This window comes from Malania oleifera, chromosome 5 (genome assembly GCF_029873635.1).
Source record: "Malania oleifera isolate guangnan ecotype guangnan chromosome 5, ASM2987363v1, whole genome shotgun sequence".
NCBI lineage: Eukaryota > Viridiplantae > Streptophyta > Magnoliopsida > Santalales > Ximeniaceae > Malania > Malania oleifera.
In genome coordinates this window covers 106,397,010-106,541,188 of record NC_080421.1, presented here as the reverse complement: position 1 = coordinate 106,541,188, position 144,179 = coordinate 106,397,010, and the positions used below count along the sequence as shown (strand labels likewise).

The 144,179-nt window shown below is 36.1% G+C and overlaps 6 protein-coding genes across 14 annotated transcripts; 2 read left to right on the top strand and 4 right to left on the bottom strand.

Moving 5' to 3' along the window:
- Positions 1-6,429: 6,429 nt before the first annotated feature.
- LOC131155502 (transcription initiation factor TFIID subunit 13) lies at positions 6,430-13,003 on the top strand. Of its 2 annotated transcripts, XM_058108696.1 has the most exons (7): positions 6,430-6,649; positions 8,216-8,253; positions 9,414-9,530; positions 9,629-9,666; positions 11,931-11,990; positions 12,272-12,346; positions 12,737-13,003. In XM_058108696.1, exons 2-7 carry the CDS (start codon positions 8,220-8,222, stop codon positions 12,845-12,847), a joined length of 435 nt encoding a protein of 144 aa, XP_057964679.1. In that variant the 5' UTR covers positions 6,430-6,649; positions 8,216-8,219; the 3' UTR covers positions 12,848-13,003. The 2 variants fall into 2 exon arrangements, with proteins under 2 accessions (XP_057964679.1, XP_057964680.1); XM_058108697.1 differs by lacking the exon at positions 8,216-8,253 and having other exon boundaries at positions 6,441-6,649.
- A 6,613-nt stretch (positions 13,004-19,616) lies between these two features.
- On the bottom strand, positions 19,617-25,839 carry LOC131155090 (dnaJ protein ERDJ3B). The gene is made up of 10 exons (XM_058108015.1): positions 25,410-25,839; positions 25,153-25,301; positions 24,911-25,040; positions 23,345-23,459; positions 22,240-22,356; positions 21,864-21,950; positions 20,909-20,968; positions 20,751-20,828; positions 20,212-20,283; positions 19,617-20,075 (listed from the first exon to the last, which is right to left on the bottom strand). The coding sequence occupies exons 1-10, from the start codon at positions 25,478-25,480 to the stop codon at positions 19,917-19,919; spliced, it is 1,038 nt and encodes a 345-aa protein (XP_057963998.1). The 5' UTR covers positions 25,481-25,839; the 3' UTR covers positions 19,617-19,916.
- A 9,407-nt stretch (positions 25,840-35,246) lies between these two features.
- Positions 35,247-39,045, top strand: LOC131155089 (transcription factor MYB12). The gene is made up of 3 exons (XM_058108014.1): positions 35,247-35,435; positions 35,515-35,644; positions 38,427-39,045. The coding sequence occupies exons 1-3, from the start codon at positions 35,303-35,305 to the stop codon at positions 38,974-38,976; spliced, it is 813 nt and encodes a 270-aa protein (XP_057963997.1). The 5' UTR covers positions 35,247-35,302; the 3' UTR covers positions 38,977-39,045.
- An 8,073-nt stretch (positions 39,046-47,118) lies between these two features.
- LOC131155088 (uncharacterized) lies at positions 47,119-53,870 on the bottom strand. Of its 4 annotated transcripts, none has more exons than XM_058108011.1 (4): positions 53,712-53,870; positions 53,466-53,593; positions 53,085-53,182; positions 47,119-48,278 (listed from the first exon to the last, which is right to left on the bottom strand). In XM_058108011.1, exons 2-4 carry the CDS (start codon positions 53,577-53,579, stop codon positions 47,672-47,674), a joined length of 819 nt encoding a protein of 272 aa, XP_057963994.1. In that variant the 5' UTR covers positions 53,580-53,593; positions 53,712-53,870; the 3' UTR covers positions 47,119-47,671. The 4 variants fall into 4 exon arrangements, with proteins under 4 accessions (XP_057963994.1, XP_057963995.1, XP_057963992.1 ...); XM_058108012.1 differs by having other exon boundaries at positions 53,466-53,585; XM_058108009.1 differs by having other exon boundaries at positions 53,466-53,615; positions 53,712-53,857.
- Positions 53,871-61,840: 7,970 nt separating this feature from the next.
- LOC131155439 (uncharacterized) lies at positions 61,841-63,636 on the bottom strand. 2 transcript variants are annotated; one of them, XR_009136825.1, is made up of 2 exons: positions 62,184-63,617; positions 61,841-61,929 (listed from the first exon to the last, which is right to left on the bottom strand). XR_009136825.1 is itself a non-coding variant. In XM_058108572.1 (1 exon), exon 1 carries the CDS (start codon positions 63,550-63,552, stop codon positions 62,254-62,256), a length of 1,299 nt encoding a protein of 432 aa, XP_057964555.1. In that variant the 5' UTR covers positions 63,553-63,636; the 3' UTR covers positions 61,984-62,253. The 2 variants fall into 2 exon arrangements, 1 of the variants encoding a protein (XP_057964555.1); XM_058108572.1 differs by lacking the exon at positions 61,841-61,929 and having other exon boundaries at positions 61,984-63,636.
- Positions 63,637-77,926: 14,290 nt separating this feature from the next.
- Positions 77,927-124,582, bottom strand: LOC131155491 (V-type proton ATPase subunit H). 4 transcript variants are annotated; one of them, XM_058108683.1, is made up of 12 exons: positions 124,177-124,582; positions 123,805-123,881; positions 121,858-121,983; positions 116,605-116,707; positions 116,453-116,525; positions 106,918-106,983; positions 106,679-106,796; positions 84,177-84,338; positions 83,844-83,969; positions 80,493-80,618; positions 78,966-79,145; positions 77,927-78,452 (listed from the first exon to the last, which is right to left on the bottom strand). In XM_058108683.1, the coding sequence occupies exons 2-12, from the start codon at positions 123,832-123,834 to the stop codon at positions 78,204-78,206; spliced, it is 1,359 nt and encodes a 452-aa protein (XP_057964666.1). In that variant the 5' UTR covers positions 123,835-123,881; positions 124,177-124,582; the 3' UTR covers positions 77,927-78,203. The 4 variants fall into 4 exon arrangements, with proteins under 4 accessions (XP_057964666.1, XP_057964667.1, XP_057964665.1 ...); XM_058108684.1 differs by having other exon boundaries at positions 123,805-123,869; XM_058108682.1 differs by having other exon boundaries at positions 123,781-123,881; positions 124,177-124,556.
- Between the last annotated feature and the right edge of the window lie 19,597 nt (positions 124,583-144,179).

Sequence of the window (144,179 nt, the reverse complement as noted above, 5' to 3'; positions counted from 1 at the left end):
CTTACATTTTCATAGATATAATGAATCAAGTTATTCAACCATACTTAGATCAATTCATTATAATTTTTATGGATGACTTTTGGGGTTGTATTTAGCAAATTTCGAGGACGAAATTCCTATAAGGAGGGGAGAATGTAACGACCCAAAAAAATAATATCTGAGTAAGTGTGATCCTAAAAAATAAAAAATTAATTAAATTAAATTAACTAAATAATTAATTTAAATAATAATTATTTATATATATATATACATCATGATCCTTCAGGAAATCAAATTGATTTCCTGCAATCCCCCCGCAGACGCCTCTCTCACTCTCCGTCTCTCTCCAGCGCTCTCCCTCTCTCCATCCCAACTCTCCTTCTCTCTCCTCATGCCTTCTCTCTCTCTCTCTCTCTCTCTCTCTCTCTCTCTCTCTCTCTCTCTCTCTCCTCGATCTCCTTGGGCAAATGTGTGTTGATCAGAGAATGGAAAATATCCTTGGGTTCCATTCTCTACCACCAACATTTTAACCAAAGTGGATTTGTCATAGGAGCGTCATAGGCACCACTCCTGGGATAAGGTAAACCCACTCTCTCTCCTCAATTTCTCTCAAATCTTCAGTTAGACATCACTCCAAGACTAAGATGATGAGTACAAATTATGTCAATTATTTTAGAAATTCAACCGGTTAAATTATAATAGGTGATTATTATATTGGAGTGTTTGATTATATTTGATTTTTGGGATTAAGTTAAATTGTAGGGAATTGATTAAATGGAATTTTTGGAGAATATTTTGGGATTAGATTAAACTACGGGGATTTGATCATACATGTATTTTTAAATATGTTAGAAATTAAATTTAAATATGGGAAGTGGTTCAAACCCGTGTTTTTAGAATTTAACCATTTAATGGGAGCGTGTGAGCCTAGGAAATGTTAAAAATAATTATAATTTTGGGGGTTGAGTTAATTGAATTGGGGAAAAATGTAATTTCAGGGTTTTGAGTTTCGAACGCTGCGGGCGTGGATTTAGGGTTGTTAGCGGACCTCTCAGTAAACCAGGTAAGGGGAATAAATTATAACAGTTATTTTTGAAATTACTTGTTGAGTAAATATGTGAAAATGAAATTATGATATTTTCCCTATGAATATCAGAAGAAATTGTGTGGCATGAGGAATGTGAATAATATTTTATACTGGGATTGTGACAAAATTGAATATATATATATACTGAAATGTTTTATGCAGAAATATAGATAAGGGAAACCCACTTATGTTTAAATACTGAATTGTGATGATATGAGATTTGAAATAATGAAAATGATGAATTGTGAGATACCAAAGTGTATTTTACTAGAAAGGGTTGGAATATAATCTGTATGTATAGAAATGTTTTCCATGATAAACGAGAAAGTAAGGAAAATTGTTATTTTTTATTGAGAAATGTTGAAATATGTGAAATGAGATATATATACTATTATGAAAATGTGTACTGAAATGATGAGAATGAAAACAGAAAATGATGAAAATATTATTGATGTGATGAGATGAATGAATATACTGAAATGTGAATACTGAATTGTGAATATTGAAATTTGAATATGGAAATTTATGTTATGAAGTTTGTACTGATGCTGGTGGGGGAGGTATGCTTAGTACGAAAATTTATGTTACGAAGTTCTTACTGATGTTGGTGGGGGTGGTATGCTCAGTACGGAAATTTATGTTAAGAAGTTCCTACTGATGCCGATGGGGGTGGCATGCTTAGTACGGAAATTATGTTATGAAGTTCCTATTGATGCTGGTGGGGGTGGTATGCTCAGTACAGAAATTATGTTATGAAGTTCCTACTGATGCCAGTAGGGGTGGTATGCTCAGTATGGAAATTATGTTATAAAGTTTGTACTGATGATGAGAAATGAAAGAGTGTGAGCTTAATTTCATAAATAATTAGTGTGAAGTTAAACTCTCCGCCTGAGGGCTTACTGAGTAAGGTGAGTGTTCTGATAAGTATCAATTGTAACCTCACTCGAGTTAATCAAGTAAGGTTATAAGTGATATCAAAGCAGAGGGGCGTTACATGTATGGGCATGTAATCTCTCTTATTCTCGGGAACTTTGCAGATAAATATTGATTACATATGTGTGAGTATGAGAAGTGGTATCAAAGCTTATAAAATTATGTTTTATAATTATATGACTATGAGTACATATCTGTATATTTTCTCAAAAGATATAATCATTAAAATGAGTGTATTATGATATAACTAAACTCATGTGCCACATACTGTAAATAATTTATTCCTTCTTACTGAGAGGTGTCTCACACAAATATTTAAATATTTTAGGGTACTGTAATAGACCAGGAGATAGAGCTTCGTGATAGAGGGGAGCCAATACCCTGATAGTCAGGGTAAGGGTTTTGTATTGAGGATTTGTTTGTGTAATCCCCTAGAGAATGTTATGAATTTTGGGTTGAGTATGGATGTATTGAACTTTAATTATTTGTATTCTGGATAGTATGTAAATATTGACTTCCGCTGTTAGGAATGTGTGTATATGATGACTTGATTACCTGGTACCCAATTTCGGGTCAGGTTATGTTTATATGGTATCAGAGTTTGTGACGTGGCAGATGATTGATTTATTGATTATTGTATATAGGAAAAAAAATTGTATGAAAAATTAGGGCATCACACAACCAATCTTGGAAGACTTTAGGATCCATTTGCCTATCTTAGGTGGGGGCTTCTATCCTCATTACATCCTTGTAAGGATCACAATGGTCCCTACGGTAAGGTCTCCTAACATGAAGGTCATCAATGTCATAGTCCTTATTATCCCAATGTTGGACATAGGGCTCATGACGTGGGGGTCTCCTAGCGGGTCTCCTAGCAAGATCATCTTGACGATTCACTCGCCTTTGTGAAAGGAGGGGCGGTCTTTCTGTAGGAGGAATAGGTAGTTCTCTCTAAACCTAATCAAACTATAGCTCCAAATATCCAAAATTCAGAATATAGGTAGGCTAGCTTGGGCAAAATCATCACCCGTTTTTCTAGAAACCCGAGAGTTGCTAATGGATTTTCAGCTGCGGACACCCTTTGGTATTTGGGGCATAACTTTTGTTATAGAACTCCAATTAAGGTGATCCTAGTGTCAAAAGAAAGCTAAAAAAATTTTCCACAATTTTTGTTTAAGGTTTTTGAAGATGGGAAGGTTTTAACAATAAAAATCACACATCAATTCGGAATACGGACAATGAAGATGTTTAGACTAAGAAGGTTCGCCTAATCCGACCTAGGCTCTGATAGCAAGATGATGTAGGACGGGGATGGGTGATCTAGTCCTACGGGTTTCAACCCTAAATCAAATACATGAGAAATATTTTAAAATGAGAATTCAATCAACTAAACATAAACAAATTGAATCATGCTTTATCATGCAGTTCAAGGATTTTAAAAAGGTATATAGTTAGATTCAAATTCAGTCCCAGGTGATTCTTTCACAAGATAGTCAAGTTACATGTCATGAAAATACCATTCAATCATTCAAGTTATCACAATCATATCCCATAGTTGACAAGCAAGTATGTGTATAAATAGTGAGAAATTTCAAGTTTTGGAGGTATTCAGTCAACTAGTGGCGAAGGAACTGAATAAAAATGGGATTTTTAGGGGTTTTTGAAAAACGGGGGATTATGGGATCTTAAACAAAGATTGAAGGCAAAGTTATGGAGGGATTAGGATGGGTATTACCGTGTGGAATCGCTGGATATCTTACCAATAATCAACGAATGTGAATCAAACCAAGAAATCCATCAAGATTGCGGTGAACTGGTGTAAAGGTTGCTGCTTGTTCGTCGTGTGCGGAGGGTGTGGGATGATCAGAGAATGAACGACGTAATGGATTGATGTGATGGGTAGATCTTGGATAACTTGATGGATAGATTGTTGGTCTCACACCAACTAATATCCAGGGAGAACTTCGTAACCTTTCGCCACTCAATCGCAAGGATCGGAACAAAGCTCTAAGCTTTCAAAGGAAGAACCTTTATTCAATCAATAATAATACTTGGCTTCCTTTCAACTTTTACAATAGCAATATATATAGGGAAAATAAAGACCTAACAATAAATGACTTAAACGTCCCCATACAGGCATGGGAGACAACTCACTTAAATGTTCACAAATTAACTCACATAAATCTCTTAGAAATTAAGTACTTAACAACTCATAATGCAATTAATTAAATATAAATAAAGTTAAAAGGGAGGCCCAAGTTGTGGGAGGCCTAGAGTAGTTGTGTGAGACCCAGTAGATTCGTGTGGGGCCTAGTAGATTTGTGTGGGGCCCACAAGGGTCTTCAGTCTAGGAATTGTAAAATCACAACTTGGGGCTTCTTGATTCTGAAAAGTTTTCAAGTATCTCCATAAGTTCTTCAAGTATTTCTATAAGATCTTCAAGTATCTCCATAAGATCTTCAAATGGTTATCAAGCATTGTGGACATTTGAGGATCGTCCATGTGTCACCATGTCGGCAAACGAAACGTAGTCACCATGTCGATGAAGAACGTAGACATCTGGAGGTCGTCCACGTGTCAGGACATTTGCAAAAAGGAAGGGGTAACGCATGTCGATCCCCATCAGAGATATTGTTCCCTTTCTTATGTATTATATACAACCCGTAACATTGAATATTAAAATATAGAAGAAAGTATTTCTTCAATTTTAACATTTAATTAGTAAGTAATATAGATCTGAGTTTGTATTTAGAAGTTTAAATTTGAATCTATATTTAATTAGACTTGTGTAAGCTTCCGAAGGAAATGCAATATAAAGTTTAAATTTAGGAATTTAAAATTTCGATATTAGACCTTGAATTCGAATTTGAACAAATCTAAATAAAATACAGTGTGATTCAATTTATATTTTACCTAAATCTATATAAATGTAAATTCAAGGAATTAGTTTCCTAGCCTTCTTAAGTCTAGGAACCCTAATATTTTTATTTGTTTTACTTATCAAGATTCTTAAAAATATAATATTATAGTATTTGACATAATATAATTATGCAAATGTTATTTCAATAAAATTATATAGCTGCAACAATATTAATGACACTCTTTTTAATCATCATGCTCATAGTAATGACAATAAATACAAACAATAATATGTAAATTTTTAGAATAATAGTCTAAGCCAAAGACAAGATTTTCAATGCACCCACCAATATTAGTTAAATGCTAATAATTATAATGCTACAAAATGTTTGTTAGATGTAGATTTCATAAAGTTTAATGACTAATACATCATAAAATAATAAAACACAATTCAATATTTTTAAATTCAAGTAACCTATCAAACACATTTATTAAAAACCCAAAATGTAATATAAAATTTCAAAATTCATATCGTATAAAATAGAACTATAAAATTGTATGTTAGCTCTTCTATATGTAAAATATGAATGTTAAATTGATAAAGAAAATTCAAATTTATATTAGTTGGTTGACCTTTGTTTGAAGCAATTTACCGATTTTTTCTCATTTTGTTTAAGCGGTTATGTTATTAAATACTAACTGCATGCTACGACTTTTGAAAGGTCTGTGTTTATATACTCATATTTATAAATTTAAAATTCTCGATTTTACAAATAAAAAGTTATCATGTAAAATTGCATATTAATAAATGAATTTTTGTGATTGAAGGATAAATTAATTGTAGACTATCTAGAAAGGTTATGTCATTTATAATTATATCAAAATATGAGAAGTTATGTTATTTTCATAATATAAAGACATGATTATTTTTTAAAAAAAAATACATATGTTTTTTATAATTGTCGAGACAAATTCAAATCTCTAACGGGAGGCAGATTCCCTAACACACGCGTCCCCTCTTTCTACACGATTTGTTGTTTCTGTGTTTGTGATTCAATTGATAATCGTCAAATATAGCAATGAAAATAACGTGGGATTACACACAATTTTTGAAGAATTTTTGAAATATAATGATATTTATTTTTGAAAATAAAAAAAGTCATCCCAAAAATTTTATTTTTTAATAGTAAATATAAAGCGCACTCGCACAATAAAAAAGAAGAAAATTAAAAATATATATTTATATCTACATATTTTCGAAGCAACATTTTTTATCAACTATTTAAAAATCCTAAATTGTAATGTCAAAATTCCATTAATAATATATATATTTTTTGTTATTGCATGTATTGGTAATATGTTTTATTAAATAAATTATATTTTTCTCTACTATTAAATTAATAATTTACTATTACATGCTTTTATATGATATTTTTAGATAATAAATAATTACAATCCAAAAGATAAAAAAAAAACCAATTTTGAAAGACAAAAGTAAAATAAATTGATTTTTAATTTTTTTGAAAATTAATTAACCTCTACAATACCTTTATTTTTTTATTTTTTTCTCAGTGCCGGGTCCTTGAATTTAATTATATTTTTCACAAAGAAAGGAAGAAGCTTCCAGATTGAGGAAGCCGCCGACTTGGTTTCATCTCTCTCTCTCTCTCTCTGTCTCTACTGCGGATCCGAGCTACAAGGCGCAGAGAGTGCAAGAGCTTGCGGCTGCGCACCTGTTTAATTTTTGTTTGGGGTTTTTCTCTTTTCCTCGACGCTCTGAGTTTGATTCGAGTTAAGTTTCTTTCTCTAATGTGCTCTTCAATTCTATGAACTTCTTTACTTTTTTATGCCACCTGTTCGATAGAATGCTCCAATGGCAATATGTATATAGTTTGAATGTTTGTGTATAATCACTTCCTTAAAGACCATTTAATTCCCAATTTCTTAATATTTATCCTCTCGTGGGCTTTGTTTCCTCTTTAATTTGTTCTTCCAAACGAATACCTGTTATCAACAAACTAGGTTGATTTCGTTTTCAAGAGAATTGAACCCAATGGAATCGTAAATGAACTGGGTTTTCTCCAACCCAAAATTAACAACCCGGTGAGTAATTTTGTTGTTTAAATGTTCATACAATGGGGGACTTGTTGGAAACTGAATATTGTAAAAAATTTGAATTTAGCCTATTCTAGTTGGCATTGTGTTAGCTAATTGTGCATCCAGACAAATCTTGCTGGAAGTTACACACCATACTTTTAAGATATTCAAAGGGTGGTCATAGAAAAGTGGGTTGTGCATCAAAGAATTTTCCAATTCCATTTGATGATAAAAAATACTGAGGATGGAGTCTAAGGATGAACAAAAGGAAGTTTTAGGGGCAGCTGCAACTGGCAACTTAGCAGGAGTAAACAATCGAAATGGCGATTTGTAATTTTTCATGGAATGAGGCATTGCAAGATGAGTTCTCAGAATTTGACTGAAGTAATTTTTGGATTCATAGTAATTTTTTGGTATTGAATTAAAGTTCTTGGGTTGAAATTTTTTTTTAAGTGGGTTTCCATGATTTTAACTCATTATTTTCTAGCAAAATTTTGAAACTAGGATTGACTCAGTTAATTGTAATAGTTTATGGTTGGTGGACTTTTTTACACCGAGTTAAAATGACTGGAGCAGTTTGTAACTAACATAAATTTAGTCGTTTAAACTGGACTTCACCTTTTTTTTTTTTTTCCTAAAAATGACGAGGCTAATTTTTTTGGTAAAACCATTCAGCCATATTTCATCTTAACTTTTTTTGTGCCACTCAACCATGAAATATGTATTTGATCTTATTATTTTCCTTGGCTGAGTAATGCCTGACGGTCAAGTTATGGAGTAAACAAATTCCTTGTCTACACAAGTTTATTCTGGGATTACCAGCATTGTCCTTTTACTTGCACAGTATTCACTTTGATTGTATATGTTACCTATTTGCTTACATCATTTTGGCCTTGGGTTGCAACACTGTTTCCTGGTTGCATTTTATAGCTCTTGGATTAAATAACTTTGCCTTTTTATTATGTAGTATCGACATAACTTTGTCTCTTGGGGTGCATAACATTTTTCTTAGGTGTCATAATATTGTTTCTTAGGTTATACATTATTGGCACTGGTTCACATTAGTTTGCCATTATTGAGATTTCAATTTTAGGAAATTCAGTGAATTAGGATAAAATCAAGAAAAGTTTATATCGAAATACAATAGAAATTAAAATTTTAGCTAAAAAAATATAAAAATAAAATTTAGTTTCTTCATATTAATTGGATATTAATTGCTGAAAATGTGTAGTTTTTTTTTTCTTGTACATGTCATCCCAGCTTAATGAAAGCAGAAAAAAAGATCGTAGAGCCACAAGGCGAGTGGTTTTCTTTTCTTCCTCTCTTTGTTTCTCCCTTGCCTATTCTTTTTTATCTTTCTTGTTTGCTCAAGCTATGAACAAGGAGCCATTCTTCCAGCTTTACTGCTTTCCCTGCAAATCTTTGCATCTGCATAAAATGAATCAAGGGTGTAATTTGATTTTCTCAATTTTTATTCTCAAGATCATTGGGTCCTGCGTTTGATCTGTGGTTTGATCTTTGGGATCTCCATGGTTGTTGCTTGTGCTTCATGTGCTGTATTTGATCTTTGGGTTTCTACAAAAAAGTTGTCTACAAAAACCAATATTTGAAGCGAACATGCCTCACAAGAACTAATATTTGCACCCAGGATTTTTTTATTATTATTATTATTATTATTATTATTATTATTACTTGAACTCTTTGCATTTGCAATGACGATGTGTTTATTTTGTTCAGTGAATTCATGAATGCATGAATGTGTCTTGATCATGCGATTCATGCCGAGTTTTGGCCTTCACATCATTGCAGATCACATACACTGTTATGCTCACCTCTTGCTTGATACAATGCCTATAAGAAGATATAAAATAAGATGGTTTATGTGCATGCTTTATCATTTCATGTTGTTGGTAAAAAGGATTAGTTTTGGTTTGTCTCATTGTGCTTTGTTTGTAGTTTGTAATTTTTCACGGAATTAGGTATTTCAATATGAATTCTCAAAATTAGGCTGGCCAAACATACTAGTTGCAAGTGAAGGTGAAGGAAAAATGTTTGAGAATTAATTGAATAAACCCCAGTGGAATATTTGTTGTAATCTAAATCTGAATGTACTACAACCATGATACAGATTTTAGGTAACCTAGATTGAGTCTTGATTCTGTACCAATTCTAGAACTGCATTTCTTTGTAGTTTGACATTGTAATTGAAAAATTAACCATGTACATGCAAGCATCAAACATGTTTAAAATGACTCTGTTAGGTTGTTAGCAAATCATTATAGTTTTGGGGAGTACAAAATTTTTGTGCCAATAAATTTTCACGAACTTTATTTGCTCTTTCCTCCTTGTTTTAGGAGAGTTTTTATTTTTTTCCCAGTTTCTTCCCTGTTCTTGCTTTGTTTTAATGTTTGTGCTAGTTAGGATACCCTCAGTTTCATGTCTATTTTCTCATATTAAGGTTACTGCGAGTTGAAAATGAGCAATTCTGTGGGAACCTCTTCTAAAGTCAGAGCTGGATCATCACAGCCATCAGATACTTCATTTAAGCGCAAACGAGGGGTCTTTCAAAAAGATTGTAAGTAGATACTTCTCTCGTATGTGATCTTTATAAAATTTGCATAAAGGTTTCAATATTTTATATTTACACCCACTTCTTTTTTTTGAATGGAACAGTGCAGCACATGATGTATGGTTTTGGAGATGATCCCAATGTATGGATTTTCTATCCTACAATTTCCTTTTTTTCACCTCATTTTTTTCTTGATGAGTTTTGTTTCAATAGTAAAGCTTTTGGATCATATAAACCTTCTCAAATAATAATTTTGTTATTGCAAATCATCAGCAGGTGTTATTTGCTAGTTCTGGTAGATTTTCTAAGTCCCTTGTTTTCTAGTTCATGATAATGATTGAGACTTCAAAATGATTCTTTAACCAACTGTTTGTAATGTTTAAGGTGTAGTGGTTTGTATATGTAGTCCTTGTATGTCCAATAACTGTTGGCAGATGAATTACATTCTTGCATATAATATAAGCATTTTATTTTTTGATAGAAAATCTTAAATAGGATGGACTAGAGCTACTTTGAGTATGAGTTGATGTGTCTCTACGAGCAAAAGTTAATCATGATATGATTTACAATTTTTAAATTTGGGCAAAAGACACTCACGTCCTTTGAGATTTGGCAAAAAGACAAATACCTCTCCTGAGGTTTCAAAAATGCCACATACCTCCCATGAAGTATCAAAAATGTCATAGATCTCCTCTGAGATTTGCCAAAAAGACACAGATTTCCTTAAAAAAAATTTATCGTTTTACAAAATATAAGGAGAGTTTTGTGTCTTTCAAGGGAGGTCCCTAGGATTTTTAAAACCTAAGGGGACTGGAATTTTTGAAACCTCAGGGAAGGTTAGTGTTTTTTGCCCTTTAAATTTAGTATTTGCCATTCTAGGAGTATTGTAGTTGTCAAGTGGAAAACAAGCATATATTTTTTTCTATGATTATTTTAAGCTGTGGTAAAGGACTTTGTTGTTAGTGTACATTGCTTCTTCTTCTATTTCTTTAACATATCCATGTACTGATATAAAACATGTAAGTTGAATAATTCAAACAAGCTTAATTGCAAGAACTTTAGAGGTTGTATCATGTTATAGCCCATGCATCACTGATGAGTTTTTCTTGTCAAATTTGGTGATGTGAGTGCCTCGGTTAATGTGGATGTTGTCCCTGTTGGCTTGATGGTGCACAGAAGATATGACAGAGCTACTCTATCAGCACCTAACAAAGAAACTGTGAAGGGCCAAGGATGTGCATGGGAAAAAGCAATCAAGCATATAACCATTTTGTTTTTGGGGTTGTGAGGTTGTGATTTTTTTCTTTCTTTTTTATTTGGGGTGGAGGGGGAGATTGAGAAATAACTTGATGTAACATAATCACAATCTATTTAAATAGTTATTGGCAGGCATTCACCCATATTTCAAATGCATATTCCAATTGAGGATTACTAACCCTCATCCATGCCTTTTTTCACCTACGAGAAACTTTCTAGATTCTAGAATTTGGGAAGCAAGCTTTCTAGTCGGAGCTTCACATGGTTCATTTCTTGTAGTTGTCATCATGTCTTGCTCTACTCTACGTTTGGTTCAAGGAATGTCTATTCTTAGGAATAAGTTAGTTATATAGATTAGTTACAATTAGTTATAAAAAAATTATGTAGGTACTGTAGAGCAAATAACAATGTGAAACTTTTTATGAGTTTATAACAAGGAATAGACAAGGAATAACTATTCCTAAATTTCATTATGAGAATGAATACTCATTTCTTATCACATGTTGAAGGAACTAATTAAGAACATAAAAGGAATAGCTATTACCTATATTCCTAATATATATATTTTTTAATTACATTCCATCTTATTCTTAGGAATATCTATTCCTCAAACCAAACGGGCCTAGCTTGTTCCACCGTCCACACTGGAAAACCTCATTGATTTTAGTTCACTAGTCTTCACCTGGAAGCAACACATAATTTTCTTGCTGAGTTTGCTGAAATGCCAGGTGTTCCTTTTCACCCCTGAAAAAACGATGACTGACCCAAAACTGAAATGAGCAATAACTTATGTTTGGTTTGGTAATTTAGTTGAAACTCCATTTTCAGTGTTGGTTTTCAGCCAAACCAAATTACAAAGCCCCAATTATATTTAAATTTTTTGTCAATTCATTTATTTTGTCTCTGTGTGTTCATGTGTGTACATATGTATGCATGTATTTATGAAACTATAAATATGCAATGCATGAATATCTATGCTAAATACATTTCCGAGATGTATTTTGTGCAATGTTTTAATTCATTCGTGGAAGAAAGCAGGGCCCGAGGGGGTGGGAATTTACGTGGAGTAGCCTAGATAATGTTCTACAATATATCATCATAACATACTTAATTTTGACTCTATTTTGACATTTTTGTCTTGCTTTGCAGCCACTTCCAGAAACCGTGGCACTTCTAGAGGACATTGTTGTGGAGTATGTTACAGACTTGGTGAGCTGTTTTTTATTTACTTCTTCCTTTTTCTTTTTCCTTTTTATTTTGGTGTCTGCTTGACCACCTAGCATTCCAAATAAGGAAATTGAACCTATCCAAGCTCCTGCAACTGTGAAATGTGTAGGGATTTGAATTCTTGGGTGAGTTGCACCTGGCAGTGGATAGTGTTTATTGTGGGCCAAATATCTAGTTCTTTTTCACTCAATTGGGCTGATTTTTTTTTTTGGTTACATTAAACTAAGATGGAATGCATAACCATGACTCTTGCTTATATGTAGGTGCATAAGGCTCAAGATACTGCATCGAAAAGGGGAAAACTTCTAACTGAAGACTTCCTGTTTCTGATTCGCAAGGTATCTTCATTAGAGGCTTCTATTTTCTTAGTTGGAGGACTTTCCTTTTGCAAATTGGGTTCTCAAATATATCCGTAGATGATTTTATTGTAATATAATTTTGTTCTTTGGTAATTTTGTATGCTTGCTCAAGTAGCTTTTAATTATTTAATTATTATCAACCATGACGATAAATTTTTGTAGTTGGGTTTTCTATTATGTTTGCATCTCATTACATTCATCCTTTTATAGCACGAAGAAATGAATGAGAGAAATTTACAGGGAAAACTCTTTTTTTTTTGGAATTTTCTTCATTTTCCGTATTTGAATGGTACTTTTGAAGAACCAAATGGAGAGTTTGAAATGGGATGGATATTGGACTAACACAAATATAATTCTTCATTCCTGCAGGACTTGCCAAAACTTAACCGCTGTACCGAACTGCTGTCTATGAATGAGGAGCTGAAACAAGCAAGGAAGGCTTTTGAGGTAGATGAAGAAAAGCTAGCGACATTAGAGTGATATGGATGTAAGAAATTGAAGAGGAAAAGGAATGTGCAGAGAAGAAAAACCCAGAAAAAAAGAGAAATGTTCTCTGCATATATAAAAAAAAATATTGTATGCTCTGTGTTACAAGGGACTCGTATATATACAATTGCAGAAAGGAATCTTCTAACATCCTACTGTAGTATGACTATATTTATACCCTTCTGCACAACACAACAAATAAAAGGATCAAAATTGCTAACTGAATAAACTAACAAATGGATGAAAATCATCCTTCTTCAGAGATGTTGTGTGATTTGTTGTTGCTCATGCTCCAATACTCCCTCCTCTCCCACCCCAGCAAGAAGGAGAGTAGAGATTGAGAATTTCCATCTTGGATAAGTGATGATGAAGGACCGGGGAGGGCAGAGCCTTCTTAGATTAGCGAACTGAAGAGAACTTGGAACATAACATGGGAAGATACTACCCTCTTGAATTTAGTCACAGGTTAAGTGGCAATCAAGTTCGATTTGTTTAGTTCTTTCATGAAAAACAAGGTTGGCAGCCATATGGATGGCAACTTGGTTATCACAATGCAATAAAGCAGCTTGGGGATGAGGCACTTAGAGTGTACATAGAATGAAACGCAACCAAGTGAATTTAGAGCATGTGGTTGCCATTGATCGATACTCTGCTTTGGCTGATGATCGAGACACAACAGATTGCTTCTTTGATTTTCAAGAAATCAAAGATGAACCTAGGAAGATGCAGCACCCAGTTATAGAATGCCTGGTATTTAGGCAGGCGGTCCAATTCAAGTCGCAATATGCTGCAAGTTGAATAGGATGAGTTAGAGTGAAGTAACCCTTGATCAGGAGCACCCTTAAGATATTTGAGAATTTTAAAAGCAACTAACATATGCATATCAATGGGTTTAGCCATAAATTGGCTCAATGTTTGAACACTACAGTAGATGTTAGGCCGAGTGATTGTGAGGAACAAAAGGCGACCAACTAACCTTCTATATACACTCGGGTCTAATAAAAAGTTGCCTGTAGACTGAGCTAACTTGAGATCTTGTTCCATGGGAACCTTAGTAGGTTTACTGCCCAAAGCTTTAGAATCTGCTAAAATGTCCAAAGTGTATTTTCTTTGGCACAAAGGAATACCTTTCGAAGATCTTGCAATCTCAATACCAAAAAAGTACCTCAAAGATTTAAGGTCCTTTATTTTAAATTTTCTTTCTAGGAAAACTTTTAACTAGTTCACAGAATTGAGATCATTGTTGGCCATAAGTATGTCATCAACATACACGAGTAAAGCTATGAATGAACCATTATTTTCCTTGATGAAGAGGTTGTAGTCATCCTTTGATTGAGAGAAACCAAATTCAAGCAAGGAGTTAGAAAACTTAGAGTACCATTGCCTCAAAGCTTGTTTGAGGCCATATAAACTCTTAAGTAATTACATATTTGAGTGGGTGTCTCTTTCGTGTAGCCAAGGAGTTTCCTCATGTACATGTCCTCATTTGAATCCCCATGTAAAAAGGCATTGTTTACATCAAACTGATGTAAATGCCAATCCTTAATTGAAGCAATGGCCAAGAGACATCTCACGGTTGCTAATTTGGCAACATGTGAGAATGTTTCATGATAGTCTACCCCTTCAAGTTGTGTGTAACCCTTGGCTACTAAGCGAGCCTTCAATCTTTCAACAGACCCATTTGAGTGATATTTCACTTTATAAACATACTTATAGTTAATTGGCACTTTGCCAAGAGATAATTTTGCAAGTTCCCAAGTATTATTGGCCTCTAAGGCAGCAAGTTCATTTTCCATGGCTTGACACCAACGTGGGTGTTTGAGGGCTTGTTTATAGGTTTGTAGTTCAAAGTGAGTGGAAATAGCAGTGGAGAATGCTCGATAGGTAGGTGAAAAATCATGATAAGATAAAGTATTAGCAAGTGGAGAAGAAGTACTTAAGAGAGGTCCTAGTTGCTTGTTCAACAATTGGATGGAAGGAGTGAGAGTTGTTTGTTGACAATGAAAATCCTACAAGTATTTGGGTGCACTCTGAGTTTTGGTTGACCTGTGAGGAAGGGGGGAGTTGGGGTGAAAAGGTAAGGGGAGAATGGTTAGAATGTGAAGAAGAAGAGGAATTAGGAGTAGGAGCAATATAGGACATTTCGGGACAAAATGGGGCAGGATTGGAAGTAGGTGAACCCTGAGATGAAGTAGGATGAGTTGGTGGGAAAGTATGGAGGTTATGTGAAGGCAATGTGAATGGAGTGGGAGTAAGAAGGGGGACAGAAGAAGTATGAGGCGAGTTGATGTTGGGGAGACTTGTATTGAAGGGAAAGACACTTTCATAAGACACAACATCTCGAGAAATAAAAATTTGTTCAGTTTCTAAGTCTAACAGTTTGTAACCTTTCACTCCAAAGGGGTAACCTAAAAAAATACACCTTCCTCCTTTGGGATCAAATTTCTTCCTCCCATGGGATAAAGTGGAGGCAAAACTCAGGCAACTGAAAATTCTCATGTGTTGGTAGCTAGGATGCTTATGAAAAAGGCTTTCTTAAGGGGTTTTGTTATGAAGTAAGGGGTGGAAGTCCTATTAATTGTGTAAACAACAATCATAACACAATCATTCCAAAACTTGAGAGGGATGTTGGATTGAAACTTTAAGGCCTGAGCCACGTTCATGATGTGTTGATGTTTTCTCTCAACTATCTCATTCTATTGGGGTGTTTCAACACAACTTGTTTAATGGATAATACCCTTGGAATTAAAAAAATTCTTTCATATGTAATTCCTTCCCATTATCACTCCTGAATAGCTTAATTTTGGTTCGAAATTGAGCTTCAAATAAGTTGTAAAAACTTTCAATACAAGGTCTTATATCAAATTTATTTTGGAGCATGTAGACCCAAGTGGTCCTTGAAAAATCATCAACAAGTGTAAGGAAAAATCTGGAACCATCAACAACAATAATGGAGTTTGGCCCTCGAATGTCACAATGTATAATATCAAAAGCATGCAGAGATTTATTTGTGGAAATTGGGAAAGGAAGACGATGTTGTTTGGCCAAAGGACAAACACGACAAGGTGATTGATTAGTGAGATTGAGATTTTGTTTTACAAGTGAGTCAGTAATTAAAAGCAATCTAGAAAATGAAACGTGTCCAAGACAACAATGCCACAAATAAAAAATTGAATCCTTGTGACTAACAGAAGCACTAAGAAGTTGGTTTTTATGAAGAAAAGTTGGTAAAACATTAACCAAAGCTGAGGATGACACACCAAAATGCAGTAGGTGATATAGGCCACCTTTCACTTCACCCATCCCAATCGTTGTCCAAGATGCTAAGTCTTGTACAAAGCATGAACGAGAGAAGAAAATAAGGCAGCAAGAAGAATGAAGAGCAAGCTTTTTAGCAGAAACTAAGTTGAAGTTAAAAGAGGGTACACAAAGCACATTTTGAATTACCAAGTGCTCTTTTAATTGCATAACACCAACTTAGGTAACTTAACCAAAGAAGAAACAGTGGTCGTGATAGATGTATAGAAGGAGAGGTAACAAATTATGTGGTTTGTTGCTCCTGTATCAATACTCCAAGGAGTGGTGTCTGAGGGAGAAGAATTGTGTGTTGTGGTGGATAAGCAAGTAACCATACCAGAGACTTTAGATGTACCGATATGATTAGAGGAGGTGGATGAGGAAGATGGTTGAGTAACAGAAATATTGGTCATGGCTGAGTTAATGGTATTGACTCTTGGTTAGAGCCATGGTCTCAGTTGGTTCATCATCATGGTCATCACTAGAACAAACTCGAGAAGGAGTGACAGCAGTAGAAACAAAACTCTTGGACTTGCCATGAAGCTTATGACTAGGGGGTACTCATGTAGTTTATAACACTTTTCAATGGAGTGACCAATCATGCTTCAGTGAGTGCACAGGGAAGTGAGGCATTCCCTATTTTGAAGCAATTATCAAGTGAGTGTCCTTGAATTTTGCAATGACTGCAATAAGGACGAGTTGATTCCTGGCCTCCAAAATTGGAAGGTTTTTGGGATAGATTTAGTGAGATGAGGGTTGGCCTTAGCCATCATGGCCATGAGGTCAGAATTTGGCGATTGGATAAGCATTTGGTGTTGGTGTTCTTGTTGTTGAATCATAGAGAAAACTCTATTGAGAGGGGGTAAGGGCTTAATAAACATAATATGATCCCTTGAATGAGAATAAGAAGCAGATAAGCCCATAAGAAACTGTATAACATAGTCTCTGTTATAGCGGTCATGGAGAACCTTTAACTTGCCATAAGTACAATCGAGAAGAGGGTCATAAACAACCAATTTATCCTATAAACCAATCGAGAAGAGGGTCATAAACAACCAATTTATCCTATAAACCTTTCAAGTGGCCAAAGTAAAGACTAACAAAATCCTAATCTTGAGAGAGGCTAGTAAGATCCCGTTTAAGTTAAAAAATACGAGGACCATTTCGTTGGGTAAAACGATCCTGAAGTTCTAGCCATATGACCTTGGAATCATCAACCAAGGCGAGGCTGGATTTGATAGAAGGACTTACTGAATTTTGAAGCCAAGAAACAACTATATCATTGCAACGTTCCCAAGCTTCAAAAATTGGATCAACTGCTTCACATGATTTAGGAATAGTCACGTTGATGAAGTCAATCTTATTCTTGGCTCGAAGGGCACGACTAACAATGTGAGACCAACTAACATAGTTGTCAGCGGTCAAGAAATCTGAAACCAATGCAGCAGCAAGATTGTCACCGTTGTCAATGCGAAAAGGGTTGAAAGGATCTGAAAAATTGAGAAATCTTTCATTCAGGTTTTTATCGTGAGGTGTTTTGGAAGAATTTGCCTCTTCAATAATGGTTGTCATGGCTTGGATTTAGGATCGAGGGGAGCTCTGATACCATGTAAGAAATTGAAGAGGAAAAGGAATGTCTAGAGAAGAAAAACCTAGAAAAGAGAGAAATGTTCTCTGCATATATAAAACAATTATTGTAAGCTTTGTGTTACAGGGGACCCGTATATATACAATTGCATAAGGAATCTTCTAACACATTTATACCCTTCTGTACAGCATAGCAAATAAAAGGACAAAATATTCTAACTAAATAAACTAACAAATGGATGAAAATCATCCTTATTCAGAGTTGTGGTTGCATGAATTGTTGTAGCTAATGCTCCAATAATGGAAGAACAAAAACTCTTTATTATTATTATTATTATTATTATTATTATTATTTTTTCATTACTGCTGTTTTTTATTATTATTTTGTTATTACTATGTAATTTGATGTGATTATGTCACCAGTTAGGTAAATTATCAGTTTGTCATTGTTATGTAAATTATAGGTTTCTTTCTTTATTTTCAAGTGAAAACAGTATACCTTACCAATCTCAAATTAGCTATACTGATTCATCAGATGATACAAATAACTTCTCTGTCTTTTCTTTCTTTCTTCTTCTTCTTTTTTCGCCTTCTTTCCCTTTTTTCTCTTCACTCGCCAGAGAGGGGAAGGCTCAACCTGCACCACCCATAACATCTCATAGCCCTATTTTCCTATTGTTATCAGAATCAAACTCGTTTGGGAGCCTATGTTTTCCACCTCTACATAGACATTAGTCATCACATCATCTAGGAGAAATCTTACATTTACGTAGGGCTGTGAAACAATCATAGAGACATACACCTACACTGTTCATCATCTCTACAACACTCAAAACTATTGTCATTGTCTCAAATCTCTCAAACATTGAAAATAAACCCAAATGGACTCGTGCAAATTTGAACTTAAAAATAAATTTCAATGCAATCCCAATAAAATTTTGCCTGTTCATGACAATTTCCTCGACTAAAAATTCCTTGCAAAACTCAAGTCTAACTTCACCGGCATATTACAAATTAAACCTGTCTCACATGCAAAGTAATCTTCCAATGCAAAATCTGAACTTAGTCTACAAGCAACCATTTTAGGGGGGAAAAAAAATGCTATTTTAGTATACAATTTAGGATTATTTTGGATATATTTAAATACCTTAGATTACTTTCTAGTTATTTGCTTTAGTAATGATGTTGTATAAGTATTTTGTGTATTGTACGAGGATAGTTATAAATTCTGAAATTAAGAGATACAACCTTCTCCCTTTTCTTCTTCCTTTAATTGCATTTCCTTTCTTTTTCTTTTTCTTTTTTTTAAAAAAAAAATATTTATGCCACAAAAGATTTACCAGTATCAAGCTTGCAAGTTAAATCAAATGGATCAAAAACAAGTTTGTCATGTAATTTCATGTTTTTTTTTTACTTTGAATCTTTTATTTCATTCCATTAACCTATTCAATTAACCAACCATGCCGGTTGAGAACATAAATTATAGACATTAAATTTGAATTTGGAAAGATTTGTGCAAATATCAATATAATTTTTTATTTTTATTCAAATCCAATACAAATTCAAATTCAAACCCTTTATAAACGTAGGTTAAAGCTACACAAACTTCAAATGATAGATTTGGACAAATTTTAATTAATTTTATATCACATCTTATTTAAATCCACTAAAAGTCCAGATTCAAGATCTCTTCAAACATTCCATAGTGCAAATTGCAGGCAGCTAGGTGTATGAAAAAAAAAATTATTTTTGGACTTTCTATTGCTCAAGTACTCTTTTCCGCTTCATGAATGTAAGGCCAGACAATGACCGTGCATACTTTAATTTGTTCCAACTAATACAGCAATGAACACAAGCAGATGAAAAAAAACATAAGCAATTGAGTGGCAAACTACAGGGGCTTACAAATTGATGAACTTCTGTTAGAACCTTTCGAGGGAACAGGGCAAAACTATTATCTTCACGCAAGCAAAAATAGCGCTACAGAATGCAGGATGCTTGAATCGATTACAGCATTTGACATCTCCAGGTAGAATGAGCTACTTCTTAAAACTGAAAAAAGAAGAAAAAGAAAACGAAGACCACCGAAGTGATTGATTGATTTGAATCTTCTATAGTGGCCTCATGTTACAAAGGGAGTATTTTTGGACCCAAGATATAACATTGGTTGCACATTTGTTTAACCTAGAATTTCCTTGATCTTCGTCTTCTGGTCCTCTGTTAGTGATGATGGGAATAGAACCTCGAACGCAACATACAAGTCTCCTTTCTTTGTGCTAAAATGCAATGGCATTCCTTCCCCTTTAAACTTCCTCACTTCCTTAGGCTTAGTAATTCCCTGGACAGTCAAGATCATCACATCACCAATTAAGTTCTGGTTGCAGAAAATATATATACACATTGTTTAATCAATCATTTCCCTGTAATTTTCTTTTCTTTTTAGACGAATGAAGGGAAAATATGTTCAAGCTCACCTTTGAGCTTATGTCCACTAGATGTCCATCAAGGTGTTTAATGGTCTTCTCAAAACCAACAAGAGCTTGCATCTGGTTAAAAAAACATGATTCATGAAATCAACATGACAACATACCAAACAGTTGCTTAAATAAAAACAAATAAAACATACTACAAAATTCTGTATCGATTCTACTTGACTCTTTTCATGCATCCTTTCGCTCAATGAGATAATGTTTCAATTAAAGCATATTCAGAGGAACACTGACACAGGTCTAAACATTTAACACAGCAATCTCAAAATAGGACCGTGCATCCACTATCCAACAAATTAAATGTCTTACAGTGATCAAGGGAATAAAAATGTTATGTTCTGTACTTTCAAAAGAGATACTCCAAGAAAATGAATGACATAATGGTAATACAAAAGATATGAAGTAAGCACATTTGTCTCAGCCACATCACTATCAGATAATCACACATATTCAGTTATGGATAGTATTCACAACTAGATAATTGCCAAGCAGACACTGAAAAACAAAATATTGAAAATTATTACCAGGGATATGGTTACTGTTGCATGCAAATCATTGCTTTCCCTTCTGAAGCGATCATGAGGTGCCGTACGAATGCGGAACTGCCCAATTGTTGTAAATTTTGTCAGTAAATCGATTCAAATGTTTATGCCACATCATAGACAAAGTTAAAAGACCAGACCTTCAAATCTCCAGGCTCTCCATCTATTATAGGCTCACCATCTTCATAAAAGACCACCTCCTGTTAAATCAAAAAAGGAAAAATCTATTCAGAAAATCGAAACATAAAATAAATATAAATACAATAAAAGTACTCATGACAATGTGTTTTCTTCCCAATTCAAGGTCAGTTCAAGGGCTGAAATTTCCTACACACTCCTATGCCATTCATCATCAATTCAGGTAGCAGATGGCAAAGACAACAGGAAATATATTAGGAACTAGGAAGCGTGAGTTTTCAAGATGTCCAAATTACTCTTAACAAAAGGTTACATATGCAAGAATAGTATATATCAGAAATGTATTATATACCTCCAAGTAATACGAAAACATGGGTTTCAGATACAAATTTTCCTGATTTCTAATTTCTGGTTCCACAAGTATAAACAGGGAATCAGATAAACTATGCCAGATAGAATTTCTGCCTTTCTAGTGCCTGTAGCTAATAAATCATCTCTAAGTGACCATGAATCATGAGTGGGTATATTATATTTGTGTGTTTTTGTTTTTTTTATTTATTCATTTTTGTCAGGCAGATGAATCATATTTTTTAGCAAGACATTCAAATTCCAGCAAAAAAAAAAACTAGAAGCATGAATTCTCAAAAGATTTTACTAGAGTTATGGTCAAGGGCCTTCGGAAGACTTGTTGAACTGTAAAAAAAAACAAAAAAATTTACATTGCACGTCAAAACAAATCAGTGCAGTAGACTGTTTCCCTTTTTGTTCAATAAGTTCCAACACACTAAATTCTTTACTGATTATCCTGCCTCTATACATGTCTAAAAGGGAACCTGCTAATACTGTGTCTCATGACAATTTCAGTCACAGCTGCAATGTGAATTAAGCACAGGATTACGGGGAGAACAAGATTTGAATTTCATAAAGAATATATTGCAATGAAAAATAGAATCTTACTTGCCCATCTTGCATTCCTTTCTCAATATCAACAGTAATGAAATATCCATCCCGTTCATATTTTACATTTGGACACTGCTCACACACCTGAAAGAACACAGTAGACAATGTAATGATACAAAACAATAGGGTCGCTAAACATAACCAGTAAAAAAGAACAATGCTGAGCAAATAATGAAACAGGACAAATGAAACATAACCATCGCAATCATCCAATGTGAAAACCATGCAAAGAGATGAGCTAGGATTCAATAAATACATGAAGAGAGGTGCGTAACAAGTTGATATGGTTATCACGCAGCAGGAAAGCAACATTTTCATTTGAGAAAGAAAGAGATTTCATTAGGATTTCTGTTCTAAGAGTGCAATGGCATACCTGTTCTGTCATCTGCTGGAACATCCCAGGACCAATTTGCCTGTGATAGACTTCGTTTCGACAGTTACAGCGTCTCTTGCCTGGGGCAGGCTTTAAAACATTTTTCTCCCGCCAAACCTGATGGAACCAGCCAAAGAAAAAAAAAATTACAACATACATAAACAACAAAAAAACCACCCCACTGCTTATAAAACCAATTTTCTTTTGCGAGGAAGTAGGAATGCAAGACTGGAGCACAAAGAGGAAACACCCGTATCGCTCAAGCATCAATAAACTATTTTTATTTTTTTATTCCAATAATATATGCATGTGTATGGATACAGCAGTGCAACAGAAGCTCAAAGAGGTTACTATTGGTTCCTGGCAGAAGATGGCTTACATTCTGATCATCAGAATCATAGGCCCAACATAGACAATCACGAAGTATGAGCTATTCATAGCCATGTGTCCTAGAGCTAGATTACATAGAGACATCCACACGTCCAAAGCAGGCTAGATGACATGACAGTAAAAATAGCTTGTGTAGTTGAAAGACTAGCATGCCTGCTTTGGACATATAGACAATGGCCGCAAATCAAGAACTGGAATCTAACCATTCTTTGTCAGGCATTCTCTAAATTATTCTTGCAATTCACTCCCAAGCATGGAAAATAATTCAAGAAAAGTGATGTCCATGTTGAACACATTTTGATTATTGTAAAATAGATAAAATTTAATCTAGATATTGATATGAAAGTTTTGACAGGTAAACAGTCCAGTTGTGACCTAAAATATATGAGAATTATACTAAATGAACAGCTGAAGACTTAAAGCACCCAAGTAAATGAACACTAGACTATAGGCCAACTTCTATGTTTGAATACTGCAGGCCTTTGAAATTAGAAATCAAAGCACACAGTTCAGCTGGGACCTAAAATATATGAGAATTATAATAATTTTACATGAACCCAAAAAATGCACCCAAGTCCATGTACACTAGGCTACAGGCCAGCCTCTATATTTGAAGACTGCAGGCCTTCGAAATATGACCTAATCACCAATGCAGCAGTCCATTTCTTTAGCAAACAAAGATATCTATGAAGTCCATATTCAACCTGATTCTTACCTTCAATGAACCTCCCATGTACAAATCTTCTAGTGTTGCATCCAGGTCAACAATTACATCATCACCTTTCACAATTTTCTCTTCCTCTTCTTCTGCTGGACCTCCACCAAAGAAACTACAAGAATTATTCATACAGTCAGGAACCACAGATATTGTTCAACCAAACTTTACAAAAGGAGAGAGAAGTCATTGCAATTAAAAAGAATAACAATGCTGTCAGCTTAAGACTGATGATTTGGTACATGCACATAAATAATTTGACATTAAAAAATGTACTGTATTTAAATGTTGATAACAGCAATGCAGATGATTGATGTCTGTCTAGCATCATATGCACAAGTTGCAAATAATGATACAATCAGATAAAGTGTCCAGTTATATGGAAGGGGATGATGCTGATTTTTCAGAATATGATGGCCTTATATATGTATTAAACAGTTGCCTACATCATGTAATTGAAACAGTCGCCCACCTGCACATGGTATACTGAAAATACCAAGAAAAACATTACAAGGATTTATGGTTTATAAATCACATAACATACATGAAAACCATATATATTGATCCACAATAACACTATGTTGCTGTATGCATGGCACTGATGATCTAAAATATGATGTGGGCAACTTTAGCAGTTGTGGTCATAGAACCTAAGGGTACAAGTACAACAATGGATATAAAGATCCATCATAGATACTAAGGTCCAGACTTTGAAGGCCTAAACTCGGGAGGATATTTTTTCTGCAAGTCTTTAATTAATCATCTAATTCTAACCTGAGCCTCTGATGATTCCCAATTTGGAAAGCTATAACTCCATTCGGAATCAAGACTCTAACCTGCTCTGCAATTCTTAATAGGATTAATACCAATTATCTGTTTCTGAGTAGAGTAGAGGACTGTATAAAGCTTTGACTCCAGAGGGGTGTGTTTCTTATTTCCAAAGTAGTGAGAACACAAGCCTGTGATTTGGTATATTTAATTGGAGCACAACTCGAACAATCCAAGTGCAGAGCAGTACGGCAGCTTGGCTACTTTGTTAGCTTCACTCTAGTGCTCTGCTTTTGGATTTTTTATAGGAGTGTGCCAGGATGATATCCAAATATATTGGAGGGCCTCCTAAGAATAATTGTTTGTTTTTCTCTCTTTGGTTTTGTTTGTTGGAGGATCTCTCATCCACTTTTCTTCGCACTTTTCTCTCTCTTAAATAAATTTTCTTTTTAAAAAAAAATATGTATGAATAACAATCACTATAATTGAATAAAAAAATATATACACATTTTATTGTAGGAAACTATAATAACATCAGTAGAATTAAGGTCCAACCTAAAGAAATTGATTTCAATGAAAGAATTTCTAAAGAACTGAGTATAATACCAGCCTATATTTTTGAACATCGCATTTTAAAATGGACTTTCTGGATAAATTTGTCAGTTTCATTAGCATTATCCTGCTTTCTGGCCCAGCATAAATCAATTTATCAATATCAACGTTTTCACCCGTCAAACAAACAGCAACAAGAACAATGATGCGCAGGATAAAAAAATGAAAGGAGGAAGATGGGCTTACGAGCTGAATATGTCCTGAATGTTCATTCCACCACCACCTCTACTGCCAGTAGCTGCATGCTGTTTCAAGCCCTCTTCGCCGTACCTATCGTATATATTCCTCTTCTCGCTATCGGACAAAACTTCGTAAGCTGATAATCAATCGATTAACATAAACAAAGCAAACAAAAACTAAATCACATGGAAAAAAAAAAGGGGTAAAAATGATAATGCTCAGCAGTTTAATTCACAATGGAATTTTACCATTATTAATCTCCGCAAATCTCTTGTTAGCCTCTTCATTTCCCTGGTTCTTATCGGGATGGTACTTCAATGCGAGCTTCCGATAAGCTCTTTTAATCTGCTCGTCCGAAGCACCCTTCGGCACTTGCAAAATATCATAATAGCTCTTCCTGAAAATGCACAAATAAAATTTTAGAGAGAGAGAGAGAGAGAGAGAGAGAGAGAGAGAGAGAGAGAGAGAGAGAGAGAGAGAGAGAGAGTGGACGTAGAGCTCATACCCTGCAATGGCTGAGAGAGCGTAAGAGAGAACGCATAGTAGGAACAATAGATTTGTTCTTCGATGCGCCATCAAGACGAAGCTTGCGGCAGAGAGAGATGGGTATCTCCCCCAATGAGAACCTAGGGTTTGCAATCAGATCTCGCTGCTTCCGTGATAAAAGATGTTGATTAGCCCGATACTAGAGAATTTTCGTGGCAAGATTAGGGCTTCTGGCGGCGAGAAAATCAATTTCAATAAGAAGTTATAATGCACGAAGATCAGTCTTCCTCCCTCATGAATCCCTCTTTCTCGGGAAAATGGAGCGAAAAAGAATGGTAAAACGACCAGGCATCAAAAACAGGGAGTAGTACGCCATGAAACGTGTTCTTGTCAAGACGGGCCAATGAGGGAGAAGCAGTAGGGTGTTCATACCAATGACTATGCGCCACGTATCAAGAAGCCTAGGTCCTCTCCTGGCGTCGGAAAGCAAAGGCATGGCGTGTGCCGTGCGGTGTAGTAGACTGCAGACTTCTATTTGGGCTGGCTCGGGCGGAATTATCTGTTTCCTAATTACTGGATTGAGCCCAACAATTTTGGGCCCAACTGCAACCTTTCGTTCCTGGGGTGGGCTTGTTTTCAGGCCCAGTCCAATCCGTATTCTTAATTAGTATGGTGTTGGGTAAGATTAAGTCCTAAACTCTTAAATTAAATATGATTTTATAAAGTAATTCTAAATTAAACTAGAATAGGTTCTAAATGTAAAATAAAAATTATTTTTATTATTTAAAAACTCATTTGGTTTGGCGGAATAGTTATCCATTGGAATAAGATACAGTATAGTTTCAATTTTAAAATCAAGGAAATAATTATTCTTTATATATATTCATAATTAAATAAGAATAATTTTTCTTTATTTATTCCTTATTATGGACTTATAAAATTTTTCGAATTGTTATTTGTTTTATAGTAACAACATAATTTCTTACATAACTAATTGTAACTAACCTATTCATGATAATAGGCATTTTGCAAAGCAAACAACCTTAGTATCTAATATTTAAATATGTATTATTTTTTTAATTTTATTCTTATCAACATCTAAGAGTATAAATATTTAATAAAATTAATAAATAATTACACAATTTTAAAAATTTTAATTAAACTAAAATAATATTTTCTTTTCATATTTTTATTAATAATTAATAATAAAAATAACATCATTTATTTTTATGCAAAATAAAATTTATTATTTTAATTTTAATTACTTGGATATTGAGTTTTTGTCATTTTTATTTTTTTAAAGAAAAAAAATTGAAAAAGAGATCTCTAAGTTTCACACTTGCTAAATTTAACATGTTTCCATGTCTGGTTCTATCAAAAAAATTTTAAGAAAGTTCAGGTTCACTTCTAATATCTAACTAATTCACTTATTTAGTAAATCAGTTCAGTCATAACCTTTATTCATAAGTCATTGAGATTAAACAAAAACTCCTCATGTAGGTCTCCTCATATAGGTCTTTAAGCCTAGCCTAGGTACTATTATGGGATGTGTTAGCAAAAGATACCCTCGCGTACAAGATAAGAAACAGCAAAATAGGTCAATGGGTCGAGCAAGTAGCTAATAGGCTATCTTACTTAAATGGGTTGTGAAGCTGTGCAATTTGGAGCAATAGATGAATAAGAAGGAGATCATTTGAATGATTGATGTATGCCTTCTTCTAACTTTTTGAGACCTTGCAAAATAAGATCACAATAAAGACGATTTTGATAATAGACCTTAAATGTCTTAAGAATTCCTACAAATGAGCTTAGATTGGTTTTTTTTCTTCTTTTTTTGGAGGTTTTCCTTTTAGTGTGGGAAGTGTTATCAAAAGACATTTTGTGTACAAGATAAGATATAGCAAAATAGGTCAATGGATCGGATTCAAGCAAGAAGCTAATAGGTTAGCTATGCAATTTGGAGCAATAGATGAATAAGAAGGAGATCATCAAGATGATTGATGTACGCCTCCTTCTAACTCTTTGAGACGTTGAAAAGTAAGATCACAATAAAGTTGGTTTCGATAATAAATCGTCAATGTCTAAGTTAATTTAGCCACGTAAGAATTCCTACAAATGAGCTTAGATTGGTTTTATTTTCCTTCAATGGAGGAGTCAATATTTTATCCTTATATCCCTATGTTGCACTTACCAATAAATTTGACACCACCAACGAAAAAGTTTCAGATTTGTGCTTCTAAGACTCCTTCTTTTAGTAATGTCTCTTAATTGTATAAACTTTATGAATGAGATTAGTTCTTAATTGTGAAAACAATTATTTTTAGCGTTAATGTTGTTTAATTATGGTTACTATGTTCAATTGGAGTTTTTTTTTTTTTTTTTTTTTTGAGTCAAAATGGTAAGCCAAGTCGACTTAAATAAGGTGCTTTTTAGGTTGGATGATCGTATGCATCTACTAATTCAACATGGATCCTATGTCTCAAGTTCACTTCTCTAGAGTTGGTGACGTGTATTAAGTTGGGTGATGGCCTAGGCCTTTTGCAAGCGTATCTAGATTACATGTCTAAGGTTGGGCGATCAACCTTCCACCTCTTCCAAGCTACTTTGGATGACATGATCAATATTAAGTTAGCCATTTAATTACACATTGTCTAGACTTTATTCTTATTATGTATTTGGAAATGCCATGTTAGACTATCAAAAACTTCAGCAGAAAATCCAGGAGCATCTGCACCAATTCCTCATTCTATCCATTCTATTACTAATTCAAAATGATTCAGCTGTTAGCGTGATTTTCTCCTGCAAATGTGCATTTGATTGTTTCCTTATTTTGCTCATAACTATTAGCTAATTTTCTCCTACAAATGTGCATTTGATTGTTTACTTATTTTGCTCATATTTGTTTCCTTATTATACGCTTGACGTTCAATTGTATAGCTATAAATATAATGGAAAACTATATGGCTAAGGTGTGTTAGCCAAGCCAAAGATATCTTGTGTTCTTTTTTCTTTTCTGTTGAATTATTAAGGTTTTACATGGTATCAGAGCTACCTCCTATAAGCTCACGCTTTTCAAACGATCCTTCTGCAGCTTCCGCATCATCCAAATGGCCAACACCGATGACACCTCCATCCCAGAACCTATCCTACCACCATCTACCACCACTATTTCTGTGAAACTAGACGGCTCCCACAATTATTTGGCATGGAAAATGCAGTTCCTTAATCTTCTCCGAGGACACGACTTAGTTCGCTTCATTGATGGTACTGAAGCCTGTCCTCCAAAAAAATCTTACCTCTGGTTCATTGAATCTTGCCTATGTTGTTTGGCAGAAGAAAGATGTTTGTCTCCTTGGATGGATCCTTACATCTCTTTCAGAAAAACTTGTTTCCACTATTAATGGATTGGAACATCTAAGCAAGTCTGGACTGCCCTACAGACTCGTTTTTCTTCTCAATCGCGTTCCCAAATTTCCCATCTTAAACGTCAACTTCAAACATTGACTCACGGTTCCAAATCTTGTTCTGAGTATCTTGAAAATGCCAAAAGTCTTGTAGATCATTTGGCAATAGCTGGGAAGCCTGTTGATGATCAAGGCTTGATCTCCTTTCTTCTTGGTGGCTTGCAATCCCACACACCATTTGTCACCTCTTTTAATTTTGCAACTCGTGAAACTAACTTCACATTTGAAGACTTTCAAGTTGAATTGCTGGGCTATGAAAATCTTCTGGATGTCAATTTCTCTATTCATGGCACGGATAGTACTCACTTTGCATTTGCTGCAAACAAATCTAAGCTGCCTACCTATGTGAAAAAGAAAGGACCTCCACTCCCTCCCACCAAGATGGAGAATGCAACTTCCCAACCAAACCAAAAGACCAAATATACTCCTCCACAACTCCCCAACAATTGCCCGGTTTGTCAAATTTGTGGTAAATCTGGCCATACTGCTATTGATTGTTCACTGTTTTGATTATTCATATTAGGGTCGGTTTCCTCCTCAAGATCTCGCAGCAATGGTGGTTGAGAGTAATGCCACATTTGATCATCAAGTTTGGTACATGGATAGCGGTGTTAATGCCCATATTACATCAGATGCAACTAATCTCACTCATCACCAGCCCTTTCATGAATCAGAAACTGTAATTGTCGGAAATGGTTCAGGTCTGTAAGTTCTAAACACTGGTTCTACCACTTTTAACTTAGGCCAATCCAATTTTCATCTAAACAAAATTCTCCATTGCCCACAAGCAACTACCAATCTTATCTCTATCAATCAATTTTGTTTAGATAATAATTGTTACTTTATCTTAACTGCTAATGATTTTATCGTGAAGGAGAACCTGACAAGCAGAATTCTACTTCAAGATGTGGTTGAAAATGGCCTATATCCACTAGCTGGGTGCAAGATTTCTCATAAGAGCCTCATGTGCCTTTCAGCAACAATAGGAGTTCGAGCTAATGCAGACACTTGGCACTCAAGACTAGGACATCCCTCTAGTGTCATTTTAGATAGTTTGTTTCATTCAAATAAACTCTCTATCAAAGGTTCTTCAAATAAAATAGAGTTTTGCTCCGCTTGTCAACTTGGCAAAGCTAAGCAACTACCTTTTCCAGAGTCTAGTCGTCAGTCTTCTGTTCCTCTTGCTTTAATCCACTCTGATGTATGGGTTTCCCTTGTCCAATCAACTTGTGGTTGTTCCTACTATGTTTTGTTAATTGATGATTATTCGTGATACTCTTGGCTATATCCTTTGCATAGAAAATCTGATGTATTTGCAACTTTAGTTAAATTTAAAACCATTACAGAAAAATTTTTCTCAACATTAATAAAGCCAATACAAACAGATAAGAGTGGAGAGTTTACCTCCAACCAGTTTAAAAATTTTTTGACTGTACAAGGAATATTCCATAGGCTAACTTGCCCACACACTTCTTAACAAAATGGAATTGCCGAGCGGAAACATATACACATCCAAGAAATGGGACTAACACTTTTAGCAAATCAAGTTTGTCCCCCAAATATTGGGTTGATGCCTTCCTCACTTCAGTGTCCTTAATAAACAGATTGCCTACCAAAATCTTAGATAATATGACACCTTATTTTTTACTTCATAAAACTGAGCCAACTTATATGGACTTACGTGTTTTTGGATGCGCTTGCTATCCACTCCTTCGGCCATATAACGACCATAAGCTGGCATTCCGAAGTAAAAAGTGTCTCTTCCTGGGCTATTCCAACTGTCAAAAAGAATATAGGTGTCTTGACTTAGCTACTAAACGAGTATACATCTCACGACATGTCATCTTTGATGAGAAATCTTTCCCAACTAAGGAACTGGCCAAGCTCAACACACCTCGAAAAACAAATCCTGCTGCAGGTGAACCACTGATAATTCCTAGTCCAGTTCTATCTAGTAACTTATTATCTAACATTTCTGCAGTTGTGCCATCTCCAAAGGATCCTTCTCCCCCTTTAGTTCAAATGCCAATTCTTGCGGCATCCAACTCTGCCCCACCATCTCCACCTCCTGCAACCAATGACTATTTCCCTCCTTCTACCACTTTAAATTTTGACAGTCCCATTGAACCAGAAATTGTCATTCCACCAATATCTCCTTCTCCACAGGTGCCGCAAGAGACCATTAATATCTCCAACAATCCAATTGTCTAGCCTACCTTCACTCAAATTCAAACCCGTTACAAAATAGGTCACTCTCGACCAATATCATTTCCTAATTACAAATTATTCTATAATACCCGACATCCTTTGCAAGCTTTCTCTGCAGTCTTGGATACTCCTGAACCAACATCCTACACTCAAGCAGTTTCAGATCCACAATGGCGTTCTGCAATGGGAAGAGAACTTGATGCATTGATAGAAAATGGGACTTGGTCTCTATGTCCTCGCCCACTTGATAACACACATTGTCAGGAACAAATGGGTATACAAAATTAAGAGGAGACCAGATGGCAATATTGAACATTTTAAGGCCAGACCGGTGGTCAAAGGGTATGATCAAAAGAGTGGTGTAGGCTACCACAAAACTTTTTCACCCGTCATTAAGCCAACTATTATTCGACTAGTTTTGGCTATTGACGTTCATTTTCATTGGCCCATCCGACAATTGGATGTGTCAAATGCATTTCTACATGGATTTCTAGATGAAGAGGTCTTTATGGAACAACCAAGAGGTTTTGTTGATGAAACAAAACCAAACTATGTTTGCAAATTACACAAGTCTCTTTATGGTCTTAAACAAGCCCCAAGAGCTTGGTTTCGACGATTATCATAGCAACTTATTGAGATTGGTTTCCAAGAATCCGTCAATGACTACTCTCTGTTTACTTTACATACTAATAATTTCAGAATTTTTGTCTTAATATATATAGATGATATTTTGGTAACAGGATCTGACGCCTCAGAAATTACCAAACTCATTCGACATCTGCAGGGTATTTTTTATGTCAAGGATCTTGGTTCTCTGTCTTATTTTTTAGGCATGGAGGCTGATAGGAGCTCACAAGGACTGCATTTAAGTCAAACCAAGTACATTTGTGATCTCTTAGACCAGATTCAAATGGCTAGTGCCAAGCCACTTGCATCGCCTACGGTAGCAACTACCAAACTGTCCAATACAGAAGGAGAACTAATATCTGATCCTTCTACTTATCGACAAATCATTGGGGCACTCCAATACTACACAATAACACGTCCTGATATTTCTTATGCTGTTAACCAGCTATGTCAGTATATGCAGCAGCTAAGAACTCCACACTGGCAAGCTATGAAGCGAGTTCTTCGCTACTTAAAGGGCACTGTTAACCATGGACTGTTCTACACACCATCTCCTCTACAATTACATACCTACTGCGACTCGGATTGGGCAGGCAATCCAGACGACAGAAGGTCTACTAGCGGCTATGGCATTTTTCTGGGCAAAAACCTGGTTTCTTGGAGCTCTAAGAAACAAAACGTGGTCTCTTGTTCGAGTACCGAAGCCGAGTACCGTTCAATGGCACTCGCTACAGCTGAAGTATAATGGCTCAGAATGCTTTTCAAAGAATTGGCTATTGGCCTAGTCCACATACCAACTAAATGGTGTGATAACATTGGGGCAATTGCACTTGCTTCAAATCCGGTGTTTCATGTACGAACGAAACACGTAGAGATTGACTATCATTTTATTCAGGAGAAAGTATGCAACAATGATATTAAAGTCCAACATATCTCAACCTTGGATCAAATAGCGGATGTCTTCACCAAAGGCCAAACTGCACAACGTTTTCAATATCTAAAGAGCAAATTAATGGTCTGTCAAAACCTCATTAATTCGAGGGGGGTGTTAGACTATCATAAACTTCAGCAGAAAATTCAGGAGCATTTGTACCAATTCCTCATTCCATCCATTCTGTTACTAATTCAAAATGATTCAGATGTTAGCATGCTTTTCTCCTACAAATGTGCATTTGATTGTTTCCTTAATTTGCTCATATTTGTTTCCTTATTATATGCTTGATAGTTTAATTATACAGCTATAAATATAATGGAAAACTATACGGCTAAGGTGTGTTAGCCAAGCCAAAGATATTTTGTGTTCATTTTTTTTTCTATTGAATAATTAAGGTTTTACATGCCAACCCTTATCAATTGCTCTTTTCTATTCTCAAATACCTTGAATTGTGTATGGGAGCAAAGAATGTCTTTCCTTTCATTTTGTATGATGCAAAATTTAAAGGCCATATTGTAGTGTTTTTTTTAATGTTCAATTGTCATTATGCATTAATTGTGACACTTCAATATTTGCACACATCATTTGTAAGTGGGAAACCCTAGTCAAACACTAATTGTTGACATCGGATTCAGTTTGGGGTGCCGACAAGGGGGAAAAGGGGTCCCTAAATGGGAAGGAAAGAGCTTCAATGAAAAAGGGTGAGTAACACGATACGGAGTTGTCACCTTATTTTTTTAATGTAGAGAAAATAAAGAAAATTTTCAAAAAGGAAAGTGGGGGGGGGGGGGGGGGAAGCTTGCAAAAGCCAGAATTTTGAGTTTGAGAGTATATTTGTGCATAGAGAAGGTAATTAGCCAACCACCTTAATAATGATTAGCCTTTCAACACCCCTATCAGCACCCATTCGAGGAATGGTTACCACACGTATGTGTGTGTGTGAGTGTGTCTCCCAACAAGTTGAAATTTCGTGAAACCTATACGGGGGATCAAATCCCACGGAGGATCCACTACTCGTCCTAAAAAAACCAATTTTTTTTTTAAAAAAAAGGGAAAGGAAAAAGTTAGGTTGAACCTACCCTTTTCGGGGTAAGCTACCTACGCACTCAAGGTTTAGGATCAATCCAACGTAATTCAGGAAAAAGTTGGGTTTGGTTATTTTGAAAGGAACTCTCCCCAAAAAGGGTTAATATTTTAAGAAAAGGAAAAAAATTTAAAAGATAAGGAAATTCAGGGGTTTGAAGTTAGGGAAGCTATCATGAAAATGAGTCTTTGAAAATCAAGAAACTGTGCCTAATTTTTAAAAAGAAAGGGAATGACCTCATTTAGAGAAATGATTCAAGAAAACCCAATTTAGGAGAATCCAAAAGGCTTTCAAGGTTGAAAAAGCATTTTGGGACAAAATCCAATTTATACCTGAGTGCAGAACACATATGAATTTATAAGCACATGGATGTGCATAAATATACATGTATTTATGAATTGTAACCATAGTTGCATGGGTTGCCACCTACCCCCTGGAATCATGACTCAGTTTGCACATACCCATGTGCGTTAATAGTTGTCTTGGATCAATGATGGTTGAAATCCTATTCCCCTTAAATGACAACCTAGATTTGTTAATTATTTTCAAATAAAAATTCATTCAAATATTCACAAATTTCACAAATCATGTAAACAAATTCACTACTATTGCAAAACTTGCCAGTGAGAGAGAGAAGAAGCTTTCTGTGGTTGCGATGCAAGAGCGAAAGGGGTTTCTTGTTGTTGCAAAGCTTGCAAGAAGAGAAAGAATAGGGCTTCCTGCAATTGCAAAGCTTGTGACAAGAGGGAAGAGCTATTGCTATGAAGCTTGTGATGCCGAGAGAAAGGGGTTTTTTGTTGCTGCGATGGTGGAGAGAGAGAGAGACAGAGAGACAGAGAACTATTTTGGAGAATTTTATTTGAGTACATCTAGTATTTAATTCATCATTAGTAAATAATTTAAAACACTACTACAATTTAACATATAATGTCAATTAATTGACTCAATTAAATCATTGCTTCTTCTCGTTGTATTGATGTCACACGCATCATTTTTTTTTTTTAACATGGTTATCATGAGTGGAGCTCACCCACTTGTGTTTAATATCAACACAAAAGCTATATGGACAGCATGCAGCCACTGACTCATTCTATAATTTCCCCTTCCGAATCCCTTTTCTATACTAAGACTTCAAAGGCACAAGCAGCACATCCTAATTTTAATCTTCTTATAAGTGAGGCTTTGCCCTTTAAGACATTGACTATGTTGAATACTTAAAATTTCTATTTCAAGTTTGAGCAAATTAAAATACATAAAGAAGTGTAAGACGAGATACAAACAAAGTAGATGAACAATAAATGCAAGAAGTAAATGATGAAATTAAGAGACAGACCCAAGTGGGGACGAAAAGGCAATGTTCAAACGTGGGAGGCGACAGCACCGTCGCCATGCCCCCGACGGTGGAGACGCCACGACCGCCCCCTCCCTCTGCCATCCTCGTGGCTCCCTCCTCCACCGCATATCCTCCCTAGCCCCCCCATGCATATAATATATATATATACATATATATATATATATAGATAGATAGTAGCACTCCCTTGTATATATACATATAGTAGACTACCAAATACCAATCTCTCTCTCTCTCTCTCAAAATGGGGAGAGCACCGTGCTGTCAGAAAGTGGGGTTGAAGAAGGGGCGGTGGACGGCGGAGGAAGACCAGCTTTTGATTGATTACATCCATGCTAATGGTGAAGGCTCCTGGAGGTGTTTGCCCAAGAATGCTGGTATATATATATATTATTGGGTAATATATATAATGGCTTATAGATATACATATGTTAATTTGTTTGACATTGGAATTAGGTTTATTGAGATGTGGGAAGAGTTGCAGGCTGAGATGGATTAATTATCTGAGAGAAGGGTTGAAGAGGGGCAACATATCTGCTCAAGAGGAAGACCTGATTGTCAAGCTGCATGCATCCCTGGGGAACAGGTAATTAATTAGTAAAGCAACCCATAAACATAATTATCTTACTCCTCACTAGTCGGGTTTGTATCTTTGGAACTGTCTTGTTCGACCGTACTTGGCACAGTCTGTGTCTTGCCGACATGACTCTCAAAATGCAAATTCAGAATAATTAGCATTTTTTATATTTAGAATATTTACAAACATTTACAAAGAAAAAAAAGGTAAAACTTAAAGTTTTATTAATTTTAGTGTGTGTTTTTCATTAAAAAAAAAAAATTAGTATTAGTTCTAATTACATTAATTTTCAAGGTTTGTTATTAATATATTTTAATAAAGAGATTAGCCTTAAAAAAGCATTAAAACGATATTACCTCTCTACCCTTTTCATTAAAAGGAACTTTATTTTTGTGCTTTTTTAATTTGAAAGTCTATTTTAAACCACGTGATGGCTCGATGTTTATTGTTGGCTTTTACTTCCTTATTTTCCTGCTGATTTATTTCTCAAAATATAATTGTTAGGTAAATAATATTTTTTATGTCCTTTCCAACATGATATTTCAAAAATAAAATGCTATACGTTGAGATTAAAAAAATAAAAAATATATAAAAAGTCATAAGAGTTTAGTGTATTAATTATATCCTCAAACTGTATCAAACTTCCAACAATCACCAAAATTACAAAAAAAATTATGAGTGATTTGATTGGAATATTCTATTGTCATAATGCATTTTAATCAAATGAAGTGTGTATTATATTTATTCTTTTTTGTCTCATTACGATATTTAATATCAAATTCAATCTTTTTTCTCTCACACTAAAGAGAATGATTAGACATTCTTTCGAGTTGACTCAAGTAAACACAGAAAAATCATAATTTTTTTTTTTTTTATAGTATGATATTTTAAACTCAAGTCTATAAAAGATCCAATCCTGCCTTAGCTTGGGAGGATGTCCTTAGTTCAATGCCTACTTCGGATGGGACCAAAAGATTTGGAGTTTTTTTCTCATTTTATTATTATTTCAAAATAATATCTTGTTCAAAAAAATTATTACCAGAATGACGCTCACGTAATCTCGATACTTGGTCCAGTGAGATTTGTTACACGTCAGCACCGGCTTATTTTCCAAACAAATCTCGGTGCTTGGTCTAGCGAGATTTGCTACACATCAGCACCAACTTACTTTCCAAGCAAATCTCGGTGCTTGGTCCAGCGAGATTTGCTTGTCACGCGTTAACAAAAGTTATTAGCTTATGATTATTAGTTTTTATTTTTATTTTTTATTTTTATAATTTTTGACAAAAGTACTAAATGATTCATCAAAAATTTAGAAGCCTCAGACCTAGGCTCCCTAATATTTTTTTAATTATCATTTAATATTCTATAAATAAAAATTAAATTATTTCCTAATTAAAATTTAATTAACTTTAAAACTAATTAGAACTACCAAATATAACAAATCCACCCTCTCTTTTAGGTTAAGTCATATGTGGAGTAACTTCCAATATAGTAGTAAATTCCATTCCTTGATAAAGAAAGAGAAAAAGAGAAAAGAAATGTTAACAAATGAATAATTTTTTAACTCTAATTAATCTTTAATAACTAAAATATTTTTTGAACTCAATCAATAACTTAAAAACTGGCAATTCTCACTGAACGCGTGGCATCATTCTGGGAATAATTTTCTCAAACAGGGTATTATTTAATATATTATTTTAAAATAATAATAAAATGAGAAAAAACTCAAAAGACTTGCCTAGATTACTGAAAAAAGAATAAGAATGCACTGACCCACTCAATAAAAGATGTCAGAGTCAGACTCAACTAAATTATTTTTTCATCTGTGTTTAGTTTAGAATTCAATTCTTCTATTTGTACAGTGAATTTAGATAAATTGTAACACAAAATTATATTAATTTTTTTCTAAATTCACATAAATCTAAAATAGGAGGCTTGAAATTTATGTTTTGAAATACTATATAAAGTCTTATTTAGAAGTTGAAAAAGTTATGTAAAAGGAAACATGAAGTAATCAATTTTTTTCATATTTGATTATCGAGGGAAATGAGAAAAGAAAATAAAAAATGACCAAATTATTAAACAAAAATTTAGTTTTACACATCATTAACATTTAATTTTTCTTTATTTTTAATCATTTTGAAAAATATATTTTAATTTTTAATTGATATTGAGAGAAAATATATTGAAAAATGAATTTTCTTTTTATTTTCTTTACCTTTCTCAAAACAAAATTCTTGATCCAAACGAAACTTAAGGAAAAGAAAAAAATAAAGGAAAATAATAAGATAATTTATTTTTGTTATACTTTCTCTCTTCATAAATACTATTATGGAATTTTTTAAATAATTTAAAATTAAGAAAAATTAAAGATCTAATGAAAAAGAAGATTTTTCCACATTTTCCTTTTCTTTTGTTTTCTCAAGTTTCAAATGTGTCTTGAACTATGTTTGAATTAATGATTTTATTTGAAAAAAATAAAGAAAAGACCTCTTTCCTCCTATCCATTTTATTTCTCTCACTGTCTCAAAAATTAAAAAATAAATAAAAAATGGCATTTTTTGTTCTAATTTGCTACAAACACATACAAATTATTTTCTCCACAACCAAACATGAAAAATACATTCTTTCAAATTTTCCTTAAATTTTTCAGCACGATGTATGTCCACATGATAAATATTAATGAGGTGATTATTATGTACATTTGAAATTGAAATATAACTAACAATTATCTGGGAAAAAAAACAAGTTATTGATGATTTTTCAAAATTTTATTGAATGGCTGCAGGTGGTCCATGATAGCCAGCCAGCTGCCAGGAAGAACAGACAACGAAATAAAGAACTACTGGAATTCCCATCTCAGTAGAAAATTTTACAGCTTCAGAAAGCCCAATTTATCCTCTGAAGCACCCCCAAAATCAAATTCAGCTGAGCATTTGATCCAGCGGCGGCCCGGCAGAGGCAGAGCCGCCGCGAAGAAGGCCCACGCCGGCGGCCACCCAGTGTCAGCGAGGAAGGAGGCAAAGGAAAGTGAGGGAGACGGCGTCGTTTTGGATCCAGCAGGTGCAGCAGAGGCAGAGGGACTGTTTGGACCATGTGGGGCGGACCCTGCAAGTGATGAGGAGAGGGGAGATGGTCATGTCATGGTTGATTATCAGATGGGGTCAAGTGGTATTGAATCTATTGATAGTTGGCTTTGCGGGTGTTCTTCTCCTTCAGCGGCTTTGGATTTTGAGGGAGGGAGGGTCGGGAATTGGGAGTGGGAAGATGGTGAGGAGGAGATCATGCTGTCTTGGCTGTGGGAGAGTGGAAATGAGGAATGGGATTGTCATGTATGAAGGATATGCAGAAGGGTACTAGTGATTTCCCTTGGATGCATTTTTATTAGTCAAGTTAGAAACTTTCATATTGAAAGTTTTAAAATTTTTACTTTTGAAAGAGGGTGTTTTATTAATTAAAGTTTGAAAGTGTCGCGACATCCCAGATCCTGCCGGAGAACCATTCCGACAAAAAAATGGGTGCGGCTGCGAATTGGGAAAAATAGGATGTATATTTTGAAGAAGTTATCTTTCGTGGAAAATAATGTGTGATAGAGTCGTCACTAACCTTTTAAAGTGCGGTTAGAATACTTGATTGCTATCTCGTTAGGGATAGAATCGATCTATGTCGCTAGAGTCGAGTTCGAAAGTACGGTTACGCAAGGCGAAGGTATTAGCATCTTCTATGCGCCCGTTCTTACGAATGATACCAGATTAATCGAAAATTATCCCAAAATAAATCTAATAAATCTTTAAAAATTACTCCCTTTCAAAAATCGGAAAAAAATGCACAAAATAAAATACTATATACGCATTCCCTTAGAACCAGGGCAATCTGATACTCGGAAGAGTCCATGCCCTTTGTTGCAATCATCGGGATGAAAAATCAAGAAAATTGGATACAAAAATACACTTCCGGAGTTTTGATATCTCTAGGATTTTTCTAAGTATGAAAATAATATTCTTAGAGGTTTTTTGGACTCCTTCGAGACGACACAGACCTCAAAGATGTTTTTTGTAGTTTTTCTAAAACTTTTCTGGATTTTTGTGATTTTTTCAAGTGCAAATATGTTTTTGGAAATTTCTGATTTTTTGAGTTTTTTCAATATTTTTCTCGAAGTAATTAAATAACAAAAAAAAAAAGAATTAAGGCAAAATCCACAAAAATTGAAAAGAAGATGAGAAATAAAATGGGAGACTGAATCGGTTTCATATCGATTCAGAAGACCCAACCAGTTCGGGAAAGAACCAATCCAAGGAGGGTCAACCCGTTTTAGGCCCAGTCAAGGCCAAGTCAACTCACGGTGCCCATGGGGCACGTGTGTTAGTGTGTATTTCATTGTGTGCATGCGTAAATGTGTGCGCGCATGAGTGGAAGTAAATTAGTGTTGTGTAGGTGATTTTAAATTAGTGTGTGAATGGAGTGTGAGTGTTTTTTTTTAAAAAATTTGTCGGTGTATGTGTCAGTGTGTGTGTAGGTAGGTGTAACAGTGTGTGTGCAAGTAGGTGTAAGAGTGTGTGTGTGTGTGTAGGTAGGTGTAAGAGTGGTGTGTATTTTTTATTTTTGTGTAATGTGTTTGTAGGTGTGTGAGTTTTTTTGTGAAACAGTGTATTTTAGTGTGTGGAATAGGGTGTGTGACAATGTGGCAATAGGTGTAGTGCGTGTTGCTGCATATGTGTGTTCTTCTTGTGTGTACATGTGTGTGTTGCTGCGTGTGTGTGTTCTACTGTGTGTGCATGTGTGTGTTGCTGTGTGTGTGTGTGTTCTACTGTGTGTGGCCTAAGGTGGTGTGAGATTGTGCGGCTATGGCTGCCTGAGATGTGTGGCCGTGAGGGTGGAGGAATGATTGTGTAGAGAGTGAGAGGTCAAGGGTGGGGGGTCGTAGTTGTGAGGATGATTGTGTGTGCGTTTTTGTGTGTGAAGAGTGGCTTGCAAGCCGTGGGTGAGTGTGTGTTTTTAAATTAGTGGGTTAGTGTAACGACCCGAATAATAATGGTATTTAAATAATAAAAGAAAGGGAAATGGAAACCGAAAACAGAAGGAGGTAGTCGACTTCGTCGACGAATACAGGAGATTCGTCGACGAGGGTTTAAGAGAATTCGTCGACGAATACAGGGGATTCGTCAACGAATAAATACCAAGAGAGGTTTTGAGCCGACTAAATTTCGTCGAAGAAGAATGAATTTCGTCGATGAAATTATTAAAGGGTTCGTCGACGAATGACGTGGCTCGTCGACGAATTTCCCTGTTCTATAAATATCAAAATTCGAGTTTTAACTTCCCTATTAAGCTAACTTCATTCTCTCTCTCTCCCCTTCGGTTCTCTCTCTCTCTCTCTCTCTCTCTCTCTCTCTCTCTCTCTCTCTCTCTCTCTCTCTCTCTCTCTCTTTAATCGATTTCGGGCCAGATCTTTGCCGGATCGACAATCCGAAGTCACCACGACGCTCCTGGGGAAGTTTTCTCCAAATTTGCCGAAGCGGATCGTTGGTGAAACTAAGGTGGAAACCATCTCAAATCCAAGGTAAGGCTTTCTACTCAATATTTGGATTTTTGACAGCTGAGAAAAGTGTTATACGTTTAGAAATACTGAACTTTAGTTCTGGGGAATGTTGTTTCCAGGGTGTTGAGTTGGGAAATCCTATAGGTGTGGGACAGATTTTCTTAGGAGCTTTTCAGGAATCAGGTAAGGGGATAAACTAAGTTAGTTCTTTTTAAGAAAATGTATATGTATATATATAGCATTCGATTTCAGCAAATAAATATATTTCTATATGATTTATATATTTAGGAAAATATTGTTGAAAATGATGGTATGTTGAATATGTGAAAACCTGTTCAGTGTGGTATGAGTAGAATTGGTTATGAAATACTGTTTTCTAGGAATGTGATTATGATACAGATTTTTATAATAGAAAACCAGCGTACGGGCCGAGATTTTTATATATTTTGTCGGCGTACGAGTCGTGCTATGGATGTGATTTGTCAGCGTACGGGTTATGCTATGATATGATTTGCCGGCGTATGGGTCGTGCTATGTGTGTGATTTTCCAGCGTACAGGCTGTGCTATGGTATGATTTGCTGACGTATGGGCCAAGCTATGATAAAATGGGAAATATCGGCGTACGGGCCGATGATTTTCATAACACACACACACACACACACACACACACACACACACACACACACATATATATATATATATATATATATATATATATATATGCAAAATGATGTGATTGATATGATAATTAATGATATGAGATATTCATGTATCATAGTTTCAGTATATGTTATATGATATCAGAACCTGATTGGCTTGGTCTAGGCTAGCACTGGCACGATACCGTTGCTATGTGTCTATGGTCTTCATGATCATGATATCTGTGTTAACGCCGCTGTACGAAGTGGTGTGAGATTGGATGGTCGATGTGGTATTTAAGAAGTGTGTGATCGCCCCTAGTGTACGGACCAGGTCAGGCAAACCCATTGGACTTACAGACTGTACTTTTGACTTGGTAGTGGTCGGCCAACCATTGTCAGGTCCTACCTTCGGGCCACACAACCCAGTCATGTGGGGGTAATACATGACAATAGCCAACTAACCTACTAGGAATGTTTTTGTGTTATTATTATTATTATTATTATATGAGATGATTATGTTTATGAAAATGCAGTATGTTCTGTCATGTCTTGACAATATATATGATTTTCCCAGATTTGACAAACAATTACTGAATATGTTTTGTATGGTATAAGTATAACACGAAATACTCATGTTGTCACGCACTGGTATTAGTTTATTTCCCTTACTGAGAGGTGTCTCACCCCTAAATTTTATAAACTTTTTAGGAGCCCCAGATAGGAGAGCGGAAAAAGCCTCGCTGATCTAGTGTTGTATATCTGCCCTTTTTGAAGGGTAAGTTTTTGTAGGGATAGTTAGATTTTGTGGGAAATGTCCCTAGATCTTATTTTTGGGATGTATATACTAAGATATAATAGATATAGTGACTCTGGTATTTGTGGTAATGAGATGGATGTTTTGTGTTTATAATACTGTGATTATATATTTCCTGCTACTCAGGCTTCCGTTTTGTGTTCTGATGTATCCCTGGTACCCACGGGTTCAGGTGGATTATGATCTGTTGAGCTAGAATATGTGATATTGATTTTATTATTATATTTAAAAAAAATGTGGAAACTAAACAGGTCGTCACAGTTAGCGGTGAAACCAGTGTGTGCGTATGGGTGTGAGCGTGTGAAAGTGTTTTACAAGATTCAGCTGGGCAAGATCGAACCACACATTAAGGCAATCATATACTTAAACCTCAACCAATTAACAGGAAAGCATGTCAGGAGATTCATTAGGAAAGATTGCTATCGGAACGATACCTGTACGCTCCCGGAGCTTAAGAAGAGGGAGGCCTTTGTGAAACCGATAACGAGCAACCCAAACGCAGAGTCGAACCCGACTACGACCTTCAACCTAAAATACACCTCACGAAAACAATTAGCAACAGATTTGAAATCGAACTCTAAACCTCCAAAACGGAGTTTTGCTTCGAGTCTGTGAGTCCGCCATTACAAATATGCAACATGGAGCTCGGAATTCCGGAAGGAAGTGGGTGGAGCTGGGCGTGCTCACGGCCATGGTTGGAGAGGATGACATTGATGACTGCAACGGTCACTAATAGAGGTGACGGCAACTGCAACGGTGGCCGATGGAGGTGACGACGGCGGCGATTGATGACTTTGGCGGTGGCTAGATCTGCTGGTCAAGCTCGCAGTCGTGTGTGTGCGTGAACAAGATTGGGAGTCACAGTGTTCGTGGTTTCACCATGGAGGCTTGTGGCTGGTTGATGATTCTGGCGGTGGCTAGATCTGCTCACTGCTATGAGGTTGGCCAATTGTTGGTTCAGTGGTGCTTGCCGATGGTCACGATGTGCTCAAATAGTGGTGCCAAAGCTGTGGGAGGGAAGGTTAAGGGTGGTCAGAGAGTGGTGAGCGGTGCGGTGGTGCCGGAGTTGCTACTGGGTTTGCATGGGGGTGTCCGGAGTAGGGGCTAGCCGTGAGCAATGTCCACGACTATGGTTGGGAAGTGGCTGTGTTTGGACTTGCTGGAGATGGGAGAGCAGGGGCTACGATGGTTGATGATTTCTGTGGTGGTGGTGGTGGTGGGGTTTGAGACTGGTGCTCTGGAGGTCGTCAAGAAGCTCACGGCCGAGCGGCACAAGGATAAGAGAAGGAGATGTGAAATGAAGGTTGGGTTAAAGAGAGAGAGTGGGCGAAGAGGGGATGGCGTGTGAGGAGAGAAAAAAAGTGAGAGAGCCAAAGCCTCTGTCGTGGCCGCGAGGATGAGAGAGCGAAAAGGGAGGGGAGAGAGTGAGTGAGCGGCAGAGAGAGATCGTTGGATTTGAGAGAGCCAAGGAGAGATAAAGTAGACTGGATGGCAAGTGGAGAGATGGATGGATCTGAGTATGGTCATGAAGATGGTGAGAGATAGAGAGAGATGGGCGGATGTGAGGCTGAAGAATGGTGAGCGAGAGCCGGGAGAGCAATTGCTTGTGGCTGTTTTGCTGGCCTAGTGATGAGGACCTAAGAGATAAGGGAGAGAACTGGGGCAAATGGAAGTTAAGAGGTAAGAGGAGAGATGAGCGTGAGAGAGGAGATGAGGGAGGAAAGGGTGACGGATGAATAGTAGTGGGTGATGGGCTCTGTGTGTCCCCCCCCTCTGTGTGTATGTGTGAATAGCCTTTTTATAGGCTCTGAGACCCTCTCCAATATTTGGCGCCAAGAATTGGTTATAGGGAATATTTTCCCTCGCGTACTGTTACGCGGTTTTGAGAGAATATCTCTCTCACGTGCTTTCCCCTTTTATTTTTCACAAATGAAAAACTCAGTTTTAATAATACTTGATTCCCGAAAATTGGAAGGACCTGGACTCGGAAAGACAACTCGATAAAAATGTTCATAAAAAATTCAAAAATAAACGACTCGACATCAAAAAATTTGAAAATTTGGAAAAACTCAATTTAAAATTTGAAAATGCTCAAATTGAAAGATTCAGTTTTAAAACCAAAAGGGACTTATTTTTTAAAATACTAGGGCTCAATCTTACAACAGGACCCCAATCTAAAACAAGACTCGATTTGAAAACTCGAGACTCAATTAAAAACACTAAAGCTCGGTAGGCACATCAAGACTCAAAAATTCATCGGGATTCAATCAGATCCTTCCATTCTCGGGATTCAAGTCAATTCTTATTATGTCGGGTCTTCTCAGAGGGGGGGGGGCTGGTTAAAATTATGGTGTCTATAGAAATTTTAATATGAGGTGGGTTATGAAATAGGATATCAAAGTTGTCACGCCCCGAGCCCGAAAATGGGACCCAAGGGTGAAAAAGTAATCTAACTTTTCCATGAATCCAACAAATCATCCAAAGATACAATACAATGAATGAGGATTCGACCACGTGGGGTTCCCAAGCACCCAAAACACATCCACATACAGTCACATACACAGCGGAAGAAAGGTTTTTCCTATATATATATATGCATACAATACCATACCAGAGTCTATACAAGAGGAGTCCAAGCTCCATAGCACAACACATAAACTCGGTTATCAACCATACCCCAAAATGACAACCCGAGAACACAAGTCCTAGCACTTACCTAAGCGCCGCGGTACACCGACCACTACGCCCCTACACCAAGAAGCTAGCTCCGGTTACCCGAAAGACCTGAAAATATGTACGTACAGCAGGGGTGAGACACCTCTCAGTAAGGAAGAATATAGGTTATATTGATGTGTGACATTTAAGTGTTATCATGACAACAAAACATACACAGTTAATTGTAATTCCAGTATTTTCACAAAACGGTTATAGTACAGTGCATACACGCATGCACACACATGATCAACCTGGTGTTGTCACGCCGTTCAGCCCGTAGCCGGCCTGCGATATTCGGCGTCAACCCGTAGCCGACTTGCGATGCACGACGTCCCCAGCACATGGCAAACCACAGGCTCTCATGGCATCATACTAGTATAAACTGGTGGATCCACACCCTTCGGTGATCAGCCAATAAGGCTCATGTCCTTAGATATATAAACGGACACTCTTACCAAACATGGCCTAACGATTTCATACGCCCACAGATATAGAGTCGAACACTCTTTCAGTACCTGGAATAACTCAGAACCCAGTTCCTATTACATTTCAATAAAACACAACCATGCATGCTCATATAACCAAACAAACCACACCTATTTGGAAATCCGAAAATCATGTTTTCCAAATATATACAGTTTAATATAAAGTCAAGGCACGGTCATCCCTATTACACAGTATAAATCACCATATACATACGATTTTCAACAAAACCAGGGATGCAACCCAATACCCCCTTTTTCCCAAAACTGTAACATCAAAAACCCATAATTTTACCCATCAGATCCCCCCAAATGAGTAACCAAAACACACACAGGACCATGAACCACAGTTCTACCAAGTCTGATTTCAAAAATAACCAACATAAACTGAATTCCCTTACCTTTTCCCAAATGACAAATCTCAAACTCCAAGACCTCTAAACAGTGAACCGAGTTCCAAAACCTACATACCACAATACAGAATATGCTCACAAACCTATTCTCTACACAACTACCGGATCAGATTTGAAACCTGAGCCTTACCTCAATTTCGAGCCAAAACCCAAAGATACCTGAATCAATGATCTGATCCGTAGAACTTGTAAAGAATCCTTCCCTAATCCTTGTGGTAACATCGGATCTACGATTCTCACTACATATGGCGAAGAAATCCAGAGAGATAGAGAGTAGGTTGAGTTTTCTTAGTTAGGAAGTAATAAAAATATCTATTTATAATTGAATTTGAGTTTTCTTAACTGAAAAATAATGAAAATGTCTATTTATAACCCTTTGACCCAACCACTCTTCGTCGACGAGACTCTGCACTTCGTCGCCAAGAATTACAAAGACTTCGTCAACGAAGCTTACTTAATTACCAACTTACCCCTCTTAATTAATTAATTTCCCTATCACAGTTCGGGTTCTTACAACATCTTAATTCTTATGTTTAGACACAAAAATGAATGACTTTTTCTTTGGGGGTTGGGGTGGTTGAAATTTTTATATAAGAAAAAGTGAAGGGGAGGTGGGAATTGGCTGTTCATAATCAAGCATCTAATTCTACGTTAATTGTTTCTCATTAATTAGTTTGAATAGTGTTAATGTACATTTTATATGCTCTTATTTTGTCGAATTATTTAATTGTTATTTCAAGCAAATATCAGGAGGCTAGTTTAAGTTAGAAAGTATATTTAGTAGTAACATTTAACCTAGCAATTGATTTGGACATGATAACTTTTAACACTGCATTAGTTTGAAAATGGCCATTGAATGTTAATTAACAAATTAAGCTGCAAAATACATTTCAATTGCATTTAGTTTGCAAAGGCTGTCAACATACAGGGACAACAGATGATGCGTTAAAATCTCATTTACATTTTCAATTCCATGGTGTGGAAGAGAGAATTTTCTAGTTGTCTGTGTGACCGAAGACAGAATTTTCTAGTTGCTACAACTGCAAGAAAAATTTTTAACATCGCGGTAAATATCAAGGGCAGAAATATGATATTCTCAACGAATTCCCCCCCAATTGAAATGGTAGAATTTTTCGTCTACTGATACAATCAGATTTATGGCTTTGCCAGCCTCTTCTGAAATATGCTACCATCCTCTACGCGAACAAACAAGAGAAAGACCTGAGACATTCCGAATGCACAAATTATACAGCACCTGAGAGGACTTCATTGTGTATCAAGCAAACTTCAGTTCAAAGGAATACTGCACATCCCTCTATTCATGGACATCATAAAGAGTCCAGACTCAGTCTCAAACTCAAACCTCCTGGCTTTCTGCAACTATTCCAATGCATAACTTCCACCTAAAAGGATTTTTCATTACATAGGTTAGAGCTGATCTGACCCATTTCCCATTTCCTGAAGAGTTTTGTCACCAGGCTCCTCTCCTTTTACATTCACATCCAATGCCCTACACGATTTTTTCTGATTAATTTCAGGCTCTGGACCACCCATTGTAGAACAGTCTTCAATCTGATACACCCTCTCATCAACTAAAGTCTTCATGTATGAGCATTGCCGCTCTTCAGCTTCTATGTTAGGCATTGCCTCTTGCCCTGAATTAAATGACAATTCAAAGGCTGATGGGCTTGGAGGTTGCGTTCTCATCTGCACCGACCGAAGCAGTGCAGCTCTCCTCAAATCAGCTGAGTGGCATATATCACTGGGTGAAGACGGGAACCGACCTTCTGAATCTGAGCCTCGTTGACGAGGCTGTGAGTATGCAGCAGCAGAGAGGGTCGAGCCATATGGCGGGTACGATGTGACAGGGGGAGTGGAAGAGAACCCACCAAGTGGTCTTTGACTCCTGTAAGGTGAAACTGGACTTGTGGGTATGCTGTCAGGTTGAGATGAGCAAGCATTTACATGAGTTTCACAGAACCGAGATTCATCTGAATCCTCCGACATTGGTGAATATTGTAAGGAGATGTCATCCCTGAAACCGTGAAAATTAGAGAAGGCAGGGAAATGGAATTAATGACAAAAAAGAATCTAAGTCGTCTCTTTAGCTAATCAACTAGCATGTTACCTGCTTAGGTTAAACAAACTAGTGGGCCAACAATGTATGTCAAACCTTAACAAAGCCCTCTCCCCCACGCCCAAAAAAAAAAAACCTCTTACCTTGTGTTTGGAAGCATAAAATTCAGACTTTGGGTTTGTGTAGATTTGGACAAAATATGGTGTAAAATTGTATTGAGTTTCTTCTAAATCCATACAAGTCCAAGCCCTGAAATCCACCCTCCCAAACACTACCTTATTGGACATCCTTGCAACCATGGCTCTAATACCATAGTGAACAATTGCTCAACTAAAGCCTCACTTTTAGGTCTAGAAGGTCCTATGTTAAATTCTCAATAAGAGTTTTTAACCTCCGAAGGCCAATATATCTTTCCACAAGTAGGTTTTAATATGAGAGGATGTGGGCCTTGAAGGGAAGTGTTAACGCTCGTTATACAACAAGTTTCCATAACTTGATGAGTTAAGCTTTTAGATCAAGTGGTACCACGTAAGATTACCACTTGACCAAAAAGCTTAAGCTTTTGAGTCAAATTTGTTGTCTAACATGGCATAAGAGTCATGGTTGCCAGAATATCCTGGATCCCTCGATAAGAGCACACACAGTTCCATGTGCAGCCCCCAGACACAAGGGTGTGTACCAAGCGCAATGAGAATGTTAAGGCCTTAATACATTATTGGCCCAGCTTAACCTTTTAGGTCAAGTGTTAACAAAAATGAACAAAATTGAGGCAAAATATAAATTCTATCCTCTCCACTGTCAGCGTGTTAAGGAAATTTCAGCGACATCTTCTCCTTTTTCAATTCTTTCATATTTTATTTACTTCAACAAGAAAATTCTGGTGAGATGTTACATCAACACAAGCCTCTGTGATGTACGACAAGTGGGACCATGGGCAGACCCTTGCTGGACACTCATTCAAATGAATTAACTCAAAGATTGTTGGGTTAAGTTTATAGTTTCTGATGTGTTCAGTTTAATTAGGGGTTTGTTTCTAATTTCATGTACCTCTAGGGGAATATGTGTAATTTCTTGTATTTTTTTAGGCTTTCTAATAAATAATGTGTTTAGGCCATGAAAGAGTGAGGTTGTTGATGAATTTAAATTGAGTAGTTAACCAGTTAACCTGTGATTTCCCCCATTGTATATCCTCTTCCTTCTTCCCCTTTCCTGCCCTCTATCTATCCTGCATTTTCTCAAGGCTGCAGATCCTTGATGCTGTCCTGCATCACCACAACTTATTGGACCAGCTTTTAGGTATTTAAATCCTTTCTTGAGTACCTACTTAAGTATGTCCTGGGATAAGGGCACCATTATAACATTGAAACCTCAAATACTACTTGTACAAGATAGACCCTAGAGTTGTAACTAAACCATGCTTCAAACATCTCAGTCTAACATGAATCAAGGCTTTGGCCCATGGTTTGTCTCACAGTCCCCATTTGGGAAGCCTGGGCTCAAATCCTCCATGGGAAGAAAAAGGAGGTTTGAGTTTACAGTTAGGATTGTAATTTATGCTGCTCCTTCAGGTATTTGCAGATAGCTTCACACTGTCCAAGACAAGACACACCTATCAGCCTATTAACATTATTCACACAAAAAAATACTTTGGTTGGAGTAAAACCAAGGACCACGGCAGATGCCGATTGCCCAATTATTAGGATAGAAGGACAGACACAAGGGCATCCCTCAGGTAACATGCATCTCTTTCAGTAAATGAAGGCTAAGACTTAGTACATCACAGCTGCTAGTAGGGTGTTGGGACACAAACACTATATACGTTTTGTCATGCAGAATGTGCAACACAGAGATGCATAAAAAGGCACAGGAGAAGTGAAGAGGGATAGCGTCCTAATAGAAACGAAAAATACTAATATAAACCTACCCATAACCCGCAGGAAATGTAGCAAAAACATTAAGGTGCTGTTCAGTTGCAGAGAATAGTGTTCATTTTCCATTTCTGGTTTTCCAAATATTCATAACACTGTCAACCATGATCTCTATTTTCTCTGGCATTCATGAGAAAATTGGAAATTTTATTTTAGCAGCTTTCCAGTTGCTGGTGATATGTCAAACTCCACATGTGATTTGCATTTTTTTTTCTGTGGGGACTAATTTCTGCTCCTAAATACAAGCAGACTTAATTGGGATCATGGTTTTAAATAAAGGCCGCGACCGTTACATAACGCCATTACGTAAAGGTTCTTTGGGTTACCGATACCGTTACATACCGCGAAATCGGTGAGAAGAAAAATCACGACCGTAGCGGCCGTTACGGACCGCGAGCGTTACGTAAAGGCCGCTACGGCCGTTACGTAACCGCTATAGGACTGTTACACCAAAAAAATATTTTATTTTTTACTTTTTCTTCTCATTTTTTCTCTCTCTTTCACATATCATTCTCAATATTCCAAGTGGCAAGAGGGGGAAAAGATTATAATGAGGATGACAATGATACAAAATTTACTTTTTCTTTAAATACTCACAATAGATGCATTAATTAACAATTTCGAAATACTAACTTGTTAGGAATTTTTTTTTTTTAATAATATTAGTAATATGATATTTATGTTCTTTATTTTTCAACTTCAACCTTCTTTCTTTTCTAGCTATTTTATATTTATATTATTCATATGTCTTATGTGTCTAATAGATTAATGGAGTGTATAATGTATTTTATTTTATTAATTCATTTAGCACACATAAGAATTTATCACAGATAAGAACAATGAGAAGTATAAATACGTGCACACACATAATTTTCTATCAATGATGGTTTAAAACAAATGTAAACTTGTTGCCCTTACCAAATAATTTAGTTACTCGAACTAAAGGGTCCAAAATACACTAAAACCCTTTCTAAGAATGGCCAAAAGCTTAAAACATGCAAGTACGGTAATATGCACAAGGTTGTGCGTGCTTCAAAAAAATTCACGGCCATTACACCCGCTTCCCGTTATGTAACATACGCTACTCCTGCTTCCCATTACACCTGTTACCGTTACGTTACGCTACCCGCTACCGCGATTTAAAACCATGATTGGGATTGTTTAAAAAGCATACATTTCGCATACACTAACCCATGCCTCTAAGGAAAATGGAAGTAGGTGCAATCAAAGAGGCTTGAATTTTTCTAGGCTCATGCTTCAAAAGGTGTAAGGCACATATAATGATATAAAAGGAGATCTTACGCATAATGGCCCGCATTGTAATAGAGCACGCAAAACAATGCTGAGAATCTGGCAACTAATACAAGGGAAATTATTAAGTGGTGTAAAAAGAAATCAGGACCCCCCGTTTATATCACATGGCTCACAAGAAACACCATGGAAAAATAGTAGAGAACGTTATACAAGCCTGTTCTGATTGAAAAATCATATTCCTGCACAGCCATACTAAACAGCACCCTATTCATTTGTTAGGGAGCCATACTGTCCAAAGGGTGCCATATCACCAAATTGAGCACGGAATGATGACTCCACTGTGTTAGATTACTACTTTACCTAAAAGCTTAAGCTATTAGGTTATGAGCCAAGAATGTATATCAAGCTTTTAACACTCCCCCGCACGTGCAGCCCAACAACACGTGAAGAGATAAACAAATGATAAATAACACCACATAATAAACACGAGCGACGAGATTAGAACCCAGGACCTAATACCATGTTAGCACGAAGAAGTCCATGTGTAGGCTTGATACACACGGGTGAGCACCAACTTGACCCAAAAGCTTAAAGCCTTATTAGGTCTTGGGCCCAACAATGTCTATAAGCACCCATTACCACTCAATTTTTCTAATGTGGGAAAAACTCACAAGTGGAATTCTTAACAATCTCCCCCTCACTCGTGAGTTCCAATTGCTCCCCTTTGAACGGAATCCATCTCCTTTATGAGAGTAAATCCAATTTTCCAACAATTGCTCAAGTGGGTCTTACCACCGTGCCTTACATGCCTCGGATTACATTCTACGTGCCTTCGAACCAATCCTACCTTCAACATCTTGACCCTATTTGGATCCATCTTCCAACCCTAATTGATCCTTATTGATTTTGGTTAAACACTTGGTCCTCCAACTGTTAGCACATCAAAAAGAAAAAAATTAGTTTCATGCCTCGACTTTTTATGATGTCGCTCACCCAGAGTTACAAATCGGTGTTGGGTGGTTTAGGATCTTCTCAACCCCAAAAGCTAACTCATGGGATAAGATTTTCCTTCACACTTAATAACTGACCACCAGCACCTTCCATAACCGATGTGGGATAATCCAGCAATCTCCCCCTTACACATCGAGATCTCCCCAAACACGGCATACTAGGAAGAATGTTAGTAAATCAGGCTTTGATACCAGTATTAGATTACCACTTTACTTAAAAGCTTAAGCTATTAGGTTGTGGGTCAACAATGTATATCAATCTTTTAACACAATGCACAAAAATTGGGACATCTCTTTTCTCTGTCTCCCATTGACCATTGTGTTTGCTCTGAATCCGGTTCAATGACAATTCAGTCAGTTAATGATGTTTGTGTTTGGTGAAGGAATTCCAGAAACAACTAATAAATACCTCTAAATTTCCAGTGGAAAAATCCCATTTCCTGATGAAATGAGGTAATCAATTGTTTTCACATTTTTTCACAATTCATGACTCTTCAATAACGACAATCACAACCCTTACTCACTAGCATTATAAAAAATTAACAAGAACAAAGAAATACAAGATAATTCACCTGGTATAAAACATGCTTTCTGATCTAGCAGGAGATTCCATGAGATTTTCGGAGAGAGGGTCGCCGACTGTCAACCCATTCAGGCTGGACGCCATTATCTGGACAAGAAACACATTTTAAATTTACAAAAAGTCAAATTAACAATTTCCAAAATTAATAAATAAAACTTACAACACAATGCAACCCCAAAAAGACAAATTGAGAGAAAGAGGACCTTCTGACGAACACCCAAAGAGAATTTGAACCCCAAGATTGAAAAAAAGGAAGAAAATGAGCTAACCATGTCAGACCCACTGAAACCGCAATCATGCAAACGGTGAAGTAATGCGAATAATTGAGAGAGAGAGAGAGAGAGAGAGAGAGAGAGAGAGAGAGGACGACCTCACTCAGGTAACGCTTGTGAGAATGGAGATTATCGATATAAACCTCATCTTCGGGATCTCTACCGCGCTTCCCAGATGGAGACGCTGATGATGCGCTCGCTTCTGAACCCATTTATCACTATCTGTCTGAATTAACTCTTCCACATAACTAATATTATTCAAGATTCGTACATGTTCATTGTAAAAAAATTCAAAATTGGGAAAATATTGAAGAGAACTGGGAATTAATTAAGAACAAAGATACATTGGGTAGAACGCTGGCGACAAAGAACACAGAGCACAGGCGCATTTCGATGCAGTGGGATTGGGAAAGGGATGGAGACTGGGGAAGGAATGTTACCCTACTCCCCGGTGCAGGATTCTTGATCATACGACCTACTTCGGCTCGCCGTCCTGATATTTTGAGATGAAGCGGGGTGAAGGGTGATTTTCATTTCTTCTTGCGTAGCACGACGTCGTTTTGGTTGGGCAGCTTCACCCCCGAGCCAACTTGAACTACTTAAGTATAGCTTTATTCTCTTTTATTATTTTAAAAAATATTTCATTTTTAAATTCAAAGCAATAGATTACAAGCACATAAGAAAAGGGGATGTTTATTCAAGAAAACATATTTATTTATTTATTTTATTTTATAATTTTTTTAAGGATAAACGACAATAATCTCTTATGAAATTTGAGAAAAGAATAATGAATTTTCAAAAATTTTAGAGACATTTCTTGAGATTTTAAGAATTTCAAAAACTTCTTTTTATATTTTGCAGAAAGACACATGTTATTAGAAAAGATATGTGTTTTTTTGACAATTAATTCAATCAAGTAATGTAAGAGAGGTGTGAGAGAAATGTTCAATCTCTTCCATAGTGGTTCAGTCTCCTTCATCAGTACCTACGTCCACTCTCTCAATCAAATCCAAGCCGAGATTCCACTAGCAAACTTCTTACCTTTCAACTAGGGCAAGAGCGCAATTACAAGACCTAACCTTTTACTGAGGCTAGAATATAAAATGAGTCTTTCACCGGGGCTCAACCAACACTTACAATGATGAGAAATTACAAATAATATGTGGTTTAATATCTCAAAGTAGATTGATGTCATAACTCAAGCTTACAACTCAAATTCTCTCGCAAAAACAAGACTTGGAATTTGAAGAGATTTAAAACTAATAAAAAGAACTTATACAAGAAAGTACTCTCTTAAATAAGAACAAAACACTCTTAACACTTAGAAATATAAAGGAGAATGAAGACCACTTTGATATTGATTTCTCTTATCCTTCTTCCTTAAAAATTCACTTCTTTTTATAGAGAAAATTATCCACTAGACATTGGAGAGGTTTTGGCACCATGTGATTAAAGTTGGAGCTAAACAATCATTGATATAATAAGAAATTTGATTTTTAGGTGAGATGATATATTTTTAAAAATTACATATAGTCAAAAAATACCAAATAAAATTTTATAAAAATTCATATTGATTTATCAATGAGTCTAGTTTCTAAAGAAAAAAGAATCATGCCAACTGGAGCAACAGTTGAAGAGATAAAATCCAAATACTACTAATATATTGAGCTGACAAGAATCCTAATTTTCAGGGGAGATGATTTAATTTATAAAATCACAAATGGTCAGTAAATACTAAATAAAATCCTATAAAAATTTATATTAAATTATCAATGAATCTAGTTTCCAATAATTAAAAAAAAAAAAAAGGAATCATGCTAATTGAAATAGTCGTTGAAGAGATAAAATTCAAATACCATAGATATATTGAGCTGTTAGAATATGTTGGCTGAGTTGTACAATTCATAACAAATTGAATATTTATTCAAATTAAGTGTGTCATGTCGTTATGGAATCCACATACCATCTAATTTCATAAATAAAAAAGAAAGAAAGACATTATTTCAAAAATTTTATAGTAAGATATGTTTAATTTACTACAGCATATTCATCTCTGATTCTGACTTTACGACAGTGCATAATGGCCATATTTTTTAAATTATTAATCCTACATTATAGCTCCAAAATGTTTACATAAATTTTTTTAAAGAGAATCATGAGTCTAATTTTAGATTAAATAATATTATAATTTTTGGACTCACATAGAATAAAATATAAAATTAGATTCATAAATAATACAATTCTAACTTTTTTGCTTAAATATATGATGCACTTTTACAAAAATACCCATTTTAACTCTAAATATGTAAGAGTCAAGTTGAAGTTTGCAATGCAATTGGAGATGGGCGAAGGGTTGAAGTAGCAAGAGAGAAAAACATTTGAATTGGAAATTGATATAACATAAAAATCAGTTCTAAAACAAGAGTATAACCAAAATATTTTATAAAAATTGTTCAAATATTCTTTTATTTTTTACATATTAAAACACAAATCATTCTTCAAACCTCAAAAATATGATTTGTTTTAACTTCTTATTACAGATATGAGATTTTATACTTTTACAAATTTGCTAAAATCAATACAACAGTGTCACAATAAATTGCATTAAGACAAATGAAAATTACTACTTGATAAAAATATTTTTACTAAAATGGGCTATAACATTGATAGATTTAAATTTCAAAAATATTTTGCTTTACATTTTTTATGCACTTGTATTGGTAGACGTAGATTTCAATGATGTGTTCGATGATAAGCTTGTATTTTCTCTTTTTAAAAAAAAATTTATCTACGATTTTGCAAGGATGGAGTATCTCTAAAGTATTATTCTAAAAAGAGTGCATATACATACAAAAATTAATATTATAAATATTAATAAAAAAATTTAATATAAAAAAATTTATTCTTTAGTTTAAAAGTAGTAAATCATCAAATTAAAATTAAATGCAAGAACAATACAAAATATTAGAGGTTATAATTTTGTTAACTAAATCTAGAATCGCACTTTTTTAGATAAAATCCTAAATTCACCTGACTTAATCAGACAGAGACAAACTAAGGGTTTGTTTAGTATCGTTGCCGTTTTCTATTTTTTGTTTTTGTTTCTCCACAATAAGGAAACATACTACAAAAAATGTGTTTATTTATGTTGTCTGTTTTTTGTTTCTATTTTCGGTTTTCAACTGTTTGCCAAAAAATTGAAAACCAGATTTTATGATTTTTAGTTGTTTTGACAACCTGTTCTCATAAATTTTAATATCAAAAAATAGTTTTTAAGAATTAAATTATTCATTTTATATACTTTTAAATTAAAATCAAAATTAAATAATCAAATGAATTTAAATATAATTAAAACAAAAATATACATAAATTTCAAAAAATTGTTCTTGTGCCTGCCATATTTGAGAAAATCGTTCTAAGATTGTTTGAATATTATTGCTAGCATCTTTGAAACATTAATCTGATATTGAGATTTGATATACTTGGTCTTCAAAGAATAGGTTTTTTTTTTTTAGTAAAAGAGGGCGGTACCTCGATTTATTTATTAATAAACCCTCACTTTTGGTGGAGGAATACCATGGTTTCAAGTTAAAACCAACCAACCAAATTAGGACAAACATAAACATAACTAACAAAGGAGATAAAAACATAAAAACAACCAAAAATAAAACGAAATACACCAAACGAAATTCTAGAGATGAACTAACGACGAATAGAAACAAGACTCCACCTTATCCATCCGAAGGATACCTTTCAGATAATGTGGTAGAAGGTGTTGTTCTTCGTAGATTACATTTTTTCCCATTTCTTCCTTCTTTAGCAGAAAAAATCAGCCGCACTATTACCTTTCCTATATTGGTGCATCACCGTGACATTCACTGCTTCTAACTCTGCCACAAGCTCCTCCCAAAATTCTCAAAGATACCACAAAGTACATCTACCTATCTGAAACCAATCAACTTCAATTCATGAGTCACTTTCAATAATCACATTAACATAATGCAAATATTTACACAAACGAATTCCTTCCCTGATTGCTTTTAATTCAACACTATTATTCGTACCATTGCCAAAATAACTTGAAAAAACCACTTTTACTATGTCATGGCAATCCCGAATAATTCCTCCACCTCCTGAAGTACCCAGATTGTCCCTACAACTCCCATCACAATTAAATTTTATCCACCCTACTCGAGGTTTAACCCGTGAAATAATTTTTCTAAGCCTATCGCAAACTCTCTGATGCTTAATTTGAAACTCATTCAAAATCTTAATGTTCGACTTCTTCAATTTTTGAAAAGAAATGGTGCTCTCAGCAATAAAACTAACCCAGAATCGAACACTTCTCCACATCTGATCTGCATTTTGATAAACTCCTTCTATTCTCGCTTTACATCTTCGATTCCAATGGCACCACGTAATCAAATATGGAATCAGCTCGATTAAAATACCTTTAATAGACAATTTTTTTGCATAGTGGAACCAATTTGCCATTTTATTTTTCCAAGGAAGAGATCGTTGGAAAGGAATCCCCAATGCCACACTAGCCCGAAGCCAAACCTCTGAAGCCACCTCTCCTAAAGAAAGAATATGATCAATATTTTCGTGGCTTCTTTGAACGCAGCAATCACAAGCCAAAGCCATCGATATTCCTTTGGTCTGAATTCTATCGTCTACAGCCAAGCATCTAAACTAGGCTCTCCATAAACACATTAAGATTCTTCTGGGTAATAAAAAATGCCAAAACCAGTCATTCCATAAAAAATTATCACTTCTGCCCCTCACTGCCTCCCAAGCCATTTTTGTAGAAAAATTACCGTCCAAGGCAGGCTTCTAGACCAAAATATCTTACCTACTTTTACCCGTCGGCACCTGTTGCAAAATTTCCCTTGTTTTATCAGCACCAACCAATTCCCGTACTAAATCAGAGTTCCAATTATTATTTAATCACCAATCCTTAATACACAGTTTCTTGTTCAAAATATCCTCAGTGCTCACAGATAACGGGTCTAATGACAGCCACTTGTCGAACCAAAAAGAAAAGTTTCTACCTCTCACCAAAATTTTAACATTATCCATAACTTTTGGAATGGTGGACATAATTGATTTCCAAAATCGAGAGTCATTTGGTCTCTCCTTCCTTATTAATAAATGATCATTTCTACAATATTTAGCTCTGAAAAAATCTGCCCACAAATTGTTAGAAGTGAGCAATCTGAAGGCAAATTTCATAAGAAGAGATTTCTGAACTTCCTTAAGATCTCTCAAGCCCAGACCCCCTTTCGAGGTAAGTTTACAAATTTTCCCCCAAGAATAGGTTTTCAAAGAATAGCTTGTTTGAACACTCTTGTGCATATTTGAGGTTATACATTATACTGAGTGTAGCTTGCACATATGCACCATTGAACTTATAGTTCTTATATTATTGATGTGCATTGATTATACTGTGCGTAGTGGTACATATCTACTTAGTGTAAGAAGCATTTTACGTGTACGTAAATTATAGTGTAAATTTGTTATATTTCAGGCGTGGGCATGAAGAGGGAGACTAGCCTTGTTGAATAATTTTGGATTGACTTAGACCCGGTTAGGAAAGTTAGGTGTACCATCTTGGTAAGGTGTAAGTTGAGGTCAGCCCTATTAATTGACCTAGTTGTAACCGGTGTCGCTCCACCCGTTAAGTGAGCATTAATGGAATTCTCGGGCTTGCGAGTTAGAGGCGAGGACGTAGGCAGTATTGGCCGAACCCCGATAACATACCGTGCGTGTACTTTATATTTTCGCAGTTTATTTTTCGCACTTTCATTTTGAGCACATGTATGTATTCTGTTTAATTCATTATATGTCGTACATGTGTTAATCGAGTTTATGATTAAATAGAAAGACATTGGATTTGTGTAATGCTATTGTTGATTAAATTGAACCTAGGAGAGAAATTTTAAATACCCAATTCACCTCCCCCCCCCCTCTTGAGAATACACCAAAGCTATCAGATGTATCTTAGGGCCAATGTCTTAGGGTATATATCCAGTCCTAAAAACAAGGTCTAATTAATGTATTGATTTTAAGAAATACAAAAAAATCAAAACCTAAATAAATAGATATCTATTCTAATGTATGCTCTTTTTAAAGACTTAATTAGATAAGAGTCTTTAAGATGCATTCCCTTTCCTAGGACCCAATTAAACAAAGTCTAATTCTAAGATGATTATTCTTATTTGATGATATAATATTAAAATAAATAACACTAAATCTAGCCGTGCGCTTTCTACTTTTAGAGAATCAAGTTAAATAAATAAATAAAAATGAAGAAGAAAAAGGGAAAGAAGAAAGAATAACAAACTCATTAGGTCTTAACACCGCTATCCTTTTTTTTTTGGTTTCCACGTATCCGTTTTACGGTCCACGTGACTAATCTCGTGCCCCTTGAAGCCGACCCCACAACTACAAAGGGAGGTAAATTTTAGGAATCTAGGGGCGGAAATGAACCCGGGAGGGTTTGAACACCTGACGTCGTAAGAGGTACTCTCGCAGCCCGCACTACCACCTGAACCACACCCTGGGGGTTAACACCGCTATCCTTGAGAGAACATGAGGACAATATATATATTTATGTTTAGCATTTCATTCATTTCATAAATTTATTGAATAATTTATCTTTGAATTAAAGCGAAATTGATTGTGCTATCCTTGTACAATTCTTCGAAATACGATGGTGGTCATTTAGTTAAGATAGTTGTGATAAAAAAGAGGTTGTTTTGAAGTAAGTCAAACATCACAAGCAAGACATAAATTGCACATGGGATGGAATCATTTATCATCTAGATTATAGATTACACAGAGTTCGCTCAAAATATCTGGTAATGATGGTTGCTTAATTAATTCATTAGGCAAAGGTCGTCCATCAAGGCAGATAAGCATTGGACAAACATGTCACTCATAATAATTTAAACCTTTAATATTATGAAACGATCCTAATTTATGATTGAATTTTAAATGTTTTATAAACTTCCTTTATTATTAAGATTTATTATTTAGAGTTTGTATTATTGTATGGGGATCCTCTAACTCAACACAACAAATTAATTTTATGCAGTAGCTTAATACCAAACAAACCCCCGTGCCTTTTTTCCTCCTTGTATCAACCTCTTCTATTCTAAGGTAATATTTGAGAACATGAATTTCAAATCTTAAATTTGAATTTAGATGGATTTGATCAAATCTTAATACAATTTTCATTTTATCCAAACCCAATACAATTCAAATGTAAGACCTTTCCAAGCATAAGATCAATCTTTTTACCACCCTCTTTTCTCCATTCTTCTATGATTTCTATAAACAAATTGCACAGTGGAATATCGGATCAAACACACACAACACTTGATAAAAATACAAAAACAAACCACAGTAATTATATAAAAGCAATAACAATAATTACATAAAAAATTACGAGATTCGGCAATGCCTACATCCACGGGAGTAAACGGTAATAATTCACCATCTTCTTGTCCAAAGGAAATGAACAATACATCAACCCTCTACCAAATACATCACAAATGACATATAAATAGAGTTTATGAAGGTTTTCTATGATTTCTTTTTGTGTATGCTTTCCATGAGCCACCTATCACAACACTATTTTTATATTTTTTACAAGAATTAACATAACAAAATTATTTACAATCAACCCCATACCTAGGCATTTAAAATCACATTATCCCTTAAAAGTTGTTCCAACTTTTATCAAATAAAAGTGAAACCCAATTAAAGCTCAAACTTAATTTGAGTTCACCAACTAATTTTATCAACAAATATATTCAACCTAAGTTTAAATTATGCTCAAACTCAAACATGACTCAAGATTAATCAAGACGAACCCCAGGGCTGAGCTCAGTTGGCAAGGGCGGATTTCGGGGTTGCCTTTCACGAGGTCAGGGATTTCTCCCACCCCGGGTTCGATTCCTGCGGCGAGCGCCTGAGTTTACCTCCTACGTGGTGGTGTGGGGCCGCTGTCACGTGGGCGTGGGATTAGTCACGACCGGTGCGACGGACCGTAAAACGGACGACGTTGACGGTTGTGGACACCCGGACAAATCCAAAAAAAAAAAAAAAATCCGCTCCGGCCAACTCCAGTCAACCACAATTATTACTTTTAATGATTGAACAATTTTAACCTCTCCATAAAATTCAGAATGAAAAAGACGACTCCCCCGACACCTAATTCCTAAAGCTCTGCAGCTCCTCGACATTGTTCATATACCGACCATCCAGCTCGCGGGGCCCCAAAGATTACTTCGAACATTTTGCGCGCTCTCCTTCTCCATCGAACCGCGTTCAAAATCCTTCTTCCCATTTCATCACATTAATGGCGAAACTATCGTACCACACCAATCAGCATTCAATGTTCATCAATGGTCTGCAAAAAGCAGCTTAGAACGGCATTGTCAGATGATGAGTTTTCCGATTAGCTCCCCCCCGCGCCATAAAATAAATTTCATGATTCCTCTGTATCAGTACAGATGATGACCGATGCTTGCAGGAGCACGTACGCATCTCTTGACTCTGAGTCATGGTTGATATCTACAAATTAGGTTCTAATTTCTAAAAATAGTAGAATTCCATCTAAATATGTTCTTGTATTATAAAATGATTGGTGGCATAGTTAATTAATCATCGGGATACAATTAATATGGAGTTTATGTTCGATCCTCAACGCAAAATGGAGAGATCGATCATTTGTAGCTAGGCAGGCTATATGAATTATTCAACTTCATCAACAAGTTAACAACTGATGATGAAGCTAAACAGCTAGCTACCTAGAGTAGAGATTCATCGATCCATGGTCAGTACTCCACTGTACGGAGGGACGCCAGGGCCGCGCGGCCTCTACCCGGAGGAGACTGGGTTTAAGCTTTTGGTGAGGCCGTTCAGTGCGCCGTATCCCTTGGAACTGAACCCTAGGCACCCAAGCAGCCCTTGCCTGTACGGAAGGAACGTTTTCTTCTTCATTTCCTCGGCTTGAGCTCTATTCGCGGTGTAGTGCAACTCGTGAGGGGACGGCGGGATCCGCCGCTTCGCCACGCCGTTCGCTGGTTTTCCGGAGGCTCCTTTTCTGGCGCCGGTGAATCTTTTGCTTCGATTATTCTCCGGATCCTTTTGGACGTCGCTCGCTGCGGATGAGTTGGTGGTCGGAGGTTTCTCTTTCTCATTATCTCGTTTTGAAAAGAAATTAAGAGATGATGTTTTGGAGAGTAATGGAGGGAGTTTTATCTCTTTTGCGGGAGAGAACGACATCGAGGACCAGAAGTACTTTTCCTTCGAGTTCTCACTTCCCTCGCTCTTGCTCCTATACAACAGGTCCTTCAAGAATATCCATTTCTTGGAGTTTCGACCGGAAGACGAAGATCTCGACGACGAAGCAGAACCAGACGGCGTCGTTTCCGTAGACGGAATAGTACTTTCGACGTCGCTGTTCTGCTTGCGACGCTCCCGGTCTTCCAATTCCGAAGCCACTCGCTCGCTCAACTCTCGATCGCCATTTCCATCATCTTTCTGCCACTGGAACTCCGCAGCATCCCTTAGAGGCGACAGAGATCTCGTCTTCCGGTGCACGGATCTGCTACGCAACCTCAGATCCCTCCCTCTCGCCCCTGCTGACTCGCATTTCCCCAACTGCTCTTCCTTCAAATCCTTACCTTCCCGAGGCGTCTCTTCGTCCTCATCTTCACCGTCCAGATCCAGCAGCGGTGCCAGGATCTGAGGCCTCTGCAAGTGGGTTGACAGCTTCATCGGCCGGATCTGGCCGTTCAGAAACAGCTCGTCGGCTGAGCTCATCGATCCGACGGCTGCAGACCCGTTCGACGAGAACCGCGAGGAGAATTCGAACTCAAACGACGCGGAAACGCAAGCCTCCGACGAGGTAGTCGGAGCAAAGGCCGCCGACCCGCCAGACAGCATGTAGTGAGTCGGGCTGGCCGGCGCGCTGTAGAAGTAGCTTGGGGGGCCGCGGCCAGGGCTCGAAGGAGCGCTGACGTAGGGAGTGGAGCAAGTGCTGCCGAAGTCCTCGCTGAAGCGGTGAGCCTCGGTCGAATAAGAGGCTTCGCCCGCATAAATGGTTGAGGAAACAGGGAACACTGGGTTGCATACGGTCTTGGTTCCGCCATTGCTAGGGTTTTGCAGCTTCATTATCGGAGAAAATGAAATGGTGATGATGGGATGGGAGGGAAGGGGATGGCTCAAGTGAGGCGGTTACTTACACTCGATCTGCGCTTCGATGAAAATTCGTATTATAATATCTGTTTTTATAACGTCAATGCCAGAGCCCTTCCCAGCCGTTACAATCAAATTACTTACTTGCCCCTAGTGATTTTACATTAACGCCCATCTCGAATGTCGGTTGTGACGTGGCTTACTTGTTTTGGAATTTGGGCTGTGATGATCTGGCACTTGAAAATTAAAGACACAATATTTACTCTTCAGTTTTTTGAATGTTTATATTATATAGGAAAAACTTGAAAATTAATTTTAATTTTTTCTAATTTTAAAAAAATATATATGAGAACAAATAAAGTGGTATTTTATGATTATTTATAAAAATAAAAAATAAAGAATAAAATTTATATTACACAAGTAAATAGACATTTAGGATTTGTTTCAAACTTTTAAAATAAAATAGAAAAGAATATATATATATATATATATATATATGAAGAAGTCCACAATTTTCATGTTCAATTGTCAAAAAAAAATAAGAAATAAAATAAAATGTATTGTAAATCCTATTGACCCCCTTGAAGTTTCAAAAAGGTCACAAAACTCTCCTAAAATTTGTTAGAAAGACGCAAACCTTTTCTCGAAAAACTTATCTTTTGCAAAATATAAGGTAAGATTTGTATAGTTTTGAAAAATATCAGAGAATTTTCTAAGATTTTTAAAACTTTAGAAAAATATCTTGTCTTTTTGTCAAACCTCAAACGACGTCAGTAACTTTGTCCTCATTTTAAAAATTTTAAAGAATTATATAATATTATGTTATTTTAAAATTTTCATAATTTATATAAAAAAGTTTAGAAATAATAAAAAATTATTTTCCAACTTTGATGCACAAATGAAAATTTGAAAAAATAAAGTAATTTTTTCAGTTATTTTGGATAAAATTTTCACAAGTGAACAGGACCTCTTATTTATAATTTTAGATAAATTCCAAAAATAGTGAAATTATTATAATTATTTTTAAAATTAAAAATAATTTTCGAAAAATAACAATGGGTATTTTAAATATTTTAAAAAGAAGATTAGAGAATAATAGTTGAAAAGGAAATCTCATTTATAATATTCGAAAAAGGAAATTATTTAAATGTTAAACAAGGGATGGGAAGAAATGATTGCATACAAATTTAAATCCAAATGGAAATTTAGTTTTTGGAATGAAATTTGAAGTGTTGAAGTAATAAATGTATGGGCATAGAAATATTCAATAAGAATATTTTATAATTTTTATAAATTTGTTAAGTATCAATGAGCTTTCCTTTTTTAATAATAATAATTTAATGACAACCCTATGCCATATAAGGAAATAATATTCAATTTTAAATAATATGTGTGTTCTTAGTTGTCATTAAAATATCATTTAATTGATTTAGGGATGATTAGGGTGGCCAAATTTAAAGTTGTGTTATTTGTGGCGAGAGGATCTGTAAAATATTTTTTACTTTTAATCTCAAATTAATTAATTAAAATAATCATTGCAAGCTAAGGTATTTATTGTGTTTTAGGGTAAAATCAATCTACCAATATCTCCTAAAATTTTTCAATACTTTGAAAAATATCAAAAAAAATTCTCAATATTTAATTTTTTTTTATTAAATGAACCTTTAATTAATTGATTATTAGTTAATCATTAAGTATGATGAAAAAATTAATTTTACTGATATTAAAATAGTATTTTAAAATAGCATCAATTTAATATATTAAATTTAGAAATTGGTCAGTATAATATCTTCAAAATTGATTAAGGGGATCAAAGACTTAGTAGATTCTACTAAGTAGTTCAACCAATCCAATTGAGATCAATCAATTGACATTAGCATAGCAAAATAAATTATTATTATTATTTTGATTTTTTTAAAAGGTAAAAATTACTAGTAAATCATAAAAATACCTAAGAATTGCAGTGTTATAAAATATTTTTAGATGTAATTTTCATAAATATTTAATGATTAGACACATCATAGAACAAATAAAGTATAGTTTAATATCTTTAATTTAATTGACATATCAAATATAGTGTCAAAAAAACATAAATTGATATTTCAAAATTCATATTTTATAAATTAAAACTGCAAAATTGAATATTAGTTTTTTTATATGTAAAATATGAATGCTAAATGAATAAAGAAAACTCATGTTTATATTAATTGATTTAACAATTTTGCTAGAAATAATTCAATGATTTTTGTAATTTTATTCAAGTTTCTATCTTCAACTAGATCCAAAAAGCAAGCCATAGTTCAACGAACCAACCGATCTAAATCAATTTTTAAAATATAAATTTATTTTATGAAGATAAATTTATGCATTTAATTTGCGTGAAATGTATATAACAAATATTTAAAATAATATAATTATCTAACTATTTTTTTTTAGTTACTACTATTATTTTTTACATTTTTTTAAATTTTTTTAAAATAATGATTTAATTATGTTGTCATTCTTATGTTAAATGATTAATATGAATCAATCAATTGTGTTTGATTCACTTATAAGTTTAATTTTCAAAATTTGTGGTACTAAGCAAACCAGTTATTCCATTTAATTTATTAAATTAATGTCATTTCTTTAACTTGTGCTAATCAAATTAAACGAAAGAATAAAATTATTATTTTATTAAGGATAAAATTGATATGTGTGTGTGTGTGTGTGTATAATATTGTCTTTAATCAATTAATAGTTTAAAAAAATACATTTTTATTAAATTCTTTATGCAATAGTAATTAAGATTATTTGAACATTAAAATTCACTTAAATTGTTCATCTTAACTTAAATACTAAAATTTATTCTCAATTATAAAATAGTAACTTTAAATGTTTATGTAGGAAAGTCTGTAGTTAATTATTGAATGAGCAAAAGAGTAATACAAGCTTTTACTATTATCTTTCCTATTAATAAAAGAAAGTTAAAGCCCAGCAAGTTTGACTCAAGTGGTAAGGACGACTGGTGACTTTGATGACCCTAAGGTCATGGGTTCGATTTCTCTTTTAGAGTTTATCCTGGTGAATTACTAAGGGTGCGTTAATGGGCGGGGGCAGCTTTCACCTCCCGGGTTTGGTGTCGCAGCATAAGCATAATATGCTTCTTATTAAATTTAATTTTTAAAAGGCTACTCTTTTATAAAAAAAAATTTTATTATTAATTTTTTTATTTTTTATTATCATTTATAATTATTACAAGAAGATTTAAAAAAATTAATTGTTATGGTTTCAATTTTATGTGACAATCAGTTGCCACCACTCTCCAATATTTTAAATTTTCAATTTATTTTTAATATAAATTAAATAAAATCAAAATAAAATTATCGAAAACTTATAAAAATTTTTTAAAATAATAGAAAATTTTATTTGAATATTTTTTTCACAACTTCCCATTATCACATATACTAAAATTATTTTCAAAATACTTAATAAACAACAAATCACACCTTAAGTTCCACTGAGTGGGGTCGGTTACATGAATCATTTTCTAACAATTTATGCGATTATTGACAATTTTATTTCACAAATTTAGGACTCTTAAATCTTTACTCATAATCTCATTTCAAGTTCTTTTATATCTACCCTTACCCCTTCTACTGTCCTTTATAGTAATTAACTCACTTTTCGCCACTAGTGCACCGTGTTGCCTATGTTGTAAATGTTAAAATAATCTGAGTCGTTCTTATCTTATCTTATGTTTTACAGAAGCTACGTTTAACTCACTGTGAATATGTTTATTTCTTAATTTATCTTTTAAAATTATACTACTCATCCATTGTTGGAGTATAGTATCTCAAATTGACAGCATGGAATTGAAGTCTATGGAAGAAAAGCAAAAGCAAGAGAAGAAACTAGTGAAGACTTAGCTATCATTTCTGTTATACTGTTATTTCTATTATTGTTTCCATGTAGTATATATATTAAAAGAGCTTCCTATATTTTCACTTGTAGATATTGATTCTTGTTCAATTTAGATTACATAGACAAGTAAATTTTCCAATTTCCTTCTCTATTTTCTGTTTTCTTTCTTCTTATTCATCAAATTCTTTCAGTTTGCTCCTCTGTTCATCAAGTTCTCAACATGGTATCAAGTTGAATTTTTTGATTTTTTGATTCTTGCTTCCGCATATATTTTTTTTTCCCTCCCATATTTTGCTCTAGAATTTTCTGCTCTGCAATTCTACATATACAGGAATTCTGCTCTGGATTTATCTTGAATTCTGCTCTACAATTTACTGCTCTAAAATTTTCTTAAAAATCTTACGTTTCTTGCATATTCTTGAAAAATGACAGAAGCAAATCCTTTCAATTCTTTAGAATTTTCTCATCTCTCATATGATTCTACTGTTAATCCTTCAAATGATTCTTCTAGCCTATATTATCGTCATCCTAGTGATAATCCAAGTTCTCTCTTGGTTTTAGAAATCTTTGTAGGAGATAACTACATTGCTTGGAGTAGATCAATCACCATTACTCTAACTGTCAAGAATAAGGTAGCTTTCATTGATGGTTCAATTACTACTCCTCCTACAAATCAACGTGTTATTCATACTACTTGGCTCTGTGCCAATAATTTGGTACTTTCTTAGTTAATGACTTCTATTTCTAAAGATATTAGAAATAGTATGATTTACGTTACATTTGTTGTAGATCTCTGGCATGAGTTGAAAACAAGATATTTGAGAAGTGATGGCCCAAGAGCTTTTCATCTTGAAAAATCTTTAAGTTGTATAAATCAGTGTTCATCTTCGATTATAGAATATTTCAGTGTTTTTAAGACTCTTTGGGATGAGTATCTTAGTTATAGGTCATTTCCAACTTGTACATGTGGCAAGATGACTTCTTGCACCTATGATTTGTTCAACTTCTTGATACTTCAACAGCAATCAAATTATGGGTTGATGTTTCTTCTAGGCCTAAATGATTCTTATGCTTCAGTACGGAGTCAATTGTTAATGTCGTTCCTTTGCCCAATTTTCTGGTAACCCTTTTATTCAAAGTAATTCTGCCTCTACCAAGTTAACTTTTGAATTTTCTTGGATCTTAGATGCTGGTGCTACTAATCATATGATCTGTTCAACTCTATTATATTCTTCTACTTCTAAACCTGTTACAAATTCCATTAATCTTCCTAATGGTCACATTGTTCTAGCATTATATACTGGAACTGTAAATCTTTCTAGCACATTACTTTTAAATAATGTCTTGTGTGTTCCTGACTTTTCAGTCAATCTATTATCTGTTTCTAAGCTAACCAAAGAATCTAATCTTTGTCTATCCTTCTTTGGTTCTTATTGCCTTTTATAGGACCAATCAATGAAGAAGATGATTGGGATCGCCTTTGAAAACAAGGACTTTATCACCTTCATCAAGCTTCCTCGAAAGCTAATTCCTATTAGCATTTTCAATATAATTCTACACCAATTTTTACATCAACTACCACTCATAACAAGTCAAATCTTTGGCACTACAGATTAGGTCATATTTCAAATTCTAGAATGCCTTTTTTTAGACAAATAGACAATTCAATAACATTTGATTGTACAAATGTCTGTGAAATATGTTCACTAGCAAAGCAGAAAAAGCTCCCATTTCCTGTATCACAGAATATTTCTAATAAAGAGTTTGATTTGATTCATTGTGATATATGGGGTCCATTTGCTACTATCTCATATTTTGGGTTTAAATTTTACTACAGTAGATGATTTTTATAAGATGTACTTGGATGTATTTGCTTAAACATAAATCTGAGGTTTTATAATGAAACTGTAATTTTACATCAAAGAAGCTGTGTAGAAACCCCATAACAAAATGAAGTTGTTGAAAGGAAACATCAACACTTATTAAACACAGCTAGAGCTTTGATGTTTCAAGCAAACTTACCATTAATTTTTTTTGGAGTGATTGTGTATTGACTGCAGCACATATCATCAATCGAATTCCAACTCATCTTCTCCAAAACAAAACACATTTTAAAATGCAATTTCACAAATCACCAAATCTTTCTCATTTAAAGGTTTTTGGATGCTTATGCTTTGCATCTACAATTACTAATCACAGACAAAAGTTCAATCCAAGAGCAACTAAATGTCTATTTTTAGGACATCCTTTTAATGTCAAAGGTTATAAACTCATGGACTTAAACACAAACAGAATCTTCATTTCCAGAAATGTTGTATTTCATGAAACCATCTTTCCATTCAAAATTCTCCCAATTAATTTTGACATACCTACTTTTTTGTTTCCTCCTTCAGAATTCCATCATGATTCCTCTCATATAAATATTCCTATCCCTTCTGATCACAATAATTCCTCAATGAATTCTAATGACTCAATTTCCTCTCAAATTAATAGCAACTAGCACACTAAATTAGCAGATTCCATTCCTCCTGACAGCAACCAGCACGCTGACTTCGCAAATTCCATTTCTCCTCACAGCAACCAACACACTGACTTAGCAGATTCCCTTTCTTCTGCTTCACTTATTAGAAAATCATCCAGAATTAAACACCCACCAAAATTTTTGCAGGATTATTATTGTGGGAATGTTTTTTGCTTCCTTATGCAAACAACTCATCTGCTTCTATTGGCTACTCCTCTAGGACAGGTAATCTTTATCCTATATCATCATTTATTTCTTTCAGTAGACTTTGAGCACCACACAAAAGCCTTTTTAACTTCTATTTATGTTACCACAGAACCAAAAACATACAAACAAGTTGCAAAATTACATGAATGGCAAGTTGTTATGAGAAATGAACTCAATGCTTTAGAGTTAAACAAAACTTGGGAACTTGTTACTCTTCCTAAAAATAAACTGACCATATGTTGTAAATGAATTTTTCGAGTGAAATACAAGGCTGATGGAACTATAGAAAGACATAAAGCAAGGCTGGTAGCCAAAGGCTACACTCAACAAGAAGAATTAGACTTCTTTGAAATTTTTTCTCGAGTGGCAAAAATTACTTCAATTCGATTGTTGTTAGTTGTTGCTGCTATTAGGGGATGGCATATTCACCAATTAGATGTCAATAATGCGTTTTTACTTGGTGAATTGCATGAAGAGGTTTACATGGAAGTACCCCCTGGTTTGGTTGTTAATCAGCCTAATGTAGTTTGTAAATTGTGGTGAATTGCACTACTCGTGTTGGGCTTTTGTGGAGCCTAGCTGTGTTTTAATTTGGATGCTGACCCGACCCCTATTTAATTAGAGATTTCTATCCTAAGGCTTAGTCCATGGAGCGAAGGCTTGGGCCGTAAGGCACAACATATAAAAGGGATTGCTTTCGGGTGATTAAAGTGGATTCTGAGATATCTGAGGGGTTCATCAGATACATGTCTTTGCTTCACTGGTGCAAGTTTGAAACTGCAGGGTTATGTAGACGCTGATTTTGCTAGTGATAATGATAGTAGAAAGAGTACTACTGGATTTGTATTTACTCTGGGTGGTACAGTTATATTTTGGGTTTTAAATTTGCAAAAGATTGTTACTTTGTCTACTACAGAAGCTAAGTATGTTGCAGCAACTGAAGCTGGAAAGGAGATGATTTGACTATATGGTTTCTTAGAAGAATTGGGTAAGAAGCAGAAGATAGGCATTCTACACAGTGACAATCAGAGTGCAATCTTTCTTGCCAAAAATTCGGCTTTTCATTAAAAATCGAAACACATACAAACAAAATACCACTTTATCCGTTACCTTGTTGAAGATAAGCTGGTAATACTTGAAAAGATATGTGGATCTAAAAACCCAGCAGACATGTTGACTAAGGGTGTTACTATTGAGAAACTGAAGCTGTGTGCAGCTTCAGTTGGTCTTCTAGTTTGAGAAGAGGAGGTTGAGTTGCAAGGATGAGGGATTCTTTGTTTAGGAGGATTGCAGTTGATACTGGTGATTGAACTAGTCTCCAAGTGGGAGATTTGTTGGGCTTTTGTGGAGCCTAGTTGTGTTTTAATTTGGATGCCGACCCGACCCCTATTTAATTAGAGATTTCTATCCTAAGGCTTAGTCCATGGAGTGAAAGCTTGGGCCCTATTTAATTAGAGATTTCTCCTAGTTGGTGATATTTCTCCATGATAAATTCACAATCAAAGACTTGGGGCAGCTAAAGTACTTCTTGGGTTTGGAAGTAGTTAGATCAAAATCTGGAATTTCTCTTTGCTAAAGAAAGTATGCTTTGGACATACTTCAAGATACAAGTCTCATAGGTTCCAAACCAGCTGCATTTCCAATGGAATCTACTCTTAAACTTAGTGCAAATGATCCCAATTTTTATGAGAATGTCTCGGGTTACAAAAGATTAATTGCCAGACTACTATATTTGACAATTATAAGGCCTGACTTGGCCTATTCTATTCAGGTTCTTAGCCAGTTTCTTACTAAACCAGCAGTGTCTCATTATCAAGCTGTCATTCGTGTGCTTAGATACTTAAAAGCAACACCAAGCCAAGGGTTATTCTTTTCTTCATCTTCAGATTTAAAGTTCAAAGCTTTTTCTGATAGTGACTGGTCAGGTTGCTTAGATACCAGGAGAGGTGTTATAGGTTATGCAATTTTCCTAGGAGACTCATTAATCACATGGAAATCGAAGAAACAAGCAACAATTAGCCGCTCATTTGCAAAAGCTGAATATAGGGCTCTTGCAGCCACAACATAGGAGGTCTGGTGGTTACTTTATGCTCTTCAAGATCTCAATGTTGATCATTCTCATCCAACAATGATCTACACTGACAACAAATTAGTTTTGTCCATTGCAACCAATCCAGTACAACACGAGAGGGTTAAACACATTCAAATAGATTGTCATCTTGTTAGGGAAAAACTCCAACTAAATGTTATAAAGCTTTTTTATATTCCATCAAGATTACAACTAGCCGATATCTTTACAAAAACCTCTCGGATCACTGCCTTTCCATCACAATTTACGCAAGATGAATATTATAAATATACATGTTCATCTTGAGGGGGGGTGTTGGAGTCAAGCATCTCAAATTGATAGAATGGAATTGAAGTCTAAGGAAGAAAAGCAAAACCAAGAGAAGAAACCAATGAAAACTTAGCTATCATTTCTGTTATACTATTATTTCTGTTATTGTTTCCATGTGTATATATATAGGAAGCTCTTTTAATATATATATATATATATATATATATATATATATATAAAAAGAGAGTCCTATATTTTCACTTGTAGATATTGATTCTTGTTCAATTTAGATTACATAGATAAGTAAATTCTTCAATTTCCTTCTCTGTTTTCTGTTTTCTTTCTTCTCGTTCATCAAATTCTTTCAATTTGCTCTTCTGTTCATCGAGTTCTCAACATCCATCTAAACATTCTAACTCTAATATTTTTTATTTTTTGGATATGTTTTTCTTAGTCATATAGCATGTTTATCATATAGCATAACTGGCAGTCTTAGAGACGTTCTATAAAATTTTCTTTTTAATTTTAAAGTTATTTTACAATCACAAAACACACAAGTACTTCTTTATTTTATCCAACTTATGCATTACACCCTCTTCAAAAATATAATAATTAAGAAAAAAAGAATTATAATTATTTTATTTTATTATAATATTTTTGTATCTTTAATGAGTGTCTTTTTGCATTTTTGTTATTACAATTATAATTTCCATGTATATATATTAAACGTATGCACAAAATGAATTATTTATTTCATTTTATTGTTAATTTTAAATTTAATTTGTTATCTTCATAATTTCCTAAATTATTTGCAAGTACATTCTTATCTTTATATTTTATTTTTATTTTTAAAAAATTGAGTTAATCATATGAAGCACGTGGAACAAAATGTATGGTGCGTGCGTATATATATTTATCGAAAAAGGGAAAAGGCTAGAAGGGATATTTATGGGAGAGAGGGAGGGTAAAATGGGAAAATAGGTTAATACTTTAAAGCATGCGGTGTCAGCAGTGAAGGGCAGACTTGTCGACGCTTTCACAGGAGACGTGGCGGCACGTGCCTTGGTTCAACTCCCCATGCCCCCTGCTCCTCCCCTTCTTTCGCTTTCGCTTTCCCATACTGTGAATCTGTGAGCTCGGTCCGGTTATTGTATATTGACCAATAGAACACTGCCATCTCACTTCCCCATGTCCCAATGCATCGTACTCCCAGTCTCCCACCGGAAGTCTTCATTGACCAAATTAAAGGTTGGGCTTTAAGCGAAATAAACCGCAGAGCGGCTCAGGAGTTTGGTTCGGTTTATTTCGTTCTATTTATTATTTTAATGAAGCATATTCTTAGACTTGGTTCGTAAACGAGCCAAATGTATGCATAGTCAAAATATACAAAGTGCAACTGTTATAGATTATTTATAAAAAGTTAGCTTGAACTCGAACCTGAGCCTAGAAATGAGCCAAGCCGGAGCCAATATCTTTAATCTTGAGTCAAACTCAAGTCCGACTTTTTGAACTGAACCGAGCCTAGGTCGAGCTCCTATTCTACCTAGCCAAGCCCAAGCATGCTGAAACTCGGCTTAACTTGGTTCATTTGTAGCCCTAGTCAAGGAGACCTGATTGTGAAGTTAGGAGGCTTGAATACCCATAAGAATGGAAGAATATATGGTTGTATTCATTATTGTCGGTGACAAGCAACTTGGATTGGAGAGACGATTTTCACAAGGATTCAAATGGTGAAGAAAGCGGCTCACTTCGACAAGGAGTGGCGAGAATAAGGCCTAAAATATTATAAGATGGTTTCGATGCTTCTTTGAGAGTTTACCTAACAAGACGATCGGAGCATTCATTTTAAAATCTCCACCTGAGCACATGTGCGTGGCACATGCTCAACTTAAATTAGTTCGTGCAAATCAATCAACTAGTCCACACAGACCGGTTGATCAGTTATCTAATTATTTATTAATTTTAATATGTTTTAATGTTTCAAAAAAATTTTAAAAATAAATTTTCATTGCCAAAATTTCTAAAAAAAATAGATAAGAGTTAAAAAAATTCTTTTAATTCTGAAAGGAACTTTTCTATTTATTTGTTTGTTAAAAAAATTAGATTCTTTTAGTAAGAAAGTTGTTATTTTAAATGATTTTTAAATGGCATGTCTCAATAAAGTTGCTTAAGAGTCTCCTCTTATATGATTTAGGATGTATTATAGTTTTTTTTTTTTTTTTGGGTTTTTAGTTGGTTTAACTTATTTATTTGGATTTTATTTTAATGACTATTAATTGGTTAGAAAATCCCAAAAAAATGCAAAAAATTGAGATAAAAAGATTAGAAAAATTCTACTTGTTTTCTACTAGTGTTGGGCTTTTAAGACTATTTTGAGCGTAAGCATGACCTAAAGTGAGTTCAAAGAATGAAAAATCAAAGAAGACGAGTTTTTGAGGTAGTTAGGTATGGTTCGATAATTTATACATCATGCGATAGCAACCTATTCTTATTATGTGAACCTGGAATATTAAGGTGGGTATGAATTTATTGAATTCACATGAGATGAGGCTTTGGTTTGTATTAATTAAATGACATGCATGCTTGTTTAATTCATTTTAGTTTGTTTCAATGGTATGTCTTATTTTATGTATGTACGGTATGTTGGGAGTCGTGACATGATGAGTTTTGAGATTATACTCGAGTTGTATATGAATTGAAAAAGATTAAAAAAAAAAGAGGATGGGATAGTACCCCTTGTTGGTTTTCTTGAGGTAAGAAAAGTCTTACATTCTAAATTGGAATACTGTGGAGCGATGTAAGGTAAAAAAAAATGTTAAATGGAAAGATAATGTCAACCAAAACGAAGGGCAATGAATGTAGATTGATGATTATGCTCAACTTAATTAGTACGTATCATTTGAAAGGACAGGTGTGTAGGGGTGTTAGCACTAGGGCTGGGCTTTGGTCTTTTAATAAGGCCCACTTGGGCTTTTCTCCACATGGAAGGAAATAACTCAACGCTATAAAACCATTTTTAAAATTATTTTCCATCCTTTAAATAATTAGAAACGAGATTCAAAACTCTAACTAATGACAAACGATATCCATGCTTCTACTAATGAGGTGACTCGCAAAGGGATTTAAATTGATAATTCTTCACATATGATTAAAATCAATAGTCTAAAAAAAAAAAACATGCATTCACTAAATCTAATAATTATAAATTGGGTTCTTGTATAATTTACTACGCCCTATTTCTCGTAAGAGTGAGTTATAAATGAATAAAAGTCTAAGACTACTAGAATCTGAATTACTCTAAAATGGAAGCCTCGACTAACAAGGTTTAATCACTAGAGTATAAGAATGTACCATAATGAAAGTCAATCTTATTTGACTATTTTTTCTACTGGTTACGTAATTGCTTAGTATCCCTTACGTATTATAGACTCTCTTTACGACACAATCCAATAGTTAAAATTTGAGACTTTCATGTCCGTGCAACACTAGTTATAATACTCTTATTTAACTAATTAACAAAAAGCATACCATAATTTGTGAAAACTAGTGAACTTTACAATGACTAATGGACACTCACTCTTCACTAACATTGTGTTTGGGAGTATGTATTTTAGGTTTTCGATTTAGGTTTTATGGATCTGGATAAAATTCAATGCAATGTTGTATTACATCTTATCCAAATCCATATAAATCGAAGTTCAAGGTCTCTCTCAAATATAGGATAAGAGTTTTTTTTATATTATTTTAACTCTGACATTAGGAAACATCAACTGATCACAGAATAGTCATAGTCTCATTTTATGCTAAAGCATTATCTTATTAATGGAACAAAACCTATTCTACTTGTTACATAATGGTTACCCATTCCATTTATACAAGACAAATAATTAGAAGAAAGCATAAAATCTTGAATAAACTTGTGTCGTGACACTCAAATTCAAATCTTAAAAAGGTAAAAATGAATATAAGATAAGTGACTGATTACCTCGTGATGTATAGTCTTGAAATTTTAAAAATGTCACATATCTTCTTTGAAATTTGCCAAAAAGACACAGACATTTTCTCAAAAAGCTTCTCTCTTTGTAACACACAATTGGAGATTTGTATCTTTTTTGACAAAACCTCATAAGAGGTTTCTAGAATTTTTGAAACCTCAAGAGAGATCTCTGGAATTTTTAAAATCTCATGAAGATCATTATCTTTTTGCCAAATATTAGGAGAGGTCAATGTCTTTTATTCTTTAATATATTCTATACCCATAGGAGACTTGTCACAACAAATAGTCAAGTAATAATTTATTTTTTTAAAATATTTAACTTAATTTCTAAATTGTTTTAACTATTTATGGTTTTTTGACCAATTTTTTTTTTCTAAATTCCTTTAAATAATTATTATCCTCAAATTGATATACTTTCAACCATGAAAATGAATTTATTTTCTCACATTTTTTAGTTTTTAATATATATATTTTTTTGGACCCTTATAACATATGGATTATCTCACATTTCGCGTGAAAAGTAATCATATAATTCGAAATATAATAGTAGGTTTTGTTTTTTCATAAAACTCCGTGATAATGGTAATATGCACATCCAAGAAAACTAAATATTATATTAAAAAAATGTCGGCAATTGTTAGTTTGGATGAGGGCAGGGGACTGGGAGAGTGTAGTTGGATTTCTCAAAACTGTTTCTAAAATTGTACTAATTTTGGGTCTCTTTCCTTTAATCAATTTTTATTTTTCTATAACTAAAAAAAGGTAGTTATAATAAGGTACCGATAAGAAATGTTTTATAATTGTTAATACATTAATATTTAGAATTAGCTTTTGCAAATTAAATTATTTGTTTTATAAAAAATAAAAATTAAATGCAAAATAAAATGATAATATGACTAAAAGAAAACCTTCCATAAATTTTCTAAAATTTTGAGAAAATAAAACAAGTCATTTTTAAAAATTATATTTCATTTTTATTATAATTTTTAAATTTGATCTTTTATGTTTTTATTATATTAATCATATTTTTAATTTGTTATATGATAAAAAGTCAAAGATGAGCATGAGTTGAAATAGGTTTTCAAATTTTTTTTTTAACTACATGCTATTTTTTTTTTTTTCATAATTTTTAAAAAAATCTCTGAATTTTAAAAATGTTACCCGCATTAATATGTTTTGAGTTATCGGAAGAATGGACACCTAAAAATGTTACCCGCATTATTCATGCCCTATACCCAAATTTCATATCTTAAATTTAAATAAAAATATTTGAAGAAAATAAAATTATATTAAACTTTATTCATATCCATACAAATCCAAACACGTACACTTCAGCCCAACACAACCAACCGATCGAGGGAAAAATATAAAAAGCAATCAAAAGTGAATAATACAAATTACAATAATTTATTTGTTAATAGTAAATTTGCAAAAACCATTAGGTCGGTTTATTTCATATATATACTTACAAAAATAAATTATTGATCAATTTGCAAACGAAAAAAAAAATGTAAAGAGTAAGATACATGTGCTGGAAACCCAAAAAAAAGGAAAAAGAAAGGAGAGAGAGAAGATAAGCAGCCAACTTCTGCATCTGTTTCACTTAAAATACTCCTACAGAAATGAGAAGGATGGAACCACACATCCCTTGAAAATAAACTTCAAGCCTGCAAAAAGCTTGCATACTTGGCACCCAAGAAAAGTCTCTGGATGCAGAGCAACGCACTTTTGGTAACCTCTGCATTTTGATGGTTCATCAGTTTCATTACCCGCTCCTTCACCTTCAGGTTGGTCAATATCACCCGTCCAGCCGGGTGGTGCTGGATAAACTGCGAGAGATCAAAGCAAGCAACGGCCAAGGTCCTTGGATCACTGGATGTGTCCAAAATCGTAATGAGGATCTTCAGCGGCTGCAGAAGTAACACATATCAGTTTCAAAGCGACCCTTGTCACGACACGGGGAATCTATGAGCAGAGTCTACAAATGAGTTGGTATTTATTTTGCATTTCACAGTACTGGGGAGCAATGCAATATTTTTTATTGGTCACAATCCTAAAACCCCATGTTATATGTTACACTACCATCGCATTTCATTTTTTTCCCCTAAAAAAAAGCCGAAAGTCATAAAACAATGGAATTGTTTCATCTAGAAGAGGTACAACCAAGGTAGTTTTCAATCTGGAAATAAAATCAGGATCCCAAGTAAAATATTTGGGGTAAAGCACGAGGACAATATTCTCATATCAGCAGAGTTACTGACTAGTTGCAAGTGTTTGGTAAGGCCCAATGAGCAATTACAATGCTATTGTTTTTCTGCCTCAAATCATGTAATACACAAATCGTGTTTAAGAGTCTGTCAGAAAGATCCCATTACACATTTTACAGAATCTCCTCCAGATGATGCAGAGGGGTTAAAAATTACCTGGAAATCATTCTCTTCGAATTTAGTGATATTATCATGCCAAAATATAGCATCTTTGTGCATAGGTGACCAATCAAGATGGCCAAGGCGGAGTTCCTGGTAGTACTTATCAAACGAACTCAGTTTCTTTATGTTATCCTTCAATCCTACTTCCAGTTGACTTAGAGCCTCCAATAGGTCCTATAAAAATTCCAAAATCAGCACAATATAACAACAACAAAGGCCACAGATCATTAGGATTTAACCATTGCTTCATGTAAAAACATATACTGCATTACATGGTAGAAGTTATCTGGCAAATTCTTCCAACAAGAAAACAGCATATATCCACTCCAGGAACTTCTTTTTTATGTTTTTTGGGGGCCCTGGGAGAGAGTTTGATTAAGCAAGCACCACAATAACTAGTTATTACAATTTGAGCCATCCAATCTTGTCAATGCCCCAAATTAGAGACCCAAATCTGCTAATTATCACATCCAATCATTCATTAACAATGTGGACAACCACACCAAAGTTTCATATTTTTGCTAATACAGTTCCAGCATACCCTCACTGTGCTCCAGTGTATACTAACTCAAAATATTGCTAAAGTTATTTTGATGGTCTACAAGACATGCATATCACGCTATCTAAATACTCTGCACTCACAGAAATAAAGCATAATGGATTAGTAAAGAAGTGAGCAATGAATTATTACGTAGTAATTTGAGAAGATGACAAGGCAAGGCTTGACTCAATATATTATCCGTGGACAGTTTAAAAAAAATCATTGAAACAAGGGTATCTGACAAATGAATGGAATAAAGATAAACCGAGAAAAGACCCTGTTCATGAGAAGCCAGTGATGAAGACTTTCAAGGACAAAATAAGAAAGAATCATCTAAACGAAATCCAATTTAATTTAGATAATTTAGGAGCCTAAATAATATAACACATCATGCAATTTTAAGCAGTAATAACTAAATGATGAAACCAAATAAATTCTACCACAAACATTGACCTTATTTCTAAGGCAAACACTCACTGCACCAGCAGGGAGTTATTTGATTCAAGTTAAAGATGCAACAAAAACAAGACAACACAACAGAGGGAAGGATGTGAGAGAAGATATAATAACTAAAAACTCAACTGGACATGGTCATGGGTACAGCAAGATAACAGAAGTTGATTTTCCTAGATAATCACCAGTAGTCTAAGAACAAGGTAACTCGAGCTGAATTGGCAGGGGAATGGACATGGATGTGGCAGGCACAGAAATTGATATTTGCAGATGGCTCTAATTAGTAAAGAGTAGAAGGCACTTACTTTTCTAACAGACTTCAAAAGATCCAAATAAAATTATTATCCAAAAATTTCATTGTGTCAATTATACAAATTCAACCAGAAATTATATAAATTAACAATAGTTTGAAACTCTTGAGTATTATGATTCTGTAATTTGAATCCATCTACATAAACAATTTAAATAATTAAATATACAATCATCATAGATATCGAATACAAACTTTCTAAATTCTCTTATCTTACCTCATCACTCCATGCCTGAGCTTTCAAGCTTTGAACAATCTGCATCAATCCAACGTTTACCATCTGAGCACCAAATGTCCCCTTGGAAAGCAAGTTTCTAAGGGTCAAGACAACCACCCTGACAACCTAGCAAGGGTTGATTCATCCAACCATATGAAATCAGACATCATCACCCAGATATAATTATACAAACACACTATCATATCATGTGGGTGTTTGGGTGTGTGGCTGTGTGTGTTTGTGTGTGTGTGTGTGTGTGATCACTCAATACAACAAACAAATAAATGCAAGCAAATTGATGTGCAATCATCCCTTCAGATGGCAAGTTCCCAATGATCAAAACAGTTTCAACAGCCTTGAAAAAATCAATACCATGCTAGACCCGCAAAACAGATTGGGTAGGATAATCCGTGGCTGATAATGTGGATTATCGGACAAGGAAATTGTAATCCATATCCAACTCAATTAAGTAGCGAATTTATGACAATTTATATTGGATAATCCGTGGCAGATGGCGGATAATCCATCATTCTCATCTCAAGTGTAATTTTTTTACCATCCGATGAACAATTTCTTTCGTGACATAATAATTGAAGTTATTTTTAAAATTATAATTTGGTAAATTGTTAAGCATTTAATAACCAACCATAAAAATATATTATGCATATTTTTATCCTTTAAGATCATATATTTAAGGTTTTTTTTTATCACGAGAATCGGGAATTAGGGCTTGAGTTTAAATGGGAATGTAGGATAAACCCAGAGGTGCATACCGTTGCGCTAGTATGAGAGTTGGGAGTGTGGAGTTGGATCTTGACCAATTGGACTTACAGAGATTGGGTTGATGTCTAATAAGCATGGGCATATGAAATTATCTATTGATTTAGGCATTAGTTGTTAACAAATTGACAGATATCCATCGGATAAAACTTGAAATCTGTCAATCGATTCGTTTAAGGGCAGATAAGAAGTATTAAAACCATATTCAACTCGTTTAATGTGGGGAATGGTTATTAGTCGGTTTAAACGAGTCGGATTTGGTTCAGATAAAACAGATTTTTATTACTGAACTCAGTTAATTATTACAGACAGAGTCATATCCATGATAGTAGATGTGGATGCATATATTGTATGCGCTGGCTCACAGTGTGCAGGAACTGTTACAATAATAATAATAAACTAACAGGAGTGCAAAGCATTTCCTAAAAATAACAATGCAATAAGGGAAAACATCAACAATTTTAACTGCACGAGAGATATGCAATTGATAAAAAGTAATCTGTTCAGCATATACCAATATTTTGAAAGGCGGAGGCATAAGACAATGTTTTAACCCTTATGATGCAAGGCATAACGCATAAGCCTTTTGAGTATTTTATTTAGTCAATAAAAATATGTAAATAAATTACACTTACATCTAAAAAACAATGAAAAAAAATTTTAAATGGCAAATGAATTTTAAAAAGTCAAAATACAATTTGTAAACTACTCGTTAGCCATTCAAAAAATACTAAACCTGAATTCTTTGTAAATCATGCCAAGAGATAGTTACGACATTAAAAAATTAAAATCACTTTCATGATCGAAGATGCAACTCTCAAGTATTTTGGAAAGGTTGAGGTTCAAGAGTATTAGAGATCAACTCATATTAGGACATTCCTTTCATATAAATATATGGCTAGAATTTTTCTCACCAAATATAACTTGAGATTACACCCAAAATGAGTATGTGATGTAGGACAAGAACTAAGACCTTGGAAAGATCCTTGCTGGAAAAAAATTAAGAAGAGTTGGGTTAAGGAATTGGGGGTTAAGTCAATAGTTTATTATGTGTGTTCAGCATTAATTAGTATAGGATTATGTGTATTTGGGGGTTGTTTGTAATATTTGTGTAAAATAGGGGTATTTATAATGTAAGGTAGTTTTAGGGGTTTAAGTGTAATTTCATGTAAAGAGGCTTTCTTATAAATAGTGTATGAAAGCCATGTTGTAGTTAGTTGATGAATTTGAATTGAATTGAACGAGTTTCCCCCCTGGTATCTCCCTCTCTCCTCCCTTCCCCTTCCTTCATCTCTTCTAATTTCTCCATGGCTGCAAAACCTTGATCCTGCCCCTGCATCAGTATGACTCAGCTACAAAATTTCAAAAAGTGTGCCTTTTGCATAGATGTGTAACCCTCAGTGTGCCTTTTGTATGGATGTGTAAGCCTCTGTACATAATGTGTTGGTCTTACTGGGTTTTGGTATTTTACACTGAGCCTAAAAAGCATTTTGGGCATGCTTCATCTTTAGCCAAGCCTCTGTTTAGCTTTTTAAAACATTGCTATTGTCTTCACACAGAGAGGAGACAAACCAAATTGGACTAATAGCACGCACATACAACATCTTTTTTTCTTTTTCTCTTTCTCCATTTTTGTAGCCATAACACAAATGCCTAGTTAATTATTTCCAAGAAAAATTAAATTTCAGATTCTTTTTTTTTAAATATTTCTTTGTAATCTTCATTGTAATTCAACTCAAAAGATTAATACATTTTTTAGTTAATTAGTATATGTTTATATTCAGATACAATAGTTATTCCATTCTGTGAACCAAACTAACACAAAGTTGTCATTGAGTAAAATCATCAGATTGATATTTATTTTTTGTGCATTCTCTCACATCTTAAGCCATTAGGGAATTAAACTGCAATGTGCATGTGGAAAAATGCTAACACCCCAGTGAACGAGGAATGTTCGTACAAATTCGTGGTTCGTTAAGGAGTTAGCATTTTCTGTTAACCATGGCCAGGGCATGAGAAGATAAAACACCGAGTCTTTTGCAGACAAAATGAGAAGTATGAGTAGATACATATAGGGCAAATGGTGAAATATATTATGGCAGTAAAATGTAACGCGGTAAAGGTAAAAATGAGAGAACAAGCAGCAATGGTAGCTATGGCTACTGATGGGATCCATGAATGCATAAGGTAAAACTCAAAAATAGAATATGGAAGCAGAAACCATGATATGGTCGTTTCACAAAGTGAGTCCCAGTTACATATGCATGGATTCTTACTAAAATACGTGTGTTTATATAATCTCACGTGCATATACATATGCAGTTGTTGACAGAACATGGATAAAAAATTTAAAATTGCCTAACAATGGAATTGGAAGGCATGGATTTTTTTGCTTGTCGCTGGGAAATATGATAAACAATTGTAATAAAAGAAAAATCAAGGAAATAAAATGTACATTATTGTAAATAGCCATCATTATGCTTGAACAAATATAAATCGCAAGCAGCAGTTTTACAAACTAAGGGATGAAATGAAAATGGTCAGAGCATAACAAATAGCCAAGACCCTCACCTTCTCTTTTGTGGAACCCTTAACAACCTCTATTAGTCGAGGCATGGCGTTTGATGTAGCCAAATACTTGATTGCAGGTTCATAATAAGACAAGAGCCAAACACAGAGACATGTTTCATAGAGGAGCTGTTGCAGTGAGGACATGAAGTCAATTTTATAAACTTCTTAATAACAAAGAATGAAGCACAAACATCAGTTATTGATCTTTGAAGCTTGTTTGGCAGTTAAAATTACATGCCAAATGATCATTCTAGCTGCCAATTGACAAGATAGAAATGCACCAGCCCACGTGTCAATGGATGGATTACTTACCCAACCAAAGTAATAAAGTACCTGTATAGATTGCTGAGTGGATGCTGGAGAAATTAAAGGAACAAGCAACTTCACTCCATCTGCTTGAACAAACAAAGATCTGACCACAGGCTCCTTCAGCAAGGTTGCAAGGCAATTAATAGCTGTAGGGATGCCACAACTAGGATGGGAAGGCTTCCTCAGCTACAAAACAGTCATTAAGATCATATCAAGTGGCAAATTCCAAAGAGATGGGGGGAGGAAAAAAACTGACAAAATGAAATATAAACAGTGGCTGCATGAAAATTAAAGGGCTCATAATAGAAGAATAAGAAACACATTTTCTATTTCTTCCAATCCATTGTTGCACAAAACAGGAACAATAGCAAGTTTGGGCGTGGAGAAGTAGGAAAGGCAGAAAAATCCAACACTAGAAACATCTAGGATGCAACTATATGAATTATTATATATAATGAAAAATAAAATTCAGACAACATACAACATTTTTCAAACTACATGTCTAGCTCTTAAAATTTTTTTTTTTTTGGGGGGGTGGGCAATGAAAACACTCCAAAAAGTAGATCTCACATGATAGGAGGGATCGATTGTTTGGTGTGTTTTCATTGGATTGGAAAGCCTGATCGAAGTACCTAATTTTTCTCTAAAACTAGCCCTTAAATTGTCGGATGAAATTGCCCACAATTGTGTAATTGGCAGAAAATGATTCATGTGGACCCCACCTACTGGGACTGAAGGCATGCTTGGTTTGTTGTTGTTGTTGTATGTCTAGCTCTGAAAACAAAATACTAGAATAACATAAACATAGTGTTTGTGAGCATGAATTTCAGGTCTTGGATTTGGATTTGTGTAGATATGGAAGAAATTTAATACAATTTTTTATAAGTTTTGTCTTAATCTACACAAATCCAAATCCATGCTTCCAACCGCAAGGAAAAATGCATTTTGACATAATAAAGGACAACCACCACCAACTTCCCTAGGCCCAAAACCCCATCCCTTTTTTACCAAATCACTGCTTCCCAACTAACCAAATGATCTTTCTTCTCCCCAACCAAATGAACTACAAAATGGACCCAAAAAAAAAAATAAAAGGTAGAGTAGAAAGATAACAATAAATAAAAGTGTTACAACCACCTAAAGAAAAAAGAGCACCCTTCCCCCAACTTAGGCACTTAGCCACCTTCTCCATCATAGCAGCCAAAAACCTACTAACTGAGGATTACAACCCAAAGGACCACTACGTCATTCAAAGGCCAATCTAGATTAGCATACCCAGCCAAATAAAGCAACTCCAAAGATCTAGCAATTTTCAAATTAATACTTTCTATCCCCCCACTCTTCCCTAAATTTATTATTACCCTGAAACACACTCAAAGAGTTGTAAAATGGTGAACACATTTGACAAAGGCTCCATATAATCCTCTAAGAAAGATATGGTGCCATCAACAAACTAAAGATGAGATGCTATGAGCCTACAATCCTCTCACTTCCTGGACTAATTCTGTTACAAACCTTTACCAAATCCTCATGCCTAACACTTCTCAAAGCCCTAAACCACAATTTAGGTTCTTTATTAATAATAGTTAGTAATAAAAGAAAAGGAAGCAGTAAACAAACAATCAATCATCCAAGTCCACCACCTATACCAAAAACTTTTCCTTTCCAAGACCCTATCGAGAAACTTCCAATTGACTTGATCATAAGTCAATCCAATTTAAACACAAATCCCCTCCCTTTACTCCTTCACACCTCCACAACCTCATTTGCCGCTAAAATAGCATCCACAAGCTACCTACCCCCTATAATTGGCCTCATGCTTTGGAAGGTCCTGAGGGATATCAAACTACTCCTAATTATCCAAAAATTTCCATCATAATTCCTCTAGTCTTACATGGGGAATCATCCATCGTGGTATCCTTGGGGTCAACATCCCACTTCTTGAATAGCCTTCTTTGTAGTGTTCTTGAAACCAAGACATCAAGCCTGCCCTTGAAGATTTCAACCTATTTCTATATGAATGAAAAAATAACATATAAGATCTTGGTTTTAAAAAAAGAAAAAAAGAAAATATTAACAATTTTAAGCAACATAACCAATTTAAAACTCGAAATCAAAACCAAAAACTAAATGTAACTAAAATATTGGTTTCTCTTACAGTTGTGCATATATGAATAAGTACTTGAATTCCTCTCCACAAAGTTGTGACTATGACAAGATTTTGCAAGCTACATTTGCCAACCTTGGTGCCTCTAAACCATAAGTAGCCCACCATAGTATAGAGTCCATGGTCACAGCATCCATGCATGTGGTAGGAGTAGAAAAAAGCCCTTTACACGTGTGAAAATCCACAAACTACTTATGTAGTAATCTTGCTTCAATAGGATCACTTGCTATCTTTTCAAATGCCTTCAATACTCCTCAACCGGGAGTTCCACCTAAGGAAGTAGGAGCTGCAATAGCTGTCGAATCTTCTACTGGTACATGGACAACTGTGTGGACCAATGCATTTACCAACCTTGATTGGTACAAAGGATGATGCAACCACATCGAGCCCGTTGCTAGAGAAGAAAACCAAAGATGAAAATGATTTATTTGATATTATGGATGATTGGTCACATAGAGACCGTTAATTCAGTCATTTCGAAAGAAGAAAAAGAAGAAAACAGGGGATCCGTTGAATTTCAAGTATTCAGTCTTACCAATCAGATACGGAAAGCTATATACTTGATTGCAAAAATTTTTGGAACACCTCTAACAGAGGGACAAACAATCAATTTTGAAAGAACTTGTTGTCAACCTCCGAAAAGAAGAAAAAAAGGGCTCAACTTGCTTCAATTACCATTCAGAACCATCCAAAGAAAGTGTACCAGCTTATAGTTTCAAATTGGTGTGGAAGCTTATAACCTTATCGAAGTTTCATTGGAAAAATAAGACTAGGGAGCCCCCGGTTGACAATATGTAGGTTCCCTAAGAAGGGGACCAAGGTAGCGGGAGTTTTTTTAGCATAGAAGTACAAATATTGGCAGCATAATAAAACTTTGGAGACAAAGCAAACCCAACAAAATATATGAGAACATTCATTTTTCCCCCATCTCCTAACCACTACTCCTTCAACTTGTAGGCAGGAATATGAGTATTGTTTAATAAAACCTCCTTAATATCGCATTCTCACTGAAGTATATTATCCATTGCCTTACAAACCTCACCCAAAATTAGACCATCTTTGTTACAAAATATAATCAATTTATAAATTGGTTTTGTGATGGCCAATATATTCTCAATCTCATCCCAAAAATCCTCATAACCTATATGCCTAGTAATAAACACCCCAATTTCTTTTGTTTTCAAATCACTACACTTCAACCAATCTTCCCAATATTTTACAATTGCTGTAGTTGCCAAAGCATCCCTCACATCTACATGTCGTTTTTGTATGTAGTATGAGGCAAATCTCATCCAAACCACTTTATTTTTTTAGGATAATAAAATAATATACATTAAGAAAGAAAGAAAGTACAAGCAATAGAAAATAAGGAATCCATAAAGAAAATAAAAACAAAAATTAAGACCAGCCCAAATCAAAATTGTCCACAATCCAAACCACTATTACCCTCCACCCAAGACCCTACCTAAGCTTTAAACAAAACACTACCTAAGAAAACCACTTTTCATACCTTTCCCGTTGTAATTGATGGAACATTGCAAATTAGCCAATTTCCGTTGCCCCTTCCTAGCCTTGATTATGCCTTTCATCCAAGCAAACTTCTTTTCCTTCGAAATGTACTAGCCACAGACCTTTCTTATCCAGCATTCGTTAAATACGAGACACAAATCAGTATTTATCTCATTCTTCTCAGTGTTATCTTCTACCTCTTCTAATTCATCATTCCTTGATCCAAGAACTCCCTCTAGAACATCCATTGGTGATGAAGAATGAACTCCTATAAAATCAGAATCGTTCGAACATAACCAAGTTGTTCATGAACCTTATCTAAGAAAATCCCTTCATCACAATCAATACCACTACCCATAAGACCCTCCCCATCTGATACGTCTCCCCACGTCTTCTTCTACAATGAAGTTTCCCCATTAACTTCTCTGTTTAAGACTATTTTTCATTCCATTTGAGTCTTCAATGTAAAAATAACCATCACTGCGTTTTTTTAGGAGTCAACTGGCCTCCCATCTGCCTTGAGATTCTTCCCATTTGAGTCATCCCTGATATCCTTGCTCTTCTGCCTCGCACGAGTATAAACCTTTTATGTTACTTACTTATCAGCAAACTAAGACTCCTTTGCCTGATTGTTACTAAAGCTTGCATCATCTTGATTCCCATTTCAAACAGTCAAATATTAATCCTACATAAGAGCCTCCATACACCCATACTCCAGACTCCAAAGCTACACAACTAATAAACTCAGCCCACTGCTTAGCTTCTCGTCTAGCTCATCCACATGGTCTCCCCCATCGCAGAATAAGTACCCTGATAATGTTTCTCCTCCATTTGCTCGCACTACCCGAAACCAATTTTGCAGTGTCCATCTTTGTTGTCACCCATCTCCACAGCCACCTCTTCCAAACTTTGGGCCTGGTTATAAGGTGATTCACCTGAAACAAAAGGTGGCTCAATTGAATTCTCAAATGGACTTTGGGCTTCATATCTAGCAGAAGGCCTTTGCAAAGCCAAAGATTTTTCTTGAGCCTGCTATGGAGAAAACCAGTTAGCTGGAGCATGCTGCCCTTTAAACACATTTGGGTCAAGCCCAATCGCACCCAACAGCTTACTCAAGTTCAAAATAAAATGCGTAGTTCTCAGCCCACCCAGCTCTAAGCCACTCTTTATTTTTGGGATCCCGACCCTCAACCCTCTCTACATTGCAAACCCAAGTTGAGCAACGTCCACTGGACTGTCTGCCACCACCATGCTCACCAGAGATAGCATCATCTCTACAGTTGCTGCAAACGCCACTACCCTGCTGGACCTTTGGTGACGATTCTCCAACCAAGGCATCCTTCCAAATCTGATGGCTTTTTGGTTGTGCAAGCTCCTTCCCTAGCTCTCCCTTGGGATTAGGGATCTTTTGTGTACCTTCCACCAACTCCATGGCTTCAGAAAAGCTGCGCCACTTTTCCCCTCCAACACGAATATAGAGTTTCTCTTGTTGTTTGACTACACTTCCACTTCCAAGAATTTCCCTTTGCAATTCGAGCCACTCGACACCCAGAAAAGTAATCTACCAAATGTTTTGTGGTGAGATAAATGCTCCAAGCTGTAAATTAAGGGAGATAAATCACACACCCACCCTGCAGCCGAAAGGGTGATTCTGATCCACCAAATTCTGACTCGGGATCTCTCCTCCAAATGAACAAGACATCCCAAACTTTTCCAAACACAGATTGAAAGTCTTGCTTTCAATCTGCATTGACTTACGGAGATTCTCCTCCATACCTTCTTTCAAACCAATTCAATGACGAAGAAGTAGTTTTGCAGGAGAGAAAGAGAGCGAAAGCAAGAACGAGAGTGAGAGATGAAGATCATTACGAATAAAAGAGAATGCCAGAGCGAGAAAGAGAGATTCTTGAAGATCAGTTGGCGCAAGAGTGTGATTCTCAAAGACCCGCCAGTTAAAGTAGGTCTAATATGGAACCTAAAAATTGCCCATGCTTCTCAGTGATTTTTCATTTACTTAACACATTCCTTTCAACCATCTAATATGTATCTTCTAACCAATCAAACTAAGAGGCAAGTACTTAAAATCAAATTCAGGGTACGAACTACACATAAGGACCAAAATATATAAGAATGTACGCTCTCTACCAGCTTGATAGCAACTTTACATCTTGGAGCATTATCAGTCACCACTTGGATCACTTTAGGAGGCCCCACCTCATTTATGGCTTTCATCAATAATTGACCTATCTTAGCTCTGATTTTCCAATTTCCTGAATAGTCTTCAACATATGAGAAGACAGCAGCACAACTATCTGTTGCAAGTATATTAATTGAAGCATTGTAGTTTATATTACATTATTATTACTACATCAATTATAAATAATGGAAAAGCCATCAGTATGCCAAGTATCTTCAGTAGGAATCAATTTTTTTTTCAAAATTTTGCATTACCTAATGGAGCAACCAAGTCCTTGATTTGGGGCTTTATATCTCTTTGGTGCTTTATTGATGATTGCAACCATGTTGTGAGATTGTGGAGGATTCCTAAAAACATTTAATGAAATTCCAGATGCACATAATGCTTTTATGACTGACATTACAAAAAGAGTTCTTCAAGAGCACTTCAACAAACTATCGGCTTCAAACAAGTAGGCATGGAAATTTTTATGAGGACATCCCCTACTTTTGTCAACTTCTTGAGCCTCTTTTCAAATTCTTCCACATTCTTCAATATAGCAAGACATCACCAAATTTCTTTTTCTTTTTTTTTTCAAAAAAAACACCAAAAAAAATGTGCATGAATTTGAGTGTAGATGCTAATAAAAGTTTTCTGAAAATCTAGCGCTCCAAAGTTTGGCTCCCCCTAGGATTTTTTTGCCACCGTAAGAACCTCATAGAAATGCTTCGTCCAATAAAGGCTTCACAATCACCTTTTCTTTTGTCCTTGACAGAATCATAGGAATATCATGGTGGGGAGGGAAGGGATCTAGGTCTCGCACTTCTCAATTTGTTGATGATACTATCTTGTTTTTAAAGGATCATAGTCCTTCTGAATATTTTGGGTCTACTCCATGTTCTCGAGATGGTTCCAAGGCTTAAGATTAATATGGGGAATAGTGTTATCGCTGCTATTAATATGCTTGATGAGAATGTCAAAGAGTTGTTTGCGGAAGTGGGTCATAGTGTTTTGAATTAGCCAATGCGCTATCTAGGAGTCCCTTTGGGAGTAAACCTATATTAGTTAGTTTTTGGGATCTTGTTGTTGAAGGGGGATCTAAGATGACTAGATGGGCGGAAAGGTGCTCTTTTTTCTCTCACTGATAGAATTACTCTCATCCAGGCTTGTCTTTCTAGTATCCCTTTATACTTCCTTTTTCTATTTTTAAGATTGCAGTGGGGGTGGCTAGTAAGATTGAGAAGATAATGGGGGACATCTTGTGGTGTGTAGGGGAGCGTAGGGACCATCTAGTAAGTTGGGAAGTAGTGGGCAGATCTAAACGGGAGGCTGGTTTGGGTATTGAAAATTTAGTGTCTAGAATCTCAGCTCTTCTGGCTAAATGGCTTTGGCGGCTTCCACTAGAAAACTCTTCCTTGTGGCATGAAGTTGTAAAAAGTAAATATTTCTTAGATGAGAATGGGCGGGTTACTAATTTGAGATTTAGATGTTCAACAAAGTCCGTGGAAAGCTACTATCTAGTAAGTTAGGAAGTGGTGGGCAGATCTAAACGAGAAGCTGGTTTGGGTATTGAAAATTTAGTGTCTAGAATCGCAGCTCTTCTGGCTAAATGGCTTTGGCGGCTTCCACTAGAAAACTCTTCCTTGTGGCATGAAGTTGTAAAAAGTAAATATTTATTAGATGAGAATGGGCGGGTTACTAATTTGAGATTTAGATGTTCTACAAAGTCCATGGAAAGCTACTCTCAGATTTATCCCCTTTTCATTCTCCATATTAAATTCTTAGCGGGAAGGAATAGTAATATGTGCTTGGAAAGATCCTTCATTGGGGAACGTAGTTCTATCCACCTCTTTTCCTCATCTCTTTTGCTTGAGCTCAATCAGGATGGTTCAATTTCTTCTTTTGTTGTTGATCCAAGTGGTCCTTCACTTTCTTGGTATTTTCATTTTCATATGTTGTTGAATGATAGAGAGTTGGTAGAGCTACCCACTTTGCTAATCGTCTTGAATAACTGTCATTTTATTTGAAGGAGGATAACCAATCGTAGTCTTTGGATCCTTTGGGAGTTTATTCTTGCAAATCTTTTTGTGATTTTCTGACTTGATCTAATTCACCATTTCCTCTTTATAAAATCCATTTGGAAGGTGAAAATCCCCTCTAAAATTAGGGCTATTAGTTGGTTGGTTGTGTTGACAGAATTAATACTAATAACTTGTAGCAAGTCAAAATATCGTTGTAGGCTCTCTCCAAACATCTGTACTTTTTTTTAATTGTTCAGAATCTGCATAAATGCACCTTTTTATACATTGTGATTCTGCTTGGAGGGTATGGAATAAGTTATTTGGTTATCTAGGCAAATGTTGGGCAAGTTCAGAAGCAGTGGACTTTCTGGTGATTTCATTTGTTGGCTTTGGCAAGAAAAAGGAAAGGGCAGCGCACTGGAAATGTGCTTTCTTTGCAGTATTTTGGGACTGTGTATCAAGCGTAACGCACGCATTTTTTTAGGGAAGAAGACGTTGCATTTGCTGGTTTGGGAGAAGATACAATACTCGGCTTCTCTTTTGTGTCTGGGGCAGGGAAATTTTAAGGGGGTGAGCTTTTCTAATATTCAGCATGATTGGCATTACGTTTTAAATACTATGAGATGTTTTATTCTCCTGGCTGTACATTCTTAATCTATTAATAATATTCTTCTTTTGATAAAAAATAATCACATGCATATCAGCAATAACTTCATTTTCAACAACATGCTCATCATCATTAGAATTATTTTCTCCATTTATTAGTATGTTTTCATCACCAAAATCTTCTATTGGAATATATTTTTTTCTCTAAAGTGTCTTCAAAGACCATGTTAACAAGGCATAGGTTGCAAAAACTTAAAAAGACTGAATAATGCAACAATGGAAGACAGTGCAGCAGGCAGAATAGAAACAGGCAGTAGGTTAAAAGCTTGTCAATTGATATAATAAAATATGGATTTAGGGTAAGGACTAAAGAGCTTCTTGATTACAAACAAAATAAAATAAAAGAGATTTTTTTAATAAACCGAAAGTGTGACAGGCTTCCTTGTGCACACCTGCTGTTTTGGAACTTAAAAAATAAATAAATAAATAAAAGAGTTCTTTTCATCACATTAGTGCTTCTGAATTTAGATATTTATATCTCATATTTTATGAGGTATTTGGCAATTTGACTCTTAGTCCCTAGACTCCCTACTCACCCTACTCCCTGCCACGTACATGTTTCCTACCGGACCATGCCCACAACCTTGTTTAGTAAAAGAGATAATAATAACAACAGTAATAATAATTTTCAAAAAAACAAAAAAGGAAACAAGTTTGAACTTTAATGTAATGATCTTGGGACAACTCCAGTGAGGATAGCTCGCTTTGGCACACTAAACCTCATGATTTTGCCCTATAAAAAGCGCATCACAAGGTCAAAAGCGTAATGATCTGCACATGCCAACATCTCCCAAGTATATGCAAGATAGTGATACGCTCTCCCATCCGACAACACCCTCATCACAATGGCCCACACCTCTGTGTAGGATACACCCACATGACAATTCCCTAGGTTGCTCTAAATGTACGAGTCTTGGACTAACTTGGTGAAGTATTGGCCGCTTTGACCCATTGGGCTTCATTTGCCCCATAAAAGGTGTCTCACAAGGTTGAAGCCTCAACCATCCTTATGTGACCAAGATCTCACTCGTACACCGTCAAATAGCGACCCATTCATTCCTTCATGGCTTTATCATTTTCACAATCCTCCCTAAGAGAGTAAAATGAAGTCCAAAACTGAAAAATGATCCAAACTAACTGAAACATGATCCCTTCCACCAAACTAACTAAAACACAATTCCTTCCGCCAAACTTGAAACACGATCTGTCACCAAATGTTATGCCTCTTAGAAATAGGATAATCTTAACAAATGAATGATAAATGGGAGCAACAAGAATCAAGACTAGAACCTAGGGCCTCCTAGCAAAAAAAGCTCTAATACCAGGTTAGATAAACACATTACCCAAAAGCTTAAGGGTCCATTTGGCATCATTGCGGTTTTTCATTTTCTATTTTCGTTTCTATACAGTAATGAAAAATAAAATAAATAAAAGTTTGCTTACGTTGCTTGTTTCTGTTTCTGTTGTCGGTTTTCAACTGTTTTCAAGAAAACTAGAAACCAGATTTTCTGGTTTTTAGTTTTTTTGACAACTTGTTGTCAAAATATTATTGTATCCAAAATTAAATTTTTTATATTAAATAGTTCATTTCATGCATACTTTTGAAAATAAAATGATCATATGAATTTAAAATGTAATTAAATAAAAATGTCCAAAAATTATCAAAAAAAATAAATTATTATAATAAAGTCCATTTACAAAACAGTTTTTTACTATTTTTCAATCGTCATATTGTATTCTTGTAAAGTGAAAATAATTATAATAATTTTTATTTTTATTACAATATTTTTAGTCTTTATTATAATAATTATTCTTGTGCACTTGGTATGGCCTTTTTTTTTTTAATTGTTATTTTATTCAAGGACTAAAATAAGCATTTATGTAATCAAGTTTTCAATTTGTTTTATATTTAAAAATATTAACCAAACAAGTTTCTAGTTTTAGTTTTTAGTTTCTGTTTCTGATTTTTAACTTGATAATTCTTTATAGTGATACCAAACAGCTCCTAAGCTATTAAGTTGCCGGCCAACAATGTATATCAAGCCTTAACAGGAACAATCAAATTGGAACAAAAATTGTGGGGTAGTGATTTCTTGGTAACTAGGTCAAGACAACTATCGCCAGCCATTGCAAACCCACCACTTGCTGCCAGAGCACCACACTTCTTGCAATGATAAAAAACACTCAAGTTAGTAGTCACTTTCAGCTTTCCAACAATGGGATTTCCTGGAAGATCAAAATTTTTTGTGGATTTTTTGGCAGCCCATATAAAGTTCCTTTTAACAAAAGCTTGTGCTAGCTTTTATCAGACCCATACTCATGCAAGGTGATGCAAGGAAGAGAGTTGTCATCAACAGGAAATCCTTCGACCTTGTGCTCAACAGCACTTGACGGCGAGTGCATCAACCTTCCCAGAATTTCCAAATATAAAAAAGAAAGATCTCCATCTTCCTAGAGGTGGAGGAATTCATGTGGCTCCTTGCTGCCTATGATGAAATATAGAATTGCATAAGGGAGAGGATCTTGCCTCCTTCATGACTTTCTGCACAAGGACCAAAGAGAAAACCTCGACAAAAGTAGTACCAGGATAAGTGACCTACTAGGAAGTCCTCTTATTGCACCCCTTCTTAAAATAGGAGGGGTGATTTGGACCATTATTTTGATTTAAATGGTGGGTTACTTATAGATGAGGTTCACGAACAAGGAGGTTTTGGATCATATTACTCAAATTTTATGAGTGTGCCTTCCTTGCAATATCCATCTTGCCGAATGATCTAAAGGGAGGTCTTAGTTCGGGGAATGATAAAGCAAAATAAGGATAAGACAAGATTGAGCAGAGCAAGATCAATTTCTCTCCTTTTATGTTTCACTTTCAACATTTAGTGGATTAAAAGGGTAAGTGATTTGTCAACGAGGGAAAGGAAGTCCATTTGGATGGTGGCAGTAAAATCAAGGCTAGGAAGGAGCAAAGGGAGCTAGATAATTTTCATTGTATCAATATGATGGGAAAGGTTTGAAACAAGGTTTTCTTCAACAAAGTTTTATTGGAGGCATGCAATTGTAGTGTGGGTTTCGTTTAGGCTTTGTTCCAAGGGTGGGCAAGTGCGGTTTGGGTTGTCTCTTCTCTTTGTTTTAATTTTCTTTTTTGATGATATCTTGTCCTCTCTTGTGTATTATTATTTTTTTCTCTTAATATATATTATTTTACTATTATCTTTAAAAAAAAGGAGAGATAAAAAGGAAGAGAGAGAAGGGGAGAGGGAGGGGGAGAGCAAGAGAGAGAGAGAATGCTTCAACTCATGGAGAATAGATTTGGTAAATTTGTGCCCTAACCTAACAAAGATCAATGCAGGAGATCGACAATACTTAGACTTTCCAAAAGATTTTGAATCGAGGGTTGGAGCAAAATCTCTTTCACCGTGATTGAATTGAAGATGAGTGAACCCTAACCAAAAACCAAACTCCAAGGCTTTGCCGACGATGCAAGAGTCCTTGATCAACTCGTACCAATTACAATCAAGTTACCCTCTCTATTCAAGTAACCGATTCCATCAGAGTCAAGTTTCCCGGTCCTCATAGCAATTGTACCATAGAGAATGCTTCAACTCATGAAAAATAGATTTGGTAAATCTATGCCCTAACCTAACAAAAATTAATGCAGGAGATTGGCAGTACTTAGACTTTCCAAAAGATTTTGAATCGAGGGTTGGCGCAAAATCTCTTTCACTGTGATTGAAATGAAGACGAGTGATCCCTAACCAAAAACCAAACTCCAAGGCTTTGCCAACAATGCAAGAGTCCTTGATCAACTCGTACCAATTGAAAATCAAGTTACCCTCTCTATTCGAGTAACCGATTCCATCAAAGTCAAGTGTCCCTATCCTAATAGCGATTGCACCATCAACACCATTCCCAAGGTTGTCCAAAGGACTTAGAAGCAACGGTTAGAGAAGACAAGTGAAGAAACGTGATCCTTTGCATGCGTCGTTCAGTCATTAAGTATCAAATGATCATCTTCTTGAAATTTCTAGGCCAAGCCCCCTTCGGCTAAGGTTTTTACTAGTTTCATGGAACTAGGGGTGGGCCTTAGATTGGGCACCTCCAACATCTTATGAGATTTTTCGTTTGAACTCTCCCTATCTCAGCCCATGTCCCCACCCCCTTTGCCAGCCCAACACCTTTGCTCCCTTGTCATCTTATGAAGGCCCAACCTGTGCCAAGAAAACTCAAGTCTGCTTTGGGACTCCTGTTTTGACTCATCTCAAGCAAGCCAACAAATCTAGTTGGCAATCCAACTAAAAATCTTCATAGTCCTTGGAGGAGGAAGAGCGTTTAGCACTATTTCCAATTTTGTTTCCATGCTCCATTGACATTAACCTGCAGGATAGCGCTTCCTCCCTTTGTATTGACGACAGTTGGACATCGATAGCACTAGTTTCAAATAGTATGTGGCCTACTGGGTTCTTCACAAGATGGAGTTAGTTTAGGAAGAGATTGGTCATTTGAATGTCTTGAAGATAAGACCATGTGTTTAATTGAAGAAACTAAGAAGAGAGGAAAGAAAACTCTCAATCAAAAACCTTAGGGCAACAATCGAAAGAAGGATGCAAACAAGGAACTTAAGAGATGAGGAAGAATTTTCATACTACGGAATGATAATGCAGTGGATCTAATGGATCATTCTCTAAATGCCTTCTTGGCTTCTAAAGAACTCGGAGGGCAGCTTTATTTGGACTTCCGCTGGGGTTTATTATCCAGTGAGAGCTCTTCTATGCAATTCCTGGAGGTTAGAGACCAATGGATGCCCCTTGGGTCATCAGGGGAAACTTCAACATGGTTTTATATCCCCATGAAAGGAGTGAGAGAACGTCAAAGACAACTAGCATGCAGGAGTTCCATGAATTTGCCATCATTGACCTCCCCCTCATTGGTGGCCCCTTCATGTGGTCAAACTCCAAGGAGACTCCCTTATTCTAAAGGATAATTTCCACATAGTAGGAAGAACATTTCCCTAAGGTTACTCAATTATTGCTCTCACAACCCATCTCAGACCACCTCCTTAGGGGCTAATTCCTTTCCAGTTTGAGAAAATGTGGCCCAAGTATGACGATTTTGATGAACAAGTCAACCAGTGATGATCTGATCTACGTCTCACGGGGAAGGCAAGCTTCACAGTTGCCTTGAAATTGAAGAAGCTGAACAAAAAAATTGAAATGGTGGAACAAGAATACCTTTGGCAACATACACTTGAAAAAGACTGTGATCCTCAAGGGCATTAAGGAGCTGGACGACAAAGAGCTTGGACAGGGCCTTAATGCCAAGACCAAGGCTTGAAGATTTCTACACTCAGAAAGGAGCTTGCTGAACTCATTAACATGGAAGAAATTGCTTGAAGACAAAAATTCAGCACCCTTTGGTTGAAAAGGGGAACACAAATACCAGATTCTTCCACCTGCTAATGCTCACAAAGGTTCAACATGTTGACAAGAATTTATGTGGAGCTGGAGATTCTAGTTGAAGAAGGGGATATCAAAAAGGACATAGGAATTTGTTATTTTATAAGAACAACTACACCAAACCAAAAACATGGGGACCAACAGTTGACATTAATTTCAGCAACCTCTGCACCTCTCCAGTGTGGTGGCTTGGAAGGCCCTTTGATGAGGAGGAAGTTTTTCAAGCTCGTAAAGCTGCAAATACAGCAGCCGGCCCTTACAGTTTCACCTTGGATTTTTTCCCAAAAGAATTGTGGTCTTCTCAAGCAGGATATAATCTGTAATTCTGTATTATTTATGAGTTTTCGAGAATAGGAAAATTTAGGACTAGTATCAAACTCAACCTTCGTCACCTTGATTCTCAATAAAATGGGGGCTTGCAACATCAAAGATTTCTGCCCAGTCAGCTTGGAAGGCAGCATTTATAAGTTCCTTTCCAAAGTCCTCACTGCAAGGCTTAAAATTGCAGTTTCAGAAGATATCAAACAGCACCAGCATGCCTTTGTAGCAGACAGGCAGATCATGCACACCACCCTGATCACAGACAAAGTTGTGTATGCCTACAAGAAAAGAGGAATGGTTCGCAAGCTGGACATGGAGAGGCATTTGACCATGTGAATTGGAATTTTATCCTTCATATTCCCAGAAGAATGGGCTTTGGGGAATTCTGGTGTAGCTAGATCGATCAAAATATTTCTATCCCTTCCTTCTCAATGCTCATTAATGGCTGCCCTTCGGAGAATTTTCATTCATCTCAAGGTCTGGGGCAAGGGGACCCCCTTCCCCTCCCTCTTGTTAATCATGATTATTGAAATGTTGAGCCTTCTGATAATAAAGCTACTGAAGGAGGCCTCCTTAAAAGGCTAAGTATCCGAAAGATGATGTAGAACAGGTAAGGGTGGCCTAGTCCTACGGTTCAACCCTCACAAGCTCATACACTCAATAAACTTTAAATTAAGAATTTAATTATCCGAGCATAAACACAATAAACCAAATGACATTTCACATGTTTTGGGATTTTGAAAGGGTGTACGATGCTGTTCTGAAATAAGTCCCAAGAGTTCTTTCACTAAGGAATCAAGTGTTATTTCAATATTTCAAGAAGTAAATTGTGTGTTTAGCACAGCAGTATTCCACAATTGATTTAGACTAGCAAGCAGTAATATTGAAAGTCTAAGGATTCAGATATGCTATTCAAGTTTTGGAATTCAAAATTTCAGACAAAGGGTTTATCAAATATGAAAGTGCAGAATTTGAAACTAAGGTTTAGTAATAGCAGGGGCTGTAAGATATAACAGGGGTTCAAACAGAAACTGAAGTTACCACAAGAATCTATGGATGCTTGACGTTGTTCAACACAAGTCTTAGACTACGTCAAAAAATTCCTTGGAACAAACTTTGAAACACCGAGACGAACGCAGCAATGTAATGGAGGGGAAGTGGTTGTGTTGGGGGGGGGGGGGGGTATTTTGGTGTGGCCGTGTGGATGCGTTGGAGGATAGTTAGAACTCGTTTGAAGTTCTTCATGCACACTTTGAAATATGGATATGTACGCAGCAAATGAAATGATGGATTGGTGGCCTTGGGGTAGGGGTGTACAAAAATTACCCGAAAAACTGAAAACCGGACCGAAACCGAACCAAAAGTATAAGCAGTTCGGTTTTTCGGTTTTCGGTTTCAGCTTTCAAAAAGTAAAATGCTCAGCTTCGGTTTCGGTTTTATATGAAACCGAACTGAAAAAAAACCGAAAACCAATTTATATAAAATATATATATATATATATATAATATGGTTAGTATAAATATATAGCAATAACGGGATTAGGGTTTTCACTTTTCACTTTTCAACTTTTCACTTTCACGCCGCCTCCGCCTCCGCCTTCTTCAGTTCTCTTCTTCTCTCTGCGACTCTCCCCTGGACCGGTGGACCCCTAGTGCCTTTGACTCCTTGCGCCATCCACGTGCGTCCGGCGTCGTCTGAGTTGTCTCTCACTCTCACTCTCACTCTCACTCTCTCTCGTCTAATCATCTGCGATTCCCCCACCTGCTAGCCAGCACCCAGCGGCCAGCACCAATAGCCACGGCCCATGCTGAATCTGCCTCTCGAGTCTCGGCACTCTCCGGCGTCTCCGCTATCGTTTCGTCGTCTCTTACTCTCACTCTCACTCTCTCAGTCTCTCGTCTGCGATTTCCCCCCTGCTAGGTTGCTGCCTCTCCGTCGCTCCGTCTCTCACTCTTGCCTCTCTCGGACTCTCAGCCTTTGAGCTGCACCAGCAGGTCCAGCACCACTGCCACACACCACCTCTGCCTGGGGCCTGCGGCTCTGCCTCCCTCCCATGTCTTCAGAGTTCAGAGCAGCTGTAAGTTTATATGTTTTCTTTTGGGATGTAGATGTAGTGCCATAGTGGGCTGTGTAACTGTGTTCATGTTAATCTCACATGAAATGTGATGTAGATCAGTAGATGGAGTGAGTTGAATGTGTTGAGTTTGTTGACTTGCCTTATTTTATGTTTTCATTTTAATCTTTTCAAAGTTTGACAGTCTAAGTATATGAAACAGATTTGTGAACATATGTTTTCTTTATTGGTATAAACATTAATATTACAACACTTTGAATGTGTTTTTTTCTTGTGTTAAATAGGAGGAATATTTAAGATCCCTTCCTGTCTGTGAAGTGTGAAAATATAATTTCTTTTTTTCTATGTTTCAACTTTCAATTAGTCAATTAATTAAATTTCACATATTTTATTAGGTTAGCTTAAACATGCCTCATATAATGAATTTGCACTTCTACATGATTTTTATAGATGTCTGAATTTGAGGACAACACAAGTCTTAATACAACTCCTTGTTCGAGCCCATACCCAGGTCCAAGTCCATGCATGAATACAGAATCAGTAAATAATGCTGCTACTTCAAAAACAGAATTGGGTGAGAAGAAAAAGTTTAAATCAAGATCAGAGGTATGGGATCATTTTACTAGATTATGTGTTGATAACAATGCAGAGGTTAAAGCTCAATGTAAATATTGTCCAAAAGTATTTTGTGCTGATTCAAGAAGAAATGGAACAAGAGTCTTGTGGAATCACTTGAATTTATGTGCTAAGTATCCCTATAGGAGACCTCGTGATCGTAATCAATCACAAATTAACTTCAAACCAGAAACAAAAATGGAAGAAAAGCAATTAACATGCCAAAAGTATGATGCTAATGTTCTTAGAAAAGCTTTGGCATATATGGTGATAGTGGATGAACTACCATTCAAATTGATAGAGGGACAAGGTTTTAAATATTTTTTTTAGCCTCATGGAACCTAGATTTAAGGTTCCATCACAAGTGACAATGGAAAGGGATTGTCTTCATTTATATAGAGAAGAGAAAAAGAACTTGAAAAAAAAATTGAAACATAATTGTCAACAAGTTTGCCTTACAACAAACACTTGGACTTCTTTACAGAATGTTAGTTACATGTGTCTAACTGCACATTTTGTTGACATTGAATGGAGGTCACATAAAAGAATTTTAAGTTTTGGTCCAGTTCCTAATCATTAAGGGGAAGTGTTAGGTTTTGCTATTGAGAAAGCTTTGTTGGATTGGGGAATAGATAAAGCTTTTACTATTACTGTAGATAATGCAAGTTCTAATGGTACAACCATCGGTTACTTAAAGAGGAGAGTGAACAATTGGAAGGGTAGTGTGCTCAATGGTGAGTTCTTGCACATGAGGTGTGTTGCACATATCATTAATTTAATTGTGCAAGATGGATTGAAACTTGTTGGAGATTCGGTACTTCGAATTAGGCAAGCAGTAAAATATATTAGGCAATCACCTGGTATAACTGCTAAATTTAAAGAGTGTGCAGATGAGGAAAAGGTTGATTGTAAAAAACATTTGTGTTTGGATGTGCCTACTAGATGGAATTCTGCATATATGATGTTGGACACTGCTCAAAAATTTCAATAATTTTTTGATAGATATGATGAAAAAGATCGAGATTTTACACTTGATCTTTCGAGAGATGTTGGGAAAGGAAAGCCAATGGAAGATGATTGGGATAGCGTGAGGAAGATGGTGCAGTTCTTAGGATGTTTCTATCACTTCACTTTGCGTGTTTCTGGTTCTAATTATGTCACTTCTAATACTTTTTTCCATGAAATTTGCATGGTTAATGCTTTTTTGGAAAATTGGTGCAATAGTGATGATTTTGATTTAAGTGAAATGGCATTAAAAATGAAACATAAATATGATGATTATTGGGGAAATCCAGAAAAACTGAATATGATGGTGTTTGTTGCCACCATTCTTGATCCTTGATACAAGTTAAGAGTATGTAGATTGGGGCCTTTCTCAACTGTTTCCTCCTCCTACATCTTCAATTTTGAGTAAAAAGGTGAAGGATGTTATTTATTCAATGTATGATGAGTATAAAAATGGGGGTAGACAATTCCAATGCAGTGGACCTAGTGATAAAACTGCCGAAGTTAGCTCTAGTTCTTCTAGTGGTATCACTAGTATGGATTATATGGTGGGTGATGACGAACCAGGAAGGAAGATAAGGATGCTTATGCTAGATAAATTCAAAAGGCATAGGTCAAAAAAAGAAGGTGGAAAGGGCAAGAGTGATCTTGATAGGTATCTTTCCGAGGCACTTGAAGAGGGTAGTCAAGAATTTGATATTTTAGGATGGTGGAAGAAGAATAATCCAAGGTTTCCTACCCTTTCACAGTTGGCACGTGATGTTTTGGCTATCCCCATAGCTACTGTTGCCTATGAGTATGCATTTAGCACAGGAGGTAGTGTTCTTGATTCTTTCAGGACATCATTGACTCCTAAGATTGTGGAGGCTCTTATATGTTCTCAAGATTGGTTGCGAAATTCACCAGTATAGTGAACTATGAAGAAAGCCTTGAAGAACTTGATAAACTTGAGAAAGGTAAAACATAATTTCTTACGACATTTTTTCACATTTTCTAGCTGTGTTATTCAAATTATTGTTTTCTATTTATTTTCTCTAATTCATTGACTTTTTCTTTCAATTCATTTCAGAATTTAATCAAATTGGCATGGATGATTTATTGGTAAGATTATGTATTCATCTCTTTTTATGAACAATTGAACATTGATCGTCAATTTAATTTTATCTTGTTATAACTGACATATTGTTTCATTTTATTAGGAACCATAAATGATGAATGATGCTTGCATGGAGATTTGAGAATTGAGGCTACAATCTTGAAGATTGAAGAATGTAAATGGAAGAACAATTAGAATGTATGTTATGTATTTGTAACTTGGGATTTTTTTTTTTTTATTTATTGTGAATGTTTGCTTACTTTTATTAAAGTGTCCAAGGATTGGGACATTGTGATTAATTGGTATGTAATTCTTTTTTATGGTAGGAGCTACTAATTTAGGAACAATGAGAACAGGGGCGATTTTTTATTTGCATTTCTGGAATTCCTACAGGCTGTGTTTGGATATGCAGTATTGTTTTTCCTGCAGGTTATGTTTGGTTCCTGCAATTTTGTGGGTTCTGTTTCCTGCAATTTTGCATTTTTTGGATTATCCTGTACTCCTGCAGCTTGGTACAGGGTGGGATTGCTGGTTATTGCTTGTATTTAGCTGGCCTTTGAGCCCCTGTATGCCCAGGTTGTTGTGTAAATTTTGTTACTTTGTTTAGAATTGGAGCTTTGGCCTCCTTGCTGGGATATGTCCAGTTTTTCTGTAAATTTCTTTTTTATCAATATAATTTATCATTTACAGATAAAAAAAACAATGAGAAAAAGGTTCAACAAGACAAATTATAAAACAATTTAACAGATTTTATTACGTTAAAATTATAAAACACTAAAAATTCAAAATGCCCAATAGATTAACAATCTTATGAAAAATAAAGGTTAATTTTTTTAAAAATCGGTTAAAAACCAAAGAACCGGAACCAAACCGCGAAATTTTTGGTTTTCAATTGAAGCTCAACTTCGGTTTGGTTTCGGTTTCAGTTTCGGTTCGAAATTTCAAAACCGATTCGGTTCGGTTCGGTTTGGTTTTGGTCAAAACCGAACCGCACCGAACCGTGTACACCCCTAACTTGGGGTATAACTTGGTGATGGCCGTGTGGGTGATGGAGGGAAGTCGTGAAGGTGGGATAGGGATGGAGTTGCTAGATAGAATAGTGGTCTCTCACCACCTGATCTCCGGGGAGAACAACGTAGCCTCTCACTACACAATCACAAGGATTGGACAAAGCTTAACAAGCTTCAACAAAGGAATTTCCTTTCAATATCAATATTCAAAACTTAGCTTTTGTTCTTACAATGAAGGGATATATATAGCTAGCATGGGGGAACAAAGCATTATTAAGCTTAGCTAGCATGGGGTGACAAAGACATTAAACAACTAACAATTCCCACACAAGCATGGGAGACACAAATAATAAAAGACACCAACTTACTAGACACATTAATTACTCTTACAAATCACAAACAAAATAAATGCTCCAACTTTCTAGACACAATAAATACTAAGCACAACTTACTAACAACTCCAACTCACTAGACATACACAATTTCCTTACATACACATGCAAGCAAGTTGTCTTGCATGTTTACAAATTAAATACAAACAAAAGTCAAAGGGAGGCCCAATTCGTGTGGGCCCAATGGAGCCTTGTGGGGCCCACAATACCGTGTGGGCCCCACATGGGTCTTGAACTCGGACTTGCTTTGGCATCTCTACTCGGGTCTTTCTCACACTAAAAAGTCTTCAAATAATCCATTCAAAATCTACAAACAATTATGAACCGATGTGGACATCGGGAGGTCATCCACATGTCATCATGTCAGCAAAGGAAATGTGGACATCGGGAGGCCATCCACATGTCACAACATCTGAAAATGACATAGTTAGGGCATGCTGATCCCCATCAAAAGATTAGTACAAAACTCTTAGTCTCAACATCTTTTCGCAATGACACCATTTTTTGTGAGGACCCTAAGCAAATCTTCGACATCAGGCGCATTATCCTCAAGTTTGAAGCAATTTCCTGCTTGAAGGTAAGTTTGGGTAAAGGTGAAATTATTCCAGTGGGGATGAGTGAAGGTGGACCTTTCCTTGCTAGCCTATTAAGGTGTAAGCCAGGGGCTTTTCTTATACCTATCTCAGTCTTCCTCATAGGTGTCAAATTTAAAGATGAGTGAGTTTGGGAACTTCTCCATCAAAGATTTTTTAGGAAACTCAATGGTTGGAAAAGGAACCACCTATCAAAAGGGGTGAGACTCACCCTCATCAAAAGAACCTTATCCAACCTTGTTTATTTTATGTCTTTCTTCCCTATCCCTAGTTTAGTTGTGAAGAGGTTGGAAGGTATTCAAAGGAGATTCCTCAATGTCCTCTGGAAGCACGGGTGAGGAATTTAAATATCATCCCGTTAAATGTGGGGTGGTTAAACAACCTAAATAAAAGGAGGAATTAAAATCTCTTCCTACTTTCAATAATGCCTTCCTAGGGAAATGGTTCTTGGAATTCACAAAGGAGAAGAATCATTTTTGGATGAAAGTCAGTGCCTCTAAATATGCTTTACACAATAATGGTTGGGCTGCAAAAGAGATGAGTAGAGCTTATGGTGTTGGTTTTTGGAAATTCACTAGGAGAGGATGGGATAATTTCTTCTCTCATTTATTTTCTGTGGAAAACGAAGAGAATATTTTCTTCTGGCATGATACTTTCACACCCAATGAAAAAAATCAACTAACCTATCGCTCATCACATTATCCTCAAGTTTGAAGCAGTTTCCAGCTTGAAGGTGAGTTTGGGTAAAGGTGAAATTATTCCAGTGGGGATGAGTGAAGGTGGACCTTTCCTTGCTGGCCTGTTAGTGTGTAAGCCAGGGGCTTTTCTTATACCTACCTCAGTCTTCCTCATAGGTGTCAAATTTAAAGATGAGGGAGTTTGGCAACTTCACTATCAAAGATTTTTCAGGAAACTCAATGGTTGGAAAAGGAACCACCTATCAAAAGGGGTGAGACTCACCCTCATCAAAAGAACCTTTTCCAACCTTGTCTTGTTTATGTATCTCTTCCCTAACCCTAGTTCAGTTGTGAAGAGGTTGGAAGGTATTCAAAGGAGATTCCTCAATGTCCTCTGGAAGCACAGGATGAGGAATTTAAATATCATCCCATAAAATGTAGGGTAGTTAAACAACCTAAATAAAAGGAGGATTAAAATCTCTTCTTACTTTCAATAAGGCCTTCCTAGGGAAATGGTTCTCAAAATTCACAAAGGAGAAGAATCATTTTTGGATAGGGAAGAGAGAAAAAGCATGAAAAAGAGAAGAGGCTAGCCAACCATCAACTAGAGAAGAAAGCTCAAACAAATGTTAAATGCAAGGATGTGTTTAACCAACTACAAAAAGTGTATGAACAGCCTCAAAAAAAATAATAAAATAAATAAATAAAACAACAACAACAACAACTCGGCAACCAGTTGCATTCCAACCTGTGTGCAAAGCCATTCAACCAATCCTTTCAGCACATCATCAATGGCAGCGATTTTTTGCTTCGAATTTGAGGCTTCTCCATTTGCAATGGCATCTTCCTGGGACTTTGGCCTAGCACTAATATTTTTCAAAAAAAAAAAATAAACAAAAGGAAAGAGAGGCACATTGCACAGAAATGCAGTTTGTTAAGTTTCTTAAGGCTTGGAATTTCACCATACAGATTGCCATCTTTAAGTACCTTACAATCATAGAGAGTATCTTGCAGCTCTTCTCTTGTATATACCAATTACCTTTCCAGAGCAGTCTGTAAATAGGAAAAATTGTAGATCATTTAGTTGTCATTAATTAATTTAATCTAAGAAAAAAACTATATCATGCAGTTACAAGCATCACAATATTTATGTTTGAAGAGAAAGCAGGGTAAGCTGTCCCACATATTCTGCTGCAAATGGTGATCATTGACCAACTGTGAATTGGCGAAATTAAAGAAGGAAAACTAACAATTTAGAGTGCTGCGCATGTGAACAATTAAATCAACTCCATTAATCAAGAAATTACGATGTAAACTGATCTTTGATTGCTCAAATAAATAGACGGTTTTTTATTTTATTTGAAGGATAAATAAATAGATGTTTTGAGTGCATAAATGTTGCAACTGTCCAACTGGCATACTCCACAGGGAATATGGCTAAAACCATTGAAGCAAGAAGGCAACAATAGTAATTATACAAAAAGACAATGAGAACGGTGAATCAAACTCTAAAAGTGGCACTCCCACATCTTAATAAAGAATTGCAAATCAATATCATAACATTAATGTTATCTGTCCTTAACTCTAAGGTTACGTTTGGTTCACTTAATGTCTATTCCTAAGAATAAAATGGTCAAAACATAAGAATTAATAGCTTGTAAAAGAAGATACCATTTCATAACAAAGCTAATGACAATCGCAAAAAATTTTATAAATCAATAACATCGAATAGGCAAGGAGCAACTATTACTAATTTTTTCACCATGGGAATATCTATTCCAATCCTATTCCATGTTAGAAGGAACAACTCAAGCTATTGCATGAGTGTTCTTTCTAAATTATTGAATCCCTATACAATTTTTATTACATTCCCATCTCATTCCACTCTATTTAATAGACATTCCAGAAATCAAACATAGCTCAAGTATTTATGAGTTTGCCCATCCAAGATTTCAGCTAACAGCATTACTACTGAATCATGTCTAAGAGTATCGGAAACTTAACTTTTATACGGGAATAATGCACATTTTTAATATCAGTCAAGTAATTATTCTTAAAAGTAGCAGGGCAAATCAGCTAAGCAATAATTCGAAGTTAACTTGTAACTATTTAACTAACAATAGTCAAATTTTAAAAATTTATCATATTCAGTTTTGACTGGTTTGGTAATTCCCCATTAGTTTGATGACTAAAACATTTACAAAAGCATAACCAAGGTTCTTTCAAACATGCTGAGCAGTATTTTCACTATTTCAATTCATAATTTTCTCCTACTCAGGAGTACTGTTATTGGGGTTGACGGAACATGCATGAAGCTTTAGCAGTAAATGGGGTTGAGGAGAATGCTCAAAGGAGACAGGAGAAAGGAAGTGTCTGAAGGCCTTTTTTAGGTAAGGGGACTGACACACATGCCATCACCCAAAAGTGTAAACAACTTCTGGGGACGCAAATGCTACCTTATAAACTTAACACTGCCACTCCTACTAGTACTCAATGTTTATGATTTGAGTATTAAGTTTTCCTTGATAAAGGTTTGTAGAGAAAGGTTTTTGGGATAAAGTGGGGGAAATGGGTTAAGGGTAGTAATTCTGTTATTCTAAATGATTGTGAGGGGAAGCCCAAAGCTTCGTAGTGCTCCCGGGGGTGTTAATCAAGAGTTTCAGTTGTCTCCCTTTCTTCTCATGCAAACAACTGATTGATGTTTAGAGTATCCTATTTTTGAAGATAGATAAATTTGTATAAAAGTGGGATGGCAGGCACTGATTTGGATTTCAGTTGGGAGATGGTTTGTGTTGAATAATTGGGTAAAATGGAAGACCTTACCTCAATGTTAGGTCTCTCCCTTTATTTATAATATATGTCAAGTACAATACCAATGACATAATACACACTTATTAACATAACTCTAACACATAATAATAATGCCAAACGACTAAATAACCAGTAACACTCCCCCTCAAGCTGGAGCCTATATATCATATGCTCCTAGCTTGTTACAAATGAATTTCACATGAGCACCCCCAAAGGCTTTAGTGAATAAATCAGCAAGCTGAAACTCAAACTTCACATAAGTGGTTGTAATGAGCTTTTGTACAAGCTTCTCCTAAATAAAGTGGCAATCAACTTCAATGGGCTTTGTTCACTCATGGAAGACCGGGTTGAAGGCTATATGAATAGCAGCTCGATTCTCACACATTAACTCCATAGGCTAAGAACGCGGAAAACCTAATTCTTTCAACATGTTCTTCAACCAAACAAGTTCACATGTAGTGTGCACCATAGCCCTATACTCTGACTCAGCACTTAACCTAGCCACCACAGTTTGTTTCTTACTTTTCCAAGACACCAAATTACCACCGACAAAGATACAGTAGCCAGGTTGTGGATCTTCGGTCAGAAGGCGACCCGGCCCAATCTGCATTTGTATATCCTTGAATATGAGTATGGCCCTAATCCTAATATAAGAGACCTCTCCCTAGTGCACCTTTGAGATATCTCAAAATGCGAAGTACTACATCCCAATGACTTGTTCTCAGGGAATCGAGAAACTAACCCACAACACTTGTTGCGAAGGATATATCTAGTCAAGTGACTGTAATATAATTCAACTTTCCAATTAGTCTTTAGTACCGTCTTGGGTTAGGCAACAAATCACCCATATCTAGTAGTAATTTATTATTGGGATCCATGGGTGTATCAACAGGTTTGGATCCCAATAGCCCTGTCTCACTAAAAGATCAAGAACATACTTCCTTTGAGACAAGACAGTTCCTATATAAGATCTCGATACTTTTATACCAAAGAAGCACTTCAATGGTCCCAAATCCTATCTGAAACTTAGTTCGTAGGAAATGCTTTAGGCTTTAAATACCTTGATCATCATCATCAGTAATCACAATATTATCCACATACACGATAAGCAAAATCCTTCCGAATGGAGTACGGCGATAAAATACAAAATTATCTACTCCACACCATTGAAGACCAAATTCAAGTACTACAGTATTGAAGTGACCAAACCATGCCCTTGGAGACTATTTTAACCCATATAGTGACTTCTTGAGCCGACACAATAAGCCTAACTCCCCTTGAGCAACAAACCCCGATGATTACTCTATATAGACCTTCTCCTGAAGATCATCACGTAGGAAAGCATTCTTCACGTCTAAGTGGTGCAAAGGCAAATGATAGGTGGTGGCTAAGGAGATGAACAAACGTGCTACAGCAAGTTTAGCTACAAGGGAGAACGGGCCTAAATAGTCCAACCATACACCTGAGCATATCCCTTAGCAACAAGGTGGGTCTTCAATCAAGCCAAGGAACTATCTGGATTAACCTTCACAGTGTACGCCCAATACACCCAACAACAACCAACCACAGATTTATCAGGAAGAAGATGTACTACGTCTCAAGTATCATTATCCTATAAAGCATGCATCTCTTCTATAATTGCATTCCTCCACCCAGAATCGGACAGGTCTTCAAAAATAGATTTTGATTGACCAACAGAAGACAAAGTACTAACAAAACAGTAATATGAGGGTGACAAAAAATCATAACAAACAAAATTAGAGATTGAATGTTGGGTACAATTACATTTACCTTTTCGAATAGCAATGGGTGGATCAACATCTTGGAAAATAGGATAATCTGACGAGGAAACTAAAGGGTGGAAGCTAGAGGAGGCTCTCCTTCCTTGAGTCGGCATGTGTATATTTGCAAATTTGGATGATCCAAGCAAAGACAAGGACTCAAACTGGATGAAGATATTGGAGGATTAGGCACAAATATTAGGTTAGGATCTAGAAGACAAGGTAGAGGAAGGGACCCATTCAGGTCAACGGAACTCAAGGAATCAGACTAGTATGGTGTAGACTTAAAAAAGATGACATCAGCAAAGACAAAGAATCAATGTAAAGCAAGGCTATAACATCGATATCCCTTTTGAGTATAGGAATACACTAGAAAATGCATTTGATAGCACAAGGATCCAACTTATCCGTTCTTTGAGGGGGAAGGGAGAACAAAAGAGCCTTAGGGAAGATAACAGAATATGGGATTTTACCACCAAGGATGAGAGAGCAAGCAATGAGCACAACATCGCTCCAAAAAATTTTGAGGACATTCATTTGATACAATAGGGTACGAGTGACTTCAAGAATATGTCCGCTTTTCTATTCTGCAACTCCATTTTTTTTTGTGGAGTGTGGGCACAAGAAGACTAATGAATCATACTAGAATTAGTCATATAGGTACTCAATTGGGTACAAAAGTACTCCTTAGCATTATCACAACAAAGCATCTTGACTGGCATAGCAAACTGAGTCTTTACTTGAGAATAGAAGGCACAAAAGATATTAAATAACTCAAAACGGTCTTTCATTAAATTCAACCAAGTCATCCTAGAGTCGTCATCGACCAATGTGACAAAGTACCGAAACCCCAATTTCGAAGTGACATGACTCAAACCCCAAACATCAGAATAGGCAAACATGAAAGGACCATCTGCCTATTTGTTGACTCAAGAAGCAAAGGGAACATGATGATGTTTTGCCAACTGACAAAACTCGCACTCAAGACTAGACAAAGAACTCAAGGTAGGAACTAGCTAATTTAATTTGTCCAAGTATGGATGGCCAAGGCGACAATGGGTTTCAAGTGGTGTAGTTTGAGGGAGTAGGATTTATTGTTACTATCCCTTTAACTATATCGTGGACCCATCAGCAAGGGTAACTTGAGGTAGATTTTTAGAATATTGGAGGGTAGAAAAGAAATTGGTTACACCTGTCACATGGTCAGTAGCGGCAGAGTCGATAATCCAGGGACTAGTGGGAGAGATATCAAACAACATACAAACTGTAGGATTATCCTTCTGAGCAAAAGATGCATGCAATGTGATAAGATGCTTGTTGGGATGTTTGATACTATAGAAACCTTGAATACTCTCCACCCGAGATAGTTATAGTACGCTGTTCACCTGAACAAATGCCTAACGATGTAAAAACACTTTTGGGAATTGAGGATGCCATCCCAACACACACACAACCTCGATACAGCAGCAAATCAGACAAACACAGCGAACAAAATGCTCTTGGGATTCCAAAAGTGAACTTCTAAACCAACCAAAGCAACCACAAGTGAATTTTCAGACCAACCAAACCAAACACAGACAAGACAACTATTGATTCAACCACGAATGAGACACCAACAACTGGACATACCACTGCCACAGCCGTACAAAATCAATGTATAAATACTGCCACTGCTCCAAGAGACTTAAACAACTGGACATAGCACCGCCACAACCCAACAAAATCAATGTATAAATGCTGTCCCTGCTCCCAAGAGACTTAAACATATCCCCAAGAAACCAACATGCAGCTGTAATAATACCAAACAGCCTCTATACAGTATAACATCTGAAGTACACAGCGAACAACATTCTCCTGGAATTCACGGACACCATCCCAACACACAACGTTCGACAACTGGAGCAAACCACAAGCACACAATGAACAAGATAAATAATGAATAAAGAACACAGAAATATCACTGTTTCAGGCCTCAATGAACTCTATAATTACTGACCAACAGCTTCAGGCATTAGCAAGCAAACATTTCCGGAATGCCGCACATGAACAATTAAAAAAGGTGATACCTACAGACAAAAAAGATGACAAACAACTTGGTATTATGGTGTGAGGAAGGACTCGAGACATTTGGGAGGAAATCAGAGTAAAATGGCTGCTCAAAAAAGTCTCACGCGCCAGCGCATGGGGTCGGCACTTCCGGCTTTCAGCCGATGCATGGGGGCCCCGTGGGAGATCTTCTAGCTATGAAATTTTGAGGGCTGGCAGATTGACAGGTTCTGTGGCTTTCTATATGGTTAGTTTTGCAAAATAAGAGGTATTTCTTGAGGTGTTGAATAGGACAGCAGCATCCACGATTTTTCCAGTGACTGCAGTATTTCCGGCAACTTCTGAAGCTGTTCCTGGACTTTGGTGATGCTGATGCCCCTTCTACTGCAGCAGGTTGCATGGTATTATGATATATAGGGTTTGATTTAGCGGCAGTTATGCAATTAGGGTTTAGGTCGGATCTTACTCATACCACGTTAGATTACCACTTTACCTAAAAAACTTAAGCTGTTAGGTTGTGAACCAACAATGTATATCAAGCTTCAACACTCCCCCGCACGTGCAGCCCGACGGCACGTGGAGAGATAAACACACGATAGATAACACCCATTATAGAAAATACAATAAAACACCACAATAAAGGCAGGCGACAATACTTGAACCCAGGACCTCCTTGGTAACCAGCTCTAATACCATGTTGGATAATTGGATAAAATGAAAGACCTTACCTCAATGATAGGTCTCTCCCTTTATTTATAATGTATGTCAAGTACAATACCAATGACCATAATACCCTTACTAACTCACACTTATCAACATAACTCTAACACATAATAATAATGCTAAATGACTACATAACCACTAACAGTTTGCATGCCAAATGAGGGTTGGGTGTGGATAATTTGGAATTCAACAGCATCTCTTTAGTACAGACATGGTCATGAAAATTCTCTTTAGAACCTGGATCTCAAGTGACTTGTGTTCATTATATCATATACGCCAATAATATTGAGCCACAGGATAAAACGACACTTATTCTGAACTATTTATGAGCAACCTGACGCAATGAACACATTGAATGTGATGTAACTATTGCTCCAGGAAATATTATTACCTATGCAAGCCCCTGAATATTATTTCTCAATTCTCAGATCCCTCATTCTTGCCACTCCATACAAGATAAAGAGTTGGCAAAAGGGAAAGGAGTTCAATTCTAGGAGGCTTACAGGGTTGGGATGCTCCTTCGATTTGAGCCTCTTTTGTTTGTCTAGTCTCTGTGGTGCACCAATCTGACTTTTCCTCATGTAAACAATGGCTTAGTGAATCTTCCACTTTATTAGGAACCTGAATGAGAGGGAAGATGGAAGGAGTTGGGTTTTAGATGCTTTTGGAAATTATTCGTGCAAGTCTTTCTTCATTCATTTGTCTAATGTTCACAATGCAGCTCTCTACACTTTTTGGTGTTTTTTTCCCCCCTGGGGGTTCTAAGATTTCATTAAGGAGATGTCTCTATTCCTAATTGACATTCCTTACCTATATAATGAATTTCCTTTGCTATCCAAAAAAAAAATGTTCATAGTGCCGTTCCCTTTCTATTGTATTCTTTTATTTCGGAGACCAAGATGCCCTCTAAATTAAAGCTTTGACATGGACTCCAAACCGTAATAAAGCCAAAGCTAATGATTTGCTTCAGAGGGGAAGGGCAAATGAAGCACTTTCTTCAAGTGTGCATGCTCTCTTTTCGGTGTGGAGAGAATTGCTCACCTTTTTAAGTAGAAAAAGATTATTTTAAGAATGAAGAGAATTACAATGAGAATGATGAAGTATCTCCTAGAAAGAGATGATAAAAAGTAGAAACCAAAAATTTAAAAATAAATAAGTAAAGCCAACAATACCACCTAATCCCACTGAAATCTAAGAAGCTCACTCCTTTGAGGCAACCAGATGAAAATGCCAAAAAAGCAGCAAGAAAATCAACCGTATTCCAAAGCAACAGCAAAGGTACAGACGACCATCAGAGATGCGAGCATTGCTCTCTAACTAGATACTCTTTAAAGCACCACAAAAACAGCACATTTGCCCAACTTGCCTGCATCCTTCTTCCACCCAAAACCTTTAAAATAAATAACTTAAAAGCTTCTAGGGAGTTTGAATACAACCAACAATCAACAAAATTGGCAAATGACATGTTCACAAACTTCCAAGCCACAGAGCAATTTTCAACCAACAAAATTAGTGTCCCATCACTATCAAAAGACATCACCCAAATTTCCAAAGATAGAGCCTTATGAGGCCTCCTAATCTGCAACAGATTTTCAGCAACCAAAGAAAAGGCTCAAGAAGAAAAAAATAGAGGAGTGAATCAAATGTGAGAAAAAAAAAGATATAAAATAAAAAACCTAAGAAGCATCCAAAGTCTACACCCTATAATCTTACCGGAGAAAGCTCAAAAAGTAGCAAAAAAGAAAGCTCAATTGCCACTGGTTCCCCCCTCAAAAACTATAAAAGAAGTGATGGTGCAGAATGTAACAAACATTAAAAATAAACCATGGCATATCCTCCCAAAATAGACTCTAGAGCCATCACTCAAAAGGGAAAAAACATGGAAGAGATTTGCGAAATGAATTTCCAAGAGCTCTTGTAAGTAGCTAAAACGCCAACATTAGCATCTCAATCATTCTTTGGCAAACAAAATTTTCTTTTTAAGACAAAGGGAATTAACTTCCAAGGGGAACCACCAGAATCATTTTCCCATAAGTACAAAATTTTTAGACATCAAATTACCAGAGACACAGCCTCAGGCCTACCAACAACCACCGCTCTGACTTAACTGATCTCTCCTCTTGCCCATACCGAATCACAGAAAATCCATCACCACTGTTTCTAACCTGTCTGCCACTCCAACCAAATTCACAAACAACAATCAATAATAAATAAGAAGACAAACCTAGATCACAGTGATGACTATAACAAATTTCATTTTTGCATTGTTCTTATTCTTTGTAAATTTGGAACAACCTGCTCTTAGTTTTGTAGAGCTGTGGCTTTTTTCCCTTCTTTAGGTAGATTGCTTCTTGCAATTCAGGGGTACAGGGAAGAATTCGAGGAAAGCTCTTTGGACGTTTGCTGTCAATGCCAGTGGTTTGATGTATTTGTTGGAAGTGGAACACAATGCTAGAATCTTCTAGGGCTCCAGAACTCTGGCTAGATATCTTTCTTGCTTCAGTCTGGTGCTTTAACAGCCTTTTTAGAGGAGTTTCTTCAAGTGACATGGAGAGGAATGGGAGAGATTGCTTCATTGATTGCATTGTGTTGTTTTCTTCCTTCCTTCCTTCCTTTCTTTCTTTCTTTCTTTCTTCTCCAAATAAATTCCATTCACAGAAAAAAAGTCTGTGATTTTGCAATCTCATACAACTGACTAACAAGCCAACACCTCACCAGTTCGTGGTTCCTTCACTCTAAATTTCAATCTGTAATGGAAAGATTAATTCCTGTCTTCTACCACAAACAGTTGCTTCTCGCCTGTTCCCTACTTCCCTTTTCATTAATATTCAGTTCCTTATGCATAACTGTACACACAGACACAAGACACAAGACACAACGGTGGTATGCTGCTTCATTTGACAAATGATAAACCAAGGAGAAGACAATTTCTCCATCTTCACTTTGGGATAGAGTTAAGTTTCTCGCTTCCTTCTGGGCACACTCTTTTTGAGTTTTTTAAGGGGTCACTGTCACACTGCTGTCCGATCTTCAAAGGGGTACTGGAGGGCTGCTATTGTGCTTAGTTGTTTTGCGTAGGATGTCTTATCCTCCTTTTTTGTACTTACACTTAGAAATGACCAACCAATGAACAATGCTGATAATTTGGAACAAATACTGACCTCATGAAAGGCTCGTAAGTATCTTCTTTTGCAAGGGACTTGTCATGGAATAATCTGGCTCTCTTTGGATTTGCTGCCAACAGAAACAAAAAAATGGGTGACTCAATTAAAACTTCATATGTAATTAAAGGCTAAAAAAACTTCCAAATTACCTGCAAGCATTTCATCAATTAGAGCTAAAACATACTCTACCGTTTCTTCCTTGAAAATGTCCCGTAAAATGCTCACAAAGACTCGAACATAAGATGGACCATCCTGTCAGAGTTGCTTGCACGTATCATCGCCATATCAAATATCAACAAATTTAACTGTTCTTTCTATTCCAATTACATTTTGCCATTAGAATCATAGTCAGGCATTGAGTAACCATCTAGAGTGCTACTTATAAAGGAAAATCACAAACAACGAAAATGGAATAACAAATATATAAATGTAAAGCCAAATAGAGTGAAGGATATCTTGTAACAGAGCACATATATTCTCTTGGAGTATACAGAATAAGCTTTTTGGCATTATAGGAGAAAGCTGGGTTTGTCCTCCTTCATTGTAAGATTTCAGGCTTCAGTAGAAGGAAGGATAGGACAACTTTATGGAAGTGTGGTTTTTTCAAAGTAGTATGGAGTTTATGGATGGAACGTAATACTCAGATATTGGGAAGAAACTAAACCAGATACTGGTTTGGGAAAAAATTAAGTACATCGCCTCACTATGGTGTGTCGGTTATGGATTTTTAAAGAGGCAAACTTCCAGGAGTTTCAAAGAGATTGGAGGAACAAGCTGACTTGATAACCTCTTTTCTCTTGGGTATTTTTACTTGTTTAGTTTTGGAGTGTCTCAGCTTGTCTCGGGGGATACCATATTCTCCCTCTTGTAAATTCTTTTATCTATTAATGATATCTTCTTTCGTTATCAAAAAAAAATATACAAGTAAAATCCATGTAAAACAATAAGTATAAGATCATCACGACCAAAAGTGGGGAAAAAAGGGACCAGGCGTCCAAGAAGTAAGTGCAAGTGAGCAAAAAGCTGCTAGGCCAAAGCCAATAAAGAGTCTCAAATGGTAAGGAAAAATAGAAGTTCCATTTTAATTCATCCAAAAGAAAGAATATTTTAGCAAATATTTGATAGAAGTAAAATCTCCTAATTCCTAGCTTATCATTCTAGGCCCCAAAAACCATGGAATAATCATCTCCCACAACAATATCCTTGAAACACTCTCTCTCTTGTCAAATCGAAGACCCCTTGACAGAGGGCAGAGACCTAATCTTTGACAGCCTAGTCAATAAAAAATAATATGATAATCAACAATCACCTGTAGATCATGGTAAATGGAATAAAATATTAGACACATCTTAATACAGGAAAAACTCAATTCGCAAACCCTTACAGCAACACTAATCCAAAACTTCATAAAAAAAGAGCAGCAATCTTGAAAAGATAAGGGGGATGAAAACATGGCACCTCATAAGCTTCTTTTCCTAATAGAAAAGAAACTCATTAAGAACAAGAATGTGCAGAAAGGGGGAACAAGATGTCTGCCAACAAGAACTGAAAATTTACAAGAGACTACCTTCCAATTCCTTTGCAAATAATTCAAAGAAATAACTCTAAAAATATCAGAACCTAGAATCAAAAAATAAGTCAGGGAAAATGACAACTAACCAGGCATGACTTGGTCCTTGAAAATCCTATGATTCCTTTGCATCGATAGAAACCAAAGCACAGCAGATAAATCATACTGCCACAAAAACTTCACTTGCTTATTCTAACCAAAAACCTAAAACGCACCCTCATGAAACAACGCACAGTTGCAGAGGCCACCCAGATCTCCCTGATTGCAACAAACTTCTAACATCTAACATGCAGAGTATCACAAGGTCTAGATTCACATCACACAACTTTGACATTGCAATGGCACCAAGTGGCACACTTTGTTAAGCCAATGACACAAACACAATTTCAGTGGTTAAGTCCTGTAAGTGGGTAACAATAAAAACAACAATTCACAAGGCAACAGTATTTACAGGAGCAACAGCTACCAACCTTTTTCTCTTATTAAAAACGAGGATTACAAAATCTAACATGTGCAGGAACGCTATGCACGAGTTCCCCTTGTGTCCCATGCCACCCATGCTAGTTGCCTAGGGTCTGCAGTTGAAAATCCTAAGTGCATGAGTTATTCCACGTCCCAACAACACCATATGTCAATGAGGCACTTGACATACCCAAGTCAACCGTCTGACCATGCCAACCAAAACCAGCAACCATAAGCAACCTTGTCAAAGACCACGGTCCTAACCATGTCCATCCCTGACCATGTTGAGTTGGCACCTTAACATCTATGTGTTCCCTCTCCAGCAAAATAGACTTAGCAACCATCAAATATCAAGACAACCCATGACAGGACGTCTTAAGCTATTGTCTTGGCACATGAGTTGCCCAGGCTGTGCCTTGGCAATGTCAAGCTAATCAAGGGTCTAACACACAGCCACTTGACAATAAATAAACGGATGATTACTTGTCTCATCAAAAGCAAGATACATCATACAAATGTCTATATGAGTATCTTGAAGAAACATGCCACCTCATAAATTTAGAAAGATTTATCAAATGTTTTTTATCCACTTAGGAAATATCCTTATGCGATTTGTGATGTTTCATGCAAGATCAAAAATAATGACTAAATAAAATTTTGTTCCCTATAATATATCCGCAACAACCACAAACTCTAAAAAATGAAAACTCTCTCATTGTTAATGCTTCCACATCTCTCACCATGTCCAACACCGTCACTAGATAATATTTCGTTTATGCACAGTATCTAATCAGAGATGATTAAGTTGTCAACCTATAAATTTCAACTTCATTGCAAAATATGAAAATTCAGTGGCAGCCATAACCTGCTCAGATAAGGCATATCCACTTTCGAAGCCTAAAACAAGACCTTTACCCACTGCACCATGCAAGAAGGGCTTTGGCCTAAAAGAAAGAGTCGGTGGTATCTTTTTCTTTCAAGTTTATCACATTCTGACACACAGGCATTCTACACTACTCTGTGTGGGTTAAAACTCAAGACCAGGGATCACATTGTGGGTCAAGTTATTACATTTTTTAATGGCAAAAATCCTAGAAGTGGGAGAGGAAGTTCACTCAAATATATGTCTACCATATAATATGATTACTGAGATTAGTTTCCCTCTTTTCCTATAAATTTGTTGTCATGATCTTAGTTGATATAGTCAAACAAGAGAAAATTGGATTTTGGATTCGTGTGAATTTTCTATGCCTTGTGATGAAAACTCCTTTCCTTCCCTGTACTCCTTTCTCATATTCTCCTCTTTATTTTTCTTTTTTTCTTTTATTTTTCTATCAATTGAAGTTCTACACTGGGCCTGAGCTACACATGCACAAGAGGAAGTAACCCATCTCCCATCCCATACGCCTTTCCATTCCTCCAAAGATTCAAACCTGAGACCTTTAACATGAAAATCTAATGCTTTAACCATATGTATCCTAGCATTCACAAGAAAACATAGCACTAATCTCACGATTGAACAACCCCTATTTGTTTGTTTTTTTTTTTTGCAATGATTAGATGTTATTGTATTAAATGGGCACAAAGTGGGAGCACACCACAAAGACATAGGAAGAGCCAGCAATTACAAAAAATTCAAGCCACTTAGCCCCCATTTGAAACCACTTATTTTACGAACACTTAGAGCACTTATCACTTAAAATAAGTGCTTGTAGAAAGAAGTGCTGTTTGGGAAGTCCTCCAAAAAAGTACCTTTTAAAAAATAGCTGAAAAGTGACACTTATTTAAGTAAGTTTTGAGAAGCTACTTGAGATAGCTTTTGGCCACTTATAAGTGGCCACTGTTCATGCATGGTAGCATGATTATATTTCTAATTGCATTTAGTGGCATACTGTAACTTACGGTAAACCTTCCTTCTCTTCCCTTCTGTCCCAAGGGGCTTGCGCACAAGTCTCCCTCACCAAAGCCAAGGCAAATTCAAGATGGCTAGGGCTTGAGATCTGACGAGCATTTTCCATAGACAGTGATCTCAAGCTTGACATCGTCTTCACACCGTTTCCCACCTCCGCATGCCATCATCGTTGTTCACCCTCCTTGCACCTTCTCCCCGTCCCTCCTTGCTCCTCTCTTCACATTGCCACACCTCATCACCGCTAGATCAGGAAACCCAATCTCTCTCTCTCTCTCTCTCTCTTTGGCATTTGTGTTCATTTGGCCTCCACGACCAGATGATAATTAAGTAATCATATGCTAATTTGTTAATTATGTTCATCAAAATATAATAAAATTATTTATATTATAATAAATACAGATTTACACAACACTTATAATAAAAGTGGGTATTCAAACACTACTTATTTAATCGACACTTATAATCAGCAATTTTTTTTAGAGGCAACCAAACAGTACTTATAACTTTCAGCACTCTCCAGATCAGCACTTATCATAAGCAGTTTGAATTCAGCATTTTTTCAGAAAAGTAGAAAAAGTATTTATCTAAAAGCAGACTGAGATTACTTATTATAAGTACTTTTTGAGATAAGTAATTTTTTCAGAAAAATACATTTTAAGCAAATACTTATTTTCCTAAAAAAATGTTGGAGAAGTATTTTTTTAAAATAAGTACTTATTCAATGTAAACCAAACACTACTTAGAGAAATCTAAACTAAAATTTCAAGAACTCCACAAAACCAATGGATGCAAAAGAGTATCCTTTAATTTCTGTGCAGACATTTCCATGCCTCATAAGCTCTCCTGTCCCTCCCTCCAAATGCTCAGGGTGCATCAGTCCAGACCATTCTTGATTCTGATCTCAGTCCTTTCCTTTCCAGCAATAAACAGATTTTATTTCAGACTTAAATCGTTCCATGCATAGCCTAGATTCACCCTAATCCCTTCCTCTACCTAACGGCTTTCAAATCCACCACAAATGCAATTGCAGCAAGCCCTTGGTTAAGTTTTTTAAAGCTCCGCTGACTCAGCATGCTATATATGAAAGAAACAAAAGAAATAAAAGGTCCACACAAAATTGAAATGACTTTCCTCCACAGAACTCAAATTTTGATATGGTACATTTTTTCCTCTCTAATGAGTAATATTTCAACAAATTAAACAAAAATTATATATATATATATTTTATAACATCTATTTTTTTACTTGTAACTTTAAATGTATTTAGCACTTACAACCATTTTCTTCTGTTTACTTAAAGAAAATAGACTAAATGAAGGAACAGGTTTAAAAATATAGAATCTCTAGTATCTGTGGTTCAAAGGCAACAGAGGAAAATCGCAAGACTTGGATTTGGTAAAGCATATGTGACAAATGAATACTAAATTCAAAAATTACAAAATATGGATCAAGCATTACATCATCCAGCAAGGCTGCTCTGTGACTTTCTGATCTGTTATCATAACGCCTTAAAAGCTGAAGAGATGTCCCAGAGATCAGCTTGGTTGTCATGTAAGTCTCCCATGGAATGTCCCTCCTCAGAACCTTGTGAATGAAAGAAAAAAATTTTCATAAGTACATATCTAGCTTACTTAACAACCCACTGTAACATATATAAACCAGGAAATAATCAGCATTATAACACAGTAATCAATTTAATGCACTATTAATAAAATAAATAATGATAATGAGATAAAATATAAGTGACAGACATCTTTCTTAGGCACTAAAGATGAACTTAGTAACCCCAACAATCTCAAAACAAATATTGGGCTCAGAATCTCATCTTATCAAAACCAGGACCAGGGCATTAATTTTCAAAATCTAGCCTAGGGCTGTTACCATAGCTGGTAATTAGGACCTCAACAATATTTCCAAGTCATACCTCATAACCCTAATGTTACAGCAGCAGGCCTAATTATTTCGCTGAGAAATGTTCAAAGCTTGTCCAGTAAGTAGGATAACAGACAAACATTTTAAAATCATAAATGAAGTAAAAATATTAGATTACACACTCTTTTTTTAATTAGGGATGATTATATAAAGCAACGAATTTTGCAGAAAAAAATTTGTATGACACAATGGCAAAAGTTTTAGGCTATCTAGTAATGTGCAAGTTCAAGCCCTAAGAGTGGCCACATTTTGCCAGAATGATAGAGTTAGTACCTTATCTAAAATTCCAAATCACCCTCAAGCAAACACAATGGCCTTTGTGTTATTCTGCATTTAGTAAAAATAGCTAAAGAAGAAAATATTAGAAAAATGTGTGTATTGATATTCTTGCATTAATATTTTCTTCTTCTCTAGCTTAGGACCCTATCCAAAATTCCAAATTACCCTCAAAAAACCCTGTTTGGTACAACCAGAATACAAATAGCAAAATGTGTATATATATATATATATATATCAGAAAAAAAAAAGTGTGCATCAATATTCTCCTTTCTTATTAGACAAACAAAGAAATTAACAAAGAGAAAAAAGAAAAAAAAAATTATATATATATATATATATATATATACAAGGAGCAGGATAAGCTATTCTCCTAATCAACAAGAGAAAAAAATTAAAAGAAAAATAATACACAAAACATGACAAAATCACAAGGTTAATTAAGCATTGCAAAGCAGTCAAAATAACCTGTATATATGACATTTGCAAAGCACCAAAGTGACGCAAGAAAGAATGAAAAACTACACTACTCCAAACCAGAGCAGCAGGAATGACAGAAAACTTGAAGATTAGAGCATTACACTGCAACCAGATACACAAAATAATCGCAAAAACAGTGCAAAGATGGGAAAAGCCAATGCTCCCCTCTAACAACAAACAAATAATTACAAATACTCTAGGAAAAGGCATAAAAACTAATGCAAACAAGTCTTTTGACATCTCGTCTTCAGTTCTATTGATCAACTCAAATGCAGTGCCTGGGTGCATCAGACCTAACCAACAGTTTCACTTGGTTTGTGAAATTGCATCTCATCTAGCGAAAAACATCAATTGCCATTGACATGACCCAGCCCCAAGTCAAAAATGGATTTCATTATTTGCAGCTTTCTTCCATCAAATCACAAATCACATGACTCACAAAAACCTGCAGCAACCTACCCATATTATTTGCGCTGGGTTTGACCCTAAAAGGAAAAGAATGATACAGAATTGGCAAATTGAACTTACATTAGCAAATTCAATAAAGGTGCAAAGGCAACTAGAACCGATCTAACACATAAAATCATATGCAAAACTGTATTAATCCTTATGATACACGACAAAGAAATTCATGTCCAAATTACGCCCCCCAAGAAAGCAAAAATAAAATTTCTTAAGCATTTTGAGACTTACAAAATTAACTGAGTGATCACCAACCTGTTCAGTGGTAAGCTCAGCATGATCCATTGCAATTCAAGCTCTCCACGACCAAAAAATGAGAACTGCACCAGCCACTACACATCAATGAAAACAGGAAATCAAATCGGACCGTGATTTGAAAGCAATAGCTTAATTTCTTTCTCTATTTGTAATCGTACAAAAATGCAAATGCTTCAATGATCATTAAGGAAATCTAGGGTTGGCAAAAAACAGGCGGGTTGGGGGGGGGCTTGGCCGGGCCACTCATCTACGCATTTATGGCCTTTTTGATAAACTTACTTATACCCGTATCCACCCCAAACCATTAATTTCAGGTAAACCTCAACCCGCCGAGTAAACCTTTTAAATCAAACCAGAGGAAGCATGCACCTGCAATGAAGCTGATTGACGGATTTTTCGCCGCGAGTTGCAGAGACGAAGATAGAGCACTAGTGTTCCGGGAGAGAGAGAGAGAGGGTGTATGGATTCGAATTGGATCGGGCTGGAAGGGACTCCGAGCAGGAACCTTCCTTGGAATTAAAATACGAAGTGTTTTTTGCAGGGACTTTTTGGTATTTTAAAGCGACAAAGTTACAGATGATCCGGTGGAAGTGTGGAAGACGAGACACTCTTGTATGGAATTATTTTTGTTTTTGGACAATGAGCAAGGGGTTGTAAATGCTCATTTTTAATACTACAAAACAATTAAAACAATACTAAAAATACAGAAGAGCACAAATTTTTTTTAAAAAATCATAATTGTTGAAGCTACAAAGCCAATATCTTCACTCTCGATGCATATATGAGAGTTGGGATGAAATATAAATAATGGAAACAATAATATCTTTTCTTTTTTTTTTTGACGTGAAGGACGAGGACAAAAACCAAACTTGCACGAGAAAATATGTGACTCGAAAAAATCTGGTTTTTAGTTTTTAAAAAAAGTTTGCATCGAAAGTAGGGTTTGCAGTTTTATAAAAAAAAAATTAGAATCAAAATTTTGATTTGCAATTTTGAAAATTTTGGAATCGAAAATCTAGTTTGTAGTTTTGAAATTTTTTGAAACTGAAAACCTGATTTATTTTAGAAACGAAATTTCCGTTTGCAGTTTTGAAAATTCTTCAAATCAAAAATTGGACTTATAGTGGAAAGTCGCTTTTGAGGTTGAAATATGGCTTGGGCTTGAAATCAATTTGAGGTTAAATCGTGAAATCAAAAATTGTAAGAATAAAGAGAGAAACTAGAAGAATAAGGCGACGTGAAGAAGGTTCGTACGTATGCAATAGTGGTCAACGGTTGTGGCTATGATAGGCGGTGGTGGTGGCTCCTTTAGGGCTCGCAGGCGCCTACGTCGCCCAAGCAAAAGAGCATCAACTTCGTGGGAAAAAAAGAGATGGCTAGCCGAATAAGGTAGTATGGATCTGGGGCCAAGGAAGAAATCTTTTTACGGATTGAAACAATCTCCAAAGCAATTGTATAAAAGATTTGATTCCTACATGATAAAGATTGGCTACAAAAGGTGTGAGTATGACTGTTGCGTGTATGTGAACAAGTTTGATGATGATTCTCTTATTTTCTTAGTATTGTATGTCGATGACATGTTGATAGCCGCAAAAGATTTAACTGAGGTAAGTCAGTTAAAGGAACTGTTACACAAAGAGTTTGACATGAAAGATCTTGGTCTAGCCAAAAATATACTTGGGATGGAGATTCGTCGAGACAAAACTGCAAGGAGGTTATGGTTATCTTATGGCGGTTATGTATAGAAGGTATTGGAGAAGTTTAGCATGGCTAATGCAAAACCGGTGTGTACACCTCTAGAGAGTCATTTTAAGTTGTCTACTGCAAATTGCCCAAGTACGAATGAGGATATCTAGGACATGTCAAAGGTCCCCTATGCAAGCGTCATAGGGAGTTTAATGTATGTCATGGTGTGTACGAGGCTAGACTTGGCACATGTTGTGAGTGTGATGAGTAAGTTTTGATGGGACTTGCGTAATAGCCCTAAGATCCAGCTATAGTGCATACGGATAAAAATAATAATATGATCATGCAAACCCTAATTACCCGATTAGGATTATACCTGCAAGATATGTTTGGTTTGATCTCGAATCTATAAGTATGAAACCGAGTTCTTGAAGACGACTGAGAATCTTCTACTGTATTCCTTGAACACGCCTTGCTCCTGAGAGAGTGGACTCGTAAGTGGCTGCTAGGGTTTTCTTCTCTTACGAAAAATGTCTACCTCAGTGAAAGTTCACTCATCTCACCCTAGCTGCCGAATAGAGCGCGTATATATAAGTTACAGTAGGGACCTCTAGGCAAATATGACTAGAGCTTCCCACGTAATTAAGAATTCCTAATCCGACTCGAATTCATCCTTAATTATGTTAATTATAATTCATACCACTAAAGAATTATAATTGCACTCTCGATCATATTCAAAATTAAATTTCGAGCTCTTATTATTAAATGCTTATTTATCTCCCCACGTAAAGATTACAAATAGTCGTAAATTAAATTAAATTCCTGACAATTTAATTAATTGACATATTAATTCCTTGAAACCTTCCACTTAACTTATTTGATGCGTCAGATTCAAAATCCACCTGCAGGGTTTGAGACAATCAAAACTTTTAAGCTTCCTCAAGGGGGTATCATCAATCCCGATACCGGGACGTGGATTCCATCAGTAATTAATGTTCACCATACACATAATGTCATCACCCAACTCATTGAGGTTTTTACCCATAAAGAATCTCACTCTTCTATGAATCAAAGTAATAAACATGCACGTGTCGAATAATCATATCAAGATTAAGAGCATAAGCACTCATAATAACTGTGAGGTAGTAATTGTTTTATATAGTCAGTATAAAAACAATTACCCCAAGACGATCCTGTTCAATACACACAAAGTATACTAGCACAAAGAGTTGAAACTGTACCATTCCCAATAGTAAAGACATATATACTAGAACCTTGTGCTACAGTCCTACCAATGGTGTGTCCAAATTCATTTAAGACTGTGAACAATAAACTTATATTCTATAAGAACTGATGATCTAATCTTATGTATATAAGTCGTATTCTACACACTAGATCACCTATTATATAGAATAAAAGACACACATGCATAATCATTAAATAAATAATGTAAGACAAACATTGCTCACAAAGATTCACATTAAAATGGAATAGCTAAAGTTATTAATAAATAGTAAAACCGATTACATAAAGTATGTCTTTCAGTATAAATGTTGTCGCGACGTCCCGGGAGCGCGTGTGCCCCGAGCGGCGAAATTAAAAATCAATTTTAATATGGTGTGGAAAAACATGGATGTCGGAGTCGCCACTAACCTTTAGTGCGGTTAGAACACATGATTACTACCCCGTTAGGGGTAGAATCAGTCTACATTACCAGAGTTGGGGTCGGGAGTTCGGTTACGCGAGGGGAAGGTACTAGCACCCCCTACGCGCCCGTTCTTACGAACGGTACCTAATTAATTTGAAATTATCCATAAGTTAATCTAATAATTCTTCAAATTACTCATATTTTATGAATTTATAAATAAATGTGAAAAATAAATAAATAAATAAAGATAATATATACATATATAATCCCTCAGAGCTTAGGATACGTGAAGCCCGAAGGCTCATACCCCCGCAATAAAATCATAGGGATTATAAAATCAAAATTATTTAAGAAAATACGCTCCCACATTTTAAAATTGTAAGTAAAAGTTTTATAGGAAAATATTAGTATGGGAGGTTTTAATAATAGATATAATAATTTAAACATAATAAATAAATAAATAAAATAGTAATAAACTAGAATATTAGGATACCAAAATACGTACTAATCAACATATATAATAGAAGCTAAAATATCTAACATACCAATAATAGTAGAATATAAACAATAATAGACTAAGATAATGAGCAAATATTAAAATACTACATGTGCGTTATAAACAAAAATACTTAAACATACCATAATACACATAATTACGATAATAATAATAAATATCCACAAATAATATAATACGTAATAGATTACTATAATACTATATATACTAAACATACCATATAATAGCATGATACCAAAACACCAAAAATATTACCTAAAATATTAAACTTACCATAATAATTAATACCTTGTATATTAACATACTAAAAATATAATAATAATATATAATATTACCTAAAATGCTATATTACTAAATGTACACGGTCACCTAAAATACTAAATTAAATGTATAATGCTACTTACAATTCTAAGTTGCTAAATATAAATATCATTTATTCAAATAAATATTATAGCATTAAAAATTCCACAACAATGTTATGAACACGACAAAATGATAATACAATCGTATACAAGAAATAAATAAATAATAAACAATAATGAACATCAATATATACGCAATAGCAATATAAAGTAAATTAAATAAAACACTACTCAAAACCCTAATAACGTGAAATAGCCAAAACCCTAAAATAAAACAATAACCCAAAACCCTAAATGGTCGTATTATGAAAATAATGTAAATAATCAAGAATCCTAGATGTGCATAAATATTACAATCATAAATAATAAACAAAATCCCTAAATACCGTATGAACAATAAATATGACAAATATCCTAAATACATCAAAAAGCCTAAATAATGTCTACACGATAAAACATCCTAAATAATATGTAATAATAAAAATAAGTATATTACAATGATTACAAAACAAAAAAAAAAAGAAAAAGAACCCCAAACATTAGATATTAGAACAAATAAAACAATAATAATACAATATATATACAAAATAACATTAAGAAGAAAAAAATATATATAAACAAATTACAAAAACATCACTCGTGCATGTGTGTGTTTGTGTTTGTGTGTGTGTGGACAAGTTGTCCAAGAGATGAAACTCAAAGAAATTAATAAAATCAGTAAATATTAACAAGGGAGAGTTAGAAACAACCGAGTAAGGTTTCAGATTGATCAGATAAGAAATCGCCGCTCGATTGGCTTCATCTAGTTGAATGCGCATACACCGACGATTCCACTGCTGCGGCGGTGAGACAGCTGTGTAATAAATTAAAATGAAATTGTAAAACTCAAAATAATAATCTGAATGGTGAGAATTAATATAAAAGGGTCAGAAACAACTTGATAAAATTTTGCATTGATCGGATAAGAAATCGCTGCTCGATTGGCTTCGTCCAGTTGGATGCGCAGACGCTAATGACTCCACTGCTGCGGCGGTGATACGGCTGTGCAAGACATTAACACAAAGGGAGAAAACGCAAAAGAAGAATTCGATTGGTTTCATCTAGTTGACTGCGCAAATGCCAACGACTCCATTGCCGCCGCACGAGACTGCAAGGTAAGGTTTTTCTTTCTTTGGTCTGTGCCTCCTCTCCTTTGGCTTGGCTATGCCCCCCTTTTATAAAAAAAAAAAATTCTGTAAACCCTAAAAAAAACTTCCTTTTTGATTTTATTTTTCTTTTTCTTTTCTTTTTTTTGCTTTTACTATTATGGTAATAATGAAAATAGTAATAGTAATAATAATTATTATAATAATAATAATAAAATCAATAAGGTAATAATAATAATAATAATAATAAATAATTGTAGTAAAAGTAAAAATAATAAAGATACTATCAATAAAATAATAATAATAAGACTAGTAATAATAATAATACTAATAGTAATAGTAAAAATGACAATAATAAAATAATAATAATAATAATTATAGCAAAAAATAAAAATAAAATTAAAAATGAAGTAATAATAACAATGCAAATAATAATAATAATAATAATAATAATAATAATAATAATAATAATAATCATATCAGGCCTGGGTAAAAATGGGGTGTCTACAAATGTAATAACCCGAACCCATAAAATAAAATAAAAATAAATAAAAGGAAAAAAGGAAATAAAAAAAGAGAAAAGAAATTTAAAAAGGGCATCAAGTAGGGACTCGTCGATGAATTTGTTTTCCTTATCAACGAACATCCTTCTTGGCCTCGTTAACGAATACACGTGTCTCGTCAATGAGGAATTACCGAGAGCAGGGAAAATTCAGGTTTTTAAACGCTTCGTCGACGAACCCGATGCTCTCATCGACGAATGTCTTTCATGGATTCGTCGACGAACCTTTTAAATTCGTCGACGAATGTCAAATTATAAAGAGACCATGGATCTTTTCTTCCACGAATTCTCTCTTCTCTCTCACTATCTCTCTGGGGTTCGGTCCTAACACCTTCTTTCTTTGATTATGGTATGGATTTAGCCCAATTCGACGATCAGAAACCACCACGAGGTTCCTAGGGTGTTTCTCTCCAAGTTAACCGAAGCAGAAACTTGATTTGGAGTTCTTGAGCACCACTCCAAAACTAGGGCAAGTAAGATATTTTTAATATTAAATTAATTATTGGAAGTGCGTGGGCCTAGGAGATGTTAAATGATAAATATTTTGGGATTGAACTAATTAAGTTAGGATTTTTAGAATATAGGGTTCTATTTTTCATTCTATTTAGGCTGACTTTCAAGAAGAAGGTAAGGGAAAATAAAATTATACCAGGTTTTTATTTAAATTTGAATCGGTTATTTTCAAGTATAGGAACCGTATAATTATAATATGATTTTTCAAACGGTTCAGCAAATTTAAAATAATGATTTGGTTATAATTTATAATTTGGGAAAAACTATGTGGCATGAGAATAGTTGTATACTCAAATAACTAATTGAAAATACGGTTTGCTTGAGAATATTGTTGGTTGAGAATATTGTCTACTTGTAAATACTGATCAGTTGTGAATATTGTCTTATTGTGAGTACTACTTGGTTGTGAACATTGTTTGATGGTGAATATGGGTTGATTGTGAATATTGTCTTATGTGAGTGTAAATGTGTAGTGAAATACGTAGTTGCCGTACGTGGGCCACGTACAGTGTAAGTACGTAACTGCCCTATGTGGGCCACGTACAGTGAAATACGTAGTTGTCCTAAGTGAGCCACGTATTGTGATATACGAAGCTGCCTTACGTGGGCCACGTACTATGAGTTATGTAGTTGCCTTACGTGGGTCACGTACTGAGTTTAATGGATTGTGTTGTATCCTGTGTGAATGAACTGTGGTGTATATGTTTGCAAACATGTCTAATGATTGATGTGAATATGGGTGTATACTCGTATGTGAATTTAAATGTATTAATATTTATGACAAAGTAAATCTCTCCGCTCGAGGGCTTGCTGAGAAAGGGGAGTGCTCTGGTAATTATAGTCTGGTACCAGAGCAGAGGGAAGTTACAAGTATGGGTGTGTTATTTTTCCTATTTTCAGAGACTTCGCTAAGTATAATCCTGAGGGTTTGCTGAGTAAGGTGAGTGGCCTAATAGTTGTAATGGTATTAGAGCAGAGGGAAGGTACATGTATGGGCGTGTAATATTCCCAATCCTCAAGAACTTTTACTATAAATATTGGTTTTGTTTGCATGACTACAGTTTGTATTTGCCTTGTCAGTTGTTGTTGATTAATTGATGAGGTTATATTTTATATGTGTATTAAAACACTTCTACCATACATTGCTAGAATTTATTTATTCTTTACTGAGAGGTGTCTCACCCCGAGGAATTATTGACTTTTCAGGTCCTTATAGTGATCGAGCTTAGAAAGCTTAGGGGCAGGACTGAGAAATTTGGGTAAATTTTGGGGTGGTAGTAAGAACTGAAATACGTAAAATTATGTTTTTTAGAATTTTTGGTTATGTAATATGTCACACCCCGAACCCGCAAGTGGGCCTCGGGTGTGAATTTAGTAACCTAATATGTCCCTGTATCATTTAAAACATATATGATACGATACTAAATGAGGGTCCGATCCCGTGGGGTACACGTACACCCTGTACACATTCACATACATATCCATACGCATCAAATACGCAGTAGAAATGTTCTTTCTATACATACATCATATCATACCAGAGTCCATACATAACTAGAACATACGTTCCTAAAATATCATACATACCCCAGGTGTCTACAAAACCCAACCATGACAACCCGGTTACAAAATCAGTACTTACTTAAGCACTTCACGTAGCTAACCGACATCCATGCTCCCAAACGTTAGGATGCTAGTTTCGGCTACCCGAAGGACCTGAAAAACATTTTTATATTCAGGATGAGACACTTCTCAGTAAGGAAGAAAGCATGTTATATCAGTGTGTGGCATACAAGTGTTATTTCAGCGTACATGACACAATACAATACAGTATAATACAGTTCCAATACATACGATACCAAACATATGGTCAGTGTCGTCTCACTAAGCACCCAATTACCCTGCGATAACTGAAGCCTCATAGCGATAACGTTGCCAATACGAGCACTCGATAACCTGCGATAACCGAAGCCTCGTAGCGATATCGTTACCACTACGGTGTCAACTCACACCCATCGATGACCATCCAGAAAGAACAGGTGATATTTCACACCCTTGGATATAGAGTCGGACACTCTCGCCCACAGTAATTAGCTGAGACATGGTGTCAGCATACGGTAATTAGCTGCCCTTAGCTGATTTACAAAACCAATAACAATTTTGGAACTCGTGTCCCTATACTCATCAACGTATGGTAATTAACCGCCCCTATTTGTTTTACAAAACTCTATAACATTTTATCGTTTTCAATTCGAGAAAACAGTTTAATACAAATATAGGTACGGTCATCTCATTACTACCATTTTATTTCCAACTGAAATAGAGATGATACCCGAAACCCCTAATTTTCCCAAAAATTGTAACTTGAAAATCCTGCATTTTCACCTGATAGATTTTCCCAAATAAGTAACAAAAACATAGATAGATTTTCCAAAATAAGTAACAAAAACATACATACGATCGTAAACTACAAGTTCAAAAATAACTGATATAAATAGAATCCCCTTACCTTTTCCCGAATACCAAAATACGAGCTCTACGACTCCAAAACTACGAACTGAGTTCCCAAAACCTAAACATCCAAGAACTATACTTCACTATAATTCTTACTACTACATATATATACTGAAATGAAATTGAAATCGGACCCTTACCTTGGTTTTGGTCAAAACCCGAAAATTGTCGAAATGACTTTTCGATTAGCTAAAAACATAGAGATTCCTCCCCTGATCCATGCAGTAACATCAGATCGTTGAATCAAGCGGCGAACAGCGAAGAATTGAAAAGAGAAGGAGAGATTCCGCTGGTTCTAGAGAGAGGGGGGAGTTTTAGGTTTCTTAGCAACTAAGTAATAAAGGAGGATATTTATAGCCCCTTTAACTCGGCCAAACTCGTAAACGAAATGGCGCCTTCGTCGATGAATCATCCACACATTTTGTCGACAAATCGGCTCCTTCGACGATGAACCCTATTCCGATATTTTACAACACATTTGGTATCTCTTCGTCAATGAGGCTATAAATTTTGGCGACGAAGAGTATGAGGGCCTTCGCCAACGAGGACAATGGCTTCGTTGACGAAACTTGCAAAATTTACCTTTAATTTCGTCCTCGAAATTTGTAATCTCCCTTTTACCAACTCAACTACATACCCAAACATATACTCGACTCTAGAAAGAGCCAGCTGCCACCAACATAGCAGCCTCGTACCAAATACATACATACCCTCACTTATGGCAGAGAAATACCGTGGTTACATACATACCATCTCGAGAGCTCACAATATTACAAAATTCTCCCACAAACTAACCACACAACGTTACTACAATAGCAGAATATTACATACATACATACCCATACCGATCCTGCTATCGAAACTACTACTTATAACAACTGTGGATATTTCTGGCGTATTTCCGTCTCTAACTCCCAATAAGTTTCCTTAACCATGTGATTCCGCCACAGTACCTTCACTAACGGTATCCCCTTGGTACGCAAGTTCTAAACTTTTCGGTCCAGAATCTGAACGGGTATTTCTTCATACACCAAAGCATCCCCAATCTCTAAGGATTTGTAACTAATCACATATGACGGATCTGGCACGTACCTCCTCAACATGGATACATGAAACACATCATGGATCCTCGATAGGGCTGGGGGTAGCGCAATTCTGTAGGCCACTGAACCCGCTCGTTCCAGTACCTCGAATGGTCCGATAGACCTCAGGCTCAGCTTGCCCTTCTTCCCAAATCTCATCACCCCTTTCATCAGAGCGATTATCAGAAATATTTTATCCCCAACCTCGAATTCCAACTCACGATGGTGAACATCTGCGTAACTCTTCTGCTGAATCTGAGCTGATTTAATCATATCCCTGATCAATCTAGAGACCGACACCCATACAATGTCTCGAATGGTGCCATCCCAATACTAGCCTGGAAGCTATTGTTATAGGCAAACTCCACCAATGGTAGAAACTGAATCCAACTACCACCGAAGTCTAATACACAAGCTCGTAACATATCCTCCAAGATATGTATTGTCCTCTCCAACTATCCATCAGTCTGGGGGTGGAACGTTGTATTGAATGTAAGTTTTGTCCCCAATGCCTCTTACGAGCTTTTCTAGAATCGAGAAGTGAACCTCGAGTAAATCCCCATATATCTTCGTACTACCCGGATGTACCGTATATGAAGAACAATGCGCTTCTTCCAGGATTGTCCTCTTTATCCCCTCGTCGTTTGGAACCGTTTGAAATGTTTTGGTGTAAGTATATTTATGTTTTCCGTTGATACTTCAAAAACCGACCGTTCAAAATAAACCTTTTTCAAATTTAGGATATATGTTATACTATTTTGAGTAAAAATGAATGGTGGGAAGTTTGGTTTTATTTTCTAAACTGAATATAGTATGTTTTCTAGGTTTCCTACGGGCTATGTTCAAATATTGAAACTTGTGTGGCAGGTGGATGATATGTAGGTACTATTTTATAACCGAAAATGAGAATGTTTGTGAAATACTGGAACTTTTTATGAAAATATAGGAATTTGATATGACGGCTGCAAGGGCTGGGATTTGATATAGCATGTTACGCCCCGAACCCTTAAACCCAGGTCCAGTACGTTATACCTGATAATAACCTAATAATCCATAAATCCATAATATACATATGCAGCGGAAAACATAAACATAATCTCCATAAATATAATTTTATAATACCAACATTCCATAATACCAGAGTTTGCTATATCCTATCCAGAAATCCATAAATTTATCCATCACCTGCATTTTCCATAGATACATACATCTCCAATACATTTCAGTATATTCACAACCATTCATCCCTTAACATCCTTAAAACATAATGATATAAAACATAAAACATAAATATTCACATCCAAACTGTCATCAACATATATCCCGTTTCTAAATATTCCTCAAAAAGAATAAAATGCCCTCGAGCTCCCTAAGACCGATCTCGAGGATGTCCTGAAAAAGAAACATTAATATTTAGGTGAGACACATCTCAGTAAGGGAAGAAACATACATATTAAAACAGCGTGTGACCAACATGAGGTAAATAGATATAATTTTAATAACATTTGGAAAACATTAACGTAACACTGAAAACATTCCTTGAACCTAATCAAACAAATGCAAAGGTTTAACCCACAAGATTCCCAAGGATAAGGATGATTACTCGCCCATATAAGTAGCACCCCTCTGTTTTGATACATAGGTAACCCGAAGGTCACAACTAAAGCATACCAGGGGACTCATCTTACTCAGTAAGCACTTAAGTATTAACTTAATCTTCTACTCACGCATTCAACAATAGTTTACTGGCAAAGGCCCTAAGGATAGGGAAATCTACCCCCTCATACAAGTAGGTTCCCTCTGCCCTAGTGCGTTATACAGCTACTGCCATATCTCAAGCTACTAGTGCACTCGCCTTACTCAGCAAGCCCTTAGGCGAAGAGTACGCCTCGCCCAATCATAACATGTTTTACATACATAGATACTTCTTATATCATAATACATCATTTTTTTCATCGTTATTCAATCATTCACATTCTTTCATGTTCATAACTTAACATTTCATTACGTTTCACTTTAAGTGGCTCTTTCCCATTTGTATCATTCATATTTCACATTTCATTTGATTGCATTGTCATTCCTTGTCATTTCATTTCATAACATTTTCATTTCATTCCTTTGTACTACAGCCGCTCTTTAACTGTCATCAGTTAGTCCACATAGAAATGCGCTAGAATCTGCTACAGTTAGACCACATAGAAATGCGTTAGAATCTACTAACCCAACTTTCAGCTGTCGTACCTTTACATAGTTGCATTTAACATACACAAGTAACATTGTCCATATCATACTTTATTCGTAATACTTTACTTGCTTATTCTACATCTCATACATTTAACATATATTTGCTTAGAATCTCATGCCACACAATTTAATAGTAAAATTCATATATATTCCTTACAAAATAAGCCAACCCATAATTAACATTTATATACTGAAAATATGTTTCATTTCTTACTTAATTCTTCAAAAAATCCCTTTCACTTTCATTCGTTTATTTTCACATATACATAACTATATAAACAATCCTAGACTCAGAAAACATAAATTTCGTGGCAGGCATTTTAAACCCACATAAAAACATAAATACATATATAACATGTAATTCATTTTAATTCATGAAAACCTGATCTAATATATAAATTTTCCCCTTACTTGACTTTCGAGCTACGCTGATAGGATCCCCGAACTGATACCCACTGTAACGACCTGCTCTTTTTTCACATATATATATTTTTTTATATATATAAATTATCATCACATTATACATCCTAGCTTAGCAAGTCACAATCCACCTGGACCCGTGGGCACCAGGGATATAACAAAACATACAACAGAAGCCTACGCAGCAGAAAGTATAAAATCATATACATCTCATCATATTGTGCATAACACATACCAGAGTCACTACAATTACTATCTCACAGTATATACATCTCAAAAATGAAATCTAGGGACAATCTCCCACAAAACCTAACTGTCCCTACCAAAAACTTACCCTTCCAAAGAGGGCAAACAACTGATCTAAATCAGCGGGGCTTTTCCCGCTCTCCTATCAGGGGCTCCTGAAAAATGTATAAGATTTAGGGGTGAGACACCTCTCAATAAGGGAAATAAACTAATACCAGTGTGTGGCAACATGAGTATTCTGTGTTCTACATATACCATACATAACATATTCAATACTGTTTATCAAATATGGGAAAACATATGCATATCAACACATAGCAGAATATACTGCATTTTCATAAACATATCTCATCTTATACACTAATAATAACATAAAACAATCCTGGTAGGTTAGCTGGCTGTTGTCATGTATTACCCCCACATGACTGGGTTGTGTGGCCCGAAGGCGAGACCTGACAATGGTTGGCCGACCACTGCCAAGTCAAACAGTAGTCTGTAGGTCCGATGGGTCTACCCAGACTGGTCCGTACACCAGGGGCGATAACAGCACACTTCTTGAAAATAACCACATCGACCATCCAATCTCACACCACTCCGTACAGCGGCGTTAACACAGATATCATGATCACGAGGACCATGGACACATAGCAACGGTACCGTGCAAGTGCTAGCCTAGACCAAGCCAACCAGGTTCTGATATCATATACATATACTAAAACCGTGATACATAAATATCTCATATCATTTATTTTCACATCAATCATATCATTTTACATATATACGTGTATCATGAAAATCATCGGCCCGTACGCCGGTATTACACATTTTAACATAGCACGGCCCATACGCCGGCAAATCACATAGGACAGCCCGTACGCTGGCAAACCACATAGCACGGCCCGTACGCCGGCAAATCACATAACACAGCCCGTACGCTGGCAAATCACATAGCACAGCCCGTACGCTGGCAAATCACATAGCACGGCCCGTACGCCGGCAAATCTCATCCACATAGCACGGCCCATACGCCGGCAAATCACATATACATATAAAAATATCTCGGCCCGTACGTCGGTTTTCCATCATAGAAATCCATATCGTCCCCATTCCAAAAAAAACAGTATTTCACAACATTTTTATACTCATGCCACACTAAACAAATTTTCTACGTATTCAACATATCATCATTTAAACAGTATTTTCCAAATATAAATCATATATATAAATATATTTATTTTTCCTGAAACCAGATGCTATATATATATACATACATTTTCTCAAAACAAAACTAGCTTAGTTTATCCCCTTACCTGATTCCTGAAAAGCCCCTAAGAAAATCTTTCCCGTACCCACAAGGTTCTCAACTCAATACCCTGAAAATGAAAACTCGCAGAATTAAAGTTTAGCATTTTCGTACGTACAATATTTTCTATAACTACCACTAAATCAAATTCGACTTAAAAAGTCTTACCTTAACTTAGGGATGATTCCCAACGTTCCCAATCAATACCTTGGAACTGAAAATTTTCAGTATTAAAGTTCAGTATTTTTACGCGTATATTACTTTCTTCAACTGTCAAAAATCCAAATATTGAATATAAAGTCTTACCTTGGATTTGGGATGAAATCCAACTTTGTTTTCCTGACGATCCGTTCCGGCAGACTTGTAGAGAACTTCTCCAGGAGCGTCGTGGTAGTTTCGGTTTGTCGATCCGGCGTAAAACTAACCTGAAATCGAAGAGAGAGAGTCGTAGGAGAGAGAGAGAGAGAGAGAGAGAGAGAGAGAGAGAGAGAGAGAGAGAGAGAGAGAATGAACTCACATCCACCAAAAATCCATTTAAATTTGGATTTTACCTTCAAAGCTTCTTAATGAATCTTGTTCTATTTTAATAATATATATATATATATATATATATATATATATATATATATATATATAATAAACCTTAAGTAAAGTAAAGTAAAGTAAAGCTTCTTTAAGAAGCTTTCATACCTTTTATATATATATATACACACACACACACACACACACACACACATATATATATATATATATATATATATACATGCTTTAATATTTATATATATATATATATATTTGTTCCTTATCATACTGTTCATTTTACTTATTAATTTAATTAATTAATTTTATTTTATTATTTTATTATTATTATTATTATTATATTTTTTTTTTCCGGTTACTACATTCCTCCCCCCTTAAAAGAATTTCGTCCTCGAAATTTACTGTGTCTGTACTCGCCATCCTTTAATCAGGAAAAAGGGTCTACTCATTTTATTACCTATCCTCGCTTATGGCGGAGGAATACCGTGGTTACATCTCGAGTCTTTGAAGATTACATATACAAAAGAAAACCATTCTCCCAAAACTAAAGTACTACACTATTCAACCATTACATGTACCTGCAACAGAAAACTACTTAACTATTTACATTTATTCACTTAGACTTCTTGAAATAAATGCGGATACCTCTGCTTCATCTGCTCCTCAGACTCCCAAGAAGCCTCTTCTACTGCATGATTCCTCCACAAGACTTTTACTTGAGGAATCATCCTGTTACGTAGCTCTTGCACTTTCCTATCCAGAATCTGTATTGGTACCTCCTCATATCCCAGTGAATCACTAAGCTCCAACTCATCATAATTGATGACATGAGAAGGGTCTGGGACGTATTTCCTGAACATAGCAACATGAAATACGTTGTGAATCCTAGACAATACAGGTGGCAAAGCTAACCTGTAGGCTACCGGTCCCACTTTATCTAGAATCTCAAATGGACCGATAAACCTAGGACTAAGTTTACCCTTCCTCCCAAATCGCATAACCCCTTTCGTCGGAGCTATCTTCAAAAATACGTGATCACCTACATCAAACTCTAAATTCCTGCGGCGATGGTCGACATAACTCTTCTGTCGGCTCTGAGCTGCACTGATCCTGTCCCTGATAAGACGAACTTTATCACATGCCTGCTGAACCAGCTCTGGCCCCACTACTCGCTGCTCACCCACTTCATCCCAAAACAAAGGAGAACGACATCTCCTACCGTACAGAGCCTCAAATGGTGTCATGCCAATGCTAGACTGATAACTGTTATTATACGCAAATTCTACTAATGGCATGAACTGAGTCCAACTACCCCCAAAGTCTAGTACACACGCTCTGAGCATGTCCTCTAATATCTGTATCGTCCTCTCAGTCTGCCCGTCTGACTGAGGATGGAATGCCGTACTAAACGATAACTGAGACCCCAGAGCCTCCTGCAAACTCCTCTAAAATCATGATGTGAATCGTGGGTCTCGATCCGATACAATAGATACAGGCACCCCATGAGAACGTACTATCTCCTGAATGTAAATCTCCGCTAAACGGCTGAGGGAGTAGCTGATCTTGATGGGAATAAAGCGGGCGGTCTTCGTCAATCGATCAACAATCACCCAGATGGCATTATAACCATGTAACGTCGTCGGCAGTCCTGACACGAAGTCCATCGATATGTGATCCCACTTCCACTCCGGGATGAATAACGGCTACAACTGCCCTGCCGGTCTCTGGTACTCAGCCTTTACCTGCTGGCACGTCAAACACTGCGCTACATACTCAGCAATCTCTCTCTTCATACCACTCCACCAGTATGACTCTCGCAGATCTCTGTACATCTTCGTACTACCGGGATGAACTGTATACAAAGATCTGTGAGCCTCCTCTAGAATAGTCTTCCTGATCTCAGTATCAGCAGGAACACATAATCTGGAATGGAACTGCAAAGCTCCATCATCTGCGATACTGAACTCCTCCTCCTGCCCACTCTGTACTTTGTCTATCACCTCCACTAGCTCTAGATCTTCCTTCTGGGCAGCTTTAATTCTCTCCTGCAGGGTAGGCTGTACCACTAGGCTGGCAATACATACTGGGAGATCACTCTCCACCAACTCTATGCCGAGTCTTTCTAGATCCATTCTGATCGGATGCTGGATCCCCATAGCCGCCAACACTGGCTGCCTAGATTTCCTACTCAACGCATCAGCTACCACGTTTGCTTTCCCTGGGTGATAACTGATGGTACAATCAAAATCCTTAATCAGCTCCAACCAGCTTCTCTGCCTCATATTCAGTTCTTTCTACGTAAAGAAATACTTCAAACTTTTATGGTCGGAGAAGATCTCACACTGCTCACCGTACAGGTAATGCCTCCAAATCTTCAGTGCGTGTACCACTGCAGCCAACTTAAGATCATGGGTAGGGTAGTTCTTCTCATATTCTTTCAACTGCCTGGATGCATACGCCACTACCCTGCCATGCTGCATTAATACACAGCCAAGTCCCTTCAAGGACACATCACTGTAAATGGTATACCCTTCACCCCCACATGGGATGATCAACACTGGTGCTGTGACTAGTCTCTGCTTCAGCTCCTGAAAACTCTGCTCACAACTATCGTCCCACTCAAATCTAACATTCTTCCTCGTCAGTCGTGTCAAGGGCCCTGACAAAGCTGAGAATCCCTCAACAAAACGACGGTAATAGCCTGCTAGCCCCAAGAAACTCCTAATCTCCTGGACATTTCTCGGTCTAGCCCAATTCACTACAGCCTCAATCTTACTAGGATCCACAGAAATACCTCCTCCAGATACAACATGCCCCAAGAACACGACCTTCTCCAGCCAAAATTCACATTTACTGAACTTGGCGTACAACTTCTTTTCCCGAAGTGTTTGCAAAACCTGCCTCAAGTGCGTCTCATGCTCCTCATAGTTCCTAGAATAGACCAGTACATCATCAATAAAAACAACAAACTGGTCTAGGTATTGGTGGAAGACTCTATTCATCAAGTCCATAAATACCGCAGGAGCATTCGTCAAACCAAACGGCATCACTAGAAACTCGTAATGCCCATACCTAGTCCTGAAGGCCGTCTTTGAGACGTCTTCTGCTTTCACCTTCACCTGATGGTAGCCAGATCTGAGGTCAATCTTCGAATACACCTGTGTACCCTGGAGCTGGTCAAACAAATCATCGATACGGGGTAGAGGATACCTATTCTTGATTGTCACTTTATTTATCTCCCTATAGTCTATACACATCCTCATAGTCCCGTCTTTCTTTTTCACAAATAAAATTGGAGCTCCCCACGGAGATACACTGGGCCGTATGAAGCCCTTATCTAGCAAATCTTGCAACTGATTCTTCAATTCTGCTAACTCCACTGGCGCCATTCGATAAGGTACTTTAGAAATCGGCGCTGTACCGGGAGGTAGATCAATAGAGAAATCCACCTCACGGTCGGGTGGCAAGCCTGGTAACTCATCTGGAAAAACATCCACAAACTCCTTCACTACAAGCGTGCTAGCAAGTTTCAACTCATTCTCTGACATCTCTTTCACAACCACCACAAACCCCTGACAACCACTCAGCAGTAGTCTCTTGGCCTGAATAGCTGAAACTAGCTGAGGCGGGGATTGTACATATGACCCTACAAACTTGAATTCTGCTTCCCCTGGGGGTCTAAATATCACCTCTCGTGCACGACAATCTATGCTGGCAAAATTAGCTGCTAGCCAATCCATGCCAAATATAACGTCAAACCCATGCATGTCTAACACTATCAAATCAGCAGACAATGTTTTCCCCTGAATCTCTATTGGGCAGTCGCGGAGTACCCTACCACACCTCACTACCGACCCAGTCGGTGTAGATACCAACAGTTCAACATCTAATGATTGTGTTTCAGCCTCAAATAATTTAATACACCCCAAGGACACAAACGAGTGTGTAGCTCCTGAATCAAATAATGCAATAACTTTAAAAGAAAGCATAATGACCATACCTGTCACCACGTCACCTGATGCCTCAGCCTCACCCGACGTCAGAGTAAACACCCTGGCTGGAGCCGTATTCCTCTGCTGGCCTCCCCGGTATGGTCTAGGAGCTGGAATTGCATCTGGTGGAGTAGGGCAGTCTCGTACCATGTGCCCCGATCTATCGCAACGATAGCACACCGGAACTGCATCTGATGGGGTAGGACAATCTCGCACTATATGTCCCGATCTACCGCAGCGGTAGCACACTACACCACCAGCTCGACACTCTCCCCAGTGTCTCCTACCACAAGTCTGACAAACTAGAGGACCCTGCCCTGTCTGCACCTGGCGTCCTCCTGTCTCCTGTCTCCGCCCTCTACCATGATTACCTCTCCTCCACTGACCCGGCCTGTGACCCTGCTGGTAGCTCGTAGATGCAGATCTCTTCCTCTGTCCCTGCTCATCCGCATCAAGACGCTCACCAATCTCTGCCAAGGCCGCCCTGTCGACCAACTCAGCGAAGTCCTAGATCCGCAGCACCACCACCTGCCTAAATATACTCCGCCTCAAGCCTCTCTCAAACTGCCTCGCCTTCTTCACCTCATCAGGAACAATGTATGGGGCGAATCGAGAGAGCTCGATAAAACGTGCTGCATACTGCTGGACGGATAGCTGTCCCTGCTTCAGACTCAGGAACTCTTCTACCTTAGCCTCCCTCACAGTAGCTGGAAAATATCTGTCAAAGAACAAATCTTTAAACCGGTCCCATGTCATAGCTATTGGAGTCACCCTCTGCTGCTCTAATAGTCTCACCGCAGTCCACCACCTCTCAGCCTCTCCTGTCAATTTATAGGTGGCAAAGAGGACCCTTTGTTCCTCAGTACATTGCAGCACAGCCAAGATTTTCTCAATCTGTTGCATCCAGTTCTCAGCGGCTACTGGATCAACTCCACCTGTGAATGCCGGAGGATTCATCTTTGTAAATTTCTCTATAGTGCACCCATGGCTTGTAGATGGACCACTTTGCTCCCTCGAGCTCCTAGCAATCTCAGCCATAACCTGCTGAGCCACGCTACGTAATACCGCATCAAAGTCGGTCCTAGCTGTACCTGATGGTCCTGCTCCATCACTGCCACTCGCATAGGCACTATTTCTTTCTGGATCCATCCTGGAAAATAGCAGTTGCAATTCAGTAATCCTATCCTCATAATTTACCCACCTATCCTCACCACTCATCTCAACATTTCTAACTCATTGTTAATCCCCAGTCCAACATTCTAGGAACACAACCCGACAATAGCTTACTATGGTTTTCCTGAAATCGTCACCCCAGGAAAAACACAGAAAATACCACGGAAGTCCTGCTTCTAGACTGTAGAACAAAACTTCAAATCATTTCCTAAACTCTGGTATTGTTCCTGCTGCACTCTAAAGTCTACAGAACCTAACAACCTAGGCTCTGATACCAACTGTAACGACCTGCTCCTTTTTCACATATATTTTTTTTATATATATATAAATTATCATCACATTATACATCCTAGCTTAGCAAGTCACAATCCACCTGGACCCGTGGGCACCAGGGATATAACAAAACATACAGCAGAAGCCTACGCAGC

Bases quoted from the DNA above. Each gene is read 5' to 3' on its own strand.
- LOC131155502 (XM_058108696.1), top strand. From the start codon at position 8,220: ATGAAAGCAGAAAAAAAGATCGTAGAGCCACAAG. The intron at 9,531-9,628 runs GTAAGTAGATAC...TGAATGGAACAG, and splicing joins AGGGGTCTTTCAAAAAGATT to TGCAGCACATGATGTATGGT. The intron at 9,667-11,930 runs GTATGGATTTTC...CTTGCTTTGCAG, and splicing joins GTTTTGGAGATGATCCCAAT to CCACTTCCAGAAACCGTGGC.
- LOC131155090 (XM_058108015.1), bottom strand. From the start codon at position 25,480: ATGGCGCATCGAAGAACAAATCTATTGTTCCTACTATGCGTTCTCTCT. The intron at 22,357-23,344 runs GTAAGAATCAGG...TGGTTCCATCAG, and splicing joins ACATGGGAGGTTCATTGAAG to GTTTGGCGGGAGAAAAATGT. The intron at 20,969-21,863 runs GTAAGATTCTAT...TTGATTTAACAG, and splicing joins AAGGAATGCAAGATGGGCAA to GAGGTGGTCTTTTATGAAGA.
- LOC131155089 (XM_058108014.1), top strand. From the start codon at position 35,303: ATGGGGAGAGCACCGTGCTGTCAGAAAGTGGGGTTGAAGAAGGGGCGG. The intron at 35,436-35,514 runs GTATATATATAT...CATTGGAATTAG, and splicing joins GTGTTTGCCCAAGAATGCTG to GTTTATTGAGATGTGGGAAG. The intron at 35,645-38,426 runs GTAATTAATTAG...GAATGGCTGCAG, and splicing joins CATGCATCCCTGGGGAACAG to GTGGTCCATGATAGCCAGCC.
- LOC131155088 (XM_058108011.1), bottom strand. From the start codon at position 53,579: ATGGGTTCAGAAGCGAGCGCATCATCAGCGTCTCCATCTGGGAAGCGC. The intron at 53,183-53,465 runs GTCGTCCTCTCT...TTTCTTGTCCAG, and splicing joins ACAAGCGTTACCTGAGTGAG to ATAATGGCGTCCAGCCTGAA. The intron at 48,279-53,084 runs GTGAATTATCTT...TCACGGTTTCAG, and splicing joins GAAAGCATGTTTTATACCAG to GGATGACATCTCCTTACAAT.
- LOC131155439 (XM_058108572.1), bottom strand. From the start codon at position 63,552: ATGAAGCTGCAAAACCCTAGCAATGGCGGAACCAAGACCGTATGCAAC.
- LOC131155491 (XM_058108682.1), bottom strand. From the start codon at position 123,834: ATGGATCATGCTGAGCTTACCACTGAACAGGTTGGTGATCACTCAGTT. The intron at 84,339-106,678 runs GTTGGAATGCAA...ACTGTTTTGTAG, and splicing joins TTGAATGGCTTTGCACACAG to CTGAGGAAGCCTTCCCATCC. The intron at 78,453-78,965 runs GTAATTTTTAAC...TTACTTCTGCAG, and splicing joins TCGAAGAGAATGATTTCCAG to CCGCTGAAGATCCTCATTAC.